This window comes from Cannabis sativa, chromosome 2 (assembly GCF_029168945.1).
Source record: "Cannabis sativa cultivar Pink pepper isolate KNU-18-1 chromosome 2, ASM2916894v1, whole genome shotgun sequence".
NCBI lineage: Eukaryota > Viridiplantae > Streptophyta > Magnoliopsida > Rosales > Cannabaceae > Cannabis > Cannabis sativa.
In genome coordinates this window covers 92,057,137-92,197,464 of record NC_083602.1, presented here as the reverse complement: position 1 = coordinate 92,197,464, position 140,328 = coordinate 92,057,137, and the positions used below count along the sequence as shown (strand labels likewise).

Sequence of the window (140,328 nt, the reverse complement as noted above, 5' to 3'; positions counted from 1 at the left end):
TTTCATGATCTTTGGAGATGTGTAGGTTGAGATTTTTAACAGATAACTAACGAGTGTAATAGTAAGGAAAAAACTTGTTAAAATTTCCCCGAAATGAAGAATATTATCAATTAGGGGGCCATTTCAACAAATTTTAACCCAAAACCATTCTTCATATTCATTTCTTAGTAGTACAAATTGATTGTGACTAGTGGCAAAAAATATTCCGAGATTGGTCCGGGCCACATTTCACAAAGGGGTACCACTATCAGAAATGTGAGATTTTCACTATTTCGATTAAAACGATCGTTAGTGCAAGAAAACTAATTTTTCTCTCAACGTGTCCAAGAGAAAAGTGATGCACAACGGTCTTGGCTAGGCCCAAGTGAAATTTCATCATCTTTGGAGATGTGTAGGTTGAGATTTTAACAGATAACTAACGAGTGTAAGAGTAAGGAAAAAACTTGTTAAAATTTCCCGTAAAAGAAGAATATTTTCAATTAGGGGGCCATTTCAACAAATTTTAACCCAAAACCATTCTTCATATTCATTTCTTAGTAGTACAAATTGATTGTGACTAGTGGCAAAAAATATTCCGAGATTGGTCCGGGCCACATTTCACAAAGGGGTACCACTATCAGAAATGTGAGATTTTCACTATTTCGATTAAAACGATCGTTAGTGCAAGAAAACTAATTTTTCTCTCAACGTGTCCAAGAGAAAAGTGATGCACAACGGTCTTGGCTAGGCCCCCGTGAAATTTCATCATCTTTGGAGATGTGTAGGTTGAGATTTTAACAGATAACTAACGAGTGTAAGAGTAAGGAAAAAACTTGTTAAAATTTCCCCTGAAAAGAAGAATATTTTAAATTAGGGGGCCATTTCAACAAATTTTAACCCAAAACCATTCTTCATATTCATTTCTTAGTAGTACAAATTGATTGTGACTAGTGGCAAAAAAAATTCCGAGATTGGTCCGGGCAACATTTCACAAAGGGGTACCACTATCAGAAATGTGAGATTTTCACTATTTCGATTAAAACGATCGTTAGTGCAAGAAAACTAATTTTTCTCTCAACGTGTCCAAGAGAAAAGTGATGCACAACGGTCTTGGCTAGGCCCCGTGAAATTTCATGATCTTTCGAGATGTGTAGGTTGATATTTTAACAGATAACTAACGAGTGTAAGAGTAAGGAAAAAACTTGTTAAAATTTCCCCTTAAAAGAAGAATATTTTCAATTAGGGGGCCATTTCAACAAATTTTAACCCAAAACCATTCTTCATATTCATTTCTTAGTAGTACAAATTGATTGTGACTAGTGGCAAAAAATATTCCGAGATTGGTCGGGCCACATTTCACAAAGGGGTACCACTATCAGAAATGTGAGATTTTCACTATTTCGATTAAAACGATCGTTAGTGCAAGAAAACTAATTTTTCTCTCAACGTGTCCAAGAGAAAAGTGATGCACAACGGTCTTGGCTAGGCGCCCGTGAAATTTCATGATCTTTGGAGATGTGTAGGTTGAGATTTTAACAGATAACTAACGAGTGTAAGAGTAAGGAAAAAACTTGTTAAAATTTCCTCTGAAAAGAAGAATATTATCAATTAGGGGGCCATTTCAAAAAATTTTAACCCAAAACCATTCTTCATATTCATTTCTTAGTAGTACAAATTGATTGTGACTAGTGGCAAAAAATATTCCGAGATTGGTCCGGGCAACATTTCACAAAGGGGTACCACTATCCGAAATGTGAGATTTTCACTATTTCGATTAAAACGATCGTTAGTGCAAGAAAACTAATTTTTCTCTCAACGTGTCCAAGAGAAAAGTGATGCACAACGGTCTTGGCTAGGCCCCGTGAAATTTCATGATCTTTGGAGATGTGTAGGTTGAGATTTTAACAGATAACTAACGAGTGTAAGAGTAAGGAAAAAACTTGTTAAAATTTCCCGTAAAAGAAGAATATTTTCAATTAGGGGGCCATTTCAACAAATTTTAACCCAAAACCATTCTTCATATTCATTTCTTAGTAGTACAAATTGATTGTGACTAGTGGCAAAAAAAATTCCGAGATCTGTTCGGGCCACATTTCACAAAGGGGTACCACTATCAGAAATGTGAGATTTTCACTATTTCGATTAAAACGATCGTTAGTGCAAGAAAACTAATTTTTCTCTCAACGTGTCCAAGAGAAAAGTGATGCACAACGGTCTTGGCTAGGCCCCCGTGAAATTTCATGATCTTTGGAGATGTGTAGGTTGAGATTTTAACAGATAACTAACGAGTGTAAGAGTAAGGAAAAAACTTGTTAAAATTTCCCCTGAAAAGAAGAATATTTTCAATTAGGGGGCCATTTCAACAAATTTTAACCCAAAACCATTCTTCATATTCATTTCTTAGTAGTACAAATTGATTGTGACTAGTGGCAAAAAATATTCCGAGATTGGCCGGGCCACATTTCACAAAGGGGTACCACTATCAGAAATGTGAGATTTTCACTATTTCGATTAAAACGATCGTTAGTGCAAGAAAACTAATTTTTCTCTCAACGTGTCCAAGAGAAAAGTGATGCACAACGGTCTTGGCTAGGACCCCGTGAAATTTCATGATCTTTGGAGATGTGTAGGTTGAGATTTTAACCGATAACTAACGAGTGTAAGAGTAAGGAAAAAACTTGTTAAAATTTCCCCTGAAAAGAAGAATATTATCAATTAGGGGGCCATTTCAACAAATTTTAACCCAAAACCATTCTTCATATTCATTTCTTAGTAGTACAAATTGATTGTGACTAGTGGCAAAAAAAATTCCGAGATTGGTCTGGGCCACATTTCACAAAGGGGTACCACTATCAGAAATGTGAGATTTTCACTATTTCGATTAAAACGATCGTTAGTGCAAGAAAACTAATTTTTCTCTCAACGTGTCCAAGAGAAAAGTGATGCACAACGGTCTTGGCTAGGCCCCCGTGAAATTTCATGATCTTTGGAGATGTGTAGGTTGAGATTTTAACAGATAACTAACGAGTGTAAGAGTAAGGAAAAAACTTGTTAAAATTTCCCGGAGAAGAAGAATATTTTCAATTAGGGGGCCATTTCAACAAATTTTAACCCAAAACCATTCTTCATATTCATTTCTTAGTAGTACAAATTGATTGTGACTAGTGGCAAAAAATATTCCGAGATTGGTCTGGGCCACATTTCACAAAGGGGTACCACTATCAGAAATGTGAGATTTTCACTATTTCGATTAAAACGATCGTTAGTGCAAGAAAACTAATTTTTCTCTCAACGTGTCCAAGAGAAAAGTGATGCACAACGGTCTTGGCTAGGCCCCCGTGAAATTTCATGATCTTTGGAGATGTGTAGGTTGAGATTTTAACAGATAACTAACGAGTGTAAGAGTAAGGAAAAAACTTGTTAAAATTTCCCCTGAAAAGAAGAATATTATCAATTAGGGGGCCATTTCAACAAATTTTAACCCAAAACCATTCTTCATATTCATTTCTTAGTAGTACAAATTGATTGTGACTAGTGGCAAAAAAAATTCCGAGATTGGTCTGGGCCACATTTCACAAAGGGGTACCACTATCAGAAATGTGAGATTTTCACTATTTCGATTAAAACGATCGTTAGTGCAAGAAAACTAATTTTTCTCTCAACGTGTCCAAGAGAAAAGTGATGCACAACGGTCTTGGCTAGGCCCCCGTGAAATTTCATGATCTTTGGAGATGTGTAGGTTGAGATTTTAAGAGATAACTAACGAGTGTAAGAGTAAGGAAAAAACTTGTTAAAATTTCCCATGAAAAGAAGAATATTATCAATTAGGGGGCCATTTCAACAAATTTTAACCCAAAACCATTCTTCATATTCATTTCTTAGTAGTACAAATTGATTGTGACTAGTGGCAAAAAATATTCCGAGATTAGTCCGGGCCACATTTCACAAAGGGGTACCACTATCAGAACTGTGAGATTTTCACTATTTCGATTAAAACGATCGTTAGTGCAAGAAAACTAATTTTTCTCTCAACGTGTCCAAGAGAAAAGTGATGCACAACGGTCTTGGCTAGGCCCCGTGAAATTTCATGATCTTTGGAGATGTGTAGGTTGAGATTTTAACAGATAACTAACGAGTGTAAGAGTAAGGAAAAAACTTGTTAAAATTTCCCGTAAAAGAAGAATATTTTCAATTAGGGGGCCATTTCAACAAATTTTAACCCAAAACCATTCTTCATATTCATTTCTTAGTAGTACAAATTGATTGTGACTAGTGGCAAAAAATATTCCGAGATTGGTCCGGGCCACATTTCACAAAGGGGTACCACTATCAGAAATGTGAGATTTTCACTATTTCGATTAAAACGATCGTTAGTGCAAGAAAACTAATTTTTCTCTCAACGTGTCCAAGAGAAAAGTGATGCACAACGGTCTTGGCTAGGCCTCCGTGAAATTTCATGATCTTTGGAGATGTGTAGGTTGAGATTTTAAGAGATAACTAACGAGTGTAAGAGTAAGGAAAAAACTTGTTAAAATTTCCCGTAAAAGAAGAATATTTTCAATTAGGGGGCCATTTCAACAAATTTTAACCCAAAACCATTCTTCATATTCATTTCTTAGTAGTACAAATTGATTGTGACTAGTGGCAAAAAAAATTCCGAGATGGGCCACATTTCACAAAGGGGTACCACTATCAGAAATGTGAGATTTTCACTATTTCGATTAAAACGATCGTTAGTGCAAGAAAACTAATTTTTCTCTCAACGTGTCCAAGAGAAAAGTGATGCACAACGGTCTTGGCTAGGCCCCCGTGAAATTTCATGATCTTTGGAGATGTGTAGGTTGAGATTTTAGCAAATAACTAACGAGTGTAAGAGTAAGGAAAAAACTTGTTAAAATTTCCCCTGAAAAGAAGAATATTATCAATTAGGGGGCCATTTCAACAAATTTTAACCCAAAACCATTCTTCATATTCATTTCTTAGTAGTACAAATTGATTGTGACTAGTGGCAAAAAATATTCCGAGATTGGTCGGGGCCACATTTCACAAAGGGGTACCACTATCGAAATGTGAGATTTTCACTATTTCGATTAAAACGATCGTTAGTGCAAGAAAACTAATTTTTCTCTCAACGTGTCCAAGAGAAAAGTGATGCACAACGGTCTTGGCTAGGCCCCCGTGAAATTTCATGATCTTTGGAGATGTGTAGGTTGAGATTTTAACAGATAACTAACGAGTGTAAGAGTAAGGAAAAAACTTGTTAAAATTTCCCCTGAAATGAAGAATATTATCAATTAGGGGGCCATTTCAATAAATTTTAACCCAAAACCATTCTTCATATTCATTTCTTAGTAGTACAAATTGATTGTGACTAGTGGCAAAAAATATTCCGAGATTGGTCGGGCCACATTTCACAAAGGGGTACCACTATCGAAATGTGAGATTTTCACTATTTCGATTAAAACGATCGTTAGTGCAAGAAAACTAATTTTTCTCTCAACGTGTCCAAGAGAAAAGTGATGCACAACGGTCTTGGCTAGGCCCGTGAAATTTCATGATCTTTGGAGATGTGTAGGTTGAGATTTTAACGGATAACTAACGAGTGTAAGAGTAGGGAAAAAACTTGTTAAAATTTCCCCTGAAAAGAAGAATATTTTCAATTAGGGGGCCATTTCAACAAATTTTAACCCAAAACCATTCTTCATATTCATTTCTTAGTAGTACAAATTGATTGTGACTAGTGGCAAAAAATATTCCGAGATTGGTCGGGCCACATTTCACAAAGGGGTACCACTATCAGAAATGTGAGATTTTCACTATTTCGATTAAAACGATCGTTAGTGCAAGAAAACTAATTTTTCTCTCAACGTGTCCAAGAGAAAAGTGATGCACAACGGTCTTGGCTAGGCCCCCGTGAAATTTCATGATCTTTGGAGATGTGTAGGTTGAGATTTTAAGAGATAATTAACGAGTGTAAGAGTAAGGAAAAAACTTGTTAAAATTTCCCCTGAAAAGAAGAATATTTTCAATTAGGGGGCCATTTCAACAAATTTTAACCCAAAACCATTCTTCATATTCATTTCTTAGTAGTACAAATTGATTGTGACTAGTGGCAAAAAAAATTCGAGATTGGTCCGGGCCACATTTCACAAAGGGGTACCACTATCAGAAATGTGAGATTTTCACTATTTCGATTAAAACGATCGTTAGTGCAAGAAAACTAATTTTTCTCTCAACGTGTCCAAGAGAAAAGTGATGCACAACGGTCTTGGCTAGGCCCCCGTGAAATTTCATGATCTTTGGAGATGTGTAGGTTGAGATTTTAACAGATAACTAACGAGTGTAAGAGTAAGGAAAAAACTTGTTAAATTTCCCCTGAAAAGAAGAATATTATCAATTAGGGGGCCATTTCAACAAATTTTAACCCAAAACCATTCTTCATATTCATTTCTTAGTAGTACAAATTGATTGTGACTAGTGGCAAAAAATATTCCGAGATTGGTCCGGGCCACATTTCACAAAGGGGTACCACTATCAGAAATGTGAGATTTTCACTATTTCGATTAAAACGATCGTTAGTGCAAGAAAACTAATTTTTCTCTCAACGTGTCCAAGAGAAAAGTGATGCACAACGGTCTTGGCTAGGCCCCGTGAAATTTCATGATCTTTGGAGATGTGTAGGTTGAGATTTTAACAGATAACTAACGAGTGTAAGAGTAAGGAAAAAACTTGTTAAAATTTCCCCTGAAAAGAAGAATATTTTCAATTAGGGGGCCATTTCAACAAATTTTAACCCAAAACCATTCTTCATATTCATTTCTTAGTAGTACAAATTGATTGTGACTAGTGGCAAAAAATATTCCGAGATTGGTCAGGGCGACATTTCACAAAGGGGTACCACTATCAGAAATGTGAGATTTTCACTATTTCGATTAAAACGATCGTTAGTGCAAGAAAACTAATTTTTCTCTCAACGTGTCCAAGAGAAAAGTGATGCACAACGGTCTTGGCTAGGCCCCGTGAAATTTCATAACTAACGAGTGTAAGAGTAAGGAAAAAACTTGTTAAAATTTCCCCTGAAAAGAAGAATATTATCAATTAGGGGGCCATTTCAACAAATTTTAACCCAAAACCATTCTTCATATTCATTTCTTAGTAGTACAAATTGATTGTGACTAGTGGCAAAAAATATTCCGAGATTGGTCTGGCCACATTTCACAAAGGGGTACCACTATCAGAAATGTGAGATTTTCACTATTTCGATTAAAACGATCGTTAGTGCAAGAAAACTAATTTTTCTCTCAACGTGTCCAAGAGAAAAGTGATGCACAACGGTCTTGGCTAGGCCCCCGTGAAATTTCATGATCTTTGGAGATGTGTAGGTCGAGATTTTAAGAGATAATTAACGAGTGTAAGAGTAACAAAAAAACTTGTAAAAATTTCCCCTGAAAAGAAGAATATTTTCAATTAGGGGGCCATTTCAACAAATTTTAACCCAAAACCATTCTTCATATTCATTTCTTAGTAGTACAAATTTATTGTGACTAGTGGCAAAAAATATTCCGAGATTGGTCAGGGCCACATTTCACAAAGGGGTACCACTATCAGAAATGTGAGATTTTCACTATTTCGATTAAAACGATCGTTAGTGCAAGAAAACTAATTTTTCTCTCAACGTGTCCAAGAGAAAAGTGATGCACAACGGTCTTGGCTAGGCCCCCGTGAAATTTCATGATCTTTGGAGATGTGTAGGTTGAGATTTTAACAGATAACTAACGAGTGTAAGAGTAAGGAAAAAACTTGTTAAAATTTCCCCTGAAAAGAAGAATATTTTCAATTAGGGGGCCATTTCAACAAATTTTAACCCAAAACCATTCTTCATATTCATTTCTTAGTAGTACAAATTGATTGTGACTAGTGGCAAAAAATATTCCGAGATTGGTCTGGGCCACATTTCACAAAGGGGTACCACTATCAGAAATGTGAGATTTTCACTATTTCGATTAAAACGATCGTTAGTGCAAGAAAACTAATTTTTCTCTCAACGTGTCCAAGAGAAAAGTGATGCACAACGGTCTTGGCTAGGCCCCGTGAAATTTCATGATCTTTGGAGATGTGTAGGTTGAGATTTTAACAGATAACTAACGAGTGTAAGAGTAAGGAAAAAACTTGTTAAAATTTCCCCTGAAAAGAAGAATATTATCAATTAGGGGGCCATTTCAACAAATTTTAACCCAAAACCATTCTTCATATTCATTTCTTAGTAGTACAAATTGATTGTGACTAGTGGCAAAAAATATTCCGAGATTGGTCGGGGCCACATTTCACAAAGGGGTACCACTATCAGAAATGTGAGATTTTCACTATTTCGATTAAAACGATCGTTAGTGCAAGAAAACTAATTTTTCTCTCAACGTGTCCAAGAGAAAAGTGATGCACAACGGTCTTGGCTAGGCCCGTGAAATTTCATGATCTTTGGAGATGTGTAGGTTGAGATTTTAACAGATAACTAACGAGTGTAAGAGTAAGGAAAAAACTTGTTAAAATTTCCCCTGAAAAGAAGAATATTATCAATTAGGGGGCCATTTCAACAAATTTTAACCCAAAACCATTCTTCATATTCATTTCTTAGTAGTACAAATTGATTGTGACTAGTGGCAAAAAATATTCCGAGATTGGTCGGGGCCACATTTCACAAAGGGGTACCACTATCAGAAATGTGAGATTTTCACTATTTCGATTAAAACGATCGTTAGTGCAAGAAAACTAATTTTTCTCTCAACGTGTCCAAGAGAAAAGTGATGCACAACGGTCTTGGCTAGGCCGCCGTGCAATTTCATGATCTTTGGAGATGTGTAGGTCGAGATTTTAAGAGATAATTAACGAGTGTAAGAGTAAGAAAAAAACTTGTAAAAATTTCCCCTGAAAAGAAGAATATTTTCAATTAGGGGGCCATTTCAACAAATTTTAACCCAAAACCATTCTTCATATTCATTTCTTAGTAGTACAAATTTATTGTGACTAGTGGCAAAAAATATTCCGAGATTGGTGCGGGCCACATTTCACAAAGGGGTACCACTATCAGAAATGTGAGATTTTCACTATTTCGATTAAAACGATCGTTAGTGCAAGAAAACTAATTTTTCTCTCAACGTGTCCAAGAGAAAAGTGATGCACAACGGTCTTGGCTAGGCGCCCGTGAAATTTCATGATCTTTGGAGATGTGTAGGTTGAGATTTTAACAGATAACTAACGAGTGTAAGAGTAAGGAAAAAACTTGTTAAAATTTCCCCTGAAAAGAAGAATATTATCAATTAGGGGGCCATTTCAACAAATTTTAACCCAAAACCATTCTTCATATTCATTTCTTAGTAGTACAAATTGATTGTGACTAGTGGCAAAAAATATTCCGAGATTGGTCCGGGCCACATTTCACAAAGGGGTACCACTATCAGAAATGTGAGATTTTCACTATTTCGATTAAAACGATCGTTAGTGCAAGAAAACTAATTTTTCTCTCAACGTGTCCAAGAGAAAAGTGATGCACAATGGTCTTGGCTAGACCCCGTGAAATTTCATGATCTTTGCAGATGTGTAGGTCGAGATTTTAACAGATAACTAACGAGTGTAAGAGTAAGGAAAAAACTTGTTAAAATTTCCCCTGAAAAGAAGAATATTTTCAATTAGGGGGCCATTTCAACAAATTTTAACCCAAAACCATTCTTCATATTCATTTCTTAGTAGTACAAATTGATTGTGACTAGTGGCAAAAAAAATTCCGAGATTGGTCCGGGCCACATTTCACAAAGGGGTACCACTATCAGAAATGTGAGATTTTCACTATTTCGATTAAAACGATCGTTAGTGCAAGAAAACTAATTTTTCTCTCAACGTGTCCAAGAGAAAAGTGATGCACAACGGTCTTGGCTAGGCCCCCGTGAAATTTCATGATCTTTGGAGATGTGTAGGTTGAGCTTATAACGGATAAGTAACGAGTGTAAGAGTAAGGAAAAAACTTGTTAAAATTTCCCCTGAAAAGAAGAATATTATCAATTAGGGGGCCATTTCAACAAATTTTAACCCAAAACCATTCTTCATATTCATTTCTTAGTAGTACAAATTGATTGTGACTAGTGGCAAAAAATATTCCGAGATTGGTCTGGGCCACATTTCACAAAGGGGTACCACTATCAGAAATGTGAGATTTTCACTATTTCGATTAAAACGATCGTTAGTGCAAGAAAACTAATTTTTCTCTCAACGTGTCCAAGAGAAAAGTGATGCACAACGGTCTTGGCTAGGCCCAAGTGAAATTTCATGATCTTTGGAGATGTGTAGGTTGAGATTTTAACAGATAACTAACGAGTGTAAGAGTAAGGAAAAAACTTGTTAAAATTTCCCCTGAAAAGAAGAATATTATCAATTAGGGGGCCATTTCAACAAATTTTAACCCAAAACCATTCTTCATATTCATTTCTTAGTAGTACAAATTGATTGTGACTAGTGGCAAAAAATATTCCGAGATTGGTCAGGGCCACATTTCACAAAGGGGTACCACTATCAGAAATGTGAGATTTTCACTATTTCGATTAAAACGATCGTTAGTGCAAGAAAACTAATTTTTCTCTCAACGTGTCCAAGAGAAAAGTGATGCACAACGGTCTTGGCTAGAACCCGTGAAATTTCATGATCTTTGCAGATGTGTAGGTTGAGATTTTAACGAGATAACTAACGAGTGTAAGAGTAAGGAAAAAACTTGTTAAAATTTCCCCTGAAAAGAAGAATATTTTCAATTAGGGGGCCATTTCAACAAATTTTAACCCAAAACCATTCTTCATATTCATTTCTTAGTAGTACAAATTGATTGTGACTAGTGGCAAAAAATATTCCGAGATTGGTGCGGGCCACATTTCACAAAGGGGTACCACTATCAGAAATGTGAGATTTTCACTATTTCGATTAAAACGATCGTTAGTGCAAGAAAACTAATTTTTCTCTCAACGTGTCCAAGAGAAAAGTGATGCACAACGGTCTTGGCTAGGCCCCCGTGAAATTTCATGATCTTTGGAGATGTGTAGGTCGAGATTTTAAGAGATAATTAACGAGTGTAAGAGTAACAAAAAAACTTGTAAAAATTTCCCCTGAAAAGAAGAATATTTTCAATTAGGGGGCCATTTCAACAAATTTTAACCCAAAACCATTCTTCATATTCATTTCTTAGTAGTACAAATTTATTGTGACTAGTGGCAAAAAAAATTCCGAGATTGGTTCGGGCCACATTTCACAAAGGGGTACCACTATCAGAAATGTGAGATTTTCACTATTTCGATTAAAACGATCGTTAGTGCAAGAAAACTAATTTTTCTCTCAACGTGTCCAAGAGAAAAGTGATGCACAACGGTCTTGGCTAGGCCCCCGTGAAATTTCATGATCTTTGGAGATGTGTAGGTTGAGATTTGAACAGATAAATTACGAGTGTAAGAGTAAGTAAAAAACTTGTTAAAATTTCCCCTGAAAAGAAGAATATTATCAATTAGGGGGCCATTTCAACAAATTTTAACCCAAAACCATTCTTCATATTCATTTCTTAGTAGTACAAATTGATTGTGACTAGTGGCAAAAAATATTCCGAGATTGGTCCGGGCCACATTTCACAAAGGGGTACCACTATCAGAAATGTGAGATTTTCACTATTTCGATTAAAACGATCGTTAGTGCAAGAAAACTAATTTTTCTCTCAACGTGTCCAAGAGAAAAGTGATGCACAACGGTCTTGGCTAGGCCCCCGTGAAATTTCATGATCTTTGGAGATGTGTAGGTTGAGATTTTAAGAGATAACTAACGAGTGTAAGAGTAAGGAAAAAACTTGTTAAAATTTCCCCTGAAAAGAAGAATATTTTCAATTAGGGGGCCATTTCAACAAATTTTAACCCAAAACCATTCTTCATATTCATTTCTTAGTAGTACAAATTGATTGTGACTAGTGGCAAAAAATATTCCGAGATTGGTCGGGGCCACATTTCACAAAGGGGTACCACTATCAGAAATGTGAGATTTTCACTATTTCGATTAAAACGATCGTTAGTGCAAGAAAACTAATTTTTCTCTCAACGTGTCCAAGAGAAAAGTGATGCACAACGGTCTTGGCTAGGCCCCGTGAAATTTCATGATCTTTGGAGATGTGTAGGTTGAGATTTTAACAGATAACTAACGAGTGTAAGAGTAAGGAAAAAACTTGTTAAAATTTCCCCTGAAAAGAAGAATATTATCAATTAGGGGGCCATTTCAACAAATTTTAACCCAAAACCATTCTTCATATTCATTTCTTAGTAGTACAAATTGATTGTGACTAGTGGCAAAAAATATTCCGAGATTGGTCTGGGCCACATTTCACAAAGGGGTACCACTATCGAAATGTGAGATTTTCACTATTTCGATTAAAACGATCGTTAGTGCAAGAAAACTAATTTTTCTCTCAACGTGTCCAAGAGAAAAGTGATGCACAACGGTCTTGGCTAGGCCCCTGTGAAATTTCATGATCTTTGGAGATGTGTAGGTTGAGATTTTAAGAGATAACTAACGAGTGTAAGAGTAACAAAAAAACTTGTAAAAATTTCCCCTGAAAAGAAGAATATTTTCAATTAGGGGGCCATTTCAACAAATTTTAACCCAAAACCATTCTTCATATTCATTTCTTAGTAGTACAAATTGATTGTGACTAGTGGCAAAAAATATTCCGAGATTGGTCCGGGCCACATTTCACAAAGGGGTACCACTATCAGAAATGTGAGATTTTCACTATTTCGATTAAAACGATCGTTAGTGCAAGAAAACTAATTTTTCTCTCAACGTGTCCAAGAGAAAAGTGATGCACAACGGTCTTGGCTAGGCCCCCGTGAAATTTCATGATCTTTGGAGATGTGTAGGTTGAGATTTTAACAGATAACTAACGAGTGTAAGAGTAAGGAAAAAACTTGTTAAAATTTCCCTGAAAAGAAGAATATTTTCAATTAGGGGGCCATTTCAACAAATTTTAACCCAAAACCATTCTTCATATTCATTTCTTAGTAGTACAAATTGATTGTGACTAGTGGCAAAAAATATTCCGAGATTGGTCCGGGCCACATTTCACAAAGGGGTACCACTATCAGAAATGTGAGATTTTCACTATTTCGATTAAAACGATCGTTAGTGCAAGAAAACTAATTTTTCTCTCAACGTGTCCAAGAGAAAAGTGATGCACAACGGTCTTGGCTAGGCCCCGTGAAATTTCATGATCTTTGGAGATGTGTAGGTTGAGATTTTAACAGATAACTAACGAGTGTAAGAGTAAGGAAAAAACTTGTTAAAATTTCCCCTGAAAAGAAGAATATTATCAATTAGGGGGCCATTTCAACAAATTTTAACCCAAAACCATTCTTCATATTCATTTCTTAGTAGTACAAATTGATTGTGACTAGTGGCAAAAAATATTCCGAGATTGGTCTGGGCCACATTTCACAAAGGGGTACCACTATCAGAAATGTGAGATTTTCACTATTTCGATTAAAACGATCGTTAGTGCAAGAAAACTAATTTTTCTCTCAACGTGTCCAAGAGAAAAGTGATGCACAACGGTCTTGGCTAGGCCCCCGTGAAATTTCATGATCTTTGGAGATGTGTAGGTTGAGATTTTAACGAGATAACTAACGAGTGTAAGAGTAAGGAAAAAACTTGTTAAAATTTCCCCTGAAAAGAAGAATATTATCAATTAGGGGGCCATTTCAACAAATTTTAACCCAAAACCATTCTTCATATTCATTTCTTAGTAGTACAAATTGATTGTGACTAGTGGCAAAAAATATTCCGAGATTGGTCCGGGCCACATTTCACAAAGGGGTACCACTATCAGAAATGTGAGATTTTCACTATTTCGATTAAAACGATCGTTAGTGCAAGAAAACTAATTTTTCTCTCAACGTGTCCAAGAGAAAAGTGATGCACAACGGTCTTGGCTAGGCCCCTGTGAAATTTCATGATCTTTGGAGATGTGTAGGTTGAGATTTTAAGAGATAATTAACGAGTGTAAGAGTAAGAAAAAACTTGTTAAAATTTCCCCTGAAAAGAAGAATATTTTCAATTAGGGGGCCATTTCAACAAATTTTAACCCAAAACCATTCTTCATATTCATTTCTTAGTAGTACAAATTGATTGTGACTAGTGGCAAAAAATATTCCGAGATTGGCCGGGCCACATTTCACAAAGGGGTACCACTATCAGAAATGTGAGATTTTCACTATTTCGATTAAAACGATCGTTAGTGCAAGAAAACTAATTTTTCTCTCAACGTGTCCAAGAGAAAAGTGATGCACAACGGTCTTGGCTAGGCCCCCGTGAAATTTCATGATCTTTGGAGATGTGTAGGTTGAGATTTTAACGAGATAACTAACGAGTGTAAGAGTAAGGAAAAAACTTGTTAAAATTTCCCCGAAAAGAAGAATATTTTCAATTAGGGGGCCATTTCAACAAATTTTAACCCAAAACCATTCTTCATATTCATTTCTTAGTAGTACAAATTGATTGTGACTAGTGGCAAAAAATATTCCGAGATTGGTCGGGCCACATTTCACAAAGGGGTACCACTATCGAAATGTGAGATTTTCACTATTTCGATTAAAACGATCGTTAGTGCAAGAAAACTAATTTTTCTCTCAACGTGTCCAAGAGAAAAGTGATGCACAACGGTCTTGGCTAGGCCCCGTGAAATTTCATGATCTTTGGAGATGTGTGGGTTGAGATTTTAAGAGATAACTAACGAGTGTAAGAGTAAGGAAAAAACTTGTTAAAATTTCCCCGAAAAGAAGAATATTATCAATTAGGGGGCCATTTCAACAAATTTTAACCCAAAACCATTCTTCATATTCATTTCTTAGTAGTACAAATTGATTGTGACTAGTGGCAAAAAATATTCCGAGATTGGCCGGGCCACATTTCACAAAGGGGTACCACTATCAGAAATGTGAGATTTTCACTATTTCGATTAAAACGATCGTTAGTGCAAGAAAACTAATTTTTCTCTCAACGTGTCCAAGAGAAAAGTGATGCACAACGGTCTTGGCTAGGCCCCCGTGAAATTTCATGATCTTTGGAGATGTGTAGGTTGAGATTTTAACGAGATATCTAACGAGTGTAAGAGTAAGGAAAAAACTTGTTAAAATTTCCCAGAAAAGAAGAATATTATCAATTAGGGGGCCATTTCAACAAATTTTAACCCAAAACCATTCTTCATATTCATTTCTTAGTAGTACAAATTGATTGTGACTAGTGGCAAAAAATATTCCGAGATTGGTCGGGCCACATTTCACAAAGGGGTACCACTATCAGAAATGTGAGATTTTCACTATTTCGATTAAAACGATCGTTAGTGCAAGAAAACTAATTTTTCTCTCAACGTGTCCAAGAGAAAAGTGATGCACAACGGTCTTGGCTATGCCCCCGAGAAATTTCATGATCTTTGGAGATGTGTAGGTTGAGATTTTAAGAGATAACTAACGAGTGTAAGAGTAAGGAAAAAACTTGTTAAAATTTCCCCTGAAAAGAAGAATATTTTCAATTAGGGGGCCATTTCAACAAATTTTAACCCAAAACCATTCTTCATATTCATTTCTTAGTAGTACAAATTGATTGTGACTAGTGGCAAAAAATATTCCGAGATTGGTCCGGGCCACATTTCACAAAGGGGTACCACTATCAGAAATGTGAGATTTTCACTATTTCGATTAAAACGATCGTTAGTGCAAGAAAACTAATTTTTCTCTCAACGTGTCCAAGAGAAAAGTGATGCACAACGGTCTTGGCTAGGCGCCCGTGAAATTTCATGATCTTTGGAGATGTGTAGGTTGAGATTTTAACAGATAACTAACGAGTGTAAGAGTAAGGAAAAAACTTGTTAAAATTTCCCCTGAAAAGAAGAATATTATCAATTAGGGGGCCATTTCAACAAATTTTAACCCAAAACCATTCTTCATATTCATTTCTTAGTAGTACAAATTGATTGTGACTAGTGGCAAAAAATATTCCGAGATTGGTCCGGGCCACATTTCACAAAGGGGTACCACTATCAGAAATGTGAGATTTTCACTATTTCGATTAAAACGATCGTTAGTGCAAGAAAACTAATTTTTCTCTCAACGTGTCCAAGAGAAAAGTGATGCACAACGGTCTTGGCTAGGCCCCCGTGAAATTTCATGATCTTTGGAGATGTGTAGGTTGAGATTTTAACAGATAACTAACGAGTGTAAGAGTAAGGAAAAAACTTGTTAAAATTTCCCCTGAAAAGAAGAATATTATCAATTAGGGGGCCATTTCAACAAATTTTAACCCAAAACCATTCTTCATATTCATTTCTTAGTAGTACAAATTGATTGTGACTAGTGGCAAAAAATATTCCGAGATTGGTCCGGGCCACATTTCACAAAGGGGTACCACTATCAGAAATGTGAGATTTTCACTATTTCGATTAAAACGATCGTTAGTGCAAGAAAACTAATTTTTCTCTCAACGTGTCCAAGAGAAAAGTGATGCACAACGGTCTTGGCTAGGCCCCCGTGAAATTTCATGATCTTTGGAGATGTGTAGGTCGAGATTTTAAGAGATAATTAACGAGTGTAAGAGTAACAAAAAAACTTGTAAAAATTTCCCCTGAAAAGAAGAATATTTTCAATTAGGGGGCCATTTCAACAAATTTTAACCCAAAACCATTCTTCATATTCATTTCTTAGTAGTACAAATTTATTGTGACTAGTGGCAAAAAATATTCCGAGATTGGTCCGGGCCACATTTCACAAAGGGGTACCACTATCAGAAATGTGAGATTTTCACTATTTCGATTAAAACGATCGTTAGTGCAAGAAAACTAATTTTTCTCTCAACGTGTCCAAGAGAAAAGTGATGCACAACGGTCTTGGCTAGGCCCCGTGAAATTTCATGATCTTTGGAGATGTGTAGGTTGAGATTTTAACAGATAACTAACGAGTGTAAGAGTAAGGAAAAAACTTGTTAAAATTTCCCCTGAAAAGAAGAATATTTTCAATTAGGGGGCCATTTCAACAAATTTTAACCCAAAACCATTCTTCATATTCATTTCTTAGTAGTACAAATTGATTGTGACTAGTGGCAAAAAATATTCCGAGATTGGTCCGGGCCACATTTCACAAAGGGGTACCACTATCAGAAATGTGAGATTTTCACTATTTCGATTAAAACGATCGTTAGTGCAAGAAAACTAATTTTTCTCTCAACGTGTCCAAGAGAAAAGTGATGCACAACGGTCTTGGCTAGGCCCCCGTGAAATTTCATGATCTTTGGAGATGTGTAGGTTGAGATTTTAACAGATAACTAACGAGTGTAAGAGTAAGGAAAAAACTTGTTAAAATTTCCCCTGAAAAGAAGAATATTATCAATTAGGGGGCCATTTCAACAAATTTTAACCCAAAACCATTCTTCATATTCATTTCTTAGTAGTACAAATTGATTGTGACTAGTGGCAAAAAATATTCCGAGATTGGTCGGGCCACATTTCACAAAGGGGTACCACTATCAGAAATGTGAGATTTTCACTATTTCGATTAAAACGATCGTTAGTGCAAGAAAACTAATTTTTCTCTCAACGTGTCCAAGAGAAAAGTGATGCACAACGGTCTTGGCTAGGCCCCCGTGAAATTTCATGATCTTTGGAGATGTGTAGGTTGAGATTTTAACAGATAACTAACGAGTGTAAGAGTAAGGAAAAAACTTGTTAAAATTTCCCCTGAAAAGAAGAATATTATCAATTAGGGGGCCATTTCAACAAATTTTAACCCAAAACCATTCTTCATATTCATTTCTTAGTAGTACAAATTGATTGTGACTAGTGGCAAAAAATATTCCGAGATTGGTCAAGGCCACATTTCACAAAGGGGTACCACTATCAGAAATGTGAGATTTTCACTATTTCGATTAAAACGATCGTTAGTGCAAGAAAACTAATTTTTCTCTCAACGTGTCCAAGAGAAAAGTGATGCACAACGGTCTTGGCTAGGCCCCCGTGAAATTTCATGATCTTTGGAGATGTGTAGGTTGAGATTTTAAGAGATAACTAACGAGTGTAAGAGTAAGGAAAAAACTTGTTAAAATTTCCCCTGAAAAGAAGAATATTATCAATTAGGGGGCCATTTCAACAAATTTTAACCCAAAACCATTCTTCATATTCATTTCTTAGTAGTACAAATTGATTGTGACTAGTGGCAAAAAATATTCCGAGATTGGTCCGGGCCACATTTCACAAAGGGGTACCACTATCAGAAATGTGAGATTTTCACTATTTCGATTAAAACGATCGTTAGTGCAAGAAAACTAATTTTTCTCTCAACGTGTCCAAGAGAAAAGTGATGCACAACGGTCTTGGCTAGAACCCGTGAAATTTCATGATCTTTGGAGATGTGTAGGTTGAGATTTTAAGAGATAACTAACGAGTGTAAGAGTAAGGAAAAAACTTGTTAAAATTTCCCCTGAAAAGAAGAATATTATCAATTAGGGGGCCATTTCAACAAATTTTAACCCAAAACCATTCTTCATATTCATTTCTTAGTAGTACAAATTGATTGTGACTAGTGGCAAAAAATATTCCGAGATTGTGCCGGGCCACATTTCACAAAGGGGTACCACTATCAGAAATGTGAGATTTTCACTATTTCGATTAAAACGATCGTTAGTGCAAGAAAACTAATTTTTCTCTCAACGTGTCCAAGAGAAAAGTGATGCACAACGGTCTTGGCTAGAACCCGTGAAATTTCATGATCTTTGGAGATGTGTAGGTCGAGATTTTAAGAGATAACTAACGAGTGTAAGAGTAAGGAAAAAACTTGTTAAAATTTCCCCTGAAAAGAAGAATATTATCAATTAGGGGGCCATTTCAACAAATTTTAACCCAAAACCATTCTTCATATTCATTTCTTAGTAGTACAAATTGATTGTGACTAGTGGCAAAAAATATTCCGAGATTGGTCGGGCCACATTTCACAAAGGGGTACCACTATCGAAATGTGAGATTTTCACTATTTCGATTAAAACGATCGTTAGTGCAAGAAAACTAATTTTTCTCTCAACGTGTCCAAGAGAAAAGTGATGCACAACGGTCTTGGCTAGGCCCTAGTGAAATTTCATGATCTTTGGAGATGTGTAGGTCGAGATTTTAAGAGATAACTAACGAGTGTAAGAGTAAGGAAAAAACTTGTTAAAATTTCCCCTGAAAAGAAGAATATTATCAATTAGGGGGCCATTTCAACAAATTTTAACCCAAAACCATTCTTCATATTCATTTCTTAGTAGTACAAATTGATTGTGACTAGTGGCAAAAAATATTCCGAGATTGGTCGGGCCACATTTCACAAAGGGGTACCACTATCAGAAATGTGAGATTTTCACTATTTCGATTAAAACGATCGTTAGTGCAAGAAAACTAATTTTTCTCTCAACGTGTCCAAGAGAAAAGTGATGCACAACGGTCTTGGCTAGGCGCCTGTGAAATTTCATGATCTTTGGAGATGTGTAGGTTGAGATTTTAACAGATAACTAACGAGTGTAAGAGTAAGGAAAAAACTTGTTAAAATTTCCTCTGAAAAGAAGAATATTATCAATTAGGGGGCCATTTCAACAAATTTTAACCCAAAACCATTCTTCATATTCATTTCTTAGTAGTACAAATTGATTGTGACTAGTGGCAAAAAATATTCCGAGATTGGTCCGGGCCACATTTCACAAAGGGGTACCACTATCAGAAATGTGAGATTTTCACTATTTCGATTAAAACGATCGTTAGTGCAAGAAAACTAATTTTTCTCTCAACGTGTCCAAGAGAAAAGTGATGCACAACGGTCTTGGCTAGGCCCCGTGAAATTTCATGATCTTTGGAGATGTGTAGGTTGAGATTTTAAGAGATAACTAACGAGTGTAAGAGTAAGGAAAAAACTTGTTAAAATTTCCCCTGAAAAGAAGAATATTATCAATTAGGGGGCCATTTCAACAAATTTTAACCCAAAACCATTCTTCATATTCATTTCTTAGTAGTACAAATTGATTGTGACTAGTGGCAAAAAATATTCCGAGATTGGTCCTGGCCACATTTCACAAAGGGGTACCACTATCGAAATGTGAGATTTTCACTATTTCGATTAAAACGATCGTTAGTGCAAGAAAACTAATTTTTCTCTCAACGTGTCCAAGAGAAAAGTGATGCACAACGGTCTTGGCTAGGCCCCGTGAAATTTCATGATCTTTGGAGATGTGTAGGTTGAGATTTTAAGAGATAACTAACGAGTGTAAGAGTAAGGAAAAAACTTGTTAAAATTTCCCCTGAAAAGAAGAATATTATCAATTAGGGGGCCATTTCAACAAATTTTAACCCAAAACCATTCTTCATATTCATTTCTTAGTAGTACAAATTGATTGTGACTAGTGGCAAAAAATATTCCGAGATTGGTCCGGGCCACATTTCACAAAGGGGTACCACTATCAGAAATGTGAGATTTTCACTATTTCGATTAAAACGATCGTTAGTGCAAGAAAACTAATTTTTCTCTCAACGTGTCCAAGAGAAAAGTGATGCACAACGGTCTTGGCTAGGCCCCCGTGAAATTTCATGATCTTTGGAGATGTGTAGGTTGAGATTTTAAGAGATAACTAACGAGTGTAAGAGTAAGGAAAAAACTTGTTAAAATTTCCCCTGAAAAGAAGAATATTATCAATTAGGGGGCCATTTCAACAAATTTTAACCCAAAACCATTCTTCATATTCATTTCTTAGTAGTACAAATTGATTGTGACTAGTGGCAAAAAATATTCCGAGATTGGTCCGGGCCACATTTCACAAAGGGGTACCACTATCAGAAATGTGAGATTTTCACTATTTCGATTAAAACGATCGTTAGTGCAAGAAAACTAATTTTTCTCTCAACGTGTCCAAGAGAAAAGTGATGCACAACGGTCTTGGCTAGGCCCCCGTGAAATTTCATGATCTTTGGAGATGTGTAGGTTGAGATTTTAAGAGATAATTAACGAGTGTAAGAGTAACAAAAAAACTTGTAAAAATTTCCCCTGAAAAGAAGAATATTTTCAATTAGGGGGCCATTTCAACAAATTTTAACCCAAAACCATTCTTCATATTCATTTCTTAGTAGTACAAATTTATTGTGACTAGTGGCAAAAAAAATTCCGAGATTGGTCCGGGCCACATTTCACAAAGGGGTACCACTATCAGAAATGTGAGATTTTCACTATTTCGATTAAAACGATCGTTAGTGCAAGAAAACTAATTTTTCTCTCAACGTGTCCAAGAGAAAAGTGATGCACAACGGTCTTGGCTAGGCCCCGTGAAATTTCATGATCTTTGGAGATGTGTAGGTTGAGATTTTAACAGATAACTAACGAGTGTAAGAGTAAGGAAAAAACTTGTTAAAATTTCCCCTGAAAAGAAGAATATTATCAATTAGGGGGCCATTTCAACAAATTTTAACCCAAAACCATTCTTCATATTCATTTCTTAGTAGTACAAATTGATTGTGACTAGTGGCAAAAAATATTCCGAGATTGGTGTGGGCCACATTTCACAAAGGGGTACCACTATCAGAAATGTGAGATTTTCACTATTTCGATTAAAACGATCGTTAGTGCAAGAAAACTAATTTTTCTCTCAACGTGTCCAAGAGAAAAGTGATGCACAACGGTCTTGGCTAGGCCCCCGTGAAATTTCATGATCTTTGGAGATGTGTAGGTTGAGATTTTAAGAGATAACTAACGAGTGTAAGAGTAAGGAAAAAACTTGTTAAAATTTCCCCTGAAAAGAAGAATATTTTCAATTAGGGGGCCATTTCAACAAATTTTAACCCAAAACCATTCTTCATATTCATTTCTTAGTAGTACAAATTGATTGTGACTAGTGGCAAAAAATATTCCGAGATTGGTCGGGCCACATTTCACAAAGGGGTACCACTATCGAAATGTGAGATTTTCACTATTTCGATTAAAACGATCGTTAGTGCAAGAAAACTAATTTTTCTCTCAACGTGTCCAAGAGAAAAGTGATGCACAACGGTCTTGGCTAGACCCCGTGAAATTTCATGATCTTTGGAGATGTGTAGGTTGAGATTTTAAGAGATAACTAACGAGTGTAAGAGTAAGGAAAAAACTTGTTAAAATTTCCCCTGAAAAGAAGAATATTATCAATTAGGGGGCCATTTCAACAAATTTTAACCCAAAACCATTCTTCATATTCATTTCTTAGTAGTACAAATTGATTGTGACTAGTGGCAAAAAATATTCCGAGATTGGTCCGGGCCACATTTCACAAAGGGGTACCACTATCAGAAATGTGAGATTTTCACTATTTCGATTAAAACGATCGTTAGTGCAAGAAAACTAATTTTTCTCTCAACGTGTCCAAGAGAAAAGTGATGCACAACGGTCTTGGCTAGGCCCCCGTGAAATTTCATGATCTTTGGAGATGTGTAGGTTGAGATTTTAAGAGATAACTAACGAGTGTAAGAGTAAGGAAAAAACTTGTTAAAATTTCCCGTAAAAGAAGAATATTTTCTATTAGGGGGCCATTTCAACAAATTTTAACCCAAAACCATTCTTCATATTCATTTCTTAGTAGTACAAATTGATTGTGACTAGTGGCAAAAAATATTCCGAGATTGGTCGGGCCACATTTCACAAAGGGGTACCACTATCAGAAATGTGAGATTTTCACTATTTCGATTAAAACGATCGTTAGTGCAAGAAAACTAATTTTTCTCTCAACGTGTCCAAGAGAAAAGTGATGCACAACGGTCTTGGCTAGGCGCCCGTGAAATTTCATGATCTTTGGAGATGTGTAGGTTGAGATTTTAACAGATAACTAACGAGTGTAAGAGTAAGGAAAAAACTTGTTAAAATTTCCCCTGAAAAGAAGAATATTATCAATTAGGGGGCCATTTCAACAAATTTTAACCCAAAACCATTCTTCATATTCATTTCTTAGTAGTACAAATTGATTGTGACTAGTGGCAAAAAATATTCCGAGATTGGTCGGGCCACATTTCACAAAGGGGTACCACTATCAGAAATGTGAGATTTTCACTATTTCGATTAAAACGATCGTTAGTGCAAGAAAACTAATTTTTCTCTCAACGTGTCCAAGAGAAAAGTGATGCACAACGGTCTTGGCTAGGCGCCCGTGAAATTTCATGATCTTTGGAGATGTGTAGGTTGAGATTTTAACAGATAACTAACGAGTGTAAGAGTAAGGAAAAAACTTGTTAAAATTTCCCCTGAAATGAAGAATATTATCAATTAGGGGGCCATTTCAACAAATTTTAACCCAAAACCATTCTTCATATTCATTTCTTAGTAGTACAAATTGATTGTGACTAGTGGCAAAAAATATTCCGAGATTGGTCCGGGCCACATTTCACAAAGGGGTACCACTATCAGAAATGTGAGATTTTCACTATTTCGATTAAAACGATCGTTAGTGCAAGAAAACTAATTTTCTCTCAACGTGTCCAAGAGAAAAGTGATGCACAACGGTCTTGGCTAGGCCCCTGTGAAATTTCATGATCTTTGGAGATGTGTAGGTCGAGATTTTAAGAGATAATTAACGAGTGTAAGAGTAACAAAAAAACTTGTAAAAATTTCCCCGGAAAAGAAGAATATTTTCAATTAGGGGGCCATTTCAACAAATTTTAACCCAAAACCATTCTTCATATTCATTTCTTAGTAGTACAAATTTATTGTGACTAGTGGCAAAAAATATTCCGAGATTAGTCCGGGCCACATTTCACAAAGGGGTACCACTATCAGAAATGTGAGATTTTCACTATTTCGATTAAAACGATCGTTAGTGCAAGAAAACTAATTTTTCTCTCAACGTGTCCAAGAGAAAAGTGATGCACAACGGTCTTGGCTAGGCCCCCGTGAAATTTCATGATCTTTGGAGATGTGTAGGTTGAGATTTTAAAAGATAACTAACGAGTGTAAGAGTAAGGAAAAAACTTGTTAAAATTTCCCCTGAAAAGAAGAATATTTTCAATTAGGGGGCCATTTCAACAAATTTTAACCCAAAACCATTCTTCATATTCATTTCTTAGTAGTACAAATTGATTGTGACTAGTGGCAAAAAATATTCCGAGATTGGTCAGGGCCACATTTCACAAAGGGGTACCACTATCAGAAATGTGAGATTTTCACTATTTCGATTAAAACGATCGTTAGTGCAAGAAAACTAATTTTTCTCTCAACGTGTCCAAGAGAAAAGTGATGCACAACGGTCTTGGCTAGGCCCCCGTGAAATTTCATGATCTTTGGAGATGTGTAGGTTGAGATTTTAACAGATAACTAACGAGTGTAAGAGTAAGGAAAAAACTTGTTAAAATTTCCCTGAAAAGAAGAATATTATCAATTAGGGGGCCATTTCAACAAATTTTAACCCAAAACCATTCTTCATATTCATTTCTTAGTAGTACAAATTGATTGTGACTAGTGGCAAAAAATATTCCGAGATTGTGCCGGGCCACATTTCACAAAGGGGTACCACTATCAGAAATGTGAGATTTTCACTATTTCGATTAAAACGATCGTTAGTGCAAGAAAACTAATTTTTCTCTCAACGTGTCCAAGAGAAAAGTGATGCACAACGGTCTTGGCTAGGCCCCGTGAAATTTCATGATCTTTGGAGATGTGTAGGTTGAGATTTTAACAGATAACTAACGAGTGTAAGAGTAAGGAAAAAACTTGTTAAAATTTCCCCTGAAAAGAAGAATATTATCAATTAGGGGGCCATTTCAACAAATTTTAACCCAAAACCATTCTTCATATTCATTTCTTAGTAGTACAAATTGATTGTGACTAGTGGCAAAAAATATTCCGAGATTGGTCCGGGCCACATTTCACAAAGGGGTACCACTATCAGAAATGTGAGATTTTCACTATTTCGATTAAAACGATCGTTAGTGCAAGAAAACTAATTTTTCTCTCAACGTGTCCAAGAGAAAAGTGATGCACAACGGTCTTGGCTAGGCCCCCGTGAAATTTCATGATCTTTGGAGATGTGTAGGTCGAGATTTTAAGAGATAATTAACGAGTGTAAGAGTAACAAAAAAACTTGTAAAAATTTCCCCTGAAAAGAAGAATATTTTCAATTAGGGGGCCATTTCAACAAATTTTAACCCAAAACCATTCTTCATATTCATTTCTTAGTAGTACAAATTTATTGTGACTAGTGGCAAAAAATATTCCGAGATTGGTCCGGGCCACATTTCACAAAGGGGTACCACTATCAGAAATGTGAGATTTTCACTATTTCGATTAAAACGATCGTTAGTGCAAGAAAACTAATTTTTCTCTCAACGTGTCCAAGAGAAAAGTGATGCACAACGGTCTTGGCTAGGCCCCCGTGAAATTTCATGATCTTTGGAGATGTGTAGGTTGAGATTTTAACTGATAAACTCGAGTGTAAGAGTAAGGAAAAAACTTGTTAAAATTTCCCCTGAAAAGAAGAATATTTTCAATTAGGGGGCCATTTCAACAAATTTTAACCCAAAACCATTCTTCATATTCATTTCTTAGTAGTACAAATTGATTGTGACTAGTGGCAAAAAATATTCCGAGATTGGTCTGGGCCACATTTCACAAAGGGGTACCACTATCAGAAATGTGAGATTTTCACTATTTCGATTAAAACGATCGTTAGTGCAAGAAAACTAATTTTTCTCTCAACGTGTCCAAGAGAAAAGTGATGCACAACGGTCTTGGCTAGGCCCCCGTGAAATTTCATGATCTTTGGAGATGTGTAGGTTGAGATTTTAACAGATAACTAACGAGTGTAAGAGTAAGGAAAAAACTTGTTAAAATTTCCCCTGAAAAGAAGAATATTATCAATTAGGGGGCCATTTCAACAAATTTTAACCCAAAACCATTCTTCATATTCATTTCTTAGTAGTACAAATTGATTGTGACTAGTGGCAAAAAATATTCCGAGATTGGTACAGGCCACATTTCACAAAGGGGTACCACTATCAGAAATGTGAGATTTTCACTATTTCGATTAAAACGATCGTTAGTGCAAGAAAACTAATTTTTCTCTCAACGTGTCCAAGAGAAAAGTGATGCACAACGGTCTTGGCTAGGCCCCCGTGAAATTTCATGATCTTTGGAGATGTGTAGGTTGAGATTTTAAGAGATAATTAACGAGTGTAAGAGTAAGGAAAAAACTTGTAAAAATTTCCCCTGAAAAGAAGAATATTTTCAATTAGGGGGCCATTTCAACAAATTTTAACCCAAAACCATTCTTCATATTCATTTCTTAGTAGTACAAATTGATTGTGACTAGTGGCAAAAAAAATTCCGAGATTGGTCCAGGCCACATTTCACAAAGGGGTACCACTATCAGAAATGTGAGATTTTCACTATTTCGATTAAAACGATCGTTAGTGCAAGAAAACTAATTTTTCTCTCAACGTGTCCAAGAGAAAAGTGATGCACAACGGTCTTGGCTAGGCCCCCGTGAAATTTCATGATCTTTGGAGATGTGTAGGTTGAGATTTTAACAGATAACTAACGAGTGTAAGAGTAAGGAAAAAACTGTTTAAAATTTCCCCTGAAAAGAAGAATATTATCAATTAGGGGGCCATTTCAACAAATTTTAACCCAAAACCATTCTTCATATTCATTTCTTAGTAGTACAAATTGATTGTGACTAGTGGCAAAAAATATTCCGAGATTGGTCCGGGCCACATTTCACAAAGGGGTACCACTATCAGAAATGTGAGATTTTCACTATTTCGATTAAAACGATCGTTAGTGCAAGAAAACTAATTTTTCTCTCAACGTGTCCAAGAGAAAAGTGATGCACAACGGTCTTGGCTAGGCGCCCGTGAAATTTCATGATCTTTGGAGATGTGTAGGTTGAGATTTTAAGAGATAACTAACGAGTGTAAGAGTAAGGAAAAAACTTGTTAAAATTTCCCCTGAAAAGAAGAATATTATCAATTAGGGGGCCATTTCAACAAATTTTAACCCAAAACCATTCTTCATATTCATTTCTTAGTAGTACAAATTGATTGTGACTAGTGGCAAAAAATATTCCGAGATTGGTCCGGGCCACATTTCACAAAGGGGTACCACTATCAGAAATGTGAGATTTTCACTATTTCGATTAAAACGATCGTTAGTGCAAGAAAACTAATTTTTCTCTCAACGTGTCCAAGAGAAAAGTGATGCACAACGGTCTTGGCTAGGCCCCCGTGAAATTTCATGATCTTTGGAGATGTGTAGGTTGAGATTTTAAGAGATAATTAACGAGTGTAAGAGTAAGAAAAAAACTTGTAAAAATTTCCCCTGAAAAGAAGAATATTTTCAATTAGGGGGCCATTTCAACAAATTTTAACCCAAAACCATTCTTCATATTCATTTCTTAGTAGTACAAATTTATTGTGACTAGTGGCAAAAAAAATTCCGAGATTGGTCCGGGCCACATTTCACAAAGGGGTACCACTATCAGAAATGTGAGATTTTCACTATTTCGATTAAAACGATCGTTAGTGCAAGAAAACTAATTTTTCTCTCAACGTGTCCAAGAGAAAAGTGATGCACAACGGTCTTGGCTAGGCGCCCGTGAAATTTCATGATCTTTGGAGATGTGTAGGTTGAGATTTTAACAGATAACTAACGAGTGTAAGAGTAAGGAAAAAACTTGTTAAAATTTCCCCTGAAAAGAAGAATATTATCAATTAGGGGGCCATTTCAACAAATTTTAACCCAAAACCATTCTTCATATTCATTTCTTAGTAGTACAAATTGATTGTGACTAGTGGCAAAAAATATTCCGAGATTGGTCCGGGCCACATTTCACAAAGGGGTACCACTATCAGAAATGTGAGATTTTCACTATTTCGATTAAAACGATCGTTAGTGCAAGAAAACTAATTTTTCTCTCAACGTGTCCAAGAGAAAAGTGATGCACAACGGTCTTGGCTAGGCCCCCGTGAAATTTCATGATCTTTGGAGATGTGTAGGTTGAGATTTTAACAGATAACTAACGAGTGTAAGAGTAAGGAAAAAACTTGTTAAAATTTCCCCTGAAAAGAAGAATATTATCAATTAGGGGGCCATTTCAACAAATTTTAACCCAAAACCATTCTTCATATTCATTTCTTAGTAGTACAAATTGATTGTGACTAGTGGCAAAAAATATTCCGAGATTGGTCTGGCCACATTTCACAAAGGGGTACCACTATCAGAAATGTGAGATTTTCACTATTTCGATTAAAACGATCGTTAGTGCAAGAAAACTAATTTTTCTCTCAACGTGTCCAAGAGAAAAGTGATGCACAACGGTCTTGGCTAGGCCCCCGTGAAATTTCATGATCTTTGGAGATGTGTAGGTCGAGATTTTAAGAGATAATTAACGAGTGTAAGAGTAAGGAAAAAACTTGTAAAAATTTCCCCTGAAAAGAAGAATATTTTCAATTAGGGGGCCATTTCAACAAATTTTAACCCAAAACCATTCTTCATATTCATTTCTTAGTAGTACAAATTTATTGTGACTAGTGGCAAAAAAAATTCTGAGATTGGTCCGGGCCACATTTCACAAAGGGGTACCACTATCAGAAATGTGAGATTTTCACTATTTCGATTAAAACGATCGTTAGTGCAAGAAAACTAATTTTTCTCTCAACGTGTCCAAGAGAAAAGTGATGCACAACGGTCTTGGCTAGGCCCCCGTGAAATTTCATGATCTTTGGAGATGTGTAGGTTGAGATTTTAACAGATAACTAACGAGTGTAAGAGTAAGGAAAAAACTTGTTAAAATTTCCCCTGAAAAGAAGAATATTATCAATTAGGGGGCCATTTCAACAAATTTTAACCCAAAACCATTCTTCATATTCATTTCTTAGTAGTACAAATTGATTGTGACTAGTGGCAAAAAATATTCCGAGATTGGTCCGGGCCACATTTCACAAAGGGGTACCACTATCAGAAATGTGAGATTTTCACTATTTCGATTAAAACGATCGTTAGTGCAAGAAAACTAATTTTTCTCTCAACGTGTCCAAGAGAAAAGTGATGCACAACGGTCTTGGCTAGGCCCCCGTGAAATTTCATGATCTTTGGAGATGTGTAGGTTGAGATTTTAAGAGATAACTAACGAGTGTAAGAGTAAGGAAAAAACTTGTTAAAATTTCCCCTGAAAAGAAGAATATTATCAATTAGGGGGCCATTTCAACAAATTTTAACCCAAAACCATTCTTCATATTCATTTCTTAGTAGTACAAATTGATTGTGACTAGTGGCAAAAAATATTCCGAGATTGGGGTGGGCCACATTTCACAAAGGGGTACCACTATCAGAAATGTGAGATTTTCACTATTTCGATTAAAACGATCGTTAGTGCAAGAAAACTAATTTTTCTCTCAACGTGTCCAAGAGAAAAGTGATGCACAACGGTCTTGGCTAGGCCCCTGTGAAATTTCATGATCTTTGGAGATGTGTAGGTCGAGATTTTAAGAGATAATTAACGAGTGTAAGAGTAAGGAAAAAACTTGTTAAAATTTCCCCTGAAAAGAAGAATATTTTCAATTAGGGGGCCATTTCAACAAATTTTAACCCAAAACCATTCTTCATATTCATTTCTTAGTAGTACAAATTTATTGTGACTAGTGGCAAAAAAAATTCCGAGATTGGTCCGGGCCACATTTCACAAAGGGGTACCACTATCAGAAATGTGAGATTTTCACTATTTCGATTAAAACGATCGTTAGTGCAAGAAAACTAATTTTTCTCTCAACGTGTCCAAGAGAAAAGTGATGCACAACGGTCTTGGCTAGGCCCCCGTGAAATTTCATGATCTTTGGAGATGTGTAGGTTGAGATTTGAACAGATAACTAACGAGTGTAAGAGTAAGGAAAAAACTTGTTAAAATTTCCCCTGAAAAGAAGAATATTATCAATTAGGGGGCCATTTCAACAAATTTTAACCCAAAACCATTCTTCATATTCATTTCTTAGTAGTACAAATTGATTGTGACTAGTGGCAAAAAATATTCCGAGATTGGGGTGGGCCACATTTCACAAAGGGGTACCACTATCAGAAAGTGAGATTTTCACTATTTCGATTAAAACGATCGTTAGTGCAAGAAAACTAATTTTTCTCTCAACGTGTCCAAGAGAAAAGTGATGCACAACGGTCTTGGCTAGGCCCCTGTGAAATTTCATGATCTTTGGAGATGTGTAGGTTGAGATTTTAAGAGATAACTAACGAGTGTAAGAGTAAGGAAAAAACTTGTTAAAATTTCCCCTGAAAAGAAGAATATTATCAATTAGGGGGCCATTTCAACAAATTTTAACCCAAAACCATTCTTCATATTCATTTCTTAGTAGTACAAATTGATTGTGACTAGTGGCAAAAAATATTCCGAGATTGGTCCGGGCCACATTTCACAAAGGGGTACCACTATCAGAAATGTGAGATTTTCACTATTTCGATTAAAACGATCGTTAGTGCAAGAAAACTAATTTTTCTCTCAACGTGTCCAAGAGAAAAGTGATGCACAACGGTCTTGGCTAGCCCCCGTGAAATTTCATGATCTTTGGAGATGTGTAGGTTGAGATTTTAACAGATAACTAACGAGTGTAAGAGTAAGGAAAAAACTTGTTAAAATTTCCCATGAAAAGAAGAATATTTTCAATTAGGGGGCCATTTCAACAAATTTTAACCCAAAACCATTCTTCATATTCATTTCTTAGTAGTACAAATTGATTGTGACTAGTGGCAAAAAATATTCCGAGATTGGTCCGGGCCACATTTCACAAAGGGGTACCACTATCAGAAATGTGAGATTTTCACTATTTCGATTAAAACGATCGTTAGTGCAAGAAAACTAATTTTTCTCTCAACGTGTCCAAGAGAAAAGTGATGCACAACGGTCTTGGCTAGGCCCCCGTGAAATTTCATGATCTTTGGAGATGTGTAGGTTGAGATTTTAACGAGATAACTAACGAGTGTAAGAGTAAGGAAAAAACTTGTTAAAATTTCCCTTAAAAGAAGAATATTTTCAATTAGGGGGCCATTTCAACAAATTTTAACCCAAAACCATTCTTCATATTCATTTCTTAGTAGTACAAATTGATTGTGACTAGTGGCAAAAAATATTCCGAGATTGGTCCGGGCCACATTTCACAAAGGGGTACCACTATCAGAAATGTGAGATTTTCACTATTTCGATTAAAACGATCGTTAGTGCAAGAAAACTAATTTTTCTCTCAACGTGTCCAAGAGAAAAGTGATGCACAACGGTCTTGGCTAGGCCCGTGAAATTTCATGATCTTTGGAGATGTGTAGGTTGAGATTTTAACAGATAACTAACGAGTGTAAGAGTAAGGAAAAAACTTGTTAAAATTTCCCTGAAAAGAAGAATATTTTCAATTAGGGGGCCATTTCAACAAATTTTAACCCAAAACCATTCTTCATATTCATTTCTTAGTAGTACAAATTGATTGTGACTAGTGGCAAAAAATATTCCGAGATTGGTCGGGCCACATTTCACAAAGGGGTACCACTATCAGAAATGTGAGATTTTCACTATTTCGATTAAAACGATCGTTAGTGCAAGAAAACTAATTTTTCTCTCAACGTGTCCAAGAGAAAAGTGATGCACAACGGTCTTGGCTAGGCCCCCGTGAAATTTCATGATCTTTGGAGATGTGTAGGTTGAGATTTTAAGAGATAAGTAACGAGTGTAAGAGTAAGGAAAAAACTTGTTAAAATTTCCCCTGAAAAGAAGAATATTTTCAATTAGGGGGCCATTTCAACAAATTTTAACCCAAAACCATTCTTCATATTCATTTCTTAGTAGTACAAATTGATTGTGACTAGTGGCAAAAAATATTCCGAGATTGGTCCGGGCCACATTTCACAAAGGGGTACCACTATCAGAAATGTGAGATTTTCACTATTTCGATTAAAACGATCGTTAGTGCAAGAAAACTAATTTTTCTCTCAACGTGTCCAAGAGAAAAGTGATGCACAACGGTCTTGGCTAGGCCCCGGTGAAATTTCATGATCTTTGGAGATGTGTAGGTTGAGATTTTAAGAGATAATTAACGAGTGTAAGAGTAAGGAAAAAACTTGTTAAAATTTCCCCTGAAAAGAAGAATATTTTCAATTAGGGGGCCATTTCAACAAATTTTAACCCAAAACCATTCTTCATATTCATTTCTTAGTAGTACAAATTGATTGTGACTAGTGGCAAAAAATATTCCGAGATTGGTCGGGCCACATTTCACAAAGGGGTACCACTATCGAAATGTGAGATTTTCACTATTTCGATTAAAACGATCGTTAGTGCAAGAAAACTAATTTTTCTCTCAACGTGTCCAAGAGAAAAGTGATGCACAACGGTCTTGGCTAGGCCCCTGTGAAATTTCATGATCTTTGGAGATGTGTAGGTTGAGATTTTAACAGATAACTAACGAGTGTAAGAGTAAGGAAAAAACTTGTTAAAATTTCCCCAGAAAAGAAGAATATTTTCAATTAGGGGGCCATTTCAACAAATTTTAACCCAAAACCATTCTTCATATTCATTTCTTAGTAGTACAAATTGATTGTGACTAGTGGCAAAAAATATTCCGAGATTGGTCGGGCCACATTTCACAAAGGGGTACCACTATCAGAAATGTGAGATTTTCACTATTTCGATTAAAACGATCGTTAGTGCAAGAAAACTAATTTTTCTCTCAACGTGTCCAAGAGAAAAGTGATGCACAACGGTCTTGGCTAGGCCCCCGTGAAATTTCATGATCTTTGGAGATGTGTAGGTTGAGATTTTAAGAGATAACTAACGAGTGTAAGAGTAAGGAAAAAACTTGTTAAAATTTCCCCTGAAAAGAAGAATATTTTCAATTAGGGGGCCATTTCAACAAATTTTAACCCAAAACCATTCTTCATATTCATTTCTTAGTAGTACAAATTGATTGTGACTAGTGGCAAAAAATATTCCTGTCCGGGCCACATTTCACAAAGGGGTACCACTATCAGAATGTGAGATTTTCACTATTTCGATTAAAACGATCGTTAGTGCAAGAAAACTAATTTTTCTCTCAACGTGTCCAAGAGAAAAGTGATGCACAACGGTCTTGGCTAGGCCCCCGTGAAATTTCATGATCTTTGGAGATGTGTAGGTTGAGATTTTAACATAACTAACGAGTTTAAGAGTAAGGAAAAAACTTGTTAAAATTTCCCTGAAAAGAAGAATATTTTCAATTAGGGGGCCATTTCAACAAATTTTAACCCAAAACCATTCTTCATATTCATTTCTTAGTAGTACAAATTGATTGTGACTAGTGGCAAAAAATATTCCGAGATTGGTCCGGGCCACATTTCACAAAGGGGTACCACTATCAGAAATGTGAGATTTTCACTATTTCGATTAAAACGATCGTTAGTGCAAGAAAACTAATTTTTCTCTCAACGTGTCCAAGAGAAAAGTGATGCACAACGGTCTTGGCTAGGCCCCCGTGAAATTTCATGATCTTTGGAGATGTGTAGGTTGAGATTTTAACAGATAACTAACGAGTGTAAGAGTAAGGAAAAAACTTGTTAAAATTTCCCCTGAAAAGAAGAATATTTTCAATTAGGGGGCCATTTCAACAAATTTTAACCCAAAACCATTCTTCATATTCATTTCTTAGTAGTACAAATTGATTGTGACTAGTGGCAAAAAATATTCCGAGATTGGCACGGGCCAGATTTCACAAAGGGGTACCACTATCAGAAATGTGAGATTTTCACTATTTCGATTAAAACGATCGTTAGTGCAAGAAAACTAATTTTTCTCTCAACGTGTCCAAGAGAAAAGTGATGCACAACGGTCTTGGCTAGGCCCCCGTGAAATTTCATGATCTTTGGAGATGTGTAGGTTGAGATTTTAAGAGATAACTAACGAGTGTAAGAGTAAGGAAAAAACTTGTTAAAATTTCCCCTGAAAAGAAGAATATTTTCAATTAGGGGGCCATTTCAACAAATTTTAACCCAAAACCATTCTTCATATTCATTTCTTAGTAGTACAAATTGATTGTGACTAGTGGCAAAAAATATTCCGAGATTGGTCCGGGCCACATTTCACAAAGGGGTACCACTATCAGAAATGTGAGATTTTCACTATTTCGATTAAAACGATCGTTAGTGCAAGAAAACTAATTTTTCTCTCAACGTGTCCAAGAGAAAAGTGATGCACAACGGTCTTGGCTAGGCCCCGTGAAATTTCATGATCTTTGGAGATGTGTAGGTTGAGATTTTAACAGATAACTAACGAGTGTAAGAGTAAGGAAAAAACTTGTTAAAATTTCCCCTAAAAAGAAGAATATTTTCAATTAGGGGGCCATTTCAACAAATTTTAACCCAAAACCATTCTTCATATTCATTTCTTAGTAGTACAAATTGATTGTGACTAGTGGCAAAAAATATTCCGAGATTGGTCGGGCCACATTTCACAAAGGGGTACCACTATCAGAAATGTGAGATTTTCACTATTTCGATTAAAACGATCGTTAGTGCAAGAAAACTAATTTTTCTCTCAACGTGTCCAAGAGAAAAGTGATGCACAACGGTCTTGGCTAGGCCCCCGTGAAATTTCATGATCTTTGGAGATGTGTAGGTTGAGATTTTAACGATTAACTAACGAGTGTAAGAGTAAGGAAAAAACTTGTTAAAATTTCCCCTAAACAGAAGAATATTTTCAATTAGGGGGCCATTTCAACAAATTTTAACCCAAAACCATTCTTCATATTCATTTCTTAGTAGTACAAATTGATTGTGACTAGTGGCAAAAAATATTCCGAGATTGGTCGGGCCACATTTCACAAAGGGGTACCACTATCAGAAATGTGAGATTTTCACTATTTCGATTAAAACGATCGTTAGTGCAAGAAAACTAATTTTTCTCTCAACGTGTCCAAGAGAAAAGTGATGCACAACGGTCTTGGCTAGGCCCCCGTGAAATTTCATGATCTTTGGAGATGTGTAGGTTGAGATTTTAATAGATAACTAACGAGTGTAAGAGTAAGGAAAAAACTTGTTAAAAGTTCCCCTGAAAGAAGAATATTTTCAATTAGGGGGCCATTTCAACAAATTTTAACCCAAAACCATTCTTCATATTCATTTCTTAGTAGTACAAATTGATTGTGACTAGTGGCAAAAAATATTCCGAGATTGGTCCGGGCCACATTTCACAAAGGGGTACCACTATCAGAAATGTGAGATTTTCACTATTTCGATTAAAACGATCGTTAGTGCAAGAAAACTAATTTTTCTCTCAACGTGTCCAAGAGAAAAGTGATGCACAACGGTCTTGGCTAGGCCCCCGTGAAATTTCATGATCTTTGGAGATGTGTAGGTTGAGATTTTAAGAGATAACTAACGAGTGTAAGAGTAAGGAAAAAACTTGTTAAAATTTCCCCTGAAAAGAAGAATATTTTCAATTAGGGGGCCATTTCAACAAATTTTAACCCAAAACCATTCTTCATATTCATTTCTTAGTAGTACAAATTGATTGTGACTAGTGGCAAAAAATATTCCGAGATTGGTCGGGCCACATTTCACAAAGGGGTACCACTATCGAAATGTGAGATTTTCACTATTTCGATTAAAACGATCGTTAGTGCAAGAAAACTAATTTTTCTCTCAACGTGTCCAAGAGAAAAGTGATGCACAACGGTCTTGGCTAGGCCCCGTGAAATTTCATGATCTTTGGAGATGTGTAGGTTGAGATTTTAACGAGATAACTAACGAGTGTAAGAGTAAGGAAAAAACTTGTTAAAATTTCCCCTGAAAAGAAGAATATTTTCAATTAGGGGGCCATTTCAACAAATTTTAACCCAAAACCATTCTTCATATTCATTTCTTAGTAGTACAAATTGATTGTGACTAGTGGCAAAAAATATTCCGAGATTGGTCCGGGCCACATTTCACAAAGGGGTACCACTATCAGAAATGTGAGATTTTCACTATTTCGATTAAAACGATCGTTAGTGCAAGAAAACTAATTTTTCTCTCAACGTGTCCAAGAGAAAAGTGATGCACAACGGTCTTGGCTAGGCCCCCGTGAAATTTCATGATCTTTGGAGATTTGTAGGTTGAGATTTTAAAACTAACGAGTGTAAGAGTAAGGAAAAAACTTGTAAAAATTTCCCCTGAAAAGAAGAATATTTTCAATTAGGGGGCCATTTCAACAAATTTTAACCCAAAACCATTCTTCATATTCATTTCTTAGTAGTACAAATTGATTGTGACTAGTGGCAAAAAATATTCCGAGATTGGTCCGGGCCACATTTCACAAAGGGGTACCACTATCAGAAATGTGAGATTTTCACTATTTCGATTAAAACGATCGTTAGTGCAAGAAAACTAATTTTTCTCTCAACGTGTCCAAGAGAAAAGTGATGCACAACGGTCTTGGCTAGGCCCCCGTGAAATTTCATGATCTTTGGAGATGTGTAGGTTGAGATTTTAAGAGATAACTAACGAGTGTAAGAGTAAGGAAAAAACTTGTTAAAATTTCCCCGAAAAGAAGAATATTTTCAATTAGGGGGCCATTTCAACAAATTTTAACCCAAAACCATTCTTCATATTCATTTCTTAGTAGTACAAATTGATTGTGACTAGTGGCAAAAAATATTCCGAGATTGGTCGGGCCACATTTCACAAAGGGGTACCACTATCAGAAATGTGAGATTTTCACTATTTCGATTAAAACGATCGTTAGTGCAAGAAAACTAATTTTTCTCTCAACGTGTCCAAGAGAAAAGTGATGCACAACGGTCTTGGCTAGACCCCGTGAAATTTCATGATCTTTGGAGATGTGTAGGTCGAGATTTTAAGAGATAACTAACGAGTGTAAGAGTAAGGAAAAAACTTGTTAAAATTTCCCCTGAAAAGAAGAATATTTTCAATTAGGGGGCCATTTCAACAAATTTTAACCCAAAACCATTCTTCATATTCATTTCTTAGTAGTACAAATTGATTGTGACTAGTGGCAAAAAATATTCCGAGATTGGTCTGGGCCACATTTCACAAAGGGGTACCACTATCAGAAATGTGAGATTTTCACTATTTCGATTAAAACGATCGTTAGTGCAAGAAAACTAATTTTTCTCTCAACGTGTCCAAGAGAAAAGTGATGCACAACGGTCTTGGCTAGGCCCCCGTGAAATTTCATGATCTTTGGAGATGTGTAGGTTGAGATTTTAACATAACTAACGAGTGTAAGAGTAAGGAAAAAACTTGTTAAAATTTCCCCTGAAAAGAAGAATATTTTCAATTAGGGGGCCATTTCAACAAATTTTAACCCAAAACCATTCTTCATATTCATTTCTTAGTAGTACAAATTGATTGTGACTAGTGGCAAAAAATATTCCGAGATTGGTCCGGGCCACATTTCACAAAGGGGTACCACTATCAGAAATGTGAGATTTTCACTATTTCGATTAAAACGATCGTTAGTGCAAGAAAACTAATTTTTCTCTCAACGTGTCCAAGAGAAAAGTGATGCACAACGGTCTTGGCTAGGCCCCCGTGAAATTTCATGATCTTTGGAGATGTGTAGGTTGAGATTTTAAGAGATAACTAACGAGTGTAAGAGTAAGGAAAAAACTTGTTAAAATTTCCCCTAAAAAGAAGAATATTTTCAATTAGGGGGCCATTTCAACAAATTTTAACCCAAAACCATTCTTCATATTCATTTCTTAGTAGTACAAATTGATTGTGACTAGTGGCAAAAAATATTCCGAGATTGGTCGGGCCACATTTCACAAAGGGGTACCACTATCAGAAATGTGAGATTTTCACTATTTCGATTAAAACGATCGTTAGTGCAAGAAAACTAATTTTTCTCTCAACGTGTCCAAGAGAAAAGTGATGCACAACGGTCTTGGCTAGGCCCCGTGAAATTTCATGATCTTTGGAGATGTGTAGGTTGAGATTTTAACAGATAACTAACGAGTGTAAGAGTAAGGAAAAAACTTGTTAAAATTTCCCCTGAAAAGAAGAATATTTTCAATTAGGGGGCCATTTCAACAAATTTTAACCCAAAACCATTCTTCATATTCATTTCTTAGTAGTACAAATTGATTGTGACTAGTGGCAAAAAATATTCCGAGATTGGTCCGGCCACATTTCACAAAGGGGTACCACTATCAGAAATGTGAGATTTTCACTATTTCGATTAAAACGATCGTTAGTGCAAGAAAACTAATTTTTCTCTCAACGTGTCCAAGAGAAAAGTGATGCACAACGGTCTTGGCTAGGCCCCGTGAAATTTCATGATCTTTGGAGATGTGTAGGTTGAGATTTTAACAGATAACTAACGAGTGTAAGAGTAAGGAAAAAACTTGTTAAAATTTCCCCCGAAAAGAAGAATATTTTCAATTAGGGGGCCATTTCAACAAATTTTAACCCAAAACCATTCTTCATATTCATTTCTTAGTAGTACAAATTGATTGTGACTAGTGGCAAAAAATATTCCGAGATTGGTCCAGGCCACATTTCACAAAGGGGTACCACTATCAGAAATGTGAGATTTTCACTATTTCGATTAAAACGATCGTTAGTGCAAGAAAACTAATTTTTCTCTCAACGTGTCCAAGAGAAAAGTGATGCACAACGGTCTTGGCTAGGCCCCGTGAAATTTCATGATCTTTGGAGATGTGTAGGTTGAGATTTTAACAGATAACTAACGAGTGTAAGAGTAAGGAAAAAACTTGTTAAAATTTCCCCTGAAAAGAAGAATATTTTCAATTAGGGGGCCATTTCAACAAATTTTAACCCAAAACCATTCTTCATATTCATTTCTTAGTAGTACAAATTGATTGTGACTAGTGGCAAAAAAAATTCCGAGATTGGTCCGGGCCACATTTCACAAAGGGGTACCACTATCAGAAATGTGAGATTTTCACTATTTCGATTAAAACGATCGTTAGTGCAAGAAAACTAATTTTTCTCTCAACGTGTCCAAGAGAAAAGTGATGCACAACGGTCTTGGCTAGGCCCCCGTGAAATTTCATGATCTTTGGAGATGTGTAGGTTGAGATTTTAACTAATAACTAACGAGTGTAAGAGTAAGGAAAAAACTTGTTAAAATTTCCCCTGAAAAGAAGAATATTTTCAATTAGGGGGCCATTTCAACAAATTTTAACCCAAAACCATTCTTCATATTCATTTCTTAGTAGTACAAATTGATTGTGACTAGTGGCAAAAAAATTCGAGATTGGTCCGGGCCACATTTCACAAAGGGGTACCACTATCAGAAATGTGAGATTTTCACTATTTCGATTAAAACGATCGTTAGTGCAAGAAAACTAATTTTTCTCTCAACGTGTCCAAGAGAAAAGTGATGCACAACGGTCTTGGCTAGGCCCCCGTGAAATTTCATGATCTTTGGAGATGTGTAGGTTGAGATTTTAAAAGATAACTAACGAGTGTAAGAGTAAGGAAAAAACTTGTTAAAATTTTCCCTGAAAAGAAGAATATTTTCAATTAGGGGGCCATTTCAACAAATTTTAACCCAAAACCATTCTTCATATTCATTTCTTAGTAGTACAAAATTATTGTGACTAGTGGCAAAAAATATTCCGAGATTGGTCCGTGCCACATTTCACAAAGGGGTACCACTATCAGAAATGTGAGATTTTCACTATTTCGATTAAAACGATCGTTAGTGCAAGAAAACTAATTTTTCTCTCAACGTGTCCAAGAGAAAAGTGATGCACAACGGTCTTGGCTAGGCCCCCGTGAAATTTCATGATCTTTGGAGATGTGTAGGTTGAGATTTTAACAGATAACTAACGAGTGTAAGAGTAAGGAAAAACATGTTAAAATTTCCCCTGAAAAGAAGAATATTTTCAATTAGGGGGCCATTTCAACAAATTTTAACCCAAAACCATTCTTCATATTCATTTCTTAGTAGTACAAATTGATTGTGACTAGTGGCAAAAAATATTCCGAGATTGGTCTGGGCCACATTTCACAAAGGGGTACCACTATCAGAAATGTGAGATTTTCACTATTTCGATTAAAACGATCGTTAGTGCAAGAAAACTAATTTTTCTCTCAACGTGTCCAAGAGAAAAGTGATGCACAACGGTCTTGGCTAGGCCCCCGTGAAATTTCATGATCTTTGGAGATGTGTAGGTTGAGATTTTAAAAGATAACTAACGAGTGTAAGAGTAAGGAAAAAACTTGTTAAAATTTCCCCTGAAAGAAGAATATTTTCAATTAGGGAGCCATTTCAACAAATTTTAACCCAAAACCATTCTTCATATTCATTTCTTAGTAGTACAAATTGATTGTGACTAGTGGCAAAAAAAATTCCGAGATTGGTCCGGGCCACATTTCACAAAGGGGTACCACTATCAGAAATGTGAGATTTTCACTATTTCGATTAAAATGATCGTTAGTGCAAGAAAACTAATTTCTCTCTCAACGTGTCCAAGAGAAAAGTGATGCACAACGGTCTTGGCCTTGTCGCGTTGAAATTTCATGATTTTTGGAGATGTGTAGGTTGAGATCTTAACAGATAACTAACGAGTGTAAGAGTAAGGAAAAAACTTGTTAAAATTTCCCCTGAAAGAAGAATATTTTCAATTAGGGAGCCATTTCAACAAATTTGAACCCAAAACCATTCTTCATATTCATTTCTTAGTAGTACAAATTAATTGTGACTAGTGGGAAAAAATATTCGAGATTGGGCCCGGCCACATTTCACAAAGGGGTACCATTATCAGAAATGTGAGATTTTCACTATTTCGATTAAAACGATCGTTAGTGCAAGAAAACTAATTTTTCTCTCAACGTGTCCAAGAGAAAAGTGATGCACAATGGTCTTGGCTAGGCCCCCGTGAAATTTCATGATCTTTGGAGATGTGTAGGTTGAGATTTTAACAGATAACTAACGAGTGTAAGAGTTAGGAAAAAACTTCTTAAAATTTTTCCCTGAAAAGAAGAATATTTTCAATTAGGGGGTCGTTTCAACAAATTTTAACCCAAAACCAATCTTCATATTCATGTCTTAGTAGTACAAATTCGTTGTGACTAGTGGCAAAAAATATTCCGAGATTAGTCCGGGCCACATTTCACAAAATGGTACCACTATCAGAAATATGAGATTTTCACTATTTCGATTAAAATGATCGTTAGTGCAAGAAAACTAATTTTTCTCTCAACGTGTCCAAGAGAAAAGTGATGCACAACGGTCTTGGCTTGGTCCCCTTGAAATTTCATGATTTTTGGAGATGTGTAGGTTTAGATCTTAACTGATAAATAACGAGTGTAAGAGTAAGGAAAAAACTTTTTAAAATTTCCCCTGAAAAGAAGAATATTTTCAATTAGGGGGCCATTTCAACAAATTTTAACCCAAAACCAATCTTCATATTCATGTCTTAGTAGTACAAATTCTTTGTGACTAGTGGCGAAAAAAATTTCGAGATTGGTCCGGGCCACATTTCACAAAAGGGTACCACTATCAGAAAGATGAGATTTTCACTATTTCGATTAAAATGATCGTTAGTGCAAGAAAACTAATTTTTCTCTCAACGTGTCCAAGAGAAAAGTGATGCACAACGGTCTTGGCTTGGCCCCCGTGAAATTTCATGTTTTTTGGAGATTAGACATATAAAGTATATTAATAAATAAATAAACCTAGAATCTCTTTTCTTTACAATTTCGCCTCTGCTTAGTGAAAATTCACAAATTAGACATAGTCTAACTTTAGAATTATAATTGATTAATCACAAATCAATTATTGAGTCTTACAAGCAGTATGTTCTCAACTAGAATGGGGACCATGGATCTATATGCTAAGCTTCGAATAAGTGAACCGAATTTACTAAGTAAATTCCTACTTATTAATTCTTCGTTGAATCCACTCTTAGAACTTAGAATTGCACTCTCAGACTTATATAGAGCATATTATATGTTCCACGATATAGATATGCTATCTCATTTAACCATTGTTATAATCTTATTGTGATCAAAGATCCTCTATATAGATGATTTACATCGAGATGGGATAATTTTACCGTTCTCACCCCTCAATGTATTTTGCCCCTTAAAACACTTAGCTACCTGTAAATGGTGTTTAGTGATCTAAGAATTAGTCACTTAAACAAGAGCTCATCCATTTACTTCTATTTACTAAGCTCGAAGGGAATCATCACTTGACTTCTATACACCAGTAGAAGCTATAGATTCCATATTTATGTTCAGCACTCCCACTTAATTGTACTATCATGTTCCCAAAATATACGTATCACCCTGACCCAAAAGTAGGCTTAACTAATAAATCAAAGAACATGAATAGTACTCCTGAGTTGAGCCTAAGCATATCAGGATTTAGATTCTTTTAATCTTAAGATCAACTACTGATATTGACTTGGAAAGATATAACCGTAAGTTTGTAATATCTTAACTAAGTTGCAATATCGGTCCAGTCCAATGTATACTCCATACATTCGAAACTAGTATACTTTACTAATGTCCTGGAAAGAACATAACACTTACTCCAAGTGTAAGTACACATCATCGCTGATTATCACACTAGTGTAAATCCAAAACACTGATGAAACAGGGACTTAGTCATTTGATTCATATGATCACAATCACATTCCACTGTGTTGACGATACTGTAATTGTGAATAAACATATGATCTGGATTTAACTGATTTTGTGTGTAAATGTAATAAACATATTAAACCATTAGCATGTAAAATTCATGCAAACATAAATCACTTCAAATTTCTTATATTGATTACTAATCAGATTGTAAAGAGTTTTATTTAGGGCATAAAATCTAACATTTCTATCCCCACAAAGATAATAAAACTAGTGATCAATAAATGTTTGGGACATGACGTTTTGACCGGCTGCTATATGTGGGGCTTCCAAATGAGATTGACCGAGAAGAGATATTTTGCATCCATTTAAGAAGAAGTCCATGTTGTTAGGATGTGAGCTTTAAGGATCTTGCTTTTCTCACTGAAGGCTTTACTGTGGCTGACATATCATTTATTTGCAGGGAGGCTGCTTTAAAAGCTATGGAGGTTGTTTAGATGATTATATTCCATTCTTTCCTTTGAGTTATATTTGTTAAGTCTTTAATTTTACTGATTCTTTATAATTCATGCTGTCAGGAGAATCTTGATGCTTAGAAATTAAGATGCAACATTTGAGGCTTCTATTAAACAAGTGCAGCCAACAGCAATCCATTCTTATCAGGAGTTATTAGAACAGTTTCAACGGCTTGTTGTTTCTTGTGATGATGAAGAAAAAGAGAAAAAAGCATCTCATGAACACTCGAGTAGATCAAATTGGCTTCCTATGAGGTAAACTTGTTTTATTTCATGCTTCGTTGCGGCTTTATCATAATCTGCAAACTACCTCTCACAGTCTTTTTTCACTACTTGATAATACAGGAGTCTCATGAAATCAATAGCTTTGTTTGTTCGTTGTCGGCTGCCTGGAGTCTTGTTCGGGTAGTTGCAATGTTGGTAGCAGATTGTTGTTCTATCTTCCTAACTATGTATAGCTGGAATGTGTCTTTTTGATTAGGGAAGTTACACACACATCCATCATATCAAAGGATCAAGCCAATACAACACAACACAACACAAGTTAGTGATGACAAAGAATGATGTGTTTCGTAAGCCACAACAAATTTACTATTTTTTTTTAATTCCAATACTTCCAATTATTTTAGTATAATCGTAAGGGTCGATCCCATGAAGACTATGTTTATTAATTATTCACAAATTAATAACAAGAATTAGAAAAAGGAGATTTTGAAGATTAGAATAAAAATTGCAATAATTAAAATTAAAGAAAAGAACAAATTTAAATAAAGAATACGATACGAGAAACTAGCTAAAGGTTATTCGCCACCCTCAACAATCATTCCTAATTCCCATTAAAGAATGTAATTTTCAATTTCTAATCAAACTATTAATCCCGCAGATAACGTTGAACCAATCAATTATTTTAATCTCCCTATGGTATGTAATCAAGGCGAAGCGCTCAATAATTAACTCTTTTACCTAAATCAGTAAATCCATGAAGCATGCAATTTATTTAATTTAGATAAAACATTGAGTTTTATGGAGATAGACTAATCTAGGCAACAAATCAATGAAGCATATAATTCATTTAACCTAGGTTCTATTCATCACAAATAAAAATTGTAATTTGTCACAAACACTTAGAATCTTAGACTATTAGGTGAATAGTAATCCTAAGATGACGGTAGATTAAAGTAAAACCTAATTTAGCGGCCCTCTAAACAAGATTAAAACAATAATCATAACATTGAACATAGAAGAATGGAAGCAATTTGATATAATGGACATTAAAAATTAACATTCAATAATGAAATTAAGAATTCATGTTTTGGGTTTTGAAATAACCCTTAACTAAAAGAAAACTACTCAAAATTAGACATTATAATGATAATCATAATAAATAGTAAGAGTTTCTCTCTCTAATTTGTAACTTTTTAGACTTCCCTTTAATTTGTAGTCTAAGAGGTTCTATTTATAGTGCTTCAAGATAGATGAATCCTATTAGAAAAAAATCGCAACTCTTCTTGAAAATTTATCTTTTTTTTCGCTATTTTTTTTCAGAAATTTCCTGCTGTGACGACGGATAGTATTTTGACCATAACTCTCTGGATATTACTCAGAATTAGACGATTCAAGATGTTCTGGAAAGCTAAGAACGAGATCTAAAACTTTTATGTTGAGCTCCAAGTCCAATTCTACCTCTAAGATTGTCTGAATTCGCAATTAAGTTTCGCCTCGTACAATCGAGCTCGTCGACTTCCACTATTTTCTACCAAAATGTGCTAAAATCTCTCCAAAAGACTCTAAATGCATGAATAGTCTTTAAAATAGCCTAACAAATTAAACTCATATTAATCAATAATTTAAAGAATCAAATTAAGAATATTAATACATAAATTGATCATATTTATAAGATAAATATAGACTTATCAAAGAAGTATGGATTACTTTCATATTCTTGTAAGATGTGGTCCAATGTCTGAGATAAGTGTTGAGAATCATGGGGTTCCATCTCAAAACCAATTGGCAATGAGTAGAGTAACCCATGTTCTTATATATGGCTCAATTCTCTACCATTTATTCTATGTGGGACAATGTTCATAACATTCCCCTTCAAGATGATGGCTATTTGGTCACTATCTGTATAGGTGCGGATCGGATAAGATCACTTGCCCGAAAGGGATATGGCTCTGATACCATGTTGAGAATCATGGGAAACTATCTCAAAACCAATTGGCAATGAGTGGAGTAACACATGTTCTTATATATGGCTCAATTCTCTACCATTTATTTTATGTGGGACAATGTCCACAACAATGAGCTTGGTTATTCTACCAATGTAGAAGAATCATAGTGTGATTAGAATAGAACAGTAGGCAGGTGAGGAGACACTATGTGAGTTTTGCAACTATTATCAGAACTACCTAATATTCTTTTTTAAGTTAAAAACCTTTCTTTTTATGTTTATTCCTAAACCCACTTAAGGATTTTACTTGACTATACTTTTCACATAGCATTGGTTTCGACTGAAACCCAATACTAAAGTAGTATTAGTTTACCCATTTATTGTTTATTTATTTCTCTTATCTAATTTACTTAAGCAAAATGTAATTTTCTTAGTAAAATACTATTTTAAACTTTATATTTTAAAAAAATTACTAATTGTACTTTTATTTTTTAAAATAATACATTGAACTAATATTTTTGTAAAATAAAAGTTAATAATAACCTCGTATAAAAGTGTTATAACAAAATTAATTATATTTTTATATCTATTCGTACTAAAAATTGTCTTCAAATTAGTTATATCAAAAAAAATATTTAAAATTAAGCTCAAAATCTTATTTAGATTGTAATTAGTAACTTTTATAAAGGACAAGATCAAAATAGTTCTAACACAATTTTGTCATTGGTGAGTATTACAAATGCTAAGTGTTGTATAATATTGCTCCTCTCCAATACATTGTAAATCATTTCAAACTAAAAATGTTACTACTTACTTTTTACATTTCTTTCATGCCCATATTTGAATTAAAATTACTAAAGAAGGAAAGTTTTTTTGACAAGTCAATAAACCAGACACAAAAATTGAGAACCAAAACTGATCACCAGGTACAAAATTTTGAATACAAAAAGCTATTTAAATAATGCACTAGCTCTATAGATAGAGTAGGACTATGAAACTAAACCTTCATTTCCATTGGAAAAAGAAAAGAATAACTTATATAAATATATATATCACCCTTCAAATTCATTCAACAAACCAACCTAGTTCCTTTTTCCCCTACCCCGTTTTGGCCCAACCACTACCCATTCGTCATCTTCGGCTGCAGCATTTGTAAGTGAGGGTGTGGCTTCGGACTCATCATCTACTTGCATATCCTCTGACCCATGATTTTCTAAGGTCCTCGTTGAGCTAACCGTAACTGCCATTTTCGATGAATCACCCACACCGACATCTTGTTCTTCATCATCGCTATCACTATCATCATCCTCACCGTCCTAAACAACCATTTGGAAAGCAAATGAAAACATAATTATAAATGACCACCATTCATCGTTAGAAGTTTGCAAGGTGATGAAGGGCTCAAACGAAAGTTACCTGTTTGACATGACGAACGGGAACTCTCCAATGATTCGCTTCCTTTAGAGCTTCAATGGACTTAAAATTACCATCCAAACATTCTTCATGCATAATCATTAACTTCTCAGCTACCTATTTATAACCCACAAAAGGTGAAAACATGACACTGAATAATTCAAAAACATGTATGTGTTTAGAAAGTCAAAATGCAATTCGATTTGGATACATTCGATTTAAATGTAATTGAAGGTAATTTCATAATTTAGTATATTTGTCTGATCATGTCATTACACTATAACAATATAATTAGAGGTAATTAAAAAGTTCTAATTACACTCTTTAATTCTAATGGCCTTCTATGAGAATCCGGTGTAATTACAATGTGTAATTACTAAAATCTTTTCATTTTATATATAGATTACTATAAGATATTAAAAATTCATATGCAATTATCATCTCATATTCTAAAGTGTGTTTAGAAAATCACAGTATAATTAGATTTGTATGTAATTAAATGTAATTATACAATTTGACATGTTTGTCTAATCATCTAATTTTATTATAACCGTGTAATTATACTAATTATACTATATAATTACTAAAAAATCATTTTAAACACAACTACTAAAAAATATTATTTTCGCACTAATTATTTTGTCAAGAATTCATATCCAAACACACATAGTGTAATTACTTAAACTCACCTATGCGGAGGAAAGCTTTTAAGTTTGAACTACGAAATCAATAAAAAGACGAAATTGCATATAACTTCAATACATGAAAATTATCTATGAATTATTTAACCAAGTCATACATACATACATACATACATATATGCATACATACCTCTTCAATACTGCCATCATCAACCTCAGTATTCAAAGATTGCAAACCTTGAACAAGTATCTCTTCTAAATCATCTATGTATAGAGGTTCTAAAGCAGAAAAAGAAACAATATTAAAATCGAAATTTGCAATACAAATGTAATCATCTGCTTCCTATTATATTACAAAATTTAGAATAAAAAAGAGAGCTTTATTTACCCTTTGGTTTTGGTTTTGCAGAAGAGGTAGAGCGAGTGAACCAAGAGAAGATATCGGAATGGAGTTGTTGTGCTTTTTGGCGCGATTGACGACCACCCCACTCGTTCTCTACAGCCAATTGGAGCGCCGACCATCGATACAAAACTATCCCAATACCTTCGCTGAATATGGAACCTGACTCTTCCGATAGACTCTTCTCATAATTCATGGCCCAATACTTGCAAAACCCAACCCTAATAAAAGAGAAAGAAAGGGTTTATAAATAAAATTGGGATAGGTGAATTTGAAAGAAAACGTTAAGCTTTAGGTTTACACAGTCTCTTCTCTCCTGGTTTTGTTAGGTTAAGCTTCGAAGAAGAAGAAGATGAAGTGAGAAACTTTTATTATATTTTATTTTTCAAATTAAAATAAAAGATGATTTTTCGAAATTACCATAAAACCCTTATCAAAATCGTTGAAATACAAGGCTATAATAGTAAAAATCCTTTCATTATTTAATATTTATATTTATTTATCTGTGTCTAAAGCTTTTTCAATCAAAAAAAAACTCTCGTCTCTACTGAAGGCAGGTATGAATAGGATCACTTTTGAATTTCAATCTAAAACCTCTTCTACTATAATTGTATATACATAATTACATATACATAACATAAGTGAAAGTCTCAAGCCTTGAATCCCTATTTATACTTCTTTTCTTTTTTCTTTTTTTGTTTTGTAAGGAAAAGGTTTTCGTACATCGTTTCATGGATTTCAAATCCTTGATTGATATATGCAGGTTTTAAGCTTGTTTTCTAATTAACAAAAGTGAAATTTGCGTACTTTGTTTCACTTTGGAATTGTTTTGAAGTTGTTTGGCATTTGGTGGATATTAGGTTTATGCATAAATAATTGAGAGGCATAGTATTAGTGCATTGACCTCTTGTGCGGGGCTTATGTATTAAATGTATCCTCCTGGGCCGGAGCAAAAGAGTCTCAAAACCCTATGTATGAACAAGGCTTAATTTTACTTCCCCACTTATGCATTGTATTATTTGGTCTAGGTACTCGAACTGGATTATATAAGAAAGAATTTTTTTTGGCTCTCTCTTAGCTCTTTGTCTCTTATCCTTAGGAAGCATTATGGTCGTATAGAGTAAATTAAGTGAAGTTTATTTGTAAATTTTAGTTTTTCACATTGTTAGCTTGACAAATTTGACTTGTGTGACCAATTTTCTTTTTATAAATCATCGAACTAAGTTTCATAATCTTATTAATTATGTTTCTTACTATAGATTATATGGGTGTAGGCAAAAATTGTAACTTCTGATATTGTACCTCATCCAAAAAAGTAATCCATAGGCTATCAGTGTATTAAGTTTTCATGTTTTGTCATATCACTGTACTGATCTTGTCTTCTATTTTCCAATCATTAAGACAAGATCTTAGGGCCTCAAGTAGTGATGGAGCATCGTGAAGACACGAAACATACTTAAAACTCAATATATGATTGTGTAAGTTCTAAGAATCATCAATAAAATGAGCTGTTACAGACATATATCCCCTCTTCTAATGATTTGCAGTCCACATGCCACTAGTTATGGCTATTCTGCTCCTATTTTTTTTCCAAATTTTGCCTACACTTTTCTTTCTCAGTTTTATACATTTTCATAATGTCCGACCTAACTGTATTCCTTGACACCAACATGGGACATAAAGTGCTTGAATATTCTATAAACCCGCTATGCTAAACCATAGACAAGGGATATTCGTGCTTAACGATCATTTGAGCCAATTTGATCCTTCCTAAATCAAGATCAAAATTAAAAGAAACTGAAGGGCTTGCAGTTGCACTAGGATTAGCAGCAAGTTGGGCCTTTCTTACTGGACACCTATCTACGTGAGAATTTAAATGCCTAGTCCCACTAGAACTTTCTCCCACCAGCTTACGCTCGCGATACTTGCAAACTGCTTTAATTTTTCCACCAATTTTTTGCCTGTGAAATGATCCCATGCACGAGAAGTTCTTTTTCTCTGATTCTGAGTTTCATCTACTGTATTATTAACAGATTGTACTTCATTTGTAGTTGATGGCACAAAATCAACATCATCTTCAAAATTAGAATCGATTTGACCAGACATTCTATTTTAACCTATATTAACACCATATTCTCATATCTATCAATTAATCCATGGACTTGCTTTAAAAATATGATAAACATATCTACGAAAAATCAGACAATATTTTCTTTATTTTATTAACCTAACCATCTGTCAATTTAAACGATAAATAATCAAATAACACACAATTTTTCATCCTTATATCACCGCAGCGCACAAATTTCGCAGAACTTACTTCGCTATGGATGAATATATAAGATATTCAAACTTTTTTATAAATTATATGTAATATAATAAAGTAATTATAAAATATATATATATATACCTCCGATGAATCGAGATTGAAATTCTCACTTGACTCAAATTCTTTTCAAACACTTGCAAAACGCCAAATCCTATAAAAAAATATAAAACATAGTAAAATCAAATGGAGCCAATAATTCATGTTTGAACACTTATACTGCATTGAACCCCAAATGCATATATACTGCCAAAGAAATATCACAAAACATGCTTTAATTGCAGTAGTGGTGTATTTGTGAATGGACACTGCAAAAGAAACAAACACTGGTATAAAGCCTCTAGACATAATACAGACAATGTAATAGTGTCTGATATAAAGCCCTTTGGATATTATTGCTGACCAAAGACGAAACAAATCCTCCACTAGAAAATTCCAAACTTAACCAGAGTTAATTAATCCTACACAATACTAGTTGTTCATAATGAATTAATATGTTATAGTAAAAGTTGTTATAACCCAAAAGAAGAAGAAGAAAAATTATGTGATTTGAGTAATTGTTAAACATTACCTGTTGTTACTTTCAAAGATGGATAATTGAATTACTTAGATCAAACAAAATTTTTAAATTTGGAATATCCCCATTTGAAACATAAATTATATTATTTTTTTTCCAAAGGCAACATTATTGGTTCTTCCCATTTGAGACAAAGTTACAAGAGGTTCTAACTTCTAAGTCTAAACCCCACTAATAAAATAATAATAATAGCACCAAGTCCCCACACCTTGTTTCTTCTTCGTTAATTTCATTGAAGATCGAAATTTCAAAAATTAAACTTAAAGATACTCTAATAAATAACTCCCACTTTAACAATGAAAAACACAGCTAGTAGAACGACAATCCCTCTAGCCAAATCAAGTTAACAGATTTAATTGAGTTTATATTTTGAGGGGTTTAAAGGAAGATATGATCAAAAAAGAAAGAGGTAATCAGAAATCGGACCAATGGTGATGCGTAGATGATGTGACAAGAGAAGAATACCAAGAAGAAGGGATGACAACAACATTGATTTGCAATTGTCAAGACCGATAACCAATATAAATGCAGTCTAAGCATGAGTTTTATAATTTTAAAAAACAAAAAAAAAAAGAAAACCAACAAAGAGAATTGTTTCAACAGTGATTGCACTAAATTCTCTCCTTGTTCTCTTATTGGAATTTCCACAAACACCTAGAAGCCAACCTAATATGAGCCCTCTGCCCTCATAACGATAACAAACAATTTAAAGAAAAATCAAATAAAAGAAAATTAGAGAACAAAAATGGAAGATTAGAAGAAAACATACTCTGAGAAATTGAGAGAGTCAACTTGGGTCTGCAGTAGAAGAAGAGCAATGGAACTTCGTTTGTGAAGAATGCCAAACTCAGATATTGAGAGAAACAAACTGAGACTGCAGTACAAAATTTACCACTTATATGCATATATATAGTTAATCAACTCGGTTCAGATTACACAGGGAGTAAACTCGGTTCAGAAAGAACTTACCCAGAATCAGAGAAGGCCGATCGAGAAAAGGGCTGGGCAGCAAGCAGCCTGAGCTCTGTCGTCGGAGAGAGAGAGAGAGAGGAAACGAGAGAGAGAAGTCGAGAACTGAGCAGTGAGAAGAAATTAGAATGTATTTGGGATTTTTTTTAGGGATTTAGGTTTTTTTTTAATATTTGAAATCGGGCCGGCCAGAAACCCGATAAGAGCTCGAATAATTCGGGCCTCAGTCGGCCCGTAGGGCTTGGGGTCTGACCCAGCCCGCGAAAAATGGTCCAAATTGACATTCCTAATAGGAGTTCTCAAAGGGAAAATTTGATTTTCTATACTTATTAAACTTACAAAAAAATTTAAACCAATACATTTTACACTATAAAAAATATCCCCCTCATAACTCAAACCCTTTCTCTCTCCTCCCTCACTCTCAGCCGACTCTCTCAACTCACCAACCCACCACCCTCACCCACGAGCAACCCACGGCAGCCACCACCCTCACCCACGAAAACCCCAACCCCGACAACCCTCACCCACGCCCCAACCCCCTTCTCTCTCTTCCTCTCTAAAAACGATTGGAAAAAAAAGGGCCTGGTCCGATGGTCGGACCCCATCAGACCCCATGGTCCGACCATCGGACCAGGGCCCTTTTTTTTGTTTTGAATATTTTTCAGAGAGAGGAAGAGAGATAGTGGCCCGATGGTCGGACCATGGGGTCCGATGGGTCTGATTGGTCGGACCCCATGGTCCGACCATTGGACCAGGCCCCTTTTTTTTCATTCGGTTTCAGGGAGAGAGAAAGAGTTTGAGTTATGATGGGGTATTTTTGGGGTTTTCAAAAAATTGGCATATTTTTTATAGTGTAAAATGTATTGATTTAAAAAACAAATTTTTAAGTTTAATAAGTATAGAAAATCAAATTTCCCGTTCTCAAATTGGGTGTTTAGTTTTAGTAGTATGCGAAATTTCTCTCTCTACTAAAATAATGGAGGGAAGGAAATTGAATTTGGAGGGAAGAAATTAAAACCAAAGTCGTTCTCTCTCTCTACTAAGCGGATTCTCCAGTTCCACAATAGTACTCCTCACTCACTAACTCACCCTTCTTCCAATTTTGCTGTAACTCTGCTTGCCATCCACCATAGCTTTCTCGCCATATCAAGGTTATTATTATTATTGTTATTGGAAAATAGTTTGAAGTTGTGTGAATGTGTGAGTTTAGGTTTGAATCTAGATTTTGAAATTGCCTCTTTGGCTTGCAATTGCCTTGAAGAAGAGAGGGAAATGTGCAATTCGACCTCCTTCATGGATGTCAATTGGTGAGTTTAGCTTGTTAAGAAATTATTGCAAAAATGCCCACTCTAGTGCTGTGCGGGTATGAGTTCGTTGAAACTGATTATGTTATGTTTTGTGTTATAATTTTTTGTTGGGGTGTTTGACAAAATAGCCTTTTTTTCAGTTATTTTGCACAATATCCATCGTTTGATAATTTTTTATGATTCTTGAACTGACTTTTTTTTGTATGTATGCCATTCTCATCCCCAAAGTGACAAGACTTGATGAAAATTATGTGGCATTTGTGCTTTTTTTTTTCTTTTTAGTCTTTGGGAAACTAGTTTATATTATAGTGTATTATCTCTCAATTTTCAGACTTTTTTGCATAAAGTTAATGCTGATGTAGGAGAATTGAAATTAAAATAAGGATTACAAAAATGAAACTTGCCATAGACGTATGATACTTAGTGCCTTATCTTGAACTTCGCTTTTTGAAGATAATCCCTGTTTTGCTTCCTGTTGTCTGATAGATAACCTTTGTTTCAACCTTCAAATACAACACATATATAGCACAAATTAAGGCAATTTACCACCCACTGGACATTGAACAATCATACTAATAAGTTCATAATGAAATAAAGAGGGGCAAGAGAAGGGAAAGGTAAAACATGCCACTTGTCCTCACAAAGATTCTATTCTAGGCCCTCAAAAAAATGGATCTTTTTTAGTTCATCATAATGTCACTTCTGCATAGATAGCATAACATACGCATAACATACGCATAACATACGTTGACAACCAATCAAAGTGGAAGACATGTTATTAGGACAAAGGATAGGTTGATAGGTGAAACTTCCAACTTATCTTCTAGCCCTGAGTTATGACATATTTTGGACAATGAATTCACAAAATGTGTACCAACTGCGCAGCTACCTTCTTTCTTATGATTCCACTACGAAAGCTTTGAAGTATAGCAACAAATCAATGAATCCTAAGGGGTCGTTTGGTATGAGGAGGTTTAGACTTGATAGGAATGGGAATGTCAGACTAAATTAAATTCTAATAACCAAAAGGTTTGTGTTTCCAAGTGAATCCTACTTTTTAAATTAAAATTATGGTGATGTAAATCCCCTCCAACACTTAAGTTTCATATTCCCTCCAACTCTATTCCCTCCAATTTTAGTCTCTCCAACTCGAACTTACATAATAAACACCCCATTAGATGGCATTTGGTTGGAAGACTGAAAACATTGCTAGAATAGGAATGACATTGTTGAGATGTTGTATGGTGTGGATTAGTCAGATTATGGTATTGTCGCCTTATCAGCACAAAAGCTATGGTCGATACCTCCTTGAGAGGCTATATGGTGTGGCAGTCTCTGAAGATGTCTTTGACCTGACAATTGAAGAGCCTTTGGATTACTTGCAACATGTGCAGATGTGTATTGATGTACAATGCCTGCTTACTTTTGAACCAATTCAGCAACCAGTTAACGAAGCTGCTTCCAATCTAAAGCAAGGAAAACTATCAAAGAAAACCCAGATCCCACGCCTCGTGCCACCCCGATCTGCCATTGAGGATGTTCAGAAAAGTTTAAAAGTTAATAAGAAATAGTTTTTGCAATGTTGGGAGGTTTCGATCTATATCTTGGCCTTAGTCCTGTTGACAAATACAAGGATGATTTTGTGGCGATAATTTCAAATCGTGTTAGGGAGGATATACTTGGAAAAGATTCTGGCACAACTGGGAAACAAGTGATTTCGGTGGAGAGTGATTATGATGAAGAGATGTCATTTACCAAGATTTGGTGACAACCTAGTGAGGCAGCTAGCACAGTTCAACTTACAGATGAAAGTCAAGCAAATTAGGAAGAGTAGCTCCAGAAATTAGTGGATGAGAGAATGAAAGAGATCAAGTAAGTAGCGGAGAAAGTGTCTTCCCATTGTGAATGAGTACTACTTACTAACAATGTGTCAAAGCCGCAATGGTAGGCCCTGTGTTTGAAATGCATCTTTGGGAATTGGCATTTTACATAGACGACTTTGTATATCATTGAGTGTGCTCGAATAGGAGTCACATTCTAATATTTTAAAATAAAATCAAACAAAGAAATGGAATAAAAGTTCCATTTCATTACCTCATTCATACTAACAGTAAGTTATACACTACATTTGAGTTGGATATCAAGACAATAGATTAATTGAAATGCATTTCTTGTTTTATGTTGGTGCAAGTGGGAGTTTGTTGGGATTTTATGCTCTAAATAAAATCTATTTCAATATAATATAAATATGATGAAGACATGGATTTAGAATGTATTTTGAAACAACATATAGGAATGTATTTTGAAAATCAGCAAAAAAGTATTTCTAATGAAACAACAACATAACATGCAAAACGACAATATGATGAAGAGCATGGATTTAGAATGTGTTTTGAAAATATAGGAAAAGAGAATCATTAATTACTAGGTTGTAATTATACATGAGAATAATTACACTATTTTAAATATAATATGTGTTTGGATGTCAAATAATAATTGTGTATATGAATGTTTATTTTCGTGTTTAGCAAATAAGTTAGTAATTATATTGTTTAATAATATTAATTGTTTAAAATAATAATATTGTGCAATTTATTATACCTCATTCTTATAGAATCAAAAGAATTGGATGGTGTAATTAAAACTCATGAATTACCTTCTATTACATATTTACTGTGTAATTATCTAGTTGACAAACACGTCAAACCTCATCATTCCTATAAATTACACAATGACTAATATAATTACAAGGAGAGTTTTTTACAGGTCGAGCAACTCATTGCAATATTAATTTGGGAATAGTAATTAGGGTCGTCTTAAGGTCATAAAAGCCTTGGACAAAACTAAAAATAAGACTTTTTTCTTTTACAAAAATTTAAATAAATATTAATTAAATGTTTTTGAACAAAAATATTAATTAAATTCTAACACTATTAATTTTAACTCTTTTATGTATAACAAATAATTTTTTATTATGTAAGCTAATTTGATAAAGCAATATTTAATTACTAAAAGTATTTCATTTAAAGTGCTATATATTTTAGCATTTTTACAACAAAAAAATTATATAAAGTATTAAAATAATGTAAAAAGATTTATAATAAATATTTTTTATTTGTTATTAATTGTAGCTGACTTTTTTTTTGAAAACATAGTACTTTGACATTAATGCAGTAAAAATATATGCATGTAAAGTTATTTGATTATTAAAATAATTAAAATAGACAGGTAACAACTTTCCATTAACATTTCCATACATACTAATTGTACTAGGGAAATTTGATTTTCTATGCATCTTTTATACCTAAATTTGTTCCCTAAACTAATAGTCATAGCTATTGAAAAAATGAGTATACTTTTCCCTATACTCTAAAATACCCCTCCCATTTTTCTCAACCTCTCTCTCTCTTCCTCCTTTCTCTCTCAAATCAAACCCAAAACCCACAAAGCCTCCACACCGAGCCACCTCCTCCACCGCACTAAACCCACGCCGATCCACCTCCTCCACCGCACAAAACCCAGGCCGATCCACCTCCTCCACCGCACCGCTCGACCGCCGTAACCACCGCACTGCTCGACCGCCGTGACCACCACGAAAATTGACCATAACGAAAACCCATGTCGATCCACCTCCACCACCACAAACCCATCTCGACAGAACCACCGGGCCCGATGCAGGCCCAATGCTCATGCGAATGGGTTGGGGAAGACGAAGACTTGATGGGGTTCGATGCTTGTGTTGGATTTTCTCATTAGGTCTGATGGCACCCGATGCTGGGTTCGATGGGGCCCGATGGTGTTGAGTGATTTTTCAAAAAAAAAATTGTGTTGGTCTGATGGTTCCGATGGGGTCCGATGGGGTCCGATGCCTATGTGTAGTTATCTTTTTTTGGTGTGTTGGGTCAAATTTGAATGAGAGGGGTAATGTGGGAATTAAGTAAATATTGTCTTATTTTACCAATATAGAGTATTTTAGGTTTAAGGAAAAAAATTCCTCTTAATGTAAGGATAAAAAATCAAATTTCCCATTGTACTAAAACTTTTTTGTTGTAATAAGTGCATTAAACGTTTGTATATATTATATAATATTTTTTTCCATATAAATATAAATATATAACTTTAAATTTTCAACCCTCCAAAATTGTGGAGCCTGGGGCTTAGGCTTGACTGCCCTACCTTCTGACCGGTCCTGATAGTAAAGAATAATACAACTAATCTAAACTGAAAATTCTTGTTTTACCATTAAATGTGTTATGTTTTCTTTCTTAGATGTACAATGTTCCTACACACCACAAAAACATCAAGGCTTATTTTCAAGTTATCTTTCTTCTAAGAAACAAAATTTAAGCTCTCACACACTCACTTAGGTAGGGCACTATATACTACTACTCCTTTCAAAATGTGAAAACAAAGAGAACATTAGAAGTGGCCTCTTCTTAAGCATCATCATTCCCCTCATCATCTGGTTCAAGGGGTATTTCATGTCGGGGTCTATTGTACTTCTCTCGCAGCTGCTTGATTGGGATGAAATCACCGGCTGCGTCCATCCCATAGAATAAAAAGGAAATATAAGGATGATCAAACTGTCCCTGCGCGGAAACAACGTAATCTAATTGGATCAAAATGGATAACCCAACAAAGTAAAATGATCGAAACATAGAAGGCAAGACTAAGTCTAATTTTACCTTGTTTGGTGGTTCAGGGGTTAGCAAATTGTCCTCCGCAACTGCAAAACACCATTCAACTTGTTACAAACAAAGAGATTGAATCGTTAAGGGTTTGGTCAAATAGTTCAAGATCGATTACCATATGCCACCAAAAGATTTGGGTCCTCATGGACATCAACCAAAACCTGGAAAATAAATGATAAAGAACTCTATTAATTTAGTTGAGTCATCCAAACATTGTTTCCCTCTCATTTGGCAGGAAATTCAGTCTCCCAGACTTTTTAGCATTCAAAAACTCCATGTAAATACGGAGCAACACATTTTTTCAGTAATTTGATTCAAAATGTCTTGAAAAGTGAGAGGGTCACACCTGATAGAATGGCTGATTAGAACCCCGAGGCAACTTTTCAACCTGTGCAGTTTCCATCCACGAACTTGATTCGCAGCACACTGGATCCATTCCACAAATGACACCTTTATAGCCTGAAAGTACCAAATAAGTTCTCACTTTCAAACAAAAGACAAACAGTAAAAATCAACAAGAAAAAACAAGCTATCTAAATAATCTACTAATTACACACTAATTCTTTCGAATTCATTTCTTTGAAGGAGTTTGAACTGAATTTCTCGCAAAGGCTCCCTCCATAATCACAAAGTTCAACAAGCAACTTGAGATATCTATTATACCAAATATTGGATGAAAGGGCATCTATATTATACCAAATACTTTATGCCTCACTTTCTGCCCCAAACGAAATGAATATTGAGCATTGTCATGTGCTAGAGATTTTGCTGCAGCGGCAAGGGACTCTGCCTCTAGTTTGGAGATTTGATCTCGTAACTTAGCTGCCACTGCATAATTCTCGCTCTCAACTGCATTCTGCAGATCTGCACTGCAAGAAAAGAAAATTAAAAGCAATATTATTTTACATTTGAATTGACCTGATATGCTTTTAAAGTTCACAATACAATGGGAGAAGGCATTGGAAAAGTCAAATTTGCGCACACACAAGTAATATATATGACATTGAAATTAAAATAAGGATAACAAAAATGAAACTTGCCGTAGACGTATGATACTTAGTGCCTTATCTTGAACTTCGCTTTTTGAAGATGATCCCCGTTTTGCTTCCTGTTGTCTGATAACCTCTGTTTCAACCTTCAAAAACAACACATATATAGCACAAATTAAGGCAATTTACCACCCACTGGGCATTGAACAATCATACTAATAAGTTCATAATGAAATAAAGAGGGGCAAGAGAAGGGAAAGATAAACTATGTCACTTGTCCTCACAAAGATTCTATTCTAGGCCCTCAAAAAAATGGATCTTTTTTAGTTCATCATAATGTCACTTCTGCAGAGATAGCATAACATACATTGACAACCAATCTCAGTGGAAGACATGTTATAAGGACGAAGGATAGGTTGATAGATGAAACTTCCAACTTATCTTCTACCCCTGAGTTATGACATATTTTGGACAATGAATTCACAAAATGTGTACCAACTAGGCAGCTACCTTCTTTCTTATGATTCCACTACAAAAGCTTTGAAGTATAGCAACAAATCAATGAATCCTAAGGGGTCGTTTGGTATGAGGAGGTTTAGACTTGATGGGAATGGGAATGTCAAACTAAATTAAATTCTAATAACCAAAAGGTTTGTGTTTCCAAGTGAATCCTACTTTTTTAAATTAAAATTGTGGTGATGTAAATCTCCTCCAACACTTAAGTTTCATATTCCCTCCAATTTTAGTCTCTCTAACTCAAACTCACATAATAAACATCCCATTAGATGGCATTTGATTGGAAGACTGAAAATCATTGCTAGAATAGGAATGACATTGTTGAGTGTTGTATGGTGTGGATTAGTCAGATTATGGTATTGCCGCCTTATCAGCACAAAGGATGGCCGATACCTCCTTGAGGGGCTGTATGGTGTGGCAGTCTCTAAAGATGTCTTTGACCTGACAATTGAAGAACCTTTGGATTACTTGCAACATGTGCGGACGTGTATTGATGTACAATGCCGGCTTACTTTTGAACTAATTCAGCAAGTAGTTAACGAAGCTGCTTCCCATCTAAAGCAAGGAAAACTATCAAAGAAAACCCAGATCCCGCGCCTCGTGCCACCCCGATCTGCCATTGAGGATGTTCAGAAAAGTTTAAAAATTAATAAGAAACAGTTTTTGCAATGTTGGCAGGTTTTGATCTATATCTTGGCCTTAGTCCTGTTGACAAATACATGGATGATTTTGTGGCGATAATTTCAAATCGTGTAAGGGAGATATACTTGGAAAAGATTCTGGCACAACTGGGAAACAAGTGATTTCGGTGGAGAGTGATTATGATGAAGAGATGTCATTTACCATGATTAGGTGACAACCTAGTGAGGCAGCTAGCACAGTTCAACTTACAGATGAAAGTCAAGCAAATCAGGAAGAGCAGCTCCAGAAATTAGTGGATGAGAGAATGAAAGAGATCAAGTAAGTAGCGGAGAAAGTGTCTTCCCATTGTAATTGAGTACTACTTACTGACAATGTGTCAAAGCTCGCAATGGTAGGCCCTGTGTTTGAAATGCATCTTTGGGAATTGGCATTTTCCATAGACGACTTTGTATATCATTGAATGTGCTCGAATAGGAATCACATTCCAATATTTTAAAATAAAATCAAACAAAGAAATGGAATAAAAGTTCCATTTCATTACCTCATCCATACTAACAGTAAGTTATGGCCAATCCTAAACCTTTCCCTTTACATATCCATACCAATTAAAATTACAATATTATCTAACCTCAGTAAGCTTGTTTCTCAACTGCTGAGCAATGTCATATTGTTCCACATTCAGAGCATACTGTTAATTAAACTCATAATTAGATAAAAAAAAACTTAGAGATTGTAATCTAAAAAGAAGAAGAAAGAAAAGGACCTGAACTCGAGTTGCAAGGTCTAACTGAAAAAAGAATACCAAGATATCTTCATTAGCATTCTCACTTCTCTCAGAGGTTGCATCCAAACCATCACCACCACCAACCCCTTTAAACAGCCAACCAGCTTCAACCCGATTATTATTATTATATTTCCTTGATGATAAATTAGGATTAGGATTGGGGTTTAAGAATGTGGTTTGTAGTTTCCATAGAAGCAAAGAGTGTGTTATTATGTGGGTTTTTGTGGTTAGATTGAAATGTTTCTTCCTCCTCCATGACCCAAAAACACCATTACCATTACCATGAGAGGTTACCACAGCACTTAATGATAGATTTTGTAACACCACCATTCTTCTGTTCAGTTTGATTGAAATTTGAATTGAAAATATCAAACTTCAAAAATCAAAACTCAAAAGACTGTTGAAAGAGAGAATATTCCTCAAAATAAACCCTAAATCATGAATTCATAATTTCATATACTAAGAAAGATGGGAGATTGAATTTGAATGTACCTGTTCGGAGCTTGGAAATGGAAGCTGAACCAACAAAAAATAAAAGATAAAAGAGAAGAAGACAATGGTCCACATCCACAATATTAATATTAATATTAATATTTCTTTCTTAAATCAATTTTATTTTTTATTTGTTTTTCTATTAATGGCTCAGTTCAAATGCCATCCCAGTTTGGCCTTCTTATACAAGATTGTCAAAGCTTGATCTCAGAACTAAATAATGTTTTTGTTTCTTTTGTCAAACGATCTGCAAATAGGGCGGCTCACTGTATTGCGAGGCGGTCTTGTTTTATGTCAGATTGTATTTATGATGAGCTTTCTGCTCCATCTGATTTACTTTCGATTGTAAGGGATGATAGCTTTTCAAGTTGATTAATAAAAAATTTCCCTTTTCAAAAAAAAAAAAAAAACAAAAATTAATTTTATATGTTAAACACGTGAATGAATAAACAACAAAAAAAAAATGAACATTTGTCTAAATATTTCGACTATAAACCGATATTGAAAGAGAGATAACTAAAAGGTATTATTGGAACTTACCATTTTTTGTTAGTATCCTTAAGTATCGAATTTCATATAATTTAATAAAGTAATTTTTCAATTTATTAAAAACAAATAATTTTTACAAAATATCATTAACCACCTGTGTGGCACCACTTATAAAAAGTGTTAGGTACAATAGCATTGTTCATATTAAAATTATACTATTCATGCAAAATTTAATATTTAATTGATATTTTTATTGAAATATAAATAAATTATTATGAAAATAATTAAAAACATATATAAACTAATTATACTAATAAAATAATAAAAATAATAAAAATAGCATAAAAATTAATAAAAAAGTTTAAAGGGCTTTTTTATTTAAATTTGCCCACCATAAATTTGGTACATATAAATTTTGTGTTATAACCAATAAATTTAGTACAATATTTAATGCTCTATTACACCTAATTATTAAAGCATCGCTATTTGATACTGCACAATATTAAAATGATTATGATATTTTATAAATGTTTAGAGCACTCTCTGTTTTTGGTTGGTCAAGTTAAAGCTTTTAAAATTTATAGAAGACCATTCATTAATCTTAACATGTTCTATCACTTGCTTTAATTTTTCTTTTTAGTTACTAACACTTCTTGTGTTAGGTAATGAGTGAGGTTGTTTGTATTGAATTAAAATCCTCATTACTTAATTTGTTTGTTAGACTTAAAAGTGTGAAAACTTTTCTTACTCTCAGAGGCTCTCTTTCCTTTCTTATTTTTTTCTTTGTCAGATATGAACCTTGGTGCTAAAGTCTCAACCACCTATAGAAACTCTCTTTTGAGTAAATTTTTTAATGTGAGATGTCATACTCTATAAAAACTACTGCTTCTTTCACCTTTGAAAATATTTTATTTAACTATGTTTCTTATTGTTGACCAAAATTGATATAGGTTGAGGTTGTACCTCTTTCAAGTTATAAAGAAAAAGAAGAGCAATTTAGGTACCAGGTATAGAATTCACTTTTAATTTTATCATATATAGTATAAATTTGTAAATATTATAAGTAAATTCTCTTTTCAATTACCATAATTAGTTGCCTTATTACGTAAATCATTTAATATATTCAATAATGTTAAATAATCTGTAATTCTCTAAATCCAATAATGAATCCTATAATTGAGAAAATTAAAGAAAAGTTAAAAATATATAATTGACAAAATTTATATCATGAATTGAAACTACACAGGAAGGTAATGAAGATTTGTAATGTTCTATTGCCTTAGAACGTATGATAATTCATTATATAACTACTGCAACAAATACAAATTTTTATTTGGTTTTGTTTTATGTGGAATAGGAAGAAGAAAAAGAAATTGAGATGCTTTTGAAAACTCATCTCCAAAAGTTAGCAATCCTCTACTTTTTCTCAAGCAAAACAGTAAAAAAAAAATATGCAAATGTTGTTTATATTTCTTGTTCTAAAGGATTTGTTTCCATGCTTCATTCTTTTCTTGCTTTAACAAATGATCCCATATACCATGTTTCTCAAATATCCGAATTAATTACTCTATTATGTCATCATATTTGCTTTGTTCCAACTTCTTTGTTAGCAAATTGTTGTTTGATCAATTTTTCTAAACTTTTTGCATAATTTTATGATTGGTTAATATTTTAGCTACTTTTTCTGATTCTTGTATTTACACTTCGAGATCTCTTTATTTCAAAAGCTATAAACTAACACTATTATTTTATTATTGTCTCATACTCTTTTTTTCAATTGAAGAAATTGAGATTGTAAGCAAATGCTCAATTTCCTTTCAATTTTTTTACCTATTATTTCATTAGGAGTAGGACTAAATTGAGGAGTCAAGGTGTACAACAATGTGCTTAGAGGTTTTTTCTAAGGAAAGCACTCTTTCTCATTAATTTCAATCATATATGAGTATTTAATTTACCACATGGTTTCTTTATTAATTTTGATTGAAATATGTAAGTGTTAAAAGTAAAGTAATATGCTATTGTATATTAGTTTAACAAAATTGTTATTTTTATTCTCTATAACACGAAACTAATTTTCATATTCAGGTCTTAGTAGCACAAATTTATTGTGACTAGTGGCAAAAAATATTCCAAGATGGGTCCGAGCCACATTTCACAGAGGGATACCACTATCAGGAATGTGAGATTTTTACTATTTCCATTTAAATGATTGTTAATGCATAAAAACTACTTTTTCTATCAGCTCGTCCAATAGAAATGTGATGCACAACGGTCTTGGCTTTGTCCCCATGAAATTTTACGATTTTTGGAGATGTGTACGGTCAAATTTTAACAGAACACTAACGAGTGTAAGAGTAAGGAAAAAACTTGTTAAAATTTACCCCGAAAAGAATAATATTTTCAATTTTTTAATTAGGGAGATTATAACAAAATTTAACGCGAATCCAATCTTCATATTCACGTTTTAATAGTACAAATGCATTGTGTCTAGTGGCAAAAAATATTTCAAAATAGGTTCGGGCCACATTTCACAAAGGTGTACCATTATCAAAAATGTGAGATTTTCACTATTTCGATTTAAATGATTGTTAGTTCTTGAAAACTACTTTATCTCTCAATGTGTCCAATATAAAAGTGATGCACAACGGTCTTGGCTTTATCCCTGTGAAATTTCACAATTTTTTTAGATGTGTAGGGTGAGATTTTAACAGAACACTAACGAGTGTAAGAGTAAGGACAAAACTTGTTAAAATTTACCCTGAAAAGAAGAATCCTTTCAATTTTTGAATGAGGTGGTCATTTTAATAATATTTAACGCGAAACTAATCTTCATATTCATGTCTTAGCAATACGAATTCATTGTGACTAGTGGCAAAAAATATTCCGAGATGGGTCCGAGCTACATTTCACAAAGGGGTACCACTATCAGATATGTGAGATTTTTACTATTTCGATTAAAATGATTGTTAGTGCTTGGAAACTACTTTTTCTCTCAATGTGTCCAATAGAAAAGTGATGCACAACGGTCTTGGCTTCGTCCCTACGAAATTTCACGATTTTTCAAGATGTGTAGTCTGAGATTTTAACAGAACACTAACGAGTGTAAGAGTAAGGAAAAAAACTTGTCAAAATTTACCCTGAAAAGAAGAATACTTTGAATTTTTAAATTAGGGGGCCATTTTAATAAAATTTTATGCAAAACCAATCTTTATAATAGTATGAATTTATTGTGACTAGTGTCGAAAAATATTCTAAGATGGGTCCGGGCCACATTTCACAAAGGGGTACCACTATCAGAAATGTGAAATTTTCACTATTTCGAATTAAATAATTGTTAGTGTTTGAAAATTACTTTATCTCTCAACATGTCCAACGGTATTAAAGTAATCTAAGTGGACCCGATATTGAATTGCACCAATAGCGATATCACACCTCACAATAATACTAAGCACCATAGGTGCCGTTTAGTATTTCTCTTAATATTTACTTCCTAATCTCAAATCATAAATTCAATCCTCTTCTAGTAGTGTATGCAAACCTTTTGATAAACTTAACATGTCTAAGACTAAAGGGAGTTTTTATGTTATATTTACAGGGAAATGAAGTGACTAAAATTAAAAGACCTGGTAGCTACAAGATTCAAAAGTGTGTAAAATAGTGTCCTAAGAGTCATTTGTTTAAAGTGTTGTAATTTACCTACTCAACAAATAGTAAGTAAAATGAGAGATACTTACACAATATAATTGGGTTCTTAATTTATCATCTTTAGAAATCAGTTTAGCATTCCATGAATTCAGCTTTTCCATGAGAGTAGAAAGCCCTTGCTCAGGAACACTCAGCCTTAATTTCATTGGAGATCTTTTAATTGGAAAGTATTTTTGAAGTTCATGAATAACTTCTTGTGCCTGAAATTAAGATACTTAACTTATGGTTGTGTGTTATGACAGTGGAGATAGAGAAAGTAGTAGTAGTAGTAGTAGTAGTAGTAGTAGTAGTAGTAGTAGTAGTAGTAGTAGTAGTAGTAGTAGTGGGGTACCCGCTTCTTGGAGGCACTACTAGGATCAATGGCAAAATGAATGTCATGCATAAGGCGCTCAATCAATGGTTATGGTGTAAGGGCGTTGAGTTTCAGGATTATATGCTTTCTGCATAACAATGGTAGCAATATCCCTGAACTTACTGGATAACTGAGACTCTCACTCCTTCCCAGCAACTTGAAGCTTACCTTTCTCCAAAATCTACAAACATATTTTGGACTGATCGTCAGTCCCAAATGCAGCAATCAAGTCTTTGGATTTGGTCAAAACTCCTTTGGAGACATTGGAGTAGACGGTTTGCGACTGCAGCACCTTGTCCAAATCCTTCTTTCTATTTTAATGAAATGAATTCTATTCACAGGTAAGTAGGTTACTTACACTCGTGATCGCCATGAGAGGACCTTGTTCTTGTAACAGGCAACTTCAAATCGATTACCATGCTTCTTGAGACGAACAACGACGACATTAGTGAGCCTCTTTTGACCTACGGGTTGAACAAGAATTTGAGACGTGCTTCTCTTCTGTGCTCAGCTTTTTGACCTAACCAAAACTAGCCTGTATTTTGGTAGACTCTTCTTCTTTCTTCTCTAATTAAGATCTAAATCTAAGTTTTAACTATAATTTAGATGCCTTTCAGCATTTCTGCAAATTTAATTGGGTTATTACAAAGCAATACGCAATTATTATTATTATTATTATTAACAACATCAACTTACTGTTGTTTTGTTTGTTTGTTTGTTCTAGTGGTTGTTTACTTTAGAGCTTTGTTCTTTTACTAAAGAGATAGATTAATATTTGATTCAATGTATTGGATATTGTATCTTCTGCTGCTGCTGCACAGAGTCACTGCTACGAATATTACTAACTAGCATATATATATATATAAAGGTCAAAGGTGTTACAGCACAAAGTCAAACTAATGTCCTTTCACCAAAATCAAAATCAAAAAAATTCACTCCACTCCACCACCAATTGACTATATGAAAAGAAAAAAAGACAGACAGATAGATAGATTAGATATATTGCTAACTATAGAAATTCCCAAAAGTGGCCAAGCAAATATGGATTGGATGGAGGCATTTCGTCAGTCTTCTACTGCTCTTTCCTTTTTATATATTTACACCTTTACACCCACCCAACTCCAACCCCTTCTTTCTTGTTTGTATATATAAAAGTAGAGCAACAACATTCATCATTTAAAACACCTCAACTACTACTACTCCAAATACTACTACTATAATTATGAATTATCCAAAACCAGCAAGCAGTCTTGTTTCTTGCCTGCCCGCCTCTTCTTTCTTTCTCTATACTTCTTTTCTTTGTCCTTCACCAATTAACACCGATACCACCTCAACTCGCTCGCTGCATCCATGCATTCTTTTAATTACACCAAACCCCCGCATCTGAACTCTGAATCAATTCAGATTGGATTGGATTCTCCTGTCCTCTCCATTTGAGATTAACATATCATCAAACTCACTTGTTTACAACTCCTCATCATCTGACTACCAAAATTAATAAAACAGGTAAGTAACTTACGCGGTACTCTCTATATTTGGAAGCTCTTAAAAGGAGAAAAACTTACCAAGTCAAAAACACTAAGAACCCAAACTAGACTTCTGAACCCATACTTGTTTCTGCAATTTCATTGACCACAGAGATTCCATTGATTAGTACAAAGAGAAAATGTACAGACATAATAACATTTGTATTTTTGACAGTAATCTAATTATGCACCTCCTGCGAACCATAACCAGAGGAACCAACTCTCTTTGAATCGTCCTTTACACTATTTGTTGATCCACGACGGCCAACATGTTTGTGAAAGCCTACATAATTAATTCACAACTGCTAAGCTAATTACATCTCCACATGTCATCAACTACATACAGACAACCATAGGCAAAACACACAAAACTTAAGAATCAGAAACTGAGACCCAAAAACTTTACCATTATCTAAAGCCGAATGGCTGCCACTTCCACTCCGAAGGATTTTGATGTCTTTGCTCCTTACATTGGTTGTTTCCACTTTCATATTCCCATGACCTCCTAAAAAACAATGAAAAGCGAATTCCTTAGACCAAGCTATCTATAATCTTATGAAAATCTGTTTAACTTGTTACCAAGCTATCTATGGCACTCTCCGGTCTACACAACTATTGCAAAATGATATGCTTCGTTTCATTACTGTTGGTGAATACATTTAAATTCATGATAAAACATACTATCTTCTTAATCACTAGATAGACCAAAGTGGGTTATAAAATCTGGTATGCAAATGAAACCAGATAATTTAATAATACCTTCTATAGAATCTAAGGCCCGTGGAGGTTGTGCTGATGACAAGGACTGAGCATTTAGAGAAGCTCCTTCAGAATTATTACGAGGAGCCCATACACCACGATCAGGTCTATCCTTATTCCTTGTTCGTTTCTCATGTTTTTCACCACAAAAGCCTTGCACGTCACTCCCAACAAACTTACAGTCTGAAGCACCATTAGCATCCTTCAAAACCAATTGACCTTGTTGAGGTCGAGAATGGCGTCTGTCCTCCACATTTAGAGCCTGCATTTGCAGCTCACAGTGAGCTCCAGAAGAACGATTTGGAAGGGCATTCTTGTTTTGAAGTATGCTTTTGATAACCCTTCCTCCATTGCTTTCATGACGCTGGTTCTGCATGAGAAATGCACAATCAATAATGATTTAGTTGAAGCTAAATTCAAGTTATTTTAACAATTTAATAGGTGTGTAGGTTCAATATTGCAGAATTAGGAACACAGGGCGCTAAGAAGCTATCTCTTTGACATGGCCACCAAAAAGTGAGAACCAACTAACTAGGGAACAAGTAATCTGCATTGTACAGGAAATTGATGACAATCCTCCTTCACCACCAAAAAGTACTAAGAATAAAAGTAATTCTATAATACTATTTACACAAATCACAGGCAGATGTGCAGAAGGCAGCTAATTAACTTAAGAATGAGACGATAAGGTGCAACAAAAAGAAATTACATGAGATATCCCCCTTTCTTTTCCATTCACAAGAAGAACTTTCTTTTTCCCTGCAACATTAACTCCAGAAATTAATCAAACAAAAGAGAAAAAAGAACACTAAGAAAAAATAAAGAATGCATACTATAGATCATTTAAATTATTGTACAAATCATCTAATCGCCACATTATTTATAACATAACAGAAAGTCGTCTATATCAAGACTCATCATAAATCATACGTATCTTACAGTAAATGTCCACCGACTTTATTTCTAGAAACGAAGCTAAACACAGCAATGGTTAACCATAAAAAGATAATACAAAATGTCATCTAGGACGTACCACTTTCCTCTGACACTTCAGCTCCAACAGTAGAAGACAAAGTGGACTTGTCAGAGAGCAGCTGATTCTCCCGCTTAGCCGCAAGAACATATTTTGACTTGTCTTTCATAGTTGTATTTTTCGCAGAATCTCTCAAAACATACTGTCCTCTCAAAATAAAATATATAAGAAAGCAAAGTTTTAACAAAGTCCAATGCAGATAGTAATACAAAAGAATCGTTCATGCATTAAAAGTAGAAGCGCCAATACACTCTGAAAGATTATGAAAAGAATAACAATGTATAACCCACATTACACGACTATTTTACACACATCATCGTGATCGTCATTAACTAGTGTTTAACTATATGATTCAATGATTGTATTATAAAAAAAGGCACACATACCATAGTAGTTGCATTCCTTCTTCTATCAGATCCTCGCTTTGATAATGCTGAATTAGAACTTCTGGCTGATGATCCGGTATTTTTTCGGCTTAATTTTCCATTAGGCAGTGGCCTCTGTCATGACACATAAGAGTACTTCAACTTGCATTATTAACATATGACCATTCAATAATCTAATATCAATACGCACACTGTGTGATAAATAGATTCAAATTTCAAAACACAGGCATGTGTAATACAGAAAGAAATTAAATCTCTCGTCATTTATCTTCATTTTTATCAATAATAAAATACCCGAGATCCACCCTTTGCAGCTCTTTTTTGACGAACAAAGTCCATCAGCGGCGTTATAATAGGAATGTCTTTTCCAACACCTAAAACTGGTAAAGGAAAAAAATATATACAAACAATTAATAGATTTGCTATGAATTCAATCCTGATCCAAAAATCAATAAGCATATTAGCATGTCTCGATTCAATATTAGATATCTTAATAACTAACCAGCTCTTTCCGCTTCTCTTCTCTCCAACTGTATTTCCGCACTGGGAAGATTCTCGGAAGGCTTTGCAAGAAGTTCAAGAAAGTCCAGATATTCAGGATCTAGATGGTCATAAAGAAAATACAACTTACAAATAGAAAACGATCACATATATAAATATATAAGTTCACAAGCTGAAGTTGACTTAAAAGAACCAATAAAATGAAGAAGAAAAAAATCAATACCTTCGTTTATAGTTCCTTCACGTCCATCCTTTCTCGACCATAGTTTGGGAACACGTTGTGAAGGTGCATACTCAACAATAGTTTTAAACTGTAATCCTGAAGAAGAACAAGGAAAATTACTTATGGCGGCTTGACTGATCCCTCATTCTTAATATAAAACTAAAAGTAATACCATGAAAAAGAACTCAATCTCTTCACAGAAACTATGCATGGAGAACAAAAACAAAGGCTATCAGATAAGCAAATACCCTTCTCATTAACAAACACATGTCCCTCAAAAAATTCGGCAAATTCAATAACATCTTCTGGCCTTTTGAAGTCAATGTACGCTCTAGAAAATGAATGCTTCTGGCTGCAAAAGTCAAATCAATCAATCAATAAATAGTGTTGAGAAATTGAGTACAATACAGCATATCAATAATAATGATACAGCATTTCAGAAGAAATCATTGTCTAAAGATTCCCTTTTTATGGATTAATTTTCTTCAAAAATATCCGATAAAAAAAAATGATGAGATCAACGATACGAGCGTAGAGAAAAAGAATAATAGTTAAGCTGTCAAAAAGAAACCCTAAAATGTATATGGAAATGGAAGCAATAAGGACATTTGGAAGATGAATATGGAGATTGACCTGTTGTTGGAAGGACGGAAAGAGAGCCAATTGTAGCGACCAGCAAAGACAGAGTCGACTTGGTCGAGGAGAGCGGTCTTGGAAATGGAAGGAGGCAAGTGGCGAAGGACCACTTTGGTTCGATCCAACAGTCCCTTCATCTTCATGATATTGTGTTGAAATGAAACCCTAGAAAGCAAAACAAAGCAAGATCGTTCCTTGAGATTACATCTTGGTTTGGTGGTGAATGGTGATGGTGTCTGTGATAATTGATTAGCAGGAAATCTGAAAACGGAACTCTCGATTTCAATTTTGAAAACCCTAATCCAATCCAATCTAATCTAAAGCTAATCAGCAGTTTCGCCCCAAAATCATGGCCATGCACCAAACCCAAAACCAGAGACTCACTCCTTTTTCCTTGCTTCTTTCCTAATTATATTTACCTCTATTCATACGCCGTCGTTTTACTCTTCTTTCTTTTCTTTTTCTTTTTTTTTTTAATTATATTTTTTTTATCATAATAACCAATTTTTTTTTAATTATATTTAATTACAATAATAATAATTGAAAATTTAAGTAATTGAGTATATGATAAAGGTGCTTACGTTTACATTTACTATATGTTATAATAATAATTGAAATTATTACATCAATACATTAGTTTTTTTTGAAAAAATAATACATTAGAGTTTTATATGATTTGAAAATAAAAAGATACGATTAGAGAGGCAGTAATAACTTTTCAATTTTGATTGTCTTTCTTCTTTTTTTGTGTATTATTATAACTACTATAAAATATTAGTAGCATGTTTACTAAACAATACTGAAAATTAAAATAAATTAATTGAAAAAATAATAGAATAAATAAAATTTATTTAAAATTAATATTTATAGTAGGTTGTTTACTAAAATTATTTAAAAATAGAATAATGATTTATCTTGTTTACTTTATTAAAAAAAAGTAATCTAAATTAATTAAATTGCCTTTTGAGTTAAACTAAAGTATCTCATAATTATTTTTTTTTTTTTTTTGAAAGAAAGTATGTTATTCAAATCAAATTAGCTGTTACAGGAATATTTGATAATTATTTTGTAAACACATAACAAAATTATCCTTATACATTTAATATTAAAAAATGAAATAAAAAATAAATAAAAGTTATTATCGGCATTCCTTAAATAATTGACAGGGGAAAGTATTTCATTTCTTATTTAATAAGTTCTTCCATTTTAATAAACTAAGGTGCCGTTTGGTAACACTTTTGTTTTTTAATTTTTTAATCACAAAATAAAAGTAAAATTTTTGTTTCTTAAAAAATTTATTTTTAAAAAATAAAAATGCGTTCTGTAACCACTTTTGTTTTTCAATTTTAAAAACAGAAAACAAAAGTGTGTTCTGTAAAATTCATTTTTATTTTCATTTTTTGATTTTATTTAAGTCGGGTTAAGATCCGGGGTTGGATTCGGGTTCGGGTCAGAAGTCGAGTTCAGCGCCAAGGCCGTGAGGAGGGGATTTGGGTCCGGGTCTGATTGTAATGCAAAAGATTGATTAAGAAAAAAAACTGTTTAAAAAAATATTGAAAGTGATTTTTTTTTGTTTTTAAAATTTTGATTTCTAATTATAAAATTGAGAAGTAAAAACAGTTTTATAGAACATGTTTTTGAAAAATATTTTCACTTTTCTACTTTTAAAAACAGAAAACTGATTAAAAAAGTGTTACCAAATGCCACCTAAATAAACAAATTTAAATAAAATAATTATTTTACCTTTCTATTAATTGTCATTTCTTATTAGTAAATTATTATAACTACTATAATAATTGTCTAGTTTTTTTTTTTTTTTTTTTAAGTTCAGCGTAATAGTATTTACAGTTAAATAATAGCTTAATAGCTTAAAAATTTTGAATTCTAACTATGATCCCTCCCTTTTTCACATCTTTCCCTCACCACTAAACTAGTTTTAGTGGCTTAATTGCCTAGTCATACATAAAAATAAAGTGTATATTGATTATTAAAACTAGTGGAAGGTATAGAGTCTATCTTCAGAATACCCGTAGCATTAGATTTGAGAGCCCATTTAATTAGCAATACAATGGGCTACATGATTATAATCTCTAGAGGTCCAAACAAAAGAACATCCCAATTATTGAGAAGCTAAAATTTTACAATCTGCAACATATAATTTACTAGGCCAACTACTATTGAAACCATTAATAGTATCATGCATTTAATGCATTTTTTGTATATCATGCATTCCAATTACTCTATATTAATTATCCCATTTAGAGCCATAGCACAATTCAACATAATTATTTCGTAGTTATAATTTTATGTGTTTGTATTTGGAGACACAAAATCATAACCTTCCTTTTAGACTATATTTAATTTTAATTAGTATACAAGTGTATAGGCATAGATGAATATAAGTTTGATCTTATCCATTGTTTTCCTTAGAAATTGATGGTTTGATTTGGTCCATGATATGATAAGATATGGTGTTTTACAATCTATATTTCGACCTCAACAAAATTAAGGGGAGTCCTTCATCAAACTAGCTCAAAATAGTTTTTGGTATTATTAAATTACTTTTTTAGAGTATCTCTTATAATATTTTTTATTTTTAGTTAAAAAGCTAAAATAAAGAATCATTTTTATTTATTTATTTATTTTTTTTGTTACCATACTCTCTAGAATCTGATTATTTTAATAATATTTTATAATTTTAATTTATCAAATATAAATTAATTTTATAAAATAATAAAGAAATATTAGTGATTTTAATTAAAATACAATTAAAAAGTTTAGAAAAAAAATAGGAAGCTCTTTACATTTAAAAAGTTCTCTATTCATTTTTTATTATAAAGATTAAGATATCTGATATAATAAATTAACCAATTAAATAATTACAAAAGGATCAAATTTTATGTAATTTATTCCTAATAAAAATAAATTTATGTACTTTATTTCCTAAATTAGTCATTATATAATAAAATTTAGTAAACTTCCCAACTTATAATTCATGTTTATGGTATAATTATGTAGAAAATTGGGTGTATTTTCATTTAAAAATAAAAACATAAAAAGCCAAATATGGTAGTTAGCTAAGGGGGTGTTTGGTAATACTTTTGTTTTTTAATTTTAAAAACCAAAAACAAAAGTAAAATTTGTATTTTTAAAATTTTGTTTTTAAAAAATAAAACTGTGTTCTATAACCACTTTTGTTTTACAATTTTAAAAACAGAAAACAAAAGTGTGTTCTATAACTTTCAATTTTATTTAAGTCAGGTCCGGGTTTGGGGCCGGGGCCGTAGTCCGAGTCCAGGACCGAGGCCGGCGCCAGAGTCCGGGTCCCAAGGTCTAGGTTGGGGTTGGAGTCCAAAATATTGATTAAGAAAAATACTGTTTAAAAAAATTTTAAAAGTGATTTTTTTTTGTTTTTAAAATTTAGATTCTTAATCAAAAAATTAAAAAGTAAAAACAGTTTTATAGAACATGATTTTAAAAAATATTTTCACTTTTCTACTTTTAAAAACAAAAAACTGATTAAAAAAGTGTTACCAAACGCACCCTAAGCAAACGGGAATTGTTGTTCAAAAAAAACATGAACGGATTGTTGCATTTTTTTTTATTATTTAAATGTCATTTTTGAATTTATTTAACATCAAATCTTACCGAATAAATAAAAATGAAATATTGTTTATTACGATGGAGATGAAATTTTGGAAATTAAATTGTTTTATTGATATTCCAAAAGTGTTTAAGTAGGTAGGTAAAAAACACTATAAAATAGGGTTGTACTGTCGGTTTAGACAGTTTATCCTATATATTTTCTAATAAAGTTCAGGTTACTAAAATAAAATTTAAGTGCAACCCGCCCAATTTTTTAAAAAAAAAATCTATAAACCAACCAACAGTTTTGGGCGGTTTGGTCGGGTTAACCCGTTGGCCAAACTTTTTTTTAGTTTCAAAATCAATAAAAATTAAGAAGATAAATTAAAAATATCACATTCCACCAAAGTACAATACAATATATATGAATTTAAAACTAACAATTAAGTATATAACTTTATATTATTATACATTTAATCATTTATGTTATATATAATAAAAACTAAAAAATTAAAATAAAAAATCGGGTTGGTCGATTTAATTGGGAAGGTTTGACCTATTTTCAACCCGTCCAATTAACAGATTGGACTGTTTGTAATTTTTTCAGGTTATTTTAGTTTATAATTTTTATCGATTTTTTCGGTTTGGTTTGAGCAGTTTACAAATTGGTTTTGTAAAGCCCTACTATAAAAGGAATTATATTAAAGCTAGGTGAGGAAAAACGACATGAAAACCATATAAACGACACAAAATTTTGGAAACGACAGTAAGTGTAGAAGTAGATATTTTGTAAGTTTCCAAAGTGTTTCATATTTTATAATTTAATAATAAGGAGGACAGTTACATGGATGGCATTAATTGTAGGTGGTAAAGTCAAGGACACGATTATGAATGAATATTAATTAAAACGACAATATGAGTAGAGAATAAACGACAACAAAAGAAAAAGAGAAAACGACAACAAAATAAAGAGAGAGGAGATGACGTGGTGTGTGGAGGTAGGAGTAATCATCAAACTGTTCACACCGCACAAACCTCCTGCACCGCACTATATCGCATAAAAAATGTAATTTGAATTTTTTTGCGATATGGGTGCAATGCAATTTACGGTTTGAAATCTAATAATTGCAGTATGTATTATAAAGTTACTAATTTTTATAATATGATTTTTTTTCTTTTTTACATAAAAATAAATATATTTAATATATATATATACATTATATTATTTTTTTGAGACAATTCAATATAATAACTTGATGATTAGTTATGATCTTAAAATTTTAATGAGATTTTTTTTTGTATTGTTAAAATTTTATAGATTGATTTTTAAATTTTTATTATAACATTCGATAATAATAATAGTATAAATTGTTTAAACTGTATTGTACCATACCGTATTTTCGCAATATAATTTTTTATAATTTTAAAATTTCGTGTTGCGATTACAATTTAAAAATTATAAAAATCACATATACAATTGGGTGATTATACAATGCACCCCCTTAAAAGGGATGTATTGGTGCACCCTTAACTTGTTTCGGCATCCAGAAAAAAAAATTTAGTCTAATTTTTTTCATATTCATGTACGTTATAGCTATTTAAGATATCCTACAAAATTTTGAAAAAATTGGAATAATTTACAATATAGAAAATAATGTTCAAACAGTTTATTTTACACGCGTATAAAATAAAATAGTCACGCGTGCAACACACTGTTTGAACATAATTTTCGGCATGTTAAACTTTTCCAAATTTCTTAAAATTTTGCAGGATGTTTGAAATAAGTATAACGTACATGACCATGAGAAAAAATTTGACTAAAAAATTAGTTCGGATGCTAAAACAGATAGGAGTGCATCAATATATCTATTTTAAGGGGTACATTGTAAAACTTTCCTATACAATTTAATTTAAAAAAAAAAAAATATTACAACTCGCATCGCCACACCATAATAGTCATAGGATGCGTATTAGTATTACTGCTACCTACTAGTAGTAGTACTACCCACCACCATATATTAAAAACTAGTGAGCCCCACAGCTAACTTATTATTCATTAATTCTTATAAAGAAAAAAATAATAAGGGAAGGAATGGGGTAAGATTTGGAAAACGACAGCACCGCCAAAGGAAGAGTAAAACGACATTAGTTTGATAAACAGAAGTAGGTTTGTGAAATGAAAACGACAACTTTTCTGAAAAACGATATTAGTTTGATAAACGACAGTAGGTTTGTGAAAGGAAAACGACAAGTTTGTTGGAAAACGACGAGAGCCGGAATTGATTAGTATATATAAATATAGATATATAATACAAACAGCAAAGCAAAGCAAACCCAAAACAAAAGAGAGAGAGAGACACTCTCTTCTCTCTTGTGTGTGTGTGTGAGTGTGGACACAGTAGTAGGGCTTCACCCTTCTCTTCTCTACTCAAACACTCATACACACTTCAATCTGCTCAGTAAGCTTCACATCTCTCTCTCTCTCTCTCTCTCCTTATATATATGTTTATGTACTGTACGTATGTGTTTGTGTTTGTATATATATATGTATATGTGTTTTGTATGATTGGGTATTTGTTTGAATGGTTGTTGTTGGTGTTGTGGTGATTGTGACAAGTGTAGCAGTGTGTTTGTTTGTATGATGGGAGAGAGAATAACCCCTGGGAGTTACTTCCAGTACCCTCCTCCTCCTCCTCCTCCTCACACTCAACTCCATGCTTCTCCACACAGGTCTTCTTCTATTCCTATCGATCGAGAAAGGTCAGTTTAATTCTTTAATGGGTCTTATTTCATTTTTCTGGATGTCGGTGCCTCACTCCTCGATTTCAATTATTATGCAACACAATAGTTTATTGCCTTTGTTATTGGTTCAGAATTGAAAATATTGATTGGGTTTATTGCTTTCACTAATCACTATCTTGTAGTACTCCATATTCACTTGTCCAATGTTAATTGAGAAGGAGATCTGGGCACTTCCTGCCTTTATCTTGTTTTCATTGTGTTGTTCTCTTTTATTTGATTATCATCACAATGGAGTAATTGGTTTACCAATGATATGATGCTTAATCTAATTGGTTTGGAAATTGGCAGATATGTGGCTGAATTACTGGCAGAGAGGCACAAGTTGGGGCCATTCATTCAAATTTTGCCTTACTGTACCAGACTTATTACTCAAGGTTTATTGATTTCTTAAAGTTTATTACCTTTGAGATCATTGTTTCTTGTGTTATTATATCTTGTGCCAGGTTTTCCTAAACAAAAATCTCTTTGCATTATATAGTTATAGTAAACACTAAACACATGTTCCTGCATTTTTCGGTAAAAAAAAAAGAGGACTGAATCTTTACATCTTACATGGGTCTGAAAGTTTGCTTTTCTTTCCTCTTGTGATTATTTTATCCTGCCTATGAGTTTGCATATTCAGTATTTGAAAAGAATTGTAGGGCTACTGCAGCAAAGAGTAAAGAGTTAAATGTTGCGATTGTGTCAGCACTAGAATTCGATGTACTGATATATCCCAAAAGCAATTGTTCTTCTTTGGTGCTTAAAGTCATCAGTTCTATTGGTTGGAAGTTGATGTGTGTAACTAAGTGTTTAGTTTGTGTGAACTCGGTAACCAATCTTCTTGTTCACACATTTTGTGCTCAAACCTTACCTTTTTGTTCACGCCAATCACAGAAATCAGACGGGTAACTGGAGGCTTCAATACAGGTTTCGTTGATCATGAAAGACTTGAGCATGAGAGTCCGCTTCGGTCATTAAATCAATTTCCAAATGGTAGACCAATGGATTTGGAGGGATGGCCTGGAATGCAAGTGGAGGTAATGTCATTTCGCCAAATTGCACTTAAATGTCTCAGCAATTACATAGTTAGGCCAAAATATTCACTGTGGAAGTGCCTGCAGTCTTGCCAATTTAGTGTTGGTTTTCATAGTTTTCTCTCTCTCTCTCTCTCTCTCTCTCTCTCTCTCTCTCTCTCTCTCTCTCTCTCTCTCAAGTCTACCAAGGAATTTTCAACAGTACAGTTTTAAGTGCAGAAGTTTATCCAATTTTTTTGACCTGATGTGATATTGGGTAGAATTTGTTATCCACATTTTCTCGTAGATTATAAAGCATAACAGTAATATGAAGAGGATGTCAGTGTATTCGATTTTGGGCTAATGTGATACTTAACCAGCTTTTACTTAGTGCATAGTATCATTGTAGGAATCTGCAAAGTGAAACAGGAAAATTCATGCACATGAACTTAGTATTAATGACATACAACAGCTAATTAAGCCATTTTTAATGGACTAAGAGTTTTGAAAAATAATCTTTATGTGTGTTCTTTTTTTAAAAAAAAAAAATCAAAATTTCGATATTGCTTAACTCTTCTTTAGGAAAATGGACATTCTCAAAGAACAGCTCCATACCAGTCTCCTTCCATGGGATGGCCAGGTGTGCAAGGAAATCCAACTACTCCTAATGTAAAGAAAGTAGTAAGACTGGATGTTCCGGTGGACAAATATCCAACTGTAAGTAATGTGTTTTCATCTGATACTAAGGTTATATCGAAATTATTATGTTTGTGATGGTTTTTTATATTTCAAGCTTTCAGTATAACTTTGTTGGCCGAATTTTGGGACCCCGAGGAAACTCTTTGAAAAGAGTTGAAGCTGTGACAGAATGTAGGGTGTACATAAGAGGCCGTGGCTCGGTAAAAGATTCTGTGAAGGTACTTTGTTTTGATCAAAGTGAAAGGATTTTTCAAATGTTTCTTGTTTGTTGATGCTCGATTTGATCATCATTGAGAATCCTCTCGGTTATTTTTTTCATTTTCAGGAAGAAAAACTAAAAGACAAACCCGGGTATGAACACCTAAATGAGCCATTGCACGTCCTCGTGGAAGCTGAATTTCCAGAAGATGTAATAAATGCACGTTTGGATCGTGCGGTGGGGATTCTAGAGAATCTTTTGAAACCCGTGGTATGTAGAATATTGAGCTTGCAGTTTTGCATTGCCTCTACTCCCTCCCGAAGCTTATTTTAACAGTTTCTTTCATGTTTTTTCTTCCATAGGATGAGTCGTTGGATCATTATAAAAAGCAACAATTGAGGGAATTGGCGATGCTGAATGGTACACTGAGGGAAGAAAGTCCAAGCATGAGCCCCAGCATGAGCCCAAGCATGTCCCCTTTTAACAGTACAGGAATGAAGCGAGCCAAGACAGGGAGATGACCCACCCCACCCCCTTTAGGCCTTTAACGAGCGAATTTGTGTAACTGCGACCGCCTACTGATGATTTCCTGGTTAATAATGTCTAGTACTGAGCCTGAGGAGGAGGCTGGCATTGACAAAAACTGACACACACAAACACACCACACACACACTCCTCTCCTGAGTAAATTTTTGGGCTCTCTCCTCTCCTGGCAAAGCTTACTTCTGCAACTGCATCAATATATTCTCTTATTCATTTTGCTCAACACACTCTGGTTTTCCATTCTTTTATGTATCATTCCTCCCAAATATGAATACATTCTATCATTATTATTATTATATTCATTAGTTTATTATTGTTGGTAACTTGTAGCCCAGTTGCTGCTGCAGCTGAGTTTTGAAATTCTTCTTAACGATCTCTATTAGTAGATTCTTTTCATTAACTAGCTTGTTATGACATGAAAATAAAGAAATTTCAATTTGTAATTATATGTTTGCTGATTCTGTTATAATATATTTGTTATGTTAGAGATATTATTACAATGGAAGAAAATCAAAATATTACAACTCTATTGTAATACAATACAAGGACCAACAAAGAGATTAAATAAATGTTACAACAACATAATATACAATATATATACACTATATATATTATATATAAGAAATATAGAAGAAGATAAGAACACATGCAATATAAAATATGTGTATATAATAAGAGAATAATATATATGTATAAACACTCACTCACAACCTTGAGTACGTAGATTAGTGGGGATCACCATTACTTGAACAAGGTATTACACATTTGTCCAAAAGCTTATTTCCCCCTATCTCTAAGCACTAAGGGAACTCTCTAGGAAATAGCTTTGGGAATTATCAAGCCTTTTAGGATTTTCTAGCAATGTGCTTTCTTGATAGAAAACTTCATCTCCAAAATGAGCACCTTAGACCTCTTTATATAGTGTTTAGGATATCACCATTTGAAATTCAAAATTCATAAGTCATAACCTCCATGGATGTTATGGACTCAATAAAGAGATGTAACTCATGCACACCATAACTCCTATAGAGATGTAACTCATGCACACCATAACTCCTATACCATTAAGAATTTCAAATAAAGATATGTAACACCTTTTACACTCTTAAAGTTGGTGATAATGGTGGAAGTTACTCATAGTAACAACTCCTCCAAATATTACAAAATGATGACACATAATATATAATGTCATATGTTACATATTAGTTTGTTACATGTATTTAATCTACACATTATATTATTGATAAATAATATAACAATCCCCCACTAGATTAAATATTATCTCTTTAGTAACAAACTTGTAATTTTTGTAACATTTATTTAATCAATCAAAAATATTATATCAAAATATAACATTCCCCCACTTTGATTGACTAAATACACACTTTTAAGAAGTCTTGCTTAGGTGCATTAGATAAAATGTCTTTCGACTTGAATTTTATCTTAGTGTAATTACCACAAAGTTTGATGAAATTTTGGTTGCCGTAGCATTGAACCACTATTCCTTTAATACAAACCGGTGATAACACACACACCCTCGCTAATGCTCACTTGAGACCGCGTGTCTCGCTCTTGCACCGTTAATGGCCATGTGCAAAATTCCAATTCATAGACTCTCTAGAGAATACTCCCAATTCTCATAAGAGGCGGCACCACCTCTAGTCCATATAGGTGGAGTTTTAGTGTCTCACCACTCGTTAGACACTTCTTAAGCTTAAGTGAGTTTTCTTAAGCTTAAGCTCCATTAAAAAACCTTTTGGTTTTAACCCTCAATTTTACAACATGTACTCATCCATAGATGTGACAATTGAGTACCACATTCACTCTATTGACTTGTTATTACCTATTGAACTTAAGACTAGATTTTTACTAGTGTTAAGATAGGTTACCATCAATGAGCAAAACGCTAAGGGAGTTTAGGTCCCATCCCTCGAAAATTCATGCTTTAATCTTGTACGGAGATTAAGCGATTTGTTATAACCTCTCACTATTGATTCCATGTGAATCATGCATGCCAAAAATATAGTGTTCACTTTGTGACCACTTTTCTCCTTAAGTACTTAAGCTTTGAAAATTCAATCATAAAAGATTAATTTTCACACAACTCAAATTCTTAATAATTTTGATACCAAACATATCAAAAATACACCAATTTAGACACCAAACATGTCTAAATTCTCATAATTTATTTTTAGACACCAAGTATGTCTAAACTTTCTCATATTGGAGTATACACCCCCACACTTTCACATTTCATTATCAAGACAATATCTTGATTTTGAAATATAGAAGACCACTTTGTCTCTATAATTTTTCTTAAATTTAATTTCCTTCTTGAAATTATTTTCACCAAAATTTGACACCAAATATGTCAATATTTTCACTTATGCACATAGCCAAACTTGATTTAAAATTTGAATTCAAAATCAAATAAATTAATCAACAATGTCTCAACACATTTTGATTAAATTTGTGGCTCACCCCCACATTTCTAGCATAAAATGTATATAAAAAATATCACTTTTGTGTATTTTCCTCTTGAAATGACTTTTTAAGGTCACCTTAAAAAATATCATTTGACATTTTTAGTTTTCTCAACAAAACTAAAATGTCAAATAACTCACATTACTACTCATCAAATAATGTGCTTATTTTTACCATAATTTTAAGCTTATCTCCTTATTGAGATTAGCCTAAAATTATACCAAAGTTAACAAAATTCTCATCAATTTTGTTTACAACTTTGATTATTTAAGATTCAAAATTGCTTCACTATTTTTTTGTTATCTTTTCACTATTTTTGAATCCACATTGATTCATTTACTTTTGAGTCCAAAATTGCTCTTCCAATTTATGGCTCATTTCACAAGTTTGGATTCACTTTTAATCCATTTGTTCTTGCTATGACAAGACAATTCTCATAAGTGTAACTCTCATATAGTTCACTTTTCTTATCTCATAATATGAGATAATTATCACTTTTTATTCAAAAAGAATGTAACTTCTCACAAGTTACATTTTTTTTTTTTTTAAAAAAAATCACTATTGAAAAAGAATTTCAAATTCTTTTTATTCACAATATATATGATAATAATCTCCACATCAATAGTAATAAACACTACCAATATTATCATCATATACATTATATAATTTGTATATTAATGTACAAAATTAATATATAACTCCCATGCATGAATTATAACTCTCAAATAATAATTCTATGCCTATTAATATAATATATATGTATGTAACATACACAATATTAATTATATAAATATATATATTATATATCTCATATACATATAACATATATACTTTAATATACATATATATACATATATATCATATACACATAATATATATATTAATTACACAACTATATATGTTACATACCTCACACATATATAACATATATATACACATTAATATACATGATATATATTATATACACATATATAACATATATTATGTATGCATGTCTCATATAAATACATAAAAATAATTATTTCTACATATTTAATCTCACTAATATATATTATATCACATGCTCTACATATATATAATATATATTACTCATATATATACATGTTATATATTATATATCTCACATATATACATACAATAACATGATATAAATTTCAAATATCATATATATAATATGATATAAACACATGATCACATATATATAACTCATATATATATCATATATATTACTATCATATAAAAAATATAGTAATTCACATAATATACACCACCATGCTCACCCATGAATGGTTTTCACATATAATCTCTTATCCTTGTGTTCTCACACTTGATTTATCACCTCTTCCATTGAAAAGGGATAAGCTTTTGATTGTTCGAGATATTATTACAATGGAAGAAAATCAAAATATTACAACTCTATTGTAATACAATACAAGGACCAACAAAGAGATTAAATAAATGTTACAACAACATAATATACAATATATATACACTATATATATTATATATAAGAAATATAGAAGAAGATAAGAACACATGCAATATAAAATATGTGTATATAATAAGAGAATAATATATATGTATAAACACTCACTCACAACCTTGAGTACGTAGATTAGTGGGGATCACCATTACTTGAACAAGGTATTACACATTTGTCCAAAAGCTTATTTCCCCCTATCTCTAAGCACTAAGGGAACTCTCTAGGAAATAGCTTTGGGAATTATCAAGCCTTTTAGGATTTTCTAGCAATGTGCTTTCTTGATAGAAAACTTCATCTCCAAAATGAGCACCTTAGACCTCTTTATATAGTGTTTAGGATATCACCATTTGAAATTCAAAATTCATAAGTCATAACCTCCATGGATGTTATGGACTCAATAAAGAGATGTAACTCATGCACACCATAACTCCTATAGAGATGTAACTCATGCACACCATAACTCCTATACCATTAAGAATTTCAAATAAAGATATGTAACACCTTTTACACTCTTAAAGTTGGTGATAATGGTGGAAGTTACTCATAGTAACAACTCCTCCAAATATTACAAAATGATGACACATAATATATAATGTCATATGTTACATATTAGTTTGTTACATGTATTTAATCTACACATTATATTATTGATAAATAATATAACATGTTATGCTAGTTATTCACATTATATCAGTTTTACTAATTTATTCAATCCTTTTTCCACGAGGAAAACAGAACTTTCATTAATCGGTAAAAAAGATCGTTTATTGTAAGTCGAATGAAGGTTGTGAAGAACTCTTGGAGACTCATTTGACATGACAGACGGAGTAAGATGGGTTCAAATTTTCCATGTAAGGTAATGTGAAATGTGTCTAACTCGGCTGAGGAAGGGGCAGCGGAGGGGAGTGGGTGTGGGAGTTGCAAAATTATTGCAGTGGCACCAATAATTATGTGTTACATATTGAGATTAAGGGTTATGCATCAAGGCATAATCAAGTTGGACTCGGTAACCAGAACCGAGATGAACTATTCTAAGACCTTATTGTAATTAGACGTGTGAGAGCAACACGTAGGTCTATGCCACGTAGATATAAATAGATGTGTGAGCGCAACACATAGGCCTACGACACGTAGACATAAATAGGCATGTGAGTGTGACATGCAGGTTTGTGACACACAGACATATATGAATGACATTACTGTTTAAATATCATGATGAGCATATTATATTTGTTAAGATTTATACTATCTTGTTGGGCTTTGCTCAAGGGTGCTCTACTGTGCAGGAAAAGGTAAGACTGTCATTGATCAGCCATGAGTGCAGGAGCTGGACGAAGAATGTACATGTTCGGGCCATAACAGACCAAGCGGGTTAAGGGTCTACCAGTGTTGAATTTTTGAAACTCTATTTTTCCGCTTAGGCCGGCTAACTGAGAGAGACTTGTAATAAAGTTTGTAAATATTTTTGGGATCCCAACTATTGTAAGTTTAAATTATTACAAGTTTTATTTTCATTTCGTTTATCGTAAAGTTTAAATTCTGCGCTAATCTCATTAGTAATCCCGTTTAGGGGATTAGGGTTTCATATGTATCTGGGGTAGCGTGCCTAATTATTTAGGGCATTACAAAAATCCTAGGGTTCACACAATTGTGTAAATTTTCCAATCTTATCATAATAATATTGATTCATGGGCTAACGCTTTTTAACGCCCTAACCACGTAAAAACTCTAATATTATTTCTTTAGCTTTCTCATATATTTTATTGGTTTCCAAAAGTGTCAGTAAATATTTTGTTATTTTCATTAAGAAAATTGTAAAAAGAATAATCAAACCAATGGAGGAAGTAGAAGAAGTGAGCATCAACAAAGAAGATCATGGTAAGGTCATCAAAGTAGGAAAAAATCTACCTTTGGCCATTAAAGAGAACATGGTATCCACAGTGAAGAAGAATCATGATGTGTTGGTATGGAACCTTTCTAACATGATTGGGATCAGTCCTCATGTAATTTGCCACACTCAGAACATTGATAAAAAAGAAGATCCAATTCATAAAAAAAACGGGTTTCGACAGAGTTAAATGTCATTAAATAGTACGAATTAAGGTTGGAAAAATTAGGCATTTAGATGAGATAAGATACTACTTTATTTTACACAATACATTTTCTTTAAATAAAATTAATAATATAATTATATAGAAATATACCTTCAGTAATTCATGTTGAAGTTATAAAAAAATTAAATTTGGTTTTTTAAAAGAAGATTAAAAAAAAAAAAAAACTAGTTCTTTTATATATATTCTATTATATATAAAAAATCTATAATTTTTTTTATTAGAAAACTAAATTTATTTCTTTCTTTACAATTCTAGTTGCACTAAAAATTACAAAACGGATCAAATATAGATAACACAAATTTTAGAATTAACCTATTTTGTGAAATTTGAGAATTATGATTAGGAATACCGACACTTGGTCAGAATCACTTGTGGCTCGAAATATCTTCACATACATTAAAAATCAAGTAAGACAATGAACTAAGCACATAGACTACAGCGCGCTGATGCAATTATATGATATTCGATTGTTATTATGAAATCGTGACCTAAGATTATCACCTTAAGTACGTATTCTTATATCTCAATATCTTAAAAGCATCTTTACATATTTATCCATACTTTCGAAAAAAACTTGAGAACAATAAATTTTTCTCACTTTAATGAAAAAACTTAACATAAATTAAAGAATTTGAACACCAAATTCTTTTAACCCTTAATGAAGATTTAGCTTAAAGTAAGAGAGAAATAATATTTGACGACTTAGCTTAAATTTTTCATGCCTTAATAAAATAATATTTGTAGCATTAAAGAGTAAAGTGACAATTCTTATGTTCAAGAAGTTTTTTCTTTCTTGTGTTGTTAATAGAATCTAAGTTCAACAAGTTATTCTCCCCTTAGATTTGTCTCACATAGTTGACTTTGAATTCTTATTTTTTCACAAGTTATTTGATGCAAAATAAATTTGTGGTGTCAGTTAGATATAACCATTAAATACGACTGTATTAATACTATATTGGTTTCAAAAATTTACTGTCACGTGTACATAAATATACATAATAATTATCCAATTAATATTTAACAATAATATTGAACTAGCGTCTCAAATTTTTTTTTAAAAAAAAAACTAAAAGAAATTTTACCAATAAAAAAATTAAATAAATAAAATGTTACCTTTTAGAATAAAATAAGTAACATGAAGTAATGGTAAGTACCATAATACCCCATACAAAATTACAAATGCTCAACATCTTACACAAAACAAACATATCTTCTATGAAGTCGCAAAAATTATTGATAGGATTCTACAGCAACAAGCAAGCATATATATATAATATATACATACCATTAATTTTTTCAAAACACCTGATACATATATGTATTGATTAGTGTCAAAATATAATTAGTACTACCCAGGAATAGAAATTCAAACCACACCAACTATGTCCTAATGGTTGATTTTGTAGATGACTATTTTACACCAATTGTCACTAAAAACTAATATTATACTAAACAATTTCTTTCAAACAAACATACAAGACAATGACTATCTAATCCTAATCCTAATCCTAATCAACCACTAATCTAGTGTCATATAATCGATAATGTCGACTTCCCCATATATCAGATTTATCCAAATAATAAGATTTCAGGCAGCATTGCAACCATGGTGGATTTCTAGCAATACCATCTTCCACTTGCTTTCCATTATCATTCGTCGCCACTCCGAGCAATGCATTTCGCTTCCTTGTCAGTACATCGATGGCAGGTTGATCGCCAAAAAGCTTAATCTGTCATAAGTTGAAAATAATACAATACAGTCAATTAAAGATAACGATGGTAATGCAGATGACATTTTGGCAAAATAGTAATTGGAAAAATCAAAATCATTTTGCTAAGTTTTATTTTTCCAACAAAACACTTTTTTTGCGAAAATAAAAAGCAGAAGAAAGTATAAATGCTACAACAGCAATGGTTCAATTAGGGGTGGCAAAATGGGTTTTTTGCGGGACCTAGAATATCCAGGTTACTATCTGGGTCTTTGCCCCGGCCTGGCCCGACAAAACCATAAATATGACTATCGAGATTTTAAATACAAGCACAACAAAACCATAACATATCGAATCAAATAAACATGAACAAGAACTTACACCGTCTTTCCCATACAAATAAGCATGAATTCGAGCAGTTGCATCTTCTAAGGTCAGGCGAACTCTGTAAATTCCATTAAAGGAAAAATCTTTAGCCTGCCATGGATACATTGCTACAACCCGTACAACACATAAGAACCTAGCTGTAACCTGTCGGTTATGAAATTAAACAAGCATAAATTAGCTAAGATTGATAATTTGATGCAACAAAAATGCATTTGACAAAGCCAATGGAGTTTCATTTCAACAAAAGAAAATGACTAAGATTGATACGTAAATTTGATAACCTTAACAAATTTTTAACAAATTTTTAGTTTAGTCGATGATAAAGCCTTCGATCAGTGTAACTATGTTCGACATATGAAACCATATTATCGTTAAATGTCCTAGAATTATGTTGATAACTCTAGAATGTCTTAGAATTAGATTTATTTGGATGGTTAATGAGAATAAATTCGGAACAGAAAGACGGTACGAGAAGAAGTATACATATGAGTAATCGAATAGAATAACAAAATATGATACCTCTGGATATGTAAGAATATCCATTAAAGTAACAACCGGTAAATCTTTGTAGTTCACCTCTGCATGACAATAAAACACATAAACATACCATCACTTCACTCGAGAATAATTTTCAAATGACGAACGGTATAAACAAATATACACACAAATTAACAAACTCGCAATTAAAACCTGTTATAGGAGAAGTTTGTGGAAAGCTCCAGTATGGATTTCGCCCGAATTTCAGACCTTCTCGCTCATTGTATAACCTGAAATAATTGTTATACAAAACTTAATTAATGGAATTGTGTGGAACAATCAAATGATACATGTCAAGAGTAACAGTCTTAGTGAAAGCGTGTAACCTTTGGCGCTCTAATACAAGACGGTCCTTGTCATGAGTATATCTAAACTTTGTTGAAGACGTAAATACACCACGCCAGAATCCTCCATTTACATCACAATATACATTGATAAACTTCATCCACTTCCCAATGTGTAGCAAGTGGAGGCCATGCTCCTTGGTACCTTGGTCAAACACCACCCTCAAGACAGTTCCGAGAGTAGGAAAAGTACTTAAGATACCTCTTGACAAATGCAATTGTTCAGGTTGTAGGGGAAGAGGATTGTTCTTTTCATCTTCTAGCCTGGGATTTTATTATTTAGTTAAATCATTAATGATTATTGACATAAGTGAAACAATAAGACTAAGCAATTCATCTAATCTAAGGTACACACCAAACCACTCAAGCTAGCCTCAAATGGCATTGGTAACCAATAAACAATAATTGGATATCATTTTCAAGGAAACATCCTTCAAAACATTCATTCAGATATACTCAAATCAAAATACTCAGGCACATTTCGAAAATTGAGTAAGTGTACTCTGTAGAAATTTCTTGAAGATGAGAAATGAGAATATATCATACTATCTTTTCTGTAAATTTTGCAATTTTCTTCTTTTTTATTTTTCGCTCATCTAATTTGCTTCTCCTTTTTTATAAACTCATTTTTACGATGTTCTCAGAGAGTGGAGAGAAAAGTGGGGATACATTATTAATTAATAATATATATTTTTTTCTTCTTTTTTTTTTCTTAATGAGTCTTTCTCTTATATATTACTATTATTTTTTTTATATATAATAAATGAAGAAAAACAACGGTTCAACACACACATGATAATACAGCCAACTATGACCCGAATTTAAAAGCAACAATAGAAGTTAAGTAACTCTCACTAACCTCGAAGAAATACTACTCGGATGGGCATCAGTTCCATCCCAGAGGAAGCCCATCAATTCGCCTTTAAACTCTTGGACATGAATTACCTTGAGAGACAATATGAAAGGTGAAAGTTGATCAAAAACATAGTTACATACAAATTTGACAATAATAAGTTAAAGCAAAAAGTTTTAAGTAAAATACAATTTTAAACAGAGTAAAGCAAATTACCTTGCAAGCCAAATCAACAAATCTACCTTCCTCGAGTTCTCTTATCAATGAAAACTTATTTGAATCTATCATGTATGCGGCGCATTTATGAATATCGCAGTTTTAAATATCTATTATATAATTAGAAAAATCACATAAAGCAGACAGGTGCAAAAATTTAAAATACATAGTTTTAGATACCTTTAGATACCTACACTATTTTTCTTTTCTTCTATTTTCATATCGTCCCATAATTTTTGTTATACTTTTGTTAGCAAAACTAAGCTTGAACATCTACTAATAAAAAAGGTAGCAAATACGAAGGTTCTTCGATGTCGTATTCGTATAAGAACTTTACTTTAAATGTAAACATATTCAGATACCTCTTGCACGCCCTCGGGAATCTAGTAGACTACATGACTTATGTACGAGCATGCATGGTTTGTTTAAGAGATTCAACCACACATTTGCCCCTTCTACATAACTAAAAGAAAAATGCCAAGTTAGCAAGTTTACCTCGAATCCATGTTTCTCCTTTAATGCAAATTTTAAAGAAAGCTCCTAAAGGAAGCCAACTCCCTCAAGTTCTTTTTCTACAAACTTCTATTATGTTACAAGTTTAGAATTCAGTTTCAACTATTAATGTGTCTCTATCATGAATTTTTCAAAATAAAGTTAAATAATTTAGATACTAAAATATAAAGATGGCTAATTTTATAGTTGTATACCACAAAATTGAGCTACCTTCATCAAAGTGAAGATCAATAAACCATTTTCTCAAGCGTGTTATGAGCTTCTTGTCTACGTCTCTCTGGATAAATATTGGGTAAGTTTGATAAGGAAGAAGCCCTTCATTGTCATTTCCATTGTATACAGCAAAGGTAGAGAACTTCTTATTAAAAACAGCATACACTGCTCCACCATGAGTTTTCATCTGTAAGAACATAGCTCATGTTCAAATACACCACACTTTAAACAAAACAATTTATTCATATCAATAAAGTTAAAGTTTTTATCCTATGGATGAATGTCTTCCCTCAACTTCTGTTTCTTTTGTTCCACTAAGTCAAATAGACATGCAGGTAAATGCATCATAATTACTCTTATGGAAATTTAATTATTTAAAACATAGGAATCCTTTTGAAATGGTGTTACACCAAACTATCTTGAAAAGTTTGGAACTTTGTAATTTCTCTTTGATATCAATATAATACCTATTTTCTAATTGTTTCAAGTATTGGATTAGGTCAATAGTGTATCAAATAGTACAACAAATGCATATTTTAAACCAGCCTGTTGAAAAACACATTCTAATATCTATAAAATATGCTCTTCACTCTTCTTTTTCACATTTTTTACCAGCAATTCAAGCACTTTAGTGGTTATAAGCTACACGCATTTATGATAATAAGCGAAAACAAAATAATTACTACTACAAACAAAGTCATACCATAACATTGGAAAGCTGAATTATATCTCCAAATGAGGCTACATGAGGAAGCATTTCGAAATGCTTAGCAAACATATTAACAGAAAGCCCGGGTTTCTGATACGATTCATCAACTATCTTTATTGTACAGAAATAATCTGCAAAGTCATCACACAGCACAAATCCAACAAACATACATACATTACAAAAGAAATTCACAAATCATTATCACACATTTAAACACTGTCAGACCCAACAAAAGCAAAACAAAAGAGCAACCCACATATTAAAATGAATAAATAGGAATCTTCCCCCTTGAATTTTGTCACTTAATAAAATCATACTCCTCAATATTAACTGCTCTCTCAACTATAAAAGTTAGTAAGTTATGAGTTTTCTCGCATCTGGGTTTCAACCCCCTTTTGACATCCGCCTTCTCAGCTCAAAATTCTAAGAGAAACCTCGTTATCTGCGGATATTAGGACCACAAAACTAGGGTTTGCAAATCGTTGTTTCTTTTTCCGTGAATCTGGGCCTCTCTAGAATCTCCAAAGGAATTAACGAAAAGGGTCTACCATTTCAGTCTCAAAACGATTAATTTCTGGTCCAAATTGGGCGAAAGAAAGGGAAATAAAATAAGAAGTTGGTGTTGTCAAGAAAGTGTTTGAATGTGGGTCAATGAGATTATGGTATGCTTTTTTCGTAAGAAGATGAAAAAATAAAATAAGAAATTGGTCAAACGAGGGATTGGAGGAAAGCAATGATGGGAAAATATGACCAGCACACCTTCTCAGAAATGGAGAAAGAAGAAGATGAATCAGATACAGAGAGAGAGAGAGAGAGAGAGAGAATTGAATAGAGAAGTGGGTGATACATATCTCATTTTTCAATCCAAATACTTATATGATTGCATTCACGAATACAGCGAAGATATGAAAAATCGAAACTTTTCAGAGTTAAAGGACCTCATTTTACTGTTACAAAAAACAAAGCATCTAAATGCAGAGAGAGAGAGAGTACCAGTTCCTTTAGTTGTCTTAGGGAAACCGCACTGGATGATAACGCCAATCAAGCTAACTTTTTTATCTATACAAGTGATGGCGTCCTTTATGTCAAGAAGCCTGTACTCATCTTTCTCCCCCATTTGCTTTCTTTCTTGTAGGGTTTTGCAGAAACAAAAAAGGGTATTTTTCTGTATTTGGAGGAAACAAACAGAAGCAGATTTATAAAAAATGAAACTTTTTGTATTTATTTACTAGTGCTTTTACTTTTAGATATTTATCATAATCATTATTAAATTAAAATCTATAGGATTGAAAATATTGATTGGGTTTATTGGTTTCACTAATAATCACTATGTTGTAGTACTCCATAATATTCACTTGTCCAAAGTTAATTGAGGAGGAGATCTGGGCACTTCCTCCTGCCTTTATCTTGTTTTCATTTATTTGATTATCATCACAATGGAGTAATTGGTTTAGTACTAATGATATGAATATGATGCTTAATCTAATTGGTTTGGAAATTGGCAGATATATATGTGGCTGAATTACTCAAGGTTTATTGATTTGAGATCATTAATGTTTCTTGTGTTGTATTATATCTTGTGTAAACAAAAATCTCTTTGCATTATATAGTTATACTAAACACTAAACACTAAACACTAAACACATGTTCCTGCATTTTTCGGTAAACTTACTGTTTTTAAAAGCCTAACTTCATACTATTAAGTATTTATTTTATTATTAAATAATACAAATTATTTGTTAATTTAATTCATTAGGTATTCACTATAAGAGAGAGGTGGTAAAATGTATTTTTATATTCCCTGTCATGCATGCATGTCGAAAAAAGAATTTATTAAACTTGTAAAAAGTTATCTTGTGTTTGTGTTGATGTATTTTTGACCTGTTTTGTGATTTTTAGGGGAACTAGAGTTGTAAAGAAAGGAATTAATTTAGTTTTCTAACTTATAAAATTTATGTATATATATTTACATGTATATAGTTTATGTATTTACAAAAGAACTAGGTATTTTTAAATGTTTTCAATTTTCTTTTAGAAAAACTAAATTTTGATTTTTTTAATTCAACATGAATTACTAAATATACATTTCTATATAATTATATTATGAATTTTATTTAAAGAAAATGTATTAAGTTTGTGTAAAGGAAACTAGTATGTTATTTGATAAGTTTACACTTAATTTTTCCAACCTTAATTCGTAAAATTAATGCCGTTTAGCTGTGTCGAAAGCCATTTTGCAACTCCCACAGCCCCTCTGTTGACCCTCCCCCGAGTTGCACACATTACCTTACGTAGAAACTGCTGCCCCTCCCCCGAGTTGCACACATTACCTTACATAGATTTTGTTATAATATATTTGTTATGCTAATTATTCACATTATATGTATTAAGGTGCTTATCTTACCAAACTCAGTTTTACTAATTTATTCAATCATTTTTACCCTGAGGAAAATAGAAATTTCATAAATTAGTAAAAAGGATCGATTATTGTAGGTCGAAAATGAAGGTTGTGAAGAACTCTCGAAAACTCATTTAACACGACAGACGGAGTAAGATGGGTTCAAAATTTTCCATGTAAGGTAATGTGTCCAACTCGGGGAGGGGCAACGAAAGGGGTGTGGGTGTGGGAGTTACAAAACGGGTTTCGACACAGTTAAATGTCATGAATTTTACGAATTAAGGTTAGGAAGATTAAAGGTAAACATATCAAATACCATACTAATATATTTACACAATACATTTTTTTTAAATAATTGTATAGAAATATATATTTAATAATTCATGTTGAAGTTATAAAAAAACTAAATTTAGTTTTTTAAAAGAAGATTGAAAATATTTAAACAAAAAACTAGTTCTTTTATATATAAAAAAAAATTATAATTTTTTAGTAAAAAATTAAATTTATTTCTTTCTTTACAACTTTAATTGCACCAAAAATCACAAAACGGATCAAAAATAGATCAAACACAAAAATTTTAGAATTAACCTATTGTGTGAAATTTGGGAATTGAGACTAAAAATACCGACACTTGATCAGGATTACTTGTGGCTCAGAATTTCTCCACATACATTAAAAATCAAGTAAAATAGTGAACTAAGCACATAGACTACAGCGCGGTGACGCATGCAATTATATGATATTCGATTGTTATTGTAAAATCGTGACCTAGGATTATCACCTTAAGTAGGTTTTCTTATAAATATGCAATAATTTGTTAAATAAATATTTGAGTAGTGTTATGTAAGAAAAGCATAATCACGTTAGACTTGGTAATTATAATCGAGATAAATTCTAGTAAGACCTTAAATATAAAAGAGATGTGTGAGCATAATACGTAAGTATGTCACATAAACATTAATTATAGTGACATTATTATATATGGAATAATATGATTTAGTGCAGTGACACAATATGTACGCAGTGGCGTACTATATGAAGTGTAATTATTATAATAATTATCATATTGTATTATTTTTTGTCTTGTTGGGTCTTGGCTTACTGATATTTTATTACACAAGCAAAGATAAAGCAATGTCCGGTCAACCAAGTTTGACAAAAAAAAATCGACATGACAAAATGTAAAAACACAAGTTTACCACCTCTCTCATATAGTTAATACGTAATGAATCAAATTAACAAATGAGTTAAAAGCAGTAAGTTTTCTTTTTTATAAAATCACACCAAACATAATATTTATTTAATTACTAAAACTCTATTATAGAAATAAGATTTAGTAACTATTAAGTGTAACTATTATAGAAATATAGGCTTTTAACAGCAATAAGATAAAAGTGGTAGCTATAACCTATCAATTAAGAACTTGAAAAAGAATAAAAAAAACAACTAAAGGTGCCTGAAACCAATTAAAGTATATGCACCACACTACAACTAGTCCCACTGGCACTCCTTCATGTTGTCCTCATTTTTCTTCTAAATACATTCCAAAATTATTGCAATTTACTGCCCACATATATAAATATGTCAAAATCAACAATGAAATAAGCAAAGTAAAAGATTATTATAACTCTTGGTCTTTAACTTAAACATAGGATTTGCAAAACAAAGTCTACCCCAATTAAATAAACTTAAACCTCTTTGTTTGTTGGAGCAAGGGACTGAACAGGTGGAAGAGAATGAGTCTGATTGACCTCACCAAATATCTTCCTAAAGTTTGGGAGATTAACCATGGTCCAGAAGTACCTCTCAACATGAGGAAACTCTGAAGTGAAGGCCTTAGTCATGAGCTTGGTGAACCCATAAACCAAATTGCATGTTGTAATGATATCAGCAAGGGTTACAGAATGGCCAACCATGTATGTGTTAGAAGCAAGGTGTGTGTTCAATGCACCCAATCCTCTCTTCAAACCTGAGATTGCAGCTTCCTCAACAGGACCATAGTATGGGGCTCTCCCAACTGTTGGTCTAAACCATGTCAAAAGGTTAGCATCAATCTCCAAAGTTGTAAAATCAATCCACTGCTCAATCTGGGCCTGTCACATGAAAACAACAATCTTTTTATACACAGATGAATCAAAAGTAAACGTGTTCAATTGGACCACATCCAATATTTTTAAATTTGTCCAGATTCGTTCAAATTAATTTCAGTCATCCAATCGATCCAACATTTATTGGGTATATTGGTTTTATCCAACATTTTAGACCTATTACTTTTTCGATCGAATCGGATCTATTTAATATTTTAGAAAAAGAGTAAATTTTTAATATTAATTTTCATATATATATATTTTACCTGTAACAATATAAAAAATTACTCATCTAATGTATTAGAATATATTGGATAGGATCAATCCCTAGTCATAAGCAAGACGGAAGAGCAAATGGAAATAGAGAGTTTTACATACATGGTTGATTGGATGAAAATTTAATTACTCGTCTAAACTAAATGAAAATACTAATTGGTTAGATAGAATATTGGATGTATTGAAACATATTGAATCGGTCGGATATTATTAGATTGGATCAATTTATAGAGACGCTGATCAAAAGCAAGAAGGAAGAGCAAATAGAAATAGAGAGTTTTACATATTCAATCAAAGAAGAGCCATAAAGAGCATTGTCTGCCTTGGAGTTGGAGCGTGCAACTGCATCAAAAATAAGTGCACACACATATTATAACAACTATCCCAACACCAAAAGGAATGGAAAAAAGATTGGATGGATGGATGGATGGAAACATGCCATAACGCGCAATGGCGTTGCTCTCGAAGACAGGGCCATCTGGGGTTTCGAGAACAGGAGACTGAAAAAACAAGGGCAAATCTTAATCTGAGTGAAAATCAAAAACATATGAGAATTGGATTATATATGTTACTATACCTTGCCAATAGGGTTCATGTTGATAAATTGTGGAGTTTTGTCAGAGACACCCATCTCAAAGTTGGGAGCAAACTCAATATTGAGACCATTATACTCAGCAACAATGAGTGCTTTGTAAGCATTCTTCTTAAAGGTCAGTGAGTGCATGACCTGGAGTGGTGGATTGTTCATTCATGTTCAATTCAGCCAACCAAAAACAACAAAAAAACAAACAAGTATCTAAGAGCTTAATCAACTTAAAAGTGTGTCTTGACTTGAGCAAATAAGTAAGATATATAAAAAATAATCAAAGACATACCAAAGCCATGATAGGTAGACTAGTAATAATGAAGAGAAAATTGGTTGATATGAAAGAGAAATATGTATAGCATAGTATGGAATAGAGATTAAAAAGGTAAGAGGAAGATGATATTGATACATTTCCCAAAACAACTTAAATAACACATTTCCCAAAACATCTTAAATGACACATTTCCCATCCCACCAACAAAGATGTCAATAATTAATAACGTTGGTAAACTTAATCTATCTCTTTATATGTTGTACATATCTACCTAGTAATATTATTAGGCATGTCTAGCATCATTTATAAGCATCAATGATATCTAGTGATATTTTCTAAATATAAAAAAACAGAGAGAAAAGCTTGAATGCTTGAATTGTTATTATTTCTGTAATGAAACAAGGTACAAGGGGTTACATTATATAAATAATTGGAAGAAGTGAGTTAGTTAGGAATGTAACTAACTTAGTTGACTCAAAAATCAACCAACTAGTCGAGCCTAGCTTTACACAACAATTAACTAACATATATATATATATATATATATAACTAATTGTAATATTGTAATAGCCTCTCTCAAAATAGAGAGTATATGTTAGATACACCTATTTTGGAAACAATGTTGTTAAAGGATGAGGGTAGTAAAGCCTTTTGTAAATATGTTAGCTAGATTTTGTTGAGATTAAACATGAAGAAGTTTGAGGGTGCCTTGTTGAACTTTTTCTCGGATGAAGTGGCAGTCTATCTCAACGTGATTGGTGTGTTCATGGTAGATAGAGTTCTCACTGATGTGTATTCCTGCAGTGTATCGCAAAATAGATACGCAGGATTGTTCTGAGAGATGCCAAAGTCTTTGAGAAGAGTAAGGACACAAGTGACTTCAGATGTTGCGTTAGCCATGGCTCGATATTGGCTTCAGTTGAAGAGAGTGAAACAACTTGTTGCATTTTTTATTTTTAGGAAACAAGGGATTGTCCAAGGAGTACATAATAGTCAGAGATGGAATGTCTTGTATCTTAACAACTCCCCCAATCTGCATCAACAAAGAAAGACGGTTGCACATTCGAAGGAGATAAGCTTGTTTCTACATAAGCTGACAGACTTGGTGTGGAGTTTGATGGGAAGAATAAGCCTTGTCCAAGAGTGCGTTTAAGGTATTGTAGAATGCGGTGAGTTGATTGAAGATGTGGCACTCGAGGACAAGTGAGAAGCTGGCTGAGATGATTAACAACATATGGTCAAATATATGAGTTTATCAATCAAGCTTCTATAAGTTTTTGGGTCCGATAATAGTGTTTCTTTGTCCTTATGGAGTTTTAGATTAGGTTCCATGGGAGTGGAGGCTGGCTTAGCTCCAATGTAACTTGTGTCACTCACTAGTTGCAAGGTAAATGATCTCTGAGAAACATAGATACCTTGTTTGATACAAATTTCAAGACCACGATGAACCTAAGTGAACCAATATCTTTGAGGTCCATTACTCTCATTCAATCTTTCTTGAAGATCATGCCACATATCAATGGAAAGATCGAAATACATGATGCTTTCAGCAATTTCAAAAGAAACAGAATTGAATTGACAAGCCAAGACATGACCATATTGTTAGAACGAATTCAAGAATTGACATGAGGATTACCAACTACTGGTGGAGGAAGGGAACCATCGATGAATGTAGATTTGTTCTTTACTGCAAGAGCCATGTTGATCTAGCGCTTCCATGATTGGTCATTAGCACCCTAAACCCTAAACCCTAAACCCTTAAGAGAGTACTAATGCCTTTTCATATCATTAACTTATAAGTTTACTAATAGTAAACTAAATCTATATGTTTCTCTGTCACTAAGAATGACAAAACAATTCAAAAGTACATCAATACAAACACAAAATAGTTTTTTGTGAGTTCGATAAATTAGATGTAAGTTAAAGATAAATCGACATGCTTGGCACCGACTATAAAAATGTACTTTTTCCACCTCTCTTTTTGTTGTGAAAAATCAATACGTTTCATTTGAACAAATAATATAATGAAAAGTGAGTATTGTTCCCATAAGAATTGTTAGTAATTATTAAATTATTAATTTTAAATTTTGATTTAGCTAATAAAAATTTAATTTTAAACATTAAAAAAAATTATAGCTAAAATTAATAATTAAAAAATAAGAAAACGAATTATACAATAAATTTATGGATATAACATTGGTATTTAACTTCATCATCTATCTATTCTATTTCTAACACAATGTCTACTATTCTTCATCTTATTATGATATTGAATCAACATGTAATCTATATTCTTACTAGGACATATAATAGGCGTTACGCAAAATATCCTAGAACTATATAAACCGTAAAGTTACTTTCGTCCAATATCAAAATTCACATCGATTTAACCCTAACATATTTTGCTCTCACTTTTACAGATTTTGAATTAAAATCGTAAAACATGTAAATGGTGATCAACCATCACAAGCATTAAACAAAAATTGATTAATTCATAATGAAGAAAAAGCAATCATAAAAATTACATTAACTAATAATAAAGTATCAAGATTAGGGCTGGCAATTCGTCTTATTGTGTTGTGTTCGTGTTGACACGTTTATGACACGACACGTTTATTAAACGTATCAAAACCTCAAACACGAATACGACACGTTTATTAAACATGTCGAAACCTCAAGCACGAACACGACACGATTAATTGGTAGGTCACACGATACGACATGATAACACCATTATGACACGATTATCATTATAAATATAGAAAATTTGAACTTTTTTATAAAATATATGAAAATTAATTCATGTTACCTGTCAACACGATTATGAAACGACACAATTACTAAATGAGTCGACACGACTATGACACGATAAGATTAAAGTAAACACGAACACAACACGATTATTAAACGTGTCGAAAACTTAAACACGAATACGACACGATTATTAAACGTATCATCCAAACGTATTTATTTTGTGTCGTTTTCGAGTTGTGTCATCGTGTCATGACCTATATTTCCAAACCTAATCAAGATACTACATTAAAACCCTAAAAAATAAAATTAGTTCATGATAACTATAATAATATCCATCAAATTAATATTGAAAAGCATTAAAGAAGAAAATCTTTGAAAAAACTTCCAATCTTGATCATATGTAGCCTCCAAATGCTTTTATGAGTTTCTCATAGGTGAAAAACTGATGAAAATCATACTTTGTTATACTCGCTTTTTGAGAAATTAAAAAAGTCAGTTTTAGACTTTAACCAAGAAGCAAAGAGGCGAAATGAAGATTAAAGAAATGGGGTAATTAAGTAACATTTGAAGGAAAACAACTGAACATGCAATCAAAGGCCTAACCCTTAGTCAGTGGTTGCATATTAAAAGAGAAAACAAGGCTATATTCGACCACTGACACTTCCTAGTGTCAATGGTTGCATATGATAAGGAGAATAGAGTAGCCACACGAGCACTGACACTGCCTAGTGTCAATGGTCACCCATTTCAAGAAGATTGAGGAAAGCTCGCGACGAATGACTCAGTATTTACATAACACATAAAAGAAGCTCCTTAAAAGATATTTTGGGAGAAGAATGGCAAGCCTATGAGCACTGACCAAAGATTGTGTCAGTGCTCGTATGGCTTTAGTAAGAAAGGTTTTTTGGGCATTTTTGAAGCTTAAAACCCTAAAGGTGTCAACCAACTTCTAAGATATTGTGAAGACAACTCTAAATGGCTAATAAGAAGAGGTTCATGAGCATTGATATTTCTTGGTGTCAATGTTCGTCTGCCATGTGTTTCCCAAAGGGTCTTCATTTAGCATATTTTTAACATGTCTCCTGAAGAAGGAAGCTTTCAGAAAGTTCTCAAAAGCTAAACCACTTTAGCACATGAAGAAAGATATTTTATTCTATGCAATTTATTTATTACTTTTAGTTGTAAATGTAGAACCAAAAGAGATTTTGTAACCATTCTCCCACTATGTAGGGAGAGTGATTAGTCTAATCCTAGGCCTATATAAGGTTATGATTTACACCTAGGGAGAGAGGACCACTTCTTTGACTATTGCAGCTACTATCTAAACGGTTGCATACTTGAGAGAAAAACTTCCTAATTGTTTCCCCAAAAAATTTTAACCACCATTGAGATAAAACAAGTTGAGTTTCATTGTCAATAATCTTTGGAGAGTACATTTAGAGATAGACCCAAAGAGATCTCTATAAAGAGATATCGTTGTTGTAATCACTTAAATACATTCTTAAAAACATAACTTTAGTGTGTTTGAACAAGTGGATTAGTCCATTACCATTAATCAAGGGGGTGAACCACTATAAATATTATGTGTCTAATTTTTTTTACTCTGTAAAGCAAGTTTATAATTTGACAATCGATATAGAATGTCTAGTTTGCTTATTTACAATTTTCTTAGTTGTGTTGACGAAAAACCATATCAACACACATAAGCATCGCGACTCTAATCTAAACCTGTTGTGATGAGCGATGGTATTGTAGCTATACCTCACTCGATATAACTCAAAATCAAACAATTTAAGATATTTTATAAAGTTGGAAGAAAAATCTAAAAAATTTATTCACAATGTTTTTCCAGCAAGTGAAGGAAGAATAGTCAAAAAGCTCCCAACTTGATTTTTGATATAAAATGAAGCATATTAAGCATATCCCAAAATTACAAATTTCCACTCATTATATTGTACATCCCCAAACATGATAAATCCAATATTCACATTTTTTAACATGATTCTTCTCATTTGAATCCATATTAGTTACTTAACCATTAAAACCTAAAAGAAAAAAAAACATGCTTAATTCAAAACAAATGAACATAATCAACTAAAATTAATCTCAAAGACACATCATAAAACACACCTAAAACTAGCCTAAATGTTAATATATGATGAATTAAATTAACAAATAATTTGTATTAAATACCTACAAATTAAGAACTCCTACTAAAGGTGTGATATATTTAAGAGACCATTTAACCAATCAACTAAGAACAAATAATTTTTAAAATATTAAATTTGGTCTGACCACACTACAACTAGATACCTTTATGTGTTGTATAGAAATGTCAAAATCATGTGCTCAACTAAACAACGAAATGACCAAAGCAAAAGATTATAACTTATAATTGTAACTCAAAAACACCACAAAGCCTAAATAACTTGGTCTTCAACTTAAACATTTAGGATTATCAAAACAAACTCTACCCCAATTAAATTAAATTTAAACAAAAAAGAGAAACAAAAAGCACCCCTCCTTTGAATAGGTGAGAATTGAGAACAGGTTTGGTCTCACTTGAAGCACTTGGCATCCAAAAGAGCCTCTCCCTCGAAGGGCTCTTCATCTTCAATCATCTTATTAACGAGCTCCTTCTGGACTTCATCGTTAATGTCAACCTTCTTCCAGTCATAGAGCTCCATGTCGTAGCACTCGTCGATTATGAATTGAGGAACTTCTTGGCCACGGAAGAGCCACAGTCCCTTCACCTTGAATGGTGGTTCTGATCCGATGATAAGCATCTTTCCAAAGGCATACTTGCGGGCAAGATCCATCCTCTGAAGGAATCCTCCCACTTTGTTCAAGGTCACAAACGAAACAGTGTTCTCATCATTGTATTTGTATTCACAGAACCAAAGAGAGTATCCCTCGGGGTCATACATGTCCCAGAATCCTGAAATTAATTAAAGACAAAAAATGGATCATCATTCAAACTCAACCGAAACACAAAATGTATGACCAAATTGTTTTCCAGGAAGGAGCATACTAGGCTCACAAAGATTAAATACCTTTGATTGCAACCTCTCTGAAGTTAGTTTTAGTGTTAGAGTAGAGCCTCTTCCAGTCGTCCAACACCATCTTGCTTGGTGGCAGCAGATCAAGAGGATTCTTGGGTTTGGGCTTTGGTGCTGCCTCCTCCTCAACTGCTGCAGCAGCGGGCTTTGGTGCCTCTTTCTTGGGCTCAGCCTTGGGTTTGGCTTCCTTTGCTGGAGCGGGCTTCTTTGCAGCAGCAGCAGATTGAACTGGTGGGACAGAATCAGTTTGCTTGATCTCACCAAATATCTTCTTAAAGTTTGGCTGATTAACCATGGTCCAGAAGTACCTCTCAACATGAGGGAACTCTGAAGTGAAGCTCTTAGTCATGAGCTTGGTGAACCCATAAAGCAAATTGCATGTGGTAATGATGTCAGCAAGGGTTACAGAATGCCCAACCAAGTATGTGTTAGAAGCAAGGTGTGTGTTCAATGCACCCAATCCTCTCTTCAAAGCTGCAATTGCAGCTTCCTCAACCTAGATTAGTACAAAAAACATATTCATATTCATACCATCAGATATAGGCGAGGAAAATAATTAAAGGAGCTAAACTATCAATAACTAAATTGCAACTCACCGGAGGAAGGTATGTGGCCCAACCCATTCTTAGTTTAAACCAAGTCAAAAGGTTAGCATCAATCTCCAGAGTAGAGAAATCAATCCACTGCTCAATGTGGGCCTGAGATGAAAATAATAATAATAACATGAATTAATTATAACAATCTTTTTATTTTCATGTACCTGAATCAAAACTGCATAAAAAAATAGGCACCGAAGTAAGAAGGAAGAGCAAATGGAAAGAGAATTTTACATAATCAATCAAAGAAGAGCCATAAAGAGCATTGTCTGCCTTGGAGCGTGCAACTGCATAAATAATAAGCACCCGTTAAAAATTTCACCTATGCAAACTCCAAAGGAAAATGATAGAGGAAAAAGATTTGCATGCAGGCATACCATAACGTGCGATGGCGTTGCTCTCAAAGACAGGGCCATCTGGGGTTTCGAGAACAGGAACCTGAAAAGAGAAGGGTCTTTAACATAAGTCTGACTGAAAAATACATAATTGTAATCGTGCTAAATATCTCAGGCGACTATGTTACCTTTCCAATAGGGTTCATCTTGATAAATTCATGAGTTTTGTTGGTGACACCCATCTCAAAGTCAGCAGCTAACTCAACTTTAACACCAGTATACTCAGCAACAATGAGTGCCTTGTAAGCATTCTTGTTAAAGCTCCATGAATGCAAGACCTGGACAAAACGTGGATTGTTCAATTCAGCGAACCAAAAACACGTATCTAAAAACCTAATCAACTCAAAAGAATCTCTTGATCGATCGGAAAAATAATACAGTAACGAACTTATACCTAGAAGACGATCCTAGATCTAAAAAATAAGTAATATATCAAAATTAAGTTAAATAAAGCAATCTTAAGCAAAAAATAATAATGATTGAATAAAAGAAAAATCAGATACGTACCAGAGCCATAGCTACACGGAAAAACGGATCGCTAGGATTTCAGATCTGAGCAGATAAAAAAACAAGGAACAGCAAAGAAGTAATAATCAATACATAAGAATAAAATTGATTGATAATAAAGAAAAACAAGTATAGAGATTGAAAATGGAAGAGGAAATGGAGATGAAGAGACCTGAATGAGCAAGTGTGCGAGCGTTCTTCCGAGAGCAGAGAAAGAATAGTGTGAGGATGGTGTTAGGGTTTTTGTAGGAGAGAAAGCTCGATCATCCTTTTAAATATTCGCTTGGACCGGGTCTCGGTGCTCCAACGCCTCAGGCCCAATATCATAATTCATGGGCCTTCATTTTCATCCAAGCCCAACACTACTTGGCACGTCGTTTGCAATATATAGGAGACATAAACGACATGTCGTTTAAAGGAGGGCAGAGAGAGTAAAAGAGAGAGCCAGCCCAATATACTTCATGGGCCTTCTTTCATTTTAATCCAAGCCCAACATAACTGGCATGTCGTTTGGATTGAGAAGAGGAAATACAAAACGACATGTCGTTTAAAGGAGGGGTAGTTTCGGTATATTCAGTGAAACTCCCTCCCTGTAAGAGAGAAAAGAGAGAGAGAAAGAGAGAGCAGCATTTAAAGATTTCAGGGGAAGAGAAGAAGAAGAAGAAGAGTAATAAAGTATATAAGTTTTTGGGAAATTGAAGAGAAGAAGAAGAAATCGTAAGAGATGAGTAGAAGGGCAGACGAAGAATACGACTACTTGTTCAAGGTAGTATTGATTGGAGATTCGGGTGTTGGCAAATCTAACCTCCTCTCCCGATTCACTCGCAATGAATTCTGCTTGGAGTCCAAGTCAACCATTGGTGTTGAATTCGCTACCAGAACTCTTCAGGTCTCTTCCATTCTTCCATTCTATTTCTTTGGATCTGCCTCTCTCTCTTTTTCTTTAACTTTCTATTTTTAACTAACCTTTTTTCTTATTATTATTATTTGGATCTCAATTCTTTGCTTACTTCATCTCGTTTTCTCGGGATCCAATCCGCAATTTATGTTTTTCTTTTTTCTTTTTGAATGATATGATCATAACATTTCATTTCTATGTTAAAGTTTTCTTCTTTTGTTAATTATCTCATTTTCTCAATTTTTGATATGGTTGATTTGTTTATTGTAATTAATTTCTATTTAAAGATTGGAATTTGGATCCCAAATCTTGGATTTATTATCTTGCATTCAAATACAAGTCTAATTATGAAAGAGATAATCCAGCCATTGATCTGTGTTTTCATAATTGGCCACTGTCAATTTCATTAAATGGGCAAAGTTTTGAACGAGGATATGTGATTGTCTCTGAGTGTGATATTTTGTTAAGTTGATCACTCTATTTTGATTACAGTTTGCCAAATTGGGCTAATATTACTTAAGAGTGTGTAATTGTGTGTGTGTGTGATTTATTAATTTTTATTAGGTTCATTGCTCTAGTTTGCCAAATTGGGCTAATATCCAAATGAGAATATTTGGGATTCGAGAATAGAATGGCTACATAAGAGTGTTTGTGCATGTGATTTTATTGATCAGTCTATTTGGAATGTAGTTTTACTAAAATGGGCTAATTTGCCAAATGAGGACAGGACATATGGGATTTCAGAAAGGAATGGTTAACTTAGAGACAGAATATTTATGTGTGGTTTTTGTATAGGTTGAAGGAAGAACAGTGAAGGCTCAGATATGGGACACAGCAGGGCAAGAGCGATACAGAGCCATAACCAGCGCCTACTACAGAGGTGCGTTGGGAGCTCTTCTGGTGTATGATGTTACAAAGCCAACTACATTCGAAAATGTGAGCAGGTGGTTGAAGGAACTGAGGGATCACGCAGACGCCAACATAGTGATCATGCTGATCGGTAACAAAACCGATCTGAAACACCTGAGAGCAGTGGCGACCGAGGACGCCCAGAGTTATGCGGAGAAAGAAGGACTCTCATTCATCGAAACGTCTGCGCTCGAAGCAACCAATGTGGAGAAAGCTTTCCACACAATTCTATCAGAGATTTACAGGATAATTAGCAAGAAGTCACTATCTTCAGATGAGCCATCTGGTGGTGCCACAATAAAAGAAGGGAAGACTCTTGTAGTTGGGGGTGCACAAGAGGCCAATACCAGCAGCAAGTCTTGCTGTTCTTCATCTTGATTTCATTACACAAATTTTTCTTTTCATATCGTCTTGTTGGTTATTGTTTATTAGTTTTTCTCTCTTTACTAAATATGTTTTGGTCATATAATATTTTTTTTTTGTTGCTTGTTGTGAGGATTGATAATTATTTGTTCATGAAAGAATATTATACAATTAGTTTTCTTCCTTTTGAATAGGCTGTCTAAAAGGCCTTTCTTTCATATGATCATCAATTGTTATTGAAGTTATATTGTTTGAATGTGCGTGTCTTTTACGATAAGAGCTTATATTCTATTAATTATTACCAAATATTTGTTAAATAGACCCTTTGTATATTAAATAATCCCCCTGAATCCTTCCCTTTTATGGATTATTTTGGTACACAAAAGCATATAATCAAAATTTAGTTCAAATAATTTGGTGTCTTTGGTTTCTTATCTATAAAACTTTATCCAAGTTAAATGTAGAAATGTTTTCTAAGTGAGATATTGGATTGCTTGAACAATTGTTAGAGATGAGATGAGAGGATCTAAGCAGACAACATTTAACAATTCTTCAAAGATCCATAACATAACAGGGTTCAGTTGAGTCTACGTAGTAAACTGTTTTACATGGTTTTGTGTTCTTTTATAACAGAACACAATCTTCACTTTACATAGGAATGGCTAACCACAACAATTGCTATTCTGCTGAATAGGCTGCCCTTTCATTTCTACAGTTCCAGTTGACTTGCTACCACTTGGTTGACTACCCATTCTGCATAAAAAGTTTCAAATAAGAGTTAGTTCAGCACAAATATTTAGTATCAATTTGCATGAGAAGGCAGCAGTTGATGGGATGTTTTACTTTTTCTTAATCTCAGCAGCCATGGTTAAGAAAGCCTGCTCTACGTTGATAGAGTCTTTCGCACTTGTCTCGAGAAATGGGATACCGAGCTCATCTGCAAATGCCTGCACAGTTCATTCATTTCAGCACAAATATGAAACACCACAGTTAGACCTTAACTAGGAGGAAGTAGCTAGTAATAATCATTACATCGGCTTGATTGAAAAACAACTGATATGATATGCTTTACAAATGTACTAGTCTAGCTTTTTTATCATAGCAGGTTGGTACTAACAGCATTTAAGTTGGATTAAGACAGTGAAAACATTAAAATCATCTTCAGTTAATGAGTTCCTAACTCCAAAGAACAAATCTTTCATGTGGTTCGAGTATGCTTCTTGGAATTCACTGATATCAAGCAATCACAACATGCGTAAACATAGTGCTACTAGCTTGATGCACCCATGATTCGTCTATGTTTAATTCATGGACAAATTTAAGTGTTCAAAGATTGTAGAACCCGACACTCACAAAGCTTTCCACTTGAGCACTAAAACAACTCCAACAAACAAATTGTGGGGGAATGTCGGGGAGACAAGGACCCTTGCATTGTATGCAAGACAGTAAAAAAATTAAAAACATGTTCAGTTAATGAGTTATCAACTCCAGAGAACAAATCTTGAGTATGATTCTGGGGATTCACTGATATCAAGCAATCACAACATGTGTAAACATAGTGCTGCTAGCTTGATGCACCCACGAGTCATCTATGTTCATATTTCATGGAAAATTTTAAGTGTTCAAATATTGTAGGCCTTCACACTCCCACAATTTTCCACTCGAGCACTGAAACAACCCCAACAAACTAATTGTGGGGGAAAATGTCTGGGATGCAAGGACTGCTACAAGGTCCCCTTGCATTGCAGCCAAGACAATTAACCGTCCTCATGAGAAAACAATAAACTAAAAAAAGAGAGACCATTGTATTGTTCATAGAGTTTGACAAGGTGTAGTGTTGTACCTTTGCTGTTTGAGTGTCCACAACCTTGTTGTCGACCAAATCACACTTATTTCCCACAAGAAGCTTGCAAACACTTTCATTTGCATATCTATCAATCTCATTCAACCATTGCTTGACATTGTTGAAGCTTTCCATCTCAGTAACATCATAGACAATCTGTTTCAAATAACTTTGTAGTAAGTCAAGTAAACCTTACATAAATCATAATTTCAAAAATAACCAATAACTTCCTGATTACAATGATATCTGTTGAGAGAGACTTGAATAATTATGAAACCAAAACAAATTTTTTTCCCTTATCCCTCCCCAAATGACAATTGACAATAGTTGCTCACAATTATCCCATGTGCTCCTCGATAGTAGCTGCTTGTTATGGTTCTGAACCGCTCCTGTCCAGCAGTATCCCACTGAAGAAGCAACACAACATGTTAATATTTCAACAAGAATTGAGTGAGCTGCACTCAAACAGTGAAGTGTAGCTTACTTATGGCATATCAAAAATCCTTTTTGAATAAAAAAAAAAGAAATGGGATTATAATGAAAGCAAAAGAAGAACAATACCAAATTAGTGAAATTGATTAAGCAATAGTATTACATATTTATACTAACTAGGCAATACTAACAATTGATAATTAGTCCCTATAACTTTTCATGTAACAGTCATCAGGCAGAAACAGCCCAATTAGAACAACTGTTCAAAAAATAAAGAAATCAACTTACAATTTGAAGCTTAATAGTCTTGCCATCTTGCTCCACAGTTCTGATTTTCTGAGAATATTTGTGAGAAAGAAGAAGGCATAAACAAATATTGAGTTAAAATTAAATCAATACGCACAAAAAGCAGAACAAGTGTAAAATGTAAAATGTAAAATGTGGGAAGAAAGAAAGACTGACAAAATCAACTCCAATGGTGCTTATGTAGCTGTCAACGTAAGAATCATCCTGAAAGAGACAAAATTGGGGATTAAAAACCCTAACTTTGTTTTTTATTAGAGTAAACATTGATTGAGTAAAAGATGATAATAATGAGAGAAATTACAGCAAATCGGAGAAGGAGGCATGATTTTCCGACGGAGGAGTCACCAATTAGGAGGAGCTTAAAGAGATAATCGCTGAAAATGAAAATGAAAATGATCAAAAGTAAGAGAAGAAGAAAACCATATAATATGAGATAACATAGTAACACTTACTATTCATTGCTCATGTTGATGATGATTTTAGGATTTTAGGATTTGGGATTTTGAAGAAAATGGTTTGGTTTGAAATATGATTTTGATTTGGGATTTTTTTTTATGTTATGGTAATGGAAATGGAATTGGGAATGTAATAAATAATATAAGAGGAAGTAAAGTTTGTATTTTTATAAGAAAATAAGTGTTGTGTTGGGTTGGGGGCAGCGGTGGTCTTGTATTTTAGGATTGCTTGCTTTGTTGGTACATCATTCATCTCCCACCTATTCATTATCTATTACCCTACTTCCCATTTATTATTACTATTTGAGAATTGTTAAAAGATAATATTGGTGTCTAGCACTCTCATAGTATCTATTTCTAATTAAATTTTGGGTCTTATATAATTTTAAAAAATATTAATAACTAATCGTATGATGCTATTTATAGAAGATGTTAGGCACTACTGGAATCCAATAGTGGTGCTCATCACCTTCCACATGTAGCACCCTATGATTGGTTACCGATATTTCCTAAAAGTTATTTTGTTAAGTTATGGTAAATACCATTTTGAATCCTGTGTTTTGTAAAAGTTACCAATTGGACAATCTATTTTGTTAAATGACAAAATTGACCTTGCATTTTCTAAAATAATACAAACAAGACCCTGAATTTATTTTTTGTCAAAATAAAATTTCATTATATTAAAAAAAAGTTGTCAAAAATTAAGCTCAGGGTCTTATTTTTACTATTTTAGAAAATACATAGCCCATTTTGTCATATAATAAAACACAGAGTCCAATCGGTAACTTTTGTAAAACATAGGATCCAAAATGGTATTTACCCCTTAAGTTATATAGGACCTGCTACTTAATTATACTAATAGCAGTATAACACTAAAAAGAGTGCTAGGTACCAATAATACTTTTTAGCAATTCTCAATAGTATATTATTATCTTATCATTCCTCTTTAATTAATGTTATGTATGGGGTGCATATATGCTCTCTAATAATAAATAAAGTAGATAAATTTTCAAATCAAGAATGAAAATGTAATGGAGTTTAGATTAATGGTTGAATTCTCTTTGAGAGAGTATTGGTTTTTACATGATTAACATATGAATGAAATTATTGAAATTATTTATAAATCTCCAATCAAATTGTCAAGCTAGACTCTTACAAATTTTGCGACAATTCTGACTTCGAACTTGGATTTAGACTTCAAACCCCAATCTGAACCCAGACCCTAAACTCTAGTGCAACTCGGACCCCTAATACTAGTGCAACCAAGACTCCAAACCCATGTGCAACACTAATCCTGATTCCTAAATTTTTCTACAATTCAGACTTCAGATTTAGATTCAGATTTCGAACTTAGACCTCGAATCTCGATTCAACCCTAGCTTTGACATGAACCTCAGACCCCAAACTACAATCCAGAACTCCCACGACCTAGCCAAACCTTAGTTTGACCCAAACTTCGATCCCAACTCCTCCAAAAACCACTAACTCCAACCCTGGCTCAACACGACCTCACACTCAATCCCAAGCCTATATTTATCTTTTATTTGTTAAATAGGGTGAAAAGAGTCAAAGAAGTGAGAAGCATTATCACCTAGCAAAACTATCTTTCTAAAAGTATACTTTACTTTTTTCTTCTCAAAAGTAAATAAGTAATAATGGATAATATAATATATGTTTCTTAGTACCTTCTAATTCATCAAACAATATAAAGTTAATCTATTCTACCCTCCCCTTCTATAATTTTCCACACATATAACTCGACATTCATATCAATGGATAAGAAAATAATACCAACAATTATATGATTATTGAATTAAGCAATTAAAATGAATAAAAAAAAGTCATTGGATAAAAGTTTTAAAAATTTCTCATTCCCATTAATTTTATTTGATGTCAATTAGAACAAAGAATACATTTTCAAGGAAATTTAAACTTTTGGCACTTGATGAAGAATATAATGTTATATATGGTCACAATATATTGCTCTTTTTGTTGAGTATAGTACTATAGATAATGTGAATTAGATATTTGATAGTGAATATACTTTAATTAGCATGTGGATCGTATTTAAAATATTAAATATAATAATTAAAGTATATGTTTAATTAATTAATATGACACCATCCATTCATCCAATTCCAATCCAACCATCTAATTAATATATTTATTATATTTTATTTCCTTTTCTTTTTCTTTTTATTTTAAATAAATGGAATGTATATATAGGTAGGTTGAATAAGTAGTTTTAAAGGGTATTTGAATTAGTCATAACTATATATTACGTGTACGACAGATTCATCACCTTAATTAACATTTTAGATCCAAAATGTAAGCAACCACATATTAACATGGAAAACAAATCTCAACCCCACAAAAATAACTAACATTTTTGTCATTTATATATATATAAAAAGATGTCAAGTAGTGATAATTATTTGAAGCAAAACATAATTAATTAATTCATTAATCATTAAAAGAGATAAGAGATAGAATTAATTAAGATTAAGAATGAAGAACAATAAGTGTTTAATGATGTTTGCTTCAGCTTTGTGTTTGTTGGGTCTTTTGGGTTTGGGTGAATGTGTGGAGCCTAATCTTATTGTGGAAGGCAAAGTCTATTGCGATACATGTCGCGCTCAATTTGTCACCAAAGCCAGCGTTTACATGAAAGGTACAATAAACGAGTTTTTTTTTTTAATATTATAAGTATTAAGCATGTCTTTCAGTTAGACGATAATATTATTTTTTATTTATTTGCATGCACGAGAACAGATGCAAGAGTGAGGTTGGAGTGTAGCGAGAGCGAAAAGGGGAAAGTGATATACAGCGCGGAGGCAGTTACAGATGCAACCGGAACATACAGAATTCCGGTGAGTGGAGAGCATGAGGATGATATTTGTGCAATTGAGCTGGTGAAGAGTAGTGATCCCGAGTGCTCGGAGATCAACTCTGAGCCTTACCAGAAGTTGAGTGCTCGGATCAGCCTCACCACCAACAATGGTATAGCATCCAATGTTCGACAAGCCAACCCTCTTGGTTTCCTTAAGAAGACACCTCTTCCTCAGTGCAAAGATGTCCTAAAACAGATGGGATTGACTCCAGAAGATCTCAATAATTAATTCAAACATAAATACTACTTTATAATTATTATTATTATTATTATGATGCATCTCAACCCATAATAATCACAAAAGTATTATATAATTTTTTCTTTTTTTCTTCTTCTTATTATTATTGTATCCCCTTATACCCACCCACCTAATATTATAAACTTTGAGACATTATTATTGTTAATTCATTTCATTTTTTGTTAATTAAATTTGATCATTACTTTACCAAGTGATTTTCCTTGTATCCCATTTTTTTTACCATATTTATATATTTATTTTCATTTATTGATGGTGATTTGATTTTACTATGTATATCTATATAGTGTTAAATTATCAAAACCATTACACCTTAATTAAAAATGAATAAAAGTTTGTTAGTGGTGTTGATGAGTTTATTCAGATTTAACCATTAATGAGAATTGATATATATATAGTATACCCTTAAAAAAGAAAAAAGAAATAGAAGTGTGTGAATGATCCAATTTAGAAGTGGAAATTGAAATGGATTGGGTTGTGTTGTCTCATATTTCTAAGACAAACCACCTTACCTTATTCCTTATCAAAAACACAAACACAACAATAGTAGCCCACTTTCTATTAGTGTACTCTTCTTTAATATCACTTTCTACATATCATTTTGTGTAATTACTTACTACTAGTACTACAACATAACATGCTTGTCCTATATTATCATCATCATCATATATATTCCCAAGAGGAAGAAAGAGAGAGCTGAAGAAATTATTATGTGTTAGATAATAATGAAATGCCAAAGAGAATAATATGATATTATAATAATAATAATGGAGGTGGAGCTTTGTGTATCATCTAAATCAGCATCAAATTCTACTATACCATCATACACACAAGAGAGTATACTATACTATATATGCTTAAATATTATTATATATAGTGGCCAAAGTGATATATATGTATATTTTTAGTGGGATTCTCATTCTTATTCCCACCACCACCAACCAAACACATCAACTACAACAAACATAGCATAGTATATATTAATAATATTACTACTACAAAAACTACTACATTACCATTACCACCTATTTCTCTTCCCATTTAGATTTTTCATTTCTTCACAACTTTTTCTTTTTCTCTTTGCTTTGTGGGACCCTTTTCATTGACCCATCATTTCATTTTTATTTGATGTATCACACACACACACAAACTCATGAGTCATGAAAGATATGATATATATTAAGAGTAATTATTGCCTTTTTCTTTCTTTATTTCTTCTTCTTCTAACTCCAATATCCATCCATATTGATATGATATGATATGATTCCCCTTTCTCCTTTTGGATTCAACACAAACAAGTAAGTTTCATTTATCAACTCTTTTCTTTCTTTCTCACAATGCAACAGAAGTTGATCATGACATAATATTTTGTAAAGGGTACTAATTAAACAACATGGCTGGGGGTACTGGACTACTACTTTCAATAAAGCTCAACTTAAAATGGCTTATGCTAATCCTGTTATTAAAAACCACTTCTCAATCAACAGATCCTGATGTGGAAGGTAAGTAACACCCTTCTTCTAAATTTCTTTATTATTACTAAGATCATAATTGAATAACTGATGTTGTTCTTTTGTGTTCAGGTTTAGCTTTGTCTGATTTGCTAAAGTCACTCAATGATTCCAATGGTAGAATAACAGATTGGAGTCTCAACCTTGTGAGTCCATGTTTCAGTTGGTCTCATGTCACTTGCATAGGTGCAAATGTTGTATCCTTGTAAGTTCAACCCTTTCACACACACCCCCACTTGGACTTTTTGGATCATTAGATTCAGTATGTGAAAATGAAAATTATGTTAACTTTGCAGGAGCTTGCCTTCAATTGGATTTACAGGAACTCTTTCACCAGCAATTACTACACTCAAATCTTTAGTTTCCTTGTAAGTAAACTTCTAATCATTTTGGCCCCCAAAAAATGAAAAAAGAAAAAGAAAAATAAATAAAATACTTAATGCATGCAGAGACCTTCAGAACAACAGTTTGAGAGGTGGTTTACCTGATTACCTTGCCAACTTGACTCAACTAAAGATTCTTAATCTTGCCAACAATAGCTTCAGTGGCTCTATACCTGTCACATGGGCTCAACTTTCAAATTTGGAACATTTGTAAGCTTTATATATATGTATATATTTTCCCACTTTGCTCAATCATTTCTTATCTTGTTTGTTAATAAGTGTATACATGTTTCAATTGTAGGGACCTTTCATCTAATGACTTAACAGGAAGCATTCCCATGCAACTCTATTCCATTCCCACTTTCAAGTAATCAAATTTTTTTATTCTCATCACATAATTAATGATGTTGATTACACTAATGGTGTTTAAAGTTAAAGAATTTTGGCTGCAGTTTTACAGGAACACATCTTGCTTGTGGCTCTAGTTTGGAGCAGCCTTGTGTTTCAAGTGATCATACTCAAGGTTTTTATCTCTTTCAACTCTCTTTTTGAGTCTACTTTCTTATGTATCATGATCTAGTTTGAGTTGAACTTTGGTTGTTGTAAATGTTGACAACAGTTTCAACCAAGAAGGGAAAAGTTGGAGCTATTCTAACTTCTGCAAGTTGTGTTGCTTTTATACTTCTTTTCATTGGAGCTTTGATTGCATATCGATACCACCTTCATCAAAGCAAACTCAAACAAGATGTGTTTGTTGATGTAAATGGTAAACAAGATGTGATTACAGTCATTTGTGTAGAACCATTTGTCATTTGTGTCTTAACCCAATAGTCTTGTTTTTCTTGTAAAAATTTTAGGTGAACATGACTGCAAGATCTCGTTAGGCCAGTTGAGAAGATTTTCTTTTCGGGAAATTCAGCTCGCTACAGACAACTTCAGCGAGAGCAATGTAATTGGACAAGGAGGATTTGGGAAAGTGTATAGAGGTCTTCTTCTAGACAACACTAAGGTTGCAGTGAAACGCCTTGCAGATTGTTATAGTCCCGGTGGGGAGGCTGCATTCCTCAGAGAAGTTGAGCTCATTAGTGTGGCGTGTCATCGCAATCTCTTGCATTTGATTGGGTTTTGTACAACCTCAATTGAGAAAATTCTTGTTTATCCTTTTATGCAAAATCTGAGTGTTGCATACCGCTTGAGAGGTATTGTTCTTTCTTACCATACCCTTCATGTTCTCAACTTTTTTTAGTTACTAACTTACAACTATGTAGATTTGAAACCGGGTGAGAAAGGCTTGGATTGGCCAACAAGGAAGCGTATTGCGTTTGGTACAGCCAATGGTTTGGAATATCTGCATGAGCACTGCAATCCAAGGATCATACATAGAGACTTAAAGGCTGCAAACATCTTGCTTGATGATGATTTTGAACCTGTTCTTGGAGACTTTGGTCTGGCCAAGTTGGTTGATATAAAGATGACTCATGCCACCACTCAGGTCCGAGGCACAATGGGTCATATTGCTCCAGAATATCTGTCCACTGGAAAATCATCAGAGAAGACAGATGTTTTTGGTTATGGCATAACTCTTCTCGAGCTTGTCACTGGTCAGCGCGCCATAGATTTCTCGAGGCTTGAAGAGGAAGAGGATGTTCTTCTCCTTGACCATGTAAGTTCTTTTAGATTTAATCTCATATGGCTGCAGACTATTAATTAACACTCTGGCTCTGGTTCTGGTTTTTGACAGATCAAGAAGTTGCAAAGAGAGAATAGGCTGCATGATATAGTGGATGGAAACTTGAAAAGTTATGACTTAAAAGAAGTTGAGACAATCATTCAAGTGGCTTTGCTCTGCACCCAGACATCGCCCGAGGATCGTCCAACAATGTCTAAAGTTGTGAAAATGATGCAGGGAGTAGGGTTGGCTGAAAAATGGGCTGAGTGGGAGCAACTTGAGCATGTAAGAAATCAAGAATTCCCACTTCATCCTCACCAATTTCCTTGGTTGGATGAAACCACACATGATCAAGAGGCTATCCAGTTGTCCAAACCAAGATAGAGGCTTTTCATTAGTATGTAAATTCATAGAGAGAAAGAACAAAAAAACATAACTGACTATGTGAGATAGGGAAAACTAAATGAATGAAATGAGAAAGAAAGGAAACTTTTAAGTCTGTAATCTGCATATATAAGTCTTACAGCCTTGTTATATATATACATGCAGCTAACTGTTGCTCTAGTCTAGTTAATGTGTTTGCCTATGGTTATTTTTGATCTGTTTCTTCTCTATTTTTTTCTCCTTTTTCATTCATATATATAACTAGTTGTATCTGCTATTTCAGATTCTTTTTCTATTGTTGTTTGTAAAAACTAGCAACTATAGCAAAATAAATAAATAAATGCTGAATAAGGAACTAGCTCCTTGACATTTTCTTTTTCCTTTCAAAAAATTTACTCTTACAAACTAAACATTCAAATATTGGCACCACAGAAGAAACATCTACAAGAAATCAAGTGAATTTTACACAAAGAAACATGTGAAGAATTTATATACAAATAAAACATTTTTTTTTCTAATATAGAAACATTTGACAAATCGAAGAAATCATTCGAGTTCTCTTTCTAATACACATACATGCCTATGTCGTTCCTTCTTAGTTTCACTCTCTCCCCCTTTAAATAATTCGGTGTTGTCAGAAATCTTCTAGTGCCTCTTCATCAGGTAAGATCATGGTCAGAAGAGAATACTTAACCCGGAGAGAAATTTTACCCTTTTCAACAACAAGTCTTGCCCCAGAAACAGCCCAATACCCGGGAGAGTCCTGCGGTCCTCTTGTCATTTCTGCAGTGTCAACAAACTTCAGAAGCTTAGGTGCCTGAGATGGAACCGGAGGGCCTCCAGGGTAAACAGCGGAGTTTATGTTAAAATCAGAAGGTTTTGGAGGAGGTTTTTGTGCAGTCGAGAAATGAGTGCTAATCAATGTTGAAATGATTCCAGATCTCTGTCCTAATCCAGGGGAACCATCCCACTCAGGCTGTTTCACAATTGTTGCACCTACAACTTTAGCAAAATGCAGTCTCAAGAATAGAACTTTCTTCAAGCTGGAGTCTCCAACTTCAAAGTGAGCCCCAGTGACAACAGACAGATCATCATTAGCCTCAACAGGGGCTGTGTAGACATGAGAGAAGCTCTTCCACTGAACCTTCTCCACGTACCTGCGGTCAGAGGACGGGTGTGGCATGTTCCCATTTACTTCGTCCTTGAGTTGGAAGCTCTTTGGCAGCGATGAAAGATGCTGCAAGTGGATTGCTAAGCAGTTGCTTCTTTTGCCTTCTAGATACAATCGAAGACCAGTCACTGGTTTCTTACCCACATCAACCTACAACAATCATCCTAAGAATATGAAGATACGAAAAAAGACAAGACAAAAGAGAACCAGGGGAGGAGAAACTACATGTGTTCAAGATTGCAAAAATATCAATATTATTGTTTTTCTAACAAACAAAAAGGGAACAGTAGAATTACCGGAGTTGTATTAACATAAAGTTTAGGGCCCATGAAACTAAACTGCAAAGATGCACCACCTTGTGGCTTCTTCTGAGGACCAAGGGCAAGCTCACCGAATACTGGTGCCCACTGCCTTGGAAGTTGGAAATCCAAAAACTGGTGCAGTTCTTCGATTGGTGGTTTATCTGCAAAATCCAGGAAAAGGAAATATAAGATTCAAAACAGTACTCATAAATCATACTAGCATCTTAATAGATAAGCAAACAGGGCGCCATGAAAGAGCCATTCTTACATCGAAGGTAAAGATTAATGGCATGGCTTAGAAATCCACTCCCATTAATGCCACTCAGCAATGATGTGATGGGAACTAAAGACATGGAAATTACATCCGGATCGAAATAAACAGTCTGACACCACTCATCGTGGGATAGATTTCTTTTTAAGTTCCCCCCTTTCCTCTTGCAAGTGAATTTAGTATCTTGCATCTGCAATGTATACAAAAACATAAGCTGTCTACACCAAACGATCGAAGAGATACCTCAAAATTCAAGTTTGAGAATGCAACACAAATGAAGATAATACAAAGAATGCAACACAAGTGAACTTCATAAATTTTATAATAATATTTTATATCCTATCTTAAATTGAAAAGCATAATGAATCAGTAGGCTCTTCCTGATGTGTACCTCAGTAGAAGAATAAGAACTGGAAGGAAGTGAGTCCATGATATTTAGGCCACGGTCCATGGAGAACTGAAAAAAGAAAAAGGTAGTAAAATAAGTTGGTTAAGCAATACATATAACATGATCTCTTCCATGCAAGTACGTAAATTTGCTAAACAAATCAAGTCCGGGAAACTTTTCCGTAATTTTAAAATTGCTCAGAGGAGTTTCATGTTGAATTCTACCAAAAGAAGAAGAGAAAAAACAGAACTTCATGCACCAAACCTAAACAGAAACAAAAATACAACACGTGACAATAACATGAATGAACTAGTTTTGCTTAAGCAATCCCAGTCTTGAAAATGATTTCTATTATAAAAGGAAGGAAAAAGTGATTATCAATGGAGGCAGGCGAGGACAGCTTATTAGATGGTTCAAACCTTGTCTCTCATATTGGATTTATCAGAGTTCCTATTGTGTACATCCACGAACAATTTATCAGCCATGTCCTTAAGTTTTTTCTGTAAATCAGCTGGTTGGAGCGGTGATGAATGTTGCTGCTTCACATAGATTGTATCCTTTCCTCCCATTTTCACTCCAACAATTACGTGCGTACCATACTTTTCAATAAACCTGTAAATCAAAAACATTGAAACACTCTAAAAACCAAAGCTTTTATCTTGACTTTTGAATGAAAAATAACAATTTTTCATTTCTCTGAAACTAAGCTTCCCACGCCTAACTCTACAACAAGATATGGAGACCAGTAAATTATAGCAATTGCTATGGAAAATGCCCTGGAGGGACTTGAATGTCAGAACAAACTACATACCTGACAGTTTGAGCTATGAACAAAGTTTTTGAACACTTGATTGAACAAAAATAGAAAGAAAGAATGAATCAACGAACCTTGCCAATGCAGCAGGATCCCATGAAGAAGGGACAGCTTGTTTGACATGATCACGCAAAAGGAGGTGGGATTTGTCGAGGGCAATAGTGTAAAGAGTTATGGAAACTCCATCAAAGGCCAGAGCTTTGGTGTTGGCAGCGTCTTTCTGCCAACCTCCGGTGAATTCAAAAGCGCTGTTGAAATGACCACTTGGGATTTTACCAGAAAGTGATAATTCCTGGTTAAACAGCTCTGACATCTACAAACCCCACAATCACAATCAATAACACTCTTTTCTGGTATGAATTAGTAAAGTAATAATTGGAAAGGAAAGGAAATGAAACGGACCTGTTGAAAAGAGAGAACATCAGAGCCAAACCTCATGCGCTCGCCTTTATCGCAGTTAATTGATTTAGGAACGTTGGGTATACAAACACCGCCGGGAATCGAAATATCCCTCAGGAAACGATCAGGTATGGCGATGAGACGAGAGTCAGGGGAGGAAGATGAAGCTTTACAAGACTTGAGACGCAAGTCAAGGGTGAGATCATAACCCAAACCAATTGAACGGATGGCAGAGTCGGCGGCGGCTTTCTGGTCGGCGGAACGAGGAGCCATATCTGAATCACAAAACCCAAAACAGAAAGAGAAAGAGAGAAGAAGAGAAGGAAGAAGAAGATGAAAGAGGAAGTGGGTGGTGAAAAAGGAGAAAAAGTTTGGGTTTTTTTGGGGTTTGGGGTGACTGGTCAAACCTTTGAGAATTAGAAAGTCAAACCAAGAGTGCTGTTGTTGTTGTTGTTGATGAAGGCAAAGGCAGCCACCAAAGAATAATCACCTGCACTCGCCTCCATCAACCCATACTCTGTTCCTTTCTTTCACTTTTCTTTTCTTCTTTTAGTAATAAAATCTTAAGTTAATTTGAATATTTGCCTATTTTAATTTTGATATATATATTTAAGGGCACGTTTTGGACAATCCTTATGATAGTAAAATTAATTAAAAGTTAATAAATCTAATAATTTCGATTTTCAGTGGTTCGAAAAAAAAAAATTAACGATATAAAAAAATTTGACAAAATAAGTTTGAAAAATAAAAATGTTAATTTTTAATAAAACATGCGTCTTTCTTTAGAATAACACAACCAACCACAAATCACTCATGGACATGGAGGTGGCTCCCTAAATTAATAATATTTAGGAGTATTATTAATATTAATATTATGGGTGGGAATGGGGATGTATAAAATAGTGTTACAGTCAATAAATAAAAATAATAATATAAATTGTGTAGGATTAAAAAAACATTGACACAACACAAACAAAAAAAAAAGGAAAAGGTAAAGGGGTTTGAGAGAAACAAAGGTTGTTGAGTTGACCAATTATTTATTTGACGGTGGTGGTGGTGGTACGGTTGTTGGGTTCAGACAAAGAATTCTTATAATATTCTTAGTATTCTATTCTATAATATGAATTAGGCTTTGCTTATAATATGATGCCATGATATCATCATCTCTTTCACATTTACCTTTTCTTCTTTTTAAAAATGAAAAAGCTTTGAATTTGAAACTCAGTTGAAATTTGCTGAAAATTGAACGAACCTAACTCCCCCAATTCCACTTTTATTTATGTGAGTTTCCCAGAGATTACTTTATGTATACACAAACACAAGTTTGTTATGAATTTTGCATTGATAAATATGTGTAATACACTATTCTTTGTTTGTTAGTTAATGAAAAATATTGCTACAAAAATTGATATTATATATCAACAGAGTAAAGAGAATGAGAATCACAATACTTCCTTTTCAAGTTTCAAGACTGCCATGAAAGCTTCTTGTGGAACATCCACTTTACCAATTGCCTTCATTCTCTTCTTTCCTTCAGCCTGTTAAATATATACACACATATATTTATATATGAATCAAAACGCTCTCTTTATTATTTACTACTATATACACACAACACAACTACATAATCACAAATTCACCTGTTTTTTAAGCAACTTCTTTTTTCTTGAAATGTCTCCACCTATATTATACATATACATAAACAAACAAGAAGAGATTATCAAAATATCAGCTCATTTCTGGGATTGTTTTTCAAAACTAAAAAAAGAAAAGATTTAATAATGTCTTACCGTAACATTTGGCTAAAACATCCTTCCTGATTGCTGATAAAGCTTCACTAGCTATCACTTTTGTACCTATGCAAGCCTGTCAATGCCACCATACACATTACTACACATGACACATCTTCTTTACTCGCCCTAATTATCATCACTAAATACATAAAATGAGTCTTACTTGAATTGGTACTCTAAACATTTGTCGCGGTATAAGCTCCTTGAGCTTTTGTGTCAAAGCCCTTCCAACGCTATATGCCTACCAACAGTCAATAGCATTGATTTTGTTAACAAAATATTACATATCAAAAATGTGCCAAAATATTTCTTTAGTCTCTTTAAAATGATCTGAGCTAAAAATTTGACGGTCACCAAGATTCAAAAATAGCGCAAGATTACCTTATCCCTGTGCACAATGGTCGCCAACGGTTCTACGCGTTCACTATTGATCTGAATGTCAAGTTTTATCAGATCACTTTCTTTGTACCTAAAGTCAGTATATAGACTTATTAAGCATCTACTCAAAAATATTTTCTCCCACATTTGTATTAGCTTTGAAGAAAAAGCAATATACAAGTCATTAAAATTATGGTGCTGGCTAAGCCTATACTATACCTAACAAAGTATGAAGGAGCAAATCAATGTTTAGATATTCGGTTTCTAGTTTAAAAAAAGTGGTCGTTGTTGATTTTAGGTTCAAATGGCTCATCAGATATAAAAAATGAGAAAATTCAGACAAACATTTTAGTAAGGTAATTCCTTTAACATGTAGGTAAGTGCTCCTAATAATCGAATGTAGTTTTGTACGTTGAGCTTTCTCTTAAGCTGATGTTAGTTACCTAGATGTTGGGTAAGTGATAACATATTATTAACATATTTGACTTCAGCATCAATTTTGTTTGTAGTTATAGAAGTATCAAGAAGCTGAATTTACCCGATAAAGGTATACTCCATGCTTGCGTAACCTTTGCTTTTGGATTTCAGCTGGTCAAAGAAGTCACCTACCATCTGTGAATGAAAGAAATAAAGGAGTGGAGAAGCAGTTCATTGAGTTTACAAATTAGTAGAGCAAGCCAAGTGGACTGCAGAGGTGGTAAAAAGGAGAAGGAAAAAACCTCTGCTAGAGGTAATTCATAGATAAGTGATGCTCTATTCTCAGTAATATATTTCATTTCTTTAAACTCTGCCCTTCTATCTTGAGCCAACTCCATGAGCGGACCAATATAATCCTTCGGCGTAAGCATCTCAATCTGTACATATAAATGTCCCAGTTAATTTATTAAGTTTACCAAGCATAACACTGGGAAACCAAACAAAGGAGAAACAAAACAACTTTTATTCTCAGCACAACGAATCAAACAGAATGTTTATGCTTATCTAGAATTATCAAACGATTAAATCAAGCAAGAAGAAATCTGACCTTCACAACAGGCTCTTCAATTGACTTCCTTTTTCCAGGTTCAGGAAGTATAGATGGATTTGAGCATTCCATCTATTAGAAATTCAGATAGAGCAGATCAATGACATAAACACTGACATAAATTCCCAGATAAATTGAGAGAGTTTTCTTTTATTTCTGTTTCTTTATTTCTTGAAACTAAAATGAAAGAATTCAGGGTTGAGAAAATTACTACGGAACCATCTACACAGTTCACTCTGTATACAACACTAGGAGCAGTAGTTATAAGGTTCAGATTGTACTCTCTCTCAAGCCTTTCCTGTAAAGTAAAATGCTTACTTGTAAGAATATATCCACCAAACTGACATTTTTCATAACAGAACAAATGATAAATACAAAGGAAACCTGAACAATTTCCATGTGAAGAAGACCCAAGAATCCACATCTAAAGCCGAAACCCATGGCACTTGAGCTCTCAGGTTCAAACTGCAAGGGGAAAAAATGCATGGCAAAGGGAAACCAATCATTTCATTGCAAGCTGTCAAATGTATACATGTAAAGTCCATAAAACATAAAATATTTACACAAACCTTCAGAGCAGCATCGTTAAGTTGGAGTTTCTCAAGTGCATCGCGTAATTCAGGGAACCTGCCAGTAAGGTACAGAGGTTGGATTGAAACGAAAGGTATTAGAGATCACAAAAACCCATCTATAAATATCAATTCAACATTTAACAACCAAGAGAATAGTAGTACTGGTCTGCATCAACAGGAAACAAGCCACAAAACACCATTGGTGTAGCTTCCTCGTATCCAGGTAATGAGCTTTCTGCCTTTCTAAAATGATGAGTGATAGTGTCCCCTACCCGTGCATCGGCTACTGATCTTATAGAAGCAGAAATATAGCCAACCTGTGTAATGTAAAGCACCAAAGCAAAGTGAAGAAAAACACTTGACTAGTACAAAGTAAAAATATTGAAAAACTTATATCCAAAGTTTCAAACCAAGCTCCTATTTTCAACCCAATGCAGTGTATATAGGGGACAAAGTGTTTGCATGATTCCATCTGGGCTTGTTTATACAAGGATGTGCATATGGTTAATTAAAATAAAAACCTTATAAATAAATATACAAATTTTCAGAACATTACCTCACCAGCATACAATTCTTCAACTTGTAACTGATTGGGTGATAGCACTCCAATTTCATCAGCATAATAGTCCTGCATTCTAAGAGAACACATTAGAAAAATATCCTAAAGCCTGCTTCTTTCTGAACACAATTAAACAAAATAAAATGTAGACAATGAAGGAAAGAGAAAGTTTATAGAAAACATATTAACCTTGTTACTGGCCATAAAGTAAATTCTATCGCCCTTCTTTATTGTCCCGTCAATAACTCGAAAATATACAATCACACCTCTATATGGATCGTAGTAACTGCATAAGATCCAAAGAAAATACATCTTCAAATTATAAAAGCCAATTCCAAATTTAACGACAATTGCAATAAATTCAAATCTCAGCACACTATACTATAATATAAAACAAATTAAGGAATGGGCACAGAGAAATAGAAATGAGCACACTGAAAGCTTGTCTTCCTAATCCATATAAAAAATAATAATAACAGCACGTTACAAAATTTCTACCTATCAAATATTAAAGCCCTCAGTGGCCTATCAGCAGTATCTTGAGGTGGGGGAATCCTCTCCACAATTGCATCTAATATTTCAGTGATACCTATTCCCTCCTACATTTTTTACACCACCAAGGCACAGACTTATATTAAAGAACCAACCTTTAATAAATTGCATTCTCTCAGAAAGACATAGATAACTGCATGTAGTAGTTTCCTTTAGTGGATAAGCAACAAAGAACCAACCTTTGCGGAGCAATAAATTGCATTGCTACAATCTAAACCAACAATCTAAGAAAGAAACAGAAAGAGTCAGTTAATATTTGACCAACAAAAAACAACATATAACACAAGCAAAGCATATAATATATCTGAGCAACCTCTTCAATTTCCCTGATGACATTCTCTGGTTCAGCACCTGGGAGATCTATCTTGTTTAGAACCTGCAATTAAGAGATTTATACACTCTCCATGATTTTTATTTTTTTATTACAAATGGGATTTAATTACTATTTTCGAACAATCTTCTATTTTATTAAAAATGAAACAAACTTACAGGAATGATTTCAAGATTGTTTTCCAATGCCAAATAAACATTAGCCAGAGTTTGAGCCTCAACTCCCTTAAGTAAGAAAAAGTAAAACACTCATAAGATAAGACGATACAACAAAGCTAATGAAGAATCAATTCAAAAGAAAGATGTAGTTAAAGTACCTGAGAAGCATCAACAACAAGGAGGGCACCCTCACATGCAGCCAGAGATCGAGATACCTTTCCAATAAACAAAACAGCAATACTAAGTAAGAACATTGAATTTGATGGTACTACACTACTAACTAACTAAGAGCATATATACTAATGTATGTACCTCATAGGAGAAATCCACATGACCAGGAGTATCAATTAAGTTGAGACAATATGGCTCATTTTTAAACATGTAACGCATACGAGCAGCCTAACATAAAGAATTGAGCTTAGCTTAGTAATGAAATGAGTAATAAGTTCCAAAATGATTAAATTTAGAAAAGAGGAAAAGAAACCTGAAGTTTGATAGTGATGCCTCTCTCTCTCTCCAAATCCATGTTATCAAGAAACTGCTCCTTCATTTCACGCTTCTGTACAGTACCAGTCATCTGGAGGAGCTTGTCTGCCAAGGTAGACTTCCCATGATCAATATGCGCAATGATACAGAAATTTCTGATACGAGAAATCGGAACCTGAAAAAACACAATCACCATATTATATTATCACCAACTCAACAAATTGGCTCTCAACTGAAATTAGTACATAGATATAAAGAAAGAAAGAAAGAACCTTTGAAAGACGATCCTTTCCGATTTCGACGGCGACTTGGATATCGGCGGCGGAGGCCGGAGGAGACTGGGTTCCGGTTCCGGTAGCGCGGCAAGAGAGTGGGAAACGTGGAGAAAGTGCGGAGGAGTGAGAGTGGGAATGGGATAAGAAGAGTTTGGAAAATTGAAGTGGAGAGAAGCAGGGAGTTGAAGTTGGAGTGTGTGTGGTAGTGATATGGTTGTGGTTGTGGTAAGGTTGAAGAGTGTTGGATAGAAGAAGCGCCTGAAAAGAGAGGTCGGCGGCCATAATCGGCGGTGAAGAGCTGAGACAAGTAGGTGAAGGTGAGGAGAATGCAAAGCTCATTTCTCATTCAATTCCATAGCCACACAAATACAGAAGCTGAAGATTGTGTATTTGTGTGTTGCTCATGTCATCACTATAAAGCCCCTCTCTCATATTAATCCACTATTTATTTATTTCAAGTATACCATATTAATATTAATTAAGTTTATATAATTCAAAACAATAAAAAAATATCAACTTTTTTTTCTTTGTTGGATATTAAATTGGATTAATTTTCTATGGCATTCAAAGAAAAAAAAAATTATATCAAATTCAAATTTTAGTCCTCATATTTTCATTTGGAAGAAGATTATGTGTGTGTGTTTTTCATATTATATTATCAAAGAGGGTAATATAAAATGTTTTTTTGAAGTATGTTTATGAATAATTAATCCATTTGTCCAATATATTCTATATTATATTTAAACAAGGTTAATTTAAATTTTTATTCCTAAACTTTGACATATATTAAATTATGTTTTTTAAACTTTTCAGGTTGTTAAAAATTCTTCTCGAACTATTGAGATGGTTAGATTTAATGACTTTGTCTAATTTTATTAAAAAAAGTCTAACTTGAATAAAAATTTCGAGAATACAATTTAGTACATGTTAAAATCTAGGAAACTTAATTAGAAAATATTAAAATTTAAAGGCACAATTTAATATATAGACAATTGTTACATTAATAAAATTGAATTAAATTAGATTAAAGTTCTTAAATCCAATAATTTCAATAGTTTAAGAGAAATTTTTAACGACCTAAAAAATTTAAAAAATATGATTTAATACATATCAAAATTCAAGTAAAAAAAAATAGCATATTTTTCTAAAAAAATTGGTTGAACAACATAAGGATAGTATTGGAACAGAAAATGAAGAGATATATAGCAAAATAGTGTAAGATGAAAGACTAAACCTATAATTGTGCAACTAATATTTGATATGGAATAAAAAATAGAAGTTTGATTCATTTCATTTTCTGAGAGGCTGCCAATGCCATCTCCCTATTCACATATCAATAGATTACAATAAACATTTGAAAACATAATTTTGATCTTTCTCATAGTAATTCTTGCACACTGTCACTCTGGATATTTATGATATTAATCAAGATAACTCATTCATTCATAGTCCCAAAAATTTTATTATTTACAAAGTAGAAATGGCAATATGGAATACCCTTATTTATCTTATAACTATATTAATTAAAGAACTGAATACAATAGTGTACAGAACAAAGTGCATAAAAACAAAGAAAAACAACAATCTCATCTCATGTGAGTCAATGATATCATATCTATCTTCTACCTATGTATTATATATGTACATACATATGGAATGCATCACCTGGGACCAGACAACTCTTCAGCAGAAATGTAACTACTAACACTATTCTTATAATGATGCTTATTCAACAATCCCAACTCACTCTTGTTCTGTGTTTCAACTGAAGAAGAACAAGAACAAGAACCAGAACAAGTCTCACTCATTCTTTGCCCATAATAACGCAAAAAATTCAATGACTGAACTCTAGGCTCAGCCAAGGCTACTGTCCCTTCCAACATCCCAACCACACACCCCATGCTCGGCCTCAACGCAGGGTCCTCCTGCACACAACACAGTCCTATCTTGATCAGCTTCTCCACTTCCTCACTCGAAACAACTCGCCCTTCCAACCTCGGATCAACCAACTCCAAGTACCTTCTCTGCTCATGCATTTCTAGTGCCACCAAAGGAAAATAACGCTCTGAACATGATGATGACAATGATGTTAAGTAGTTCTTCTTTCCTCTAACTATTTCAAGTAACACCATTCCATAACCATACACATCAACTTTGTCTGTAATTGCAGTGTTTGTTAGCCATTCAGGGGCTAAATAACCCCTTGTACCTCTCATGGTAGTGAAGAGACTAGACTGTTCAGGATTCAGTAGCTTTGACAAACCGAAATCAGATATCTTCACTTGTGAATTCCCATGCAGCAAAATGTTCTCTGGCTTCACATCACAGTGTATGATCTTGTGGTTGCAGCCATTGTGTAAGTAAGCAAGTCCTCTGGCTGTTCCAAGAGCTATGTCAAATCTCTCATCCCATTCCAAAACAGGCCCAGCATCACCGAAAAGAGCTCGGTCCAATGACCCTTTGTTCATGAACTCAAACACCAGAAAACGCTTGCTTCCTTCAACACAAAAACCTTTCAACCCAACAAGATTGACATGGTGAATGTTTGCTATGATGGAAACTTCTGTGAAGAACTCTTTCTTTCCTTGCACACCCAAACTAGTCATCTTCTTAACTGCCACAACGGTCTTATCAGCAAGTATACCTTTGTAAACTGTCCCAAATCCTCCACTCCCAATTTGAGTTTTGAAATTGTCAGTGGCAACTTCCAACTCCTCATAATCAAACCTCACTGGTAAACCAGGGATTGATATGTCTTCCTCTGACTCTTCACTCCATGAAGAAGAGTTCAAACGCTCTAATCTTGTGACTTTGGAGTTCCCAATTCCAAAACCAAAACTCCTCCCTTTTCTTCTCAACCAAAGAGTTGTTAAAAGCACTGCAGCTAATACAAGAACCAAACCCGAAAAGGGTATGAGTACAAAACCAGCTATTGGAAAACTATTTCCATTGCTACCACTACTAACAACGGAAGAAGAAGAGGATGTTGATGTTGCCACAACGAAAGTCTTAACATATCCCAAACGATTGTTCTGAGAAGTACTAGCAGGGCCAGACCTGATGAGTGAGCCTATTTCATTCTCAATCAAATAACAAGAACCAGAAGAAGCTTCATGGAAAATAGCTAAACAAGAACAGTTAGTCGAGCACAGATCTTGACAAACAGATTGAGTGACATTTCTCCGAAAAGGGTCCATAAAATCATTGGCGAAATAGTCTGTATCATTACCTAGACTCACATACAAAACAGAGTTGTTGTTGTTGTTGCTGTTGTTGTTGCCATTTTTGGTTTTACAAGGAAGAGGTAAAGAAAGAGATGCATTGTTGGGGACACAATCTGATCCAATGGGATGAGCTTTGCTGTAAAAACCAGATGAACAACCACAGTTACCGGTTGCGCCACGACCACTACAAAGGCCTAATTTTCCACAAACCATAGGAACTTGACAGTGTTGAAATGGAGCAGAGTACTCTTCAACAGAGCTGTTTTTGTTGTTACCTATAAATCTAACTATACTCAATCTCCCATCATCACCCAATTTCATCATCCTAAAACCCTCTGAATCACCAAGCATTATATGATCAAACTCAAACAAACCAGTTTGATTCAACTCCACAGCAGAAACCTTCCAATACGTCGTCGTATTCTTCCATTTCAACACCAAGTCTGTACTGTTATTAACCGTTAATCCATACTCACCTGTTGACACATCATCAGGAGACTTGGAACTGACGAGTGTTTGACCGACACGTAAGCGCTGGCCGACGAGGATTGTGTCAGTTGGGTAATCGAAGCTCTGCCAAAGGGTGGTGTTTTGGTGGTCGAGTAATACGAGGTTTCCAGTTTCGAGAAGTTGGAGAGCTGAGACATTGGTGGTGGTGAATTTGGGTGTTGACCATATGACTGTTGAAGTTGAATGGTTGGTGATTGAGAGGCCTTTGGTGGTTAGTGAGAGGAGTGAGGATTGAGAGATGGGGTTGTCTCTGTTTGCTGTCCAGACCACGGTGGAGGTGGTGACGTGGACGACGGAGAGGTGGTAATGGTGAGTGTGGAGAGGAGGTGATTTTGAGTTGGTTATGGTGGCTTTGAATGACCCGTTTTTGGAGACTAAGAAGTCCCCTGAGTAGTTGATGAATTTGGTGTTTGAGGCTGTGAAGTTTGGGGTGATGGAGTGGACTGATATGGAGGCTGTTGCTGTTGTTGTTGTTGTGAATAGGAAGATTGAGATGAAGAAGAAGAACAAGTCCATGGAGAAATGAACAACACAGAGATTTGCAAGACTTGGAGAATATAAATTTGGAAAATTACTCACAAATCACCAATGTGGGACAAAACTAGTACGGTACCAATATACCAATGCTTTGATTCAACTTGTGGGGGAGCGGTGCCCATTACTTTTTTAGCAATGACATTTTATCATATTTTATGATTGGTTAGCAATATTCTTTAAAAGATATTATATTAAAAAGAAATGCTAAAGAGCACCAGTAGTGCCTAGCACCTTCCTATGTGTCAATATCGCTATTGGTCCAATTAAGTATCGGGTCCCATATAATTTAATATAATAGCTTTTAAGGAGTATCGCTAGTCAATCACAACGCGACATGTCGAGAAGGTGCTAGGCACCACTGGTGCCTAATAGCATATAGAAGACAATACTTAATTACACTAATAACGATATGTACTAGGCTCCAGTAGTACCTTTAAACATTGAGAAATGTTAAAATGTATCATTAGTATCTAGACTTTTGTGAGATATAATATTATGATTAGTGCAATTTATTATTAAGTTCTATTTATTTTAATTTAATAAACTATACAACAATTATAAAATATCATTTTATAGTGGTATTTGGCAAGGTGCCCGTTGGTATCATTCTAATAGTTGTCCAAGAGTGAAAGTGACGTTTTGTGATTAGTTAGCGATATTTTATAAAAAAAATTATTGCATTAAATTATATAAAATTTAATATTTAATTGTATCAATAGTAATATATCATATTAGAAGGTATTAAACACTAATATCTTTTAGTATTTTTCTTTTATAAGATTATGTGATTACGTTAAGGACTAAAGGTCAATTATGGGACCATATGGCTATGGCTATGGAGGAACGTAAGTCAAAGAGAGAGAGAAGGACATTTAGTGTTGGTTTCACATATTATAAATGCATTTTGACTAAAATTTATCAATATAATTAATTAGTTTACAGATGCTACTAGAAAATAAGGTGGAGAAGAGGACAAAATTATGAAGACGCGTCGTGAATTAAAGGACCATGATTTTCATCACATTCACATTTACATTCACATCTCTATAAATATATTATTTGAGCATCTCAATCATTGATTCTTAATAACATAAAACCATTAATTATTCTCATCAACATCTTTCTTAATAACTTACCTTATTACCTTATGACTTGTTTGTACTTTTATTCAAATTCTATTTTTATATATGTAAATCATTCCATATATATTGTTCTCAAATGAAATGAGTGTCTACCATTGCATCATGCATGCATGCAAATTATTACTTGTCACATGCATGGTCATGGAGATGATTTAGAGATTACTTGGTACGTTAAAAAGCTTTGCATAATTGCATTTCCCTTAATTTAGTCAACAACACCATACATAGTACATACACAAAAGTCGTGATTGGTAGTGAACATATACATACAACTTTACAACTTAGAACAATTAGTGACAATCTCATAATTCAAGTTTGTTTTCTTAAAACTATAACTAGATAGACAGTGACTTGTTGTGGAAAGAAAAAGAACATCGTTACTCTGCTAAATTGTTACCACAAAAGGCGGCAACCTTTTACAAATGGTTAGCAATTATATATTATATGTGAACTCAATACTAAAATATGAGAATCTAAACCAGCGCACCAGCAAGCTCGAAACAAATATTAAGGGTGCCCATAAATCTCTTAAACAGGTTCTGGCTATTGTGTAATGGAAGGATTACAAGATCGGCTAACTTTCCATTTATGGTGAAGACAAAGTGTAATTTATTCAAGTAAATTCCTTGATTTTCAAGTGCCCTTAAGTTTTATTTGCTTGTGGTCTAGTTGGATAATTGAATATTGATGCTATAAAATATATATGATATCCTTCCTTTGAATAAACATGGTGATATTGAGGCTGGAGGTGTTGCCTAAAATGGTTTGACAAATTCTTGAGTCTGTCTTTGGTCATGTCATGTCATGTCATGTCATGGTATGATGTTGTGTGTTGTGTAGGGTCATGACTCATGAGGCTAAAGTGATGGTATGGTGTCAAAGACTCAAAAGCTTGCTTCATGACAACCAAACTGAAACACTCTATCTCTAATTGCACATCCTTTCCAATTAATTAAGGAGATTTTTTGAATGACGACACTTTGTTTAGCAATTTTTACCACTCTCACTTTGTCTATCCGAAAATAGAAAAAACTCGACATAAGACAGTAAAGGAAAGTAGGAGTTGGAGTGGTATTAGTAAAAATAGGATGTTTTACAAAATGGGAAAGAAAATGACATATCTCTATCTATATCTATGATCTAACTCCAAAGATTGATTTGATTGAGGTTGAAATATCCAATCAAGTCACTTACAAAAATGAAGTTAACAAAATACTGAGAGGAATGGCAGCCGGGTCAGAAAAATTGGCAAACCCCTTTTTCCCTCTTTCACAACAAAATAACATATGCTGCATGTGTTAGTCAACTCAACTCAATCTTCTGCTTCCATTGCATTGTCTAATTTCCTTTCCTTTCCTTTCCATATATCCAATCGCTGCTGTTACTTAATGTCATTATTTATGCCTAACATATCCACCACTCTTCCCAAGTGCTATTTCCCACACTCACTCACTCACTCACTCACTCTTCCTTCCATTTGTTAACATACCTTGTGAAGGCATTAGCTCGGTTTTCCCTTGGCGGAGCTCGTACGCGTGTGGATCTTCGCACAACAGCCTCTTCCAATGCCATGCTGTGCATCAGGTCCTTTGTTTTCTCTTGCAGTTGGGTACTGCAACACAACACATTAGCAACAAACAATGTTATGTGAATGATACAACTAAACAACGAGATAAAACACAATTTTTTTTAAAGAACAGAACAGTCACTTGCCTTATTTTCACGTAAAGATGATCGAGATGCTTTTTTAGCGCACACTCTCTCTCGCCCTTGCAGTTTAGAGAACCCATCAATGCATCAAGCTGTTCCAAAAATATCAAGTGCAGTAAGGATCATAAGTACATAAACAAATCACAACATGTTTTAATGTAAAACACCCTTAATACCTCATCCTTGCTACTGTAGTATCCCCACTCCTTGGAATCAGAACTCTCCACAAATATTCTCTCTTCACGTCGAAACCACCAATACCTATTATAATCTTTGTCTTTACCCAAAGGGCTGGTGCGTATAATCCGTTTCTCCATCTCCCGCTCATAATACATTCTCTGTTTCGTAAACAGTGTCAGAAAGAAAAAATGTTTACAAAAAAGACAAAAAGCAAAGAAGAGGTATCACACACTCTTTGTTGTATATTTCTTTTCACAGCTCCTTTTTGGCCATTCTCCAACTGTTTCATTGGTTCCTTCTTAATAGAGTCTTTGCCGTTTTCTGTTGGTGTATTCACATCCACATTAAGTTTCTTGGCCATCTTCTTCGATGAGGTATCTAATTTCTTGCTCTCACTGTTAAATTAATGTTGGAGAAGAATGTAAGCCTCAAACAGAAAGAAACTTCTTAATTAAAGGCAATTAATTATGTAATAAGCTATCAAATAGAATCCAGACCTCTTGCCCTGTGCATCATCCTGTTCATGTTCCGATGGAGAGTCCTCACCCTTTATTTTCTTAACTTTGTTCCCGTACTGCTTTGTGTGAAAACCATTAGCTGACGTGTTTTCTACACACTCTGAATTTGTCACTCCATTGACATCTGGCTCGGTTTTCAATTGTCCTTTCGCTTCTCTTATCTTTCTCCCTTCTTCCAAAGCTTCCTCCCTTTTGGAAGCCCCTAAAAGATGCCTTTGTTCAACAAACTCATCCATTGTCTCTCTAAAAATACATGTCTCAACCACCTGATCGATCAATTCCCGAAGAATTCCTAATTTTAAACAAGTATCTAAAAGGCCATAATGCCCCCTTTTAATAGTTGATGTGCAACTAACTAATTCAGGAATGTCAATCATCTCTAACATATCACACAAATACTCTGTCCAGGTTATTAATGTAATCTGATGCAAAAAAAGAACAACATCATCAAGGAATTCTTAAAATTTTAAGGGATAATGCATCTTGAAAGGTTAATATAACAAAACAAGCATAAGAAAATCTAAAAGATCTGCAGTCCGGTGCTTCACCTTGCAAGTCCGATTTCGTTTCCTTATTGCCATTAAATACTTGCCAGTACCATCGTTCATAAGCAACCGCAGAAGAGCAGCGTGAGTTTCCACAAGAAGAACGGCATTGCTTTCCTTGTGACAGATAGCATTTTCAAAATCTTCAAGAGAGTAAGGGGACAAGTGCAACAACCGACCAAAAGATGAACAAAAGTCCCAGATTAATAAGAGATCTCCAACACATTCCATGGGAACATTGAAGTCCCTTGATGGAACGGGTCGATCAGTAAAGACTGGATCATCCTCGCCGGGCTGCACCAACAGGTCATCGATTGGATATTTGATAGGTTCCACACTTGGCTGATCGCCTACATCCTGGAGATGATAATTATGAGATGCAGCAATGTTATCATATGTTCACCAATAAATATGGAAAAGCAAACTATAACATTACCAAGTCATTAATTTTTTTGTACCTCAATATTCTTTCGTTTCTTATTGTACGCTACTACTAGCCCGTTCTGCAAGAAAAATTTGCCTCTCAACTCCTCAGGAATTGCAGTTGAGATTCCATGTTTTTGTGCCAGTTTCTCGTGAAGAACCCAAGGAGCATTTCTGTATGTTGATTCCCGAATAAACGATTTCCAAACATCTCTAGTAAAAGGCAGCTTCTTTTGTATCAAATCTTTTTTATCCAAAGTTGAATTCCCAACAACTTTCTTGTCCCCATCGAGCCATGCTACCCTATATCTAACTGCATCACCTTCCTCCATAATTTTCAAAACTCTGCATAAATATTCGTTATTATTATTATCCTTCCTTGCATACAGTTCAGCACCCACAAAGACATTGTCTTGCAACTTTGCAGCTAAGGTTTGAGCAAGCTCTCTCATTGAAAGCATACCTGCCAAGACAAGAACTAGTTAAGTGGCATAAATAGAACATAGAAGTGCATAAATACTACAGCTACAGCACAACAAATTAGTCTATTCTTTTTGAAAGATGTTTAATGTATCATTTCAGTAGCTCAACTAACTGCATTCCCTCTCCCCCTTCCTCTAAATAAAATGATAATAGAGAATTCGGTTAGTTAATCCTTACTGTATTGGATGATTCGCAGTGCAGGTACCACAATTTCTTTAGGGAACTGTTGCACCTTCTCATTAGCACGTTTTTCTGAAACCAAAGCTTCTTCATAAGTCAAGTTAGTCTTCCCAGTGACCTTGCACGTCCAAACTCTTCGACGGTATAGATTAATCTTGTTCAAGTACTCACTGATCGAGCGTTAAGTAGACAAACAATCACATTATTAAGAGACATAGATAGACAGATAGGTAAATAAGGTATAACAACAAGAACAATAAGAAAAGGATACTTATAATCAGTGAATATCTCTTTTGTAAAACGAACTTGGAATATGAGCTCATTTGGTTCAAGATCCTCAGGCGTTTCTGCCAATGAATAAGGTTTTCTTTTTAACAAGGGCATCCTAAAGTAAGCTGAGCAGCAAAAGCAACAACAACTAGCCTTGATGCTAAGCCACTTCCTGCAACACAATCAACCACAGAGCATTTAGCTAAACCTAAAGTAACTATTCAAATATTCATAAGTTAATGTCCTTTCCTAAGAAAATCTATGCAAAATAAACAAAATTCCCAAAACAAACTGAAAGTTTCCATCAACAATTAACAAAATAACTTAAGAGTAAGCTCAATCTGAACTATTCATGGAAGAAAAGTCTCTTCATTACAGAAACCCTAAAACAAAGAAGACGAAAAAAACTCATCCTTTTAGATTGAAAAGTATAAAGGTTTGGACTTTGGAAACGAAACTACTAAAGCTAAGAAGTACCCAAAACACAAGTCTTTACCATCGAATCCAAACCATGAAGAAAAAATAAAGAATGCCCAATTGCGTAAAGTGAAATAGAAAACCCTAGAAACGCGAGCGGGGTGAAGTTCGTATAGAAAATCAAAAGGGGTGGCTGACATTGGCGAGAGATTGAAAAAAGAGTAAGGGCAATGCACTACATTGCATTGCATTGATGTTAAACGAAGACAAATCCATAACCAAACACAACAGGAGGACAAACCCAATAAGAATATCAAAATGGAAGAACGAAACCGCAAAATAAACAGCGTTCCCGCCACGAACAGACGAAGCAAGTGAATTAACGTGTAAAAAACGAAACTTTATAGAAAGAGAAAAGGAAAGATTGAAGCTTACAGTTACAGTAGAAGAAGACGATGATGAGAGAGGTGAGAATGGGAGGCATGTAGATTTTAGCGGAGGAGAAGAAGAAGAAGGAAGCCAATGAAGGAACCCACTCGACTGAGTCGACTCGTCTCGACTCGACTCTTCTCTCTTTTGTTTCGAATCAATTAATAAAATAAAAACGGTTTATTGTATATTATATATAGTCCCTCGTTTGTGGGAGCCCAACCCAAATCATTTGACTCTGACTTTTCTAGTGTTCTATTTTTGTAAAAAATGGTTTATTTACTACAAAACTTAAGTAGGAAAAAAAGAAAAAACAATTAATTTCTTAAAATAAATAAAAAAATATTACTTTGATCCTATATTTAAGTTATGACTCTCTATTTTTGTTAAATGACCATCTAATCTCTTTTTCAATAATGAATTTGTATGTATTAAAAAATAAAATTAGAGTTTTTTGTTTCTAAATTTATATTTATAGGAAGTTGTCTTTTTTTTTTCGACTAGGCTCGATGGCTTTTTCTAGGCATATGTACGGCTTGGTTGGGGTTGTATTTTGTTATTGCGATTCGATTTTTGCTACTGCAATTAGTCTTGTCTTTGTTAGTTTTAAGTATTTTAGTCTTGTTGTCTGTGTGACATGTTTTTATTTTGCTTTATTTCGTTATTAGTTCTTCTTTGTTCTTACTGTAAGTGGTTAGAAATAACGAGTTTTTTGTGACTGAAGGGGTTGTTAGTAGTCAAATTACTTGTTGGAATTATTTTACCAGAATCTTAGATTCACTAACAAGTATGTTATTAACATCCTAAATATGAACTTTTAAAACGATATGAAATAAACACATATAAAGTATAAGAAACCTTACAGTGGTTACAGCGGAATATAATGTCTCATTCCACTCAGATCTCTAACCCTTGTATCTTTTATGTAGCAGAGTATCACCAAGATCTGAGTCTGAATCTCCTTCTCTTGAAACTGGATTCTTCACAGCCTAGCACACTATGATTGAGTACTACTTGATGTGTGTGGGCACTCACTCTTTCACTATAGGCTCGGTTTAGAAGAGAGGAAGAGAAAGGGAGTATGGTTTCGGCTAGGGTTAGGGAGGAGTCTCAAATTTTATCTGAAGGAATGAGATGTATCATCTTTTCCCTTAAGCCATCACTACCTATTTATAAGAAACTACCTAGGGTTAGGTTAGATTTATTTAGCATTAAAATAATAGAAAAATAAAGTGGTAAGATCCATACAAAGTGGCAGGCCATGGATTGAAATTGGGCCCCACTTTGCAATTTTTCCATTTTCTTATTTTTCCATCTTATTTTCTCAAAAATGTCAATTTTCTAATTTCACCACTTAAATGCCAATTCTAATTATTTAATAACTAATAATTAATTATTAAATAATATTGTCATTTAATATATTTATTAATTAGACTAATCAAAGTCTCTTAATTAACAAATAAACCCTAAAAACTCTTTCTTCACAATTAAGCCCTTGCTTAGTGAAAATACATAAACTAGACATAGTCTAATTTTAGAATTTTAATTGATTAATCAAAATCAATTAACTGAGGCTTACAAGTAGTATTATCTCAACTAGTATGGGGACCATGGGCCTATGTATCTGAGCTTCCAATAAGCAGACCCAGAATTTACTAAGTAAATTCACTGACTTATTAATTCCTTGTTGCATCCACCATAGAACTTGGAATTGCACTCTCAGTTATGTAGAACGCTCTATATGTTTCCACGATATAGATACGCTATCAGTTATCCATTGTTATAATCCCAATAATCAATGATCCTCTATAGATGATTTACATTGTATAGGGGTTAAAATACCGTTACACCCTTCAATGTATTTTATCTTTAAAACACTTAGCCACCTATAAATGATATTTTAGTGAACTAAACATAATCACTGAAACGAGTACTCAACTATTTATCTCTGTTTAGCCAAGCTCGAAGAAAATCATCATTTCACTTCTATACCCTGATAGAAGCTATAGATTCCAAATCTATGTTTAGCGCTCTCACTCAATTGCACTACCATGTTCCCAAAATGTACGTATCACCCTGACCAAAAAGTAGGCTTAACTAACAAATCAAAGAACATGTATAATACTCTTGAGATCGAACCTAACCATGTCAGGATTAAGATCATTTGATCTAGGATCAACTAGGTGATATTGAATGGAATAGATATTACGGTAAGTTTAACATATCTAATTCAAAGTTCAATATCGGTCCCTTCCGATGCATACTCCATGCATCCAACCCAAGCTTTACTTTAATCAATGCCTTGGAAAGGACATAACACTTATCCAAGGTGCAAGTAAACTATGTTGTAGATTATCATATCAGTTAAACCCTGTGTACTGATAAATCTAAGAATATATATTATTACTTTCCGCTGTGCTGACGACATAATAAACAAGAATATAAATGTGATAAGGATTTGGATGAATTTATAAATTAAATAAACAAATAAATGATAACATGAACCAAATGACACAATAAGTGATAAAAATACTTATGTTTCTTTATTGATATTTGAATAATAAAGATTACATTGAAATGAAGTTTTATTTAGGGCATAAAACCCAACATTACTTACCTTGCACAATAGTTGAGTGCTCACGCTACGAGATTTAATGGACCTATTGCAACAGTTTCTACTTTTGTGTTTTATGAGTAGTAAAAGAAACAGAATATAAGTGTTCTTAAGGTTAATAGTGATATTGCAATCTTTTTTATCTTATTTTATTCTTAATTTTTTTTGTCAAGCTAGCGATTTGAGAATTAAGTGGCTAATTATACGGCTTATTTTTCAAATTCTAATTTTAGTCATGTGTCAGATGGGGGAGATGTCTCGAAATTAGATTGTATGCTATTATTTTAGTTGATTGCAATTAATAAAATTTCATGATTAATTCAAAAGAAAATCATTTCAAAATTAGCTTTTATTTTATTGTTAATATATTTTTATTCGTCTTGGGTTAGATAGATGGTTAAGGTTTAGAGAGAAGTGGATGCTAGATAAGTGTAGGAAAATAGTGAGCAACTATATCATGTCTTGTCTTGTCTTGGAGGTTCTCACTTCTCACCCTCCTACAGGCTTCAGTCATAACTGATCTTTGGGAGCCCTTCTAATATTACACCTTGCTCCTTTCGGAAGCTTACATGATTTTAGACTTTCATAGTCACCCTTATTAATCTCTCTTCAATGGGGGTTTATTGGACATATGGCTAACTTTGAACAACCATGTATATCATTGAAAAATAGTGGCAAAAAGACAAAAATATTTTGTGGGGTCAACACTATAAATTTCAGCCCACATATTTTATAGTGGCTAGTTATCTTTTTATTTCATCTAATTAATTAATTTAAAAAATTATTTTAATTGGTTATTTTCTAATAGGAAATATTATTAAAGATTTAAATAATTAAACTAATTTGTTAACTCAAATTTTCGTTAACAATAAATGAAGTATTGTAAATAAAATTGACTATTTATTATTAGTAAATATAAATGAAATACTAAGAATTTTTACGTGGTTTTGTAGTTAAAATCTACATAATCTACGAGTCAGTATTATTTCTTTCTAAAGTTTCTTAATTATAAGAGATATTCTTTGGATATTCACTTAATCTCACAAAGCTTTTTCTTCCCCAGCATGATCAATCCCTTTTCCCGTAGGTTATGTTTCCATTTATAGGAGTTTTAAGAATGATAATTATTCTCTTTTGATCTTATATAAATAACCATTAATGAAACGTAGACAATCTTCACGTTTCAAATTTACAACATGATAAAATGAAATAATTGTTGATAACTGCTTTTTGTTCTTATCAGGATAGACTTTCGTTGCTGAGATTACATATTCTAACTATGGCTCGCATTTTTCAATAGTGTTCAAGAATAGCTAGTTGTATTCCGTAAGAAGCTTGGTTAAGATGTTTGTCCTCACTATTGCCTTTCATAGTAATTCCTGGGCT

At 33.8% G+C, this 140,328-nt stretch overlaps 15 protein-coding genes, 1 long non-coding RNA gene and 1 pseudogene across 31 annotated transcripts; 5 read left to right on the top strand and 12 right to left on the bottom strand.

The window, feature by feature from the left end:
- Positions 1-46,304: 46,304 nt before the first annotated feature.
- LOC115719675 (uncharacterized) lies at positions 46,305-51,937 on the bottom strand. Of its 3 annotated transcripts, XM_030648806.2 has the most exons (7): positions 51,641-51,937; positions 51,441-51,545; positions 50,179-50,248; positions 47,757-47,989; positions 47,559-47,647; positions 46,731-46,844; positions 46,305-46,630 (listed from the first exon to the last, which is right to left on the bottom strand). In XM_030648806.2, exons 4-7 carry the CDS (start codon positions 47,962-47,964, stop codon positions 46,397-46,399), a joined length of 645 nt encoding a protein of 214 aa, XP_030504666.1. In that variant the 5' UTR covers positions 47,965-47,989; positions 50,179-50,248; positions 51,441-51,545; positions 51,641-51,937; the 3' UTR covers positions 46,305-46,396. The 3 variants fall into 3 exon arrangements, with proteins under 3 accessions (XP_030504666.1, XP_030504665.1, XP_060967070.1); XM_030648805.2 differs by lacking the exons at positions 50,179-50,248; positions 51,441-51,545; positions 51,641-51,937 and adding an exon at positions 48,070-48,102; XM_061111087.1 differs by lacking the exons at positions 50,179-50,248; positions 51,441-51,545; positions 51,641-51,937 and having other exon boundaries at positions 47,757-48,137.
- A 5,227-nt stretch (positions 51,938-57,164) lies between these two features.
- On the bottom strand, positions 57,165-61,176 carry LOC115720588 (clp protease adapter protein ClpF, chloroplastic). Of its 3 annotated transcripts, none has more exons than XM_030649733.2 (9): positions 61,062-61,176; positions 60,549-60,966; positions 60,414-60,473; positions 58,679-58,773; positions 58,335-58,507; positions 57,985-58,097; positions 57,754-57,799; positions 57,633-57,673; positions 57,165-57,536 (listed from the first exon to the last, which is right to left on the bottom strand). In XM_030649733.2, the coding sequence occupies exons 2-9, from the start codon at positions 60,897-60,899 to the stop codon at positions 57,384-57,386; spliced, it is 1,032 nt and encodes a 343-aa protein (XP_030505593.2). In that variant the 5' UTR covers positions 60,900-60,966; positions 61,062-61,176; the 3' UTR covers positions 57,165-57,383. The 3 variants fall into 3 exon arrangements, with proteins under 3 accessions (XP_030505593.2, XP_030505594.2, XP_060967062.1); XM_030649734.2 differs by having other exon boundaries at positions 60,549-60,903; positions 61,062-61,140; XM_061111079.1 differs by lacking the exon at positions 60,414-60,473.
- Positions 61,177-64,921: 3,745 nt separating this feature from the next.
- LOC115718734 (uncharacterized) lies at positions 64,922-67,085 on the bottom strand (annotated as a pseudogene).
- LOC115718999 (regulator of nonsense transcripts UPF3) lies at positions 66,435-71,110 on the bottom strand. Of its 10 annotated transcripts, none has more exons than XM_030647841.2 (13): positions 70,669-71,110; positions 70,284-70,387; positions 70,036-70,131; positions 69,814-69,912; positions 69,606-69,691; positions 69,312-69,425; positions 68,926-69,067; positions 68,602-68,651; positions 67,893-68,262; positions 67,540-67,638; positions 67,325-67,416; positions 67,173-67,224; positions 66,435-67,092 (listed from the first exon to the last, which is right to left on the bottom strand). In XM_030647841.2, the coding sequence occupies exons 1-12, from the start codon at positions 70,812-70,814 to the stop codon at positions 67,186-67,188; spliced, it is 1,437 nt and encodes a 478-aa protein (XP_030503701.2). In that variant the 5' UTR covers positions 70,815-71,110; the 3' UTR covers positions 66,435-67,092; positions 67,173-67,185. The 10 variants fall into 10 exon arrangements, with proteins under 10 accessions (XP_030503701.2, XP_030503702.2, XP_030503703.2 ...); XM_030647842.2 differs by having other exon boundaries at positions 66,435-67,088; XM_030647843.2 differs by having other exon boundaries at positions 67,540-67,635.
- Positions 71,111-76,562: 5,452 nt separating this feature from the next.
- On the top strand, positions 76,563-79,940 carry LOC115719575 (KH domain-containing protein At1g09660/At1g09670). 2 transcript variants are annotated; one of them, XM_030648670.2, is made up of 8 exons: positions 76,563-76,715; positions 76,879-77,016; positions 77,347-77,432; positions 77,935-78,077; positions 78,636-78,770; positions 78,854-78,970; positions 79,078-79,221; positions 79,314-79,940. In XM_030648670.2, the coding sequence occupies exons 2-8, from the start codon at positions 76,895-76,897 to the stop codon at positions 79,470-79,472; spliced, it is 906 nt and encodes a 301-aa protein (XP_030504530.2). In that variant the 5' UTR covers positions 76,563-76,715; positions 76,879-76,894; the 3' UTR covers positions 79,473-79,940. The 2 variants fall into 2 exon arrangements, with proteins under 2 accessions (XP_030504530.2, XP_030504531.2); XM_030648671.2 differs by having other exon boundaries at positions 76,571-76,715; positions 76,874-77,016.
- A 4,192-nt stretch (positions 79,941-84,132) lies between these two features.
- On the top strand, positions 84,133-84,985 carry LOC133035205 (uncharacterized). The gene is made up of 2 exons (XR_009686487.1): positions 84,133-84,317; positions 84,748-84,985. It is a non-coding gene; the product is annotated as an uncharacterized LOC133035205 (long non-coding RNA).
- Positions 84,986-86,714: 1,729 nt separating this feature from the next.
- LOC115719518 (protection of telomeres protein 1b) lies at positions 86,715-92,282 on the bottom strand. Its single transcript, XM_030648595.2, has 10 exons — positions 92,050-92,282; positions 91,051-91,187; positions 90,345-90,534; positions 89,622-89,686; positions 89,412-89,497; positions 88,535-88,816; positions 88,362-88,438; positions 88,191-88,249; positions 87,666-87,815; positions 86,715-87,305 (listed from the first exon to the last, which is right to left on the bottom strand). Exons 1-10 carry the CDS (start codon positions 92,171-92,173, stop codon positions 87,084-87,086), a joined length of 1,392 nt encoding a protein of 463 aa, XP_030504455.2. The 5' UTR covers positions 92,174-92,282; the 3' UTR covers positions 86,715-87,083.
- A 2,509-nt stretch (positions 92,283-94,791) lies between these two features.
- LOC115720874 (elongation factor 1-gamma 2) lies at positions 94,792-96,846 on the bottom strand. 2 transcript variants are annotated; one of them, XM_061111080.1, is made up of 6 exons: positions 96,693-96,846; positions 96,395-96,544; positions 96,257-96,317; positions 96,101-96,159; positions 95,149-95,547; positions 94,792-95,017 (listed from the first exon to the last, which is right to left on the bottom strand). In XM_061111080.1, exons 1-6 carry the CDS (start codon positions 96,699-96,701, stop codon positions 95,015-95,017), a joined length of 681 nt encoding a protein of 226 aa, XP_060967063.1. In that variant the 5' UTR covers positions 96,702-96,846; the 3' UTR covers positions 94,792-95,014. The 2 variants fall into 2 exon arrangements, with proteins under 2 accessions (XP_060967063.1, XP_030505930.2); XM_030650070.2 differs by having other exon boundaries at positions 94,792-95,547; positions 96,693-96,841.
- Positions 96,847-101,797: 4,951 nt separating this feature from the next.
- Positions 101,798-104,292, bottom strand: LOC115720725 (elongation factor 1-gamma). The gene is made up of 8 exons (XM_030649893.2): positions 104,161-104,292; positions 103,989-104,033; positions 103,610-103,759; positions 103,464-103,524; positions 103,321-103,373; positions 103,087-103,188; positions 102,485-102,986; positions 101,798-102,369 (listed from the first exon to the last, which is right to left on the bottom strand). The coding sequence occupies exons 2-8, from the start codon at positions 103,995-103,997 to the stop codon at positions 101,990-101,992; spliced, it is 1,257 nt and encodes a 418-aa protein (XP_030505753.1). The 5' UTR covers positions 103,998-104,033; positions 104,161-104,292; the 3' UTR covers positions 101,798-101,989.
- Positions 104,293-104,545: 253 nt separating this feature from the next.
- On the top strand, positions 104,546-106,414 carry LOC115720726 (ras-related protein RABA2a). The gene is made up of 2 exons (XM_030649894.2): positions 104,546-104,877; positions 105,682-106,414. Exons 1-2 carry the CDS (start codon positions 104,713-104,715, stop codon positions 106,171-106,173), a joined length of 657 nt encoding a protein of 218 aa, XP_030505754.2. The 5' UTR covers positions 104,546-104,712; the 3' UTR covers positions 106,174-106,414.
- Positions 106,415-106,675: 261 nt separating this feature from the next.
- On the bottom strand, positions 106,676-109,451 carry LOC115720727 (ras-related protein RABD1). Its single transcript, XM_030649895.2, has 8 exons — positions 109,192-109,451; positions 109,041-109,113; positions 108,896-108,943; positions 108,722-108,769; positions 108,337-108,408; positions 108,002-108,157; positions 107,002-107,105; positions 106,676-106,911 (listed from the first exon to the last, which is right to left on the bottom strand). The coding sequence occupies exons 1-8, from the start codon at positions 109,203-109,205 to the stop codon at positions 106,821-106,823; spliced, it is 606 nt and encodes a 201-aa protein (XP_030505755.1). The 5' UTR covers positions 109,206-109,451; the 3' UTR covers positions 106,676-106,820.
- A 2,172-nt stretch (positions 109,452-111,623) lies between these two features.
- On the top strand, positions 111,624-112,533 carry LOC115720728 (olee1-like protein). The gene is made up of 2 exons (XM_030649896.2): positions 111,624-111,865; positions 111,967-112,533. Exons 1-2 carry the CDS (start codon positions 111,703-111,705, stop codon positions 112,311-112,313), a joined length of 510 nt encoding a protein of 169 aa, XP_030505756.1. The 5' UTR covers positions 111,624-111,702; the 3' UTR covers positions 112,314-112,533.
- A 621-nt stretch (positions 112,534-113,154) lies between these two features.
- On the top strand, positions 113,155-116,504 carry LOC115720724 (probable LRR receptor-like serine/threonine-protein kinase At5g63710). Its single transcript, XM_030649892.2, has 11 exons — positions 113,155-113,638; positions 113,717-113,842; positions 113,924-114,056; positions 114,148-114,219; positions 114,301-114,444; positions 114,536-114,601; positions 114,687-114,757; positions 114,854-115,000; positions 115,092-115,433; positions 115,503-115,897; positions 115,976-116,504. Exons 2-11 carry the CDS (start codon positions 113,734-113,736, stop codon positions 116,285-116,287), a joined length of 1,791 nt encoding a protein of 596 aa, XP_030505752.1. The 5' UTR covers positions 113,155-113,638; positions 113,717-113,733; the 3' UTR covers positions 116,288-116,504.
- A 225-nt stretch (positions 116,505-116,729) lies between these two features.
- LOC115720723 (MACPF domain-containing protein At4g24290) lies at positions 116,730-120,244 on the bottom strand. Its single transcript, XM_030649890.2, has 7 exons — positions 119,636-120,244; positions 119,308-119,546; positions 118,839-119,031; positions 118,423-118,488; positions 118,029-118,221; positions 117,755-117,921; positions 116,730-117,608 (listed from the first exon to the last, which is right to left on the bottom strand). Exons 1-7 carry the CDS (start codon positions 119,903-119,905, stop codon positions 116,922-116,924), a joined length of 1,815 nt encoding a protein of 604 aa, XP_030505750.1. The 5' UTR covers positions 119,906-120,244; the 3' UTR covers positions 116,730-116,921.
- A 697-nt stretch (positions 120,245-120,941) lies between these two features.
- On the bottom strand, positions 120,942-126,211 carry LOC115720722 (translation factor GUF1 homolog, chloroplastic). Its single transcript, XM_030649889.2, has 22 exons — positions 125,758-126,211; positions 125,484-125,660; positions 125,312-125,398; positions 125,158-125,214; positions 125,000-125,065; positions 124,824-124,886; positions 124,690-124,734; positions 124,457-124,557; positions 124,148-124,244; positions 123,956-124,027; positions 123,562-123,716; positions 123,397-123,454; positions 123,212-123,292; positions 123,039-123,125; positions 122,828-122,899; positions 122,523-122,657; positions 122,342-122,415; positions 121,807-121,894; positions 121,589-121,666; positions 121,423-121,498; positions 121,273-121,313; positions 120,942-121,170 (listed from the first exon to the last, which is right to left on the bottom strand). Exons 1-22 carry the CDS (start codon positions 126,097-126,099, stop codon positions 121,075-121,077), a joined length of 2,148 nt encoding a protein of 715 aa, XP_030505749.2. The 5' UTR covers positions 126,100-126,211; the 3' UTR covers positions 120,942-121,074.
- Positions 126,212-127,241: 1,030 nt separating this feature from the next.
- Positions 127,242-130,534, bottom strand: LOC115720721 (G-type lectin S-receptor-like serine/threonine-protein kinase At5g35370). The gene has a single exon (XM_030649888.2). The coding sequence runs from the start codon at positions 130,008-130,010 to the stop codon at positions 127,422-127,424; it is 2,589 nt and encodes an 862-aa protein (XP_030505748.2). The 5' UTR covers positions 130,011-130,534; the 3' UTR covers positions 127,242-127,421.
- Positions 130,535-132,220: 1,686 nt separating this feature from the next.
- LOC115719475 (uncharacterized) lies at positions 132,221-136,497 on the bottom strand. The gene is made up of 10 exons (XM_030648537.2): positions 136,335-136,497; positions 135,484-135,654; positions 135,210-135,382; positions 134,585-135,012; positions 134,130-134,483; positions 133,561-134,003; positions 133,296-133,458; positions 133,060-133,221; positions 132,887-132,975; positions 132,221-132,785 (listed from the first exon to the last, which is right to left on the bottom strand). The coding sequence occupies exons 2-10, from the start codon at positions 135,594-135,596 to the stop codon at positions 132,635-132,637; spliced, it is 2,076 nt and encodes a 691-aa protein (XP_030504397.2). The 5' UTR covers positions 135,597-135,654; positions 136,335-136,497; the 3' UTR covers positions 132,221-132,634.
- Between the last annotated feature and the right edge of the window lie 3,831 nt (positions 136,498-140,328).

What these genes read in the sequence shown, in the direction of transcription:
- LOC115720726 (XM_030649894.2), top strand. Translation starts at nt 104,713, where the DNA reads ATGAGTAGAAGGGCAGACGAAGAATACGACTACTTGTTCAAGGTAGTA. An exon ending in TCGCTACCAGAACTCTTCAG is followed by an intron (nt 104,878 to 105,681) that starts GTCTCTTCCATT and finishes GTTTTTGTATAG; the next exon opens with GTTGAAGGAAGAACAGTGAA.
- LOC115720728 (XM_030649896.2), top strand. Translation starts at nt 111,703, where the DNA reads ATGAAGAACAATAAGTGTTTAATGATGTTTGCTTCAGCTTTGTGTTTG. An exon ending in AGCCAGCGTTTACATGAAAG is followed by an intron (nt 111,866 to 111,966) that starts GTACAATAAACG and finishes GCACGAGAACAG; the next exon opens with ATGCAAGAGTGAGGTTGGAG.
- LOC115719575 (XM_030648670.2), top strand. Translation starts at nt 76,895, where the DNA reads ATGATGGGAGAGAGAATAACCCCTGGGAGTTACTTCCAGTACCCTCCT. An exon ending in GGCCTGGAATGCAAGTGGAG is followed by an intron (nt 78,078 to 78,635) that starts GTAATGTCATTT and finishes ACTCTTCTTTAG; the next exon opens with GAAAATGGACATTCTCAAAG. An exon ending in CGGTGGACAAATATCCAACT is followed by an intron (nt 78,771 to 78,853) that starts GTAAGTAATGTG and finishes TCAAGCTTTCAG; the next exon opens with TATAACTTTGTTGGCCGAAT.
- LOC115720727 (XM_030649895.2), bottom strand. An exon ending in GCCTCCTTCTCCGATTTGCT is followed by an intron (nt 108,944 to 109,040) that starts GTAATTTCTCTC and finishes TGTCTCTTTCAG; the next exon opens with GATGATTCTTACGTTGACAG. An exon ending in GCTGCTGAGATTAAGAAAAA is followed by an intron (nt 106,912 to 107,001) that starts GTAAAACATCCC and finishes CTTTTTATGCAG; the next exon opens with AATGGGTAGTCAACCAAGTG.
- LOC115720588 (XM_030649733.2), bottom strand. Translation starts at nt 60,899, where the DNA reads ATGGTGGTGTTACAAAATCTATCATTAAGTGCTGTGGTAACCTCTCAT. An exon ending in TGAGAAACAAGCTTACTGAG is followed by an intron (nt 58,774 to 60,413) that starts GTTAGATAATAT and finishes TTGTTTTTGAAG; the next exon opens with GTTGAAACAGAGGTTATCAG. An exon ending in CCCCTGAACCACCAAACAAG is followed by an intron (nt 57,537 to 57,632) that starts GTAAAATTAGAC and finishes GTTTCCGCGCAG; the next exon opens with GGACAGTTTGATCATCCTTA.
- LOC115720722 (XM_030649889.2), bottom strand. Translation starts at nt 126,099, where the DNA reads ATGAGCTTTGCATTCTCCTCACCTTCACCTACTTGTCTCAGCTCTTCA. An exon ending in TTGTTGTTGATGCTTCTCAG is followed by an intron (nt 125,066 to 125,157) that starts GTACTTTAACTA and finishes TTCTTACTTAAG; the next exon opens with GGAGTTGAGGCTCAAACTCT. An exon ending in AGAAGTTGCTTAAAAAACAG is followed by an intron (nt 121,171 to 121,272) that starts GTGAATTTGTGA and finishes TATATTTAACAG; the next exon opens with GCTGAAGGAAAGAAGAGAAT.
- LOC115720723 (XM_030649890.2), bottom strand. Translation starts at nt 119,905, where the DNA reads ATGGCTCCTCGTTCCGCCGACCAGAAAGCCGCCGCCGACTCTGCCATC. An exon ending in GATCCTGCTGCATTGGCAAG is followed by an intron (nt 119,032 to 119,307) that starts GTTCGTTGATTC and finishes TTTGATTTACAG; the next exon opens with GTTTATTGAAAAGTATGGTA. An exon ending in TTTATGTTAATACAACTCCG is followed by an intron (nt 117,609 to 117,754) that starts GTAATTCTACTG and finishes TGATTGTTGTAG; the next exon opens with GTTGATGTGGGTAAGAAACC.
- LOC115720874 (XM_030650070.2), bottom strand. An exon ending in ACATGAACCCTATTGGCAAG is followed by an intron (nt 96,318 to 96,394) that starts GTATAGTAACAT and finishes TTGTTTTTTCAG; the next exon opens with TCTCCTGTTCTCGAAACCCC. An exon ending in GCTCTTCTTTGATTGAATAT is followed by an intron (nt 95,548 to 96,100) that starts GTAAAACTCTCT and finishes TTCATGTGACAG; the next exon opens with GCCCAGATTGAGCAGTGGAT.
- LOC115720724 (XM_030649892.2), top strand. Translation starts at nt 113,734, where the DNA reads ATGGCTGGGGGTACTGGACTACTACTTTCAATAAAGCTCAACTTAAAA. An exon ending in TTCAAGTGATCATACTCAAG is followed by an intron (nt 114,758 to 114,853) that starts GTTTTTATCTCT and finishes TGTTGACAACAG; the next exon opens with TTTCAACCAAGAAGGGAAAA. An exon ending in ATGTTCTTCTCCTTGACCAT is followed by an intron (nt 115,898 to 115,975) that starts GTAAGTTCTTTT and finishes GGTTTTTGACAG; the next exon opens with ATCAAGAAGTTGCAAAGAGA.
- LOC115720725 (XM_030649893.2), bottom strand. An exon ending in GGGCCACATACCTTCCTCCG is followed by an intron (nt 102,987 to 103,086) that starts GTGAGTTGCAAT and finishes GTACTAATCTAG; the next exon opens with GTTGAGGAAGCTGCAATTGC. An exon ending in CAGAGAGGTTGCAATCAAAG is followed by an intron (nt 102,370 to 102,484) that starts GTATTTAATCTT and finishes AATTAATTTCAG; the next exon opens with GATTCTGGGACATGTATGAC.
- LOC115718999 (XM_030647841.2), bottom strand. Translation starts at nt 70,814, where the DNA reads ATGAAGATGAAGGGACTGTTGGATCGAACCAAAGTGGTCCTTCGCCAC. An exon ending in AAGAGAAGCGGAAAGAGCTG is followed by an intron (nt 69,692 to 69,813) that starts GTTAGTTATTAA and finishes TTCCTTTACCAG; the next exon opens with TTTTAGGTGTTGGAAAAGAC. An exon ending in CTGCAAAGGGTGGATCTCGG is followed by an intron (nt 69,426 to 69,605) that starts GTATTTTATTAT and finishes GTGTCATGACAG; the next exon opens with AGGCCACTGCCTAATGGAAA.
- LOC115719475 (XM_030648537.2), bottom strand. Translation starts at nt 135,596, where the DNA reads ATGCCCTTGTTAAAAAGAAAACCTTATTCATTGGCAGAAACGCCTGAG. An exon ending in ACTGCGAATCATCCAATACA is followed by an intron (nt 135,013 to 135,209) that starts GTAAGGATTAAC and finishes TTGTCTTGGCAG; the next exon opens with GTATGCTTTCAATGAGAGAG. An exon ending in ACTACAGTAGCAAGGATGAG is followed by an intron (nt 132,976 to 133,059) that starts GTATTAAGGGTG and finishes TTTTTGGAACAG; the next exon opens with CTTGATGCATTGATGGGTTC.
- LOC115719518 (XM_030648595.2), bottom strand. Translation starts at nt 92,173, where the DNA reads ATGGGGGAGAAAGATGAGTACAGGCTTCTTGACATAAAGGACGCCATC. An exon ending in CTTGTATTAGAGCGCCAAAG is followed by an intron (nt 88,439 to 88,534) that starts GTTACACGCTTT and finishes CAATTATTTCAG; the next exon opens with GTTATACAATGAGCGAGAAG. An exon ending in ACAAACTTCTCCTATAACAG is followed by an intron (nt 88,250 to 88,361) that starts GTTTTAATTGCG and finishes ATTGTCATGCAG; the next exon opens with AGGTGAACTACAAAGATTTA.
- LOC115720721 (XM_030649888.2), bottom strand. Translation starts at nt 130,010, where the DNA reads ATGGACTTGTTCTTCTTCTTCATCTCAATCTTCCTATTCACAACAACA.
- LOC115719675 (XM_030648806.2), bottom strand. Translation starts at nt 47,964, where the DNA reads ATGAATTATGAGAAGAGTCTATCGGAAGAGTCAGGTTCCATATTCAGC. An exon ending in ATGATGGCAGTATTGAAGAG is followed by an intron (nt 46,845 to 47,558) that starts GTATGTATGCAT and finishes GGTTATAAATAG; the next exon opens with GTAGCTGAGAAGTTAATGAT. An exon ending in CCGTTCGTCATGTCAAACAG is followed by an intron (nt 46,631 to 46,730) that starts GTAACTTTCGTT and finishes ATGGTTGTTTAG; the next exon opens with GACGGTGAGGATGATGATAG.